Source organism: Rhinolophus hipposideros (genome assembly GCF_964194185.1).
Source record: "Rhinolophus hipposideros genome assembly, chromosome: 7".
Classification (NCBI taxonomy): Eukaryota; Metazoa; Chordata; class Mammalia; order Chiroptera; family Rhinolophidae; genus Rhinolophus; species Rhinolophus hipposideros.
Window position 1 is genome coordinate 56,636,248 of NC_138053.1, and position 144,179 is coordinate 56,780,426.

At 39.4% G+C, this 144,179-nt stretch overlaps 2 protein-coding genes across 4 annotated transcripts; both read right to left on the reverse strand.

Moving 5' to 3' along the window:
• Positions 1-23,761: 23,761 nt before the first annotated feature.
• On the reverse strand, positions 23,762-99,307 carry PIK3R1 (phosphoinositide-3-kinase regulatory subunit 1). 3 transcript variants are annotated; one of them, XM_081053966.1, is made up of 15 exons: positions 98,591-99,307; positions 52,932-53,024; positions 52,459-52,533; positions 46,700-46,831; positions 45,701-45,902; positions 45,442-45,521; positions 33,013-33,115; positions 32,140-32,238; positions 31,857-32,037; positions 31,473-31,598; positions 30,572-30,714; positions 30,187-30,363; positions 30,019-30,087; positions 29,156-29,326; positions 23,762-28,025 (listed from the first exon to the last, which is right to left on the reverse strand). In XM_081053966.1, exons 1-15 carry the CDS (start codon positions 98,922-98,924, stop codon positions 27,836-27,838), a joined length of 2,175 nt encoding a protein of 724 aa, XP_080910092.1. In that variant the 5' UTR covers positions 98,925-99,307; the 3' UTR covers positions 23,762-27,835. The 3 variants fall into 3 exon arrangements, with proteins under 3 accessions (XP_080910092.1, XP_080910094.1, XP_080910093.1); XM_081053968.1 differs by lacking the exons at positions 45,442-45,521; positions 45,701-45,902; positions 46,700-46,831; ... (1 more) ...; positions 52,932-53,024; positions 98,591-99,307 and adding an exon at positions 36,824-37,378; XM_081053967.1 differs by lacking the exons at positions 45,442-45,521; positions 45,701-45,902; positions 46,700-46,831; ... (1 more) ...; positions 52,932-53,024; positions 98,591-99,307 and adding an exon at positions 34,603-34,827.
• Positions 99,169-117,461, reverse strand: LOC308499754 (uncharacterized protein; the record flags this gene model as incomplete). Its single annotated transcript, XM_081053576.1, has 3 exons — positions 99,169-99,307; positions 109,540-110,553; positions 117,410-117,461. 3 exons carry the CDS (start codon positions 117,459-117,461, stop codon positions 99,252-99,254), a joined length of 1,122 nt encoding a protein of 373 aa, XP_080909702.1. The 3' UTR covers positions 99,169-99,251.
• Between the last annotated feature and the right edge of the window lie 26,718 nt (positions 117,462-144,179).

Below are 144,179 nucleotides of genomic sequence, written 5' to 3' on the forward strand. Positions count from 1 at the left end.
GTTGGACAATCCCTGCCATGATGGGAGAATTCAACTGCAGGAAGGAAAATTTTAGCTGAAATGGTTTGCTAATACCTATAACTCAATTAAATTCCTGTTTTATTGTCCAGCATACGGGGATTGATTAAAGCTTTTACGCTCCTCCTTTTTGCTGTGGTCTGTGCTGGGAAAACATGTTCTATATCCAAAGCCTTGAAAGCTGCCCTCTAACCAAGAATTTATAAAATGTGGACCTGATCCAGTGGCTGAATGGTATTTTCTATCTTCTGATACCAAAAATCTTCTGGAAAAACAGGTGGTACTAGAAAGAAGCTATGATGGGAATAATATAGCAAGAGAAGTTATTGATAACATGGGGGTTTCTTCTCTACTCAAAACTTCATTCCAAATAGCTGGGAAGCTCTTGAACCATATGAGAATAACATACCACTAATCTGGGAACTAAGACCAAGCATCTAAAGTCATCATCTTCCCATCATTACTTCAAAACCCTCTTTGGAGGAAAACAAAGATGGCCAGAGGAAGACTGAGGCTTAAAGAGGGAGAAGAAGGAAAAAAAAAAGTGCTTTGGAGAGATCATGTGCATTTTCTCACCGAGCTCAGGCAGTGTGGCTCCTGAGCTCAGGATGTCCACGGCAATAAAGTGATTTAGCTTTGATCCCAGTTAGACACTAGGGATCTAAGTTGGTGTCAACTTGAATACAACTCAGACTAGTAGTTATGCCAGTTATGATTCCTTTCTCTGGGGCAGGGAGTGAAATGGGGACTCTGGTGTCATTTTCCTTAAGCCCCACTGGTATAGCAGAGGTCCGTGGTAGAAAATATCCCAAACTAGAAATCAGATGATCAGGATCCTTGGTCAAGCCCCCGCCTGTATTAGCAATGTGATCTGGGTCACGTTGCCTCATCTCTCAGAGCCTGTACGCTGTCCTCTATGAAGTATCGATTGCTATACCTATTCTTCCTACCTCACACAGGTAGGTAGTTATGAGGAACAACTGAGATAACAAATACTGAAAGGATGAGCATATTAGTGTATTAAATTAGTGGCTTCCAAAAACAATTATTGTCTCATGCTCACGGAGCTGTATTAGATCAAGAATTTGGGGGCAGTTAAGCTGAGTGGCTGTCATGAAATTACTCCCAAGATAGCTGCCAGTACTGCATCATCTGAAGGTTTGACTGGGGCTTGAGGATTTGCTTCTCAGATGATGCACTCACATGGCTGACATTTGATGCTGGCTTTTGGCAGAAGGCCTTAGTTCTTCACCAAGTGGACCTCTTGGGAGGACTGCTCACAGGTTCTCGTGACATGCAATAGCCTTCCCCCAGGGCAGGCCTTCCCTTGGTGACGTAGGTCAGCTCTATTCAAATCAGAAAGGACTACACAGGAACACGAATACCGGGATCAAGAATCACTGGAGCCATCTTAGAGGACATTTTGTAAGTTGGGTACTGCAGATGTCATCAGATTTATTCTCCTATCTGACAATATTGCTATACGTTGGAAATACTTCTAGCTTACGTGATGACTTTGGCTAAAATTCAGTCTTTTAGTCCAGCAGCTCCTTCTATTCTCTGACCTTACGACTCCAGACTGCATTTTTTTTTTCACCAAAGGCCACGTGGGATACCAGAGGTGTGGGAAGGGAGGTAGTGCAGATGACATGAAAAAGAAGGCAAAGAAGTGTCACGGGTACTTAAAAAGAACAATGAGTAAGGATCGGTTAAGAAGCTCAGAAATGCATCAGAAACACTCAGCCAATAGTGTCTTGGTCAGACCTCATTGTGCCAATTACAAGATGGAGGCAGTAACTTTTAAAAGAGTCAACTTTTACTAATTGTTTCAAATTTCCACTCCAGCAGACCCTTGATCGGTCTTGCCAACAATAAGCCAGTGTAAGTTTGAATTCCTGCGCTATTTCCTGCTCAGCCTCTGCAAGCAGGTCAGCCATCATGGAAATGGTCAGAAAATGTGGCCAAAACAGAAAGTGGGGGGTCAGCAACCTCTCTTCTACTCTGAGTATTGCATTCCCCCCCCCATAATAATGAAATATAATCAAATCTTGACAGAATTTCTCAAAGGTTTTCTTTTGATTTTTGTGTGTCAATAGAGATTTTAGGATATAAAATGTCAAAAAAGAATATTTCTTATATTTCTAGGTATTTTATACCTAATACATTTCAATTTTACAGGTATTTATAAGCTACCAAAAATGAGCTCCAGAACTTCGTGAGATAATGTTGAGAGTGGGGAGGAGGCACAGTGAAGAGAGAATTAAAAAGACTCTGTCATCAAGAACTTTATCGTTTATGTGAGGTGACAAAGGATTAAAGAAAAAGACTTTGTGGGGACAGAGCCAGGAGAGCAGTTTCCAGGCTCTTGGCCTCACGTGGAAAGGTGCTGGCTCAGGTAGTAAATGGCCATCAATTGTGATTGGATGGCCATCAGCTGTAACCAGTGAACCACTGGCCACTAATATAACTGCCGTGGCTACGCTAGCAGCAAATGGGGGCTGGCAAGAAGATGGTGGTTGAGCTAGCAAGAGCGGATTGCAGTTAGCAGGGCGGATTGCAGCTAGCAAGTGAGGTGGGTTGGCAGAGAAATGGACAGCAGGTTGCACATTGTGTGGCTCCTGCTTCCTGTGTCTCCAACCCAGCCACCAGCGAGACTATAGTGGTATGACTCCCCTATCTATGGCTCCGTGGGTGTTTCTTTTTGGCCTCACCATATCCTATGTTCTTGTGTGGGGAGCGGGAGCTGAGACCCCGCATGACACCGCAGAAGAGACAACAATGCCACAATGGCAGACATCAGTGAATGGCTGACTCAGCAGCCATTCTAGTATCTTCTCCAAGCCCATCTTCTATAGATGCAGAAGTGAGGTGCTTGCTTTCCTGATGTCCTGGAAGCTAGGAGTGGCCACATAACTCAGTCCTGACCAAGGAGGTAGGTATAAAGTCTGCTGGAGGCACTTGGGAAAGTTTCCCTTTCCTTATAAAAGGAACAGGTGTCAGAAGAGGGCTCATTGGCACTGCCCCTTCCTCTCATTCTTGTCTTGAATGTGAATGTGATGGCTGGAGTGGGGCAGTTATCTTGTGACCATGACGCAAAAAACATGAGGTCAAGAAACCCATATGCAGAGGAAAGCATGACAGGAACCTCGGTCGTGGATGGAGTAGTTGCACTACCAAACCAATTCCAGCAATTGCCTGCCTCCAAACTTCCAGTAATATTCACTATGGTATTTCTAAGGTGGCTTTTCTTTTATTTGCAGATTATTTCTAACTCACATGGAAGATACAATATAAGGCCAAATGAGAGTGTTAGAGAGTAAATAGCCTAAAAATCAATGAGAAGTGAATTCAGTAACGGTGGAGAGTTAAGCGGAAGGCTGGTTAGTGAAGTCAGGCTTGATAGGGAGTGCTTAGCTAGATGGAAAGGCAGCCGATGGGATGAAGAATGACACTCGAGAGTAGATGCAGCAAAAATCTCTATTGTTGTCACCAAATCCGTATCTCTAAAGACAAGGTTGTGGATCCCTGTTCCCTAAGATGTGACTCCTGTGGAATTGGAGGTAGTACAGAGTTATGTGTCTGAACAAGGGCCCTGATATTAGATAAACCGGGGTTTGTATTCCAGCTCCACCACAAACTAGCTGCATACTTCGAGCACTTTGCATAGCCTCATTAAAACCTCAGCTTCCTGGGCTGCCGGATGGCTCCGTTGGTTAGAGTGTGAGCTCTCAACAACAAGGTTGCTGGTTCAATTCCCACATGGGATGGTGGGCTGTGCCCTCTGCAACTAAGATTGGAAACATCAACTAGACTTGGAGCTGAGCTGCGCCCTCCACAACTAGATTGAAGGACAGCGACTTGGAGCTGATGGGCCCTAGAGAAACACACTGTTCCCCAATATTCCTCACTTGAAAAAAAAAAGGATGTGTTTGAAAAAACAAACTTCAACTTCCTCATCTGTAAACTCAGGACAAAGAAAAAAATTAAATAAGATTAATGTGTAGTAAAGCATGCAAACAGTGCTCAGTACAAAGCATTGAATAACATGAGTGGTAGTATTATCATCATTATTGTGATCAGATACTAATTATTTTGTCTGTCTTTGCATGCATGCCACCATAGAGATACTTTCTTAACCCTCTAGAACCTAGTTATTCCATCTATCAAATGAGAATGTTGTCTCTCAGAGATGTATTAAATGTTAATGATGATCCTTGTGAAATTGTTTTGTTTTGAAGCAAATTTGCCTGGAGTGTGTAAATAATATATAATATTTTGTTCTTTTTAAGCCCTTTAAATAGACTTTTGGCTATAAATCACTGTTATTTTTTTTCCCAGCAGAAGATATAAGAATTATGTAAGGCAAGAAGATCAAAACTTTAAACAGTGAACTTTAGACTCAGTGAAGGTTTTAGGGTTGCCACAGTATGGAGTAAGCTGGCTTAGACTTTGACTGTTTCTGAAGAAGTTTGGATCTCAAGGCATCCCCTGGAAAATACAAGGGCATGAAGCTGTCTTTTTTAGTAAAACTTTCTTGTATTGTACACAGTCTTCACTATCAACAAAAGATGGGAGATAGATGGGAAGATTTAGGGTAGGACAAAGATAAAATGTCAAAAAGAAACCTGGAACCTGCCATCTGAATGTGCTTTTGAATTCTTGAAAATTCCCCTATGGTTATCCAGATGGTAGTTGCTCAGGGAAGTGATTGGACCCTCTGAGCGTGCACATGAACAAGAGCGTGTGAACACACGCGTGTGCACACACTCACCTCCACACTCACATCCACCTGGATGCCTTTCAAAACTTTCCCCTCCTTATTCATGGGATCTTTTAAAAGCCCTTCTAACACTCCCAATGAAAATTGACCAATCCTGTGCTCCCTTAGATGTTTGCTTTTAACTTTTCAAAATTTCATAGGTATTCCATGCTCACTGAGGGAAAGAAAATGAGAGCTACAACACCAAAGGCATGATTGATCCATGAAGGAAAGAATTGATAACCTGGACTTCTGCTCTGCAAGAAACACTATCAAGAGAATAAAAAGACAAAGCGCCGACTGGGAGAAAATATTTGCAAAAGACACATCTGATAGATGCCTATTGTCCAAAATATACAAAGAACTCCTGCAGCTCAATAAGAAAAAAAAATCTGATTAAAGTTTACACCAAAACCTTAATAGACATCTCAGCAAGAAGAGACACAGATGGCAAGTAAGCGTATGAAAAGATGTTCCACATCATCTATCTCCAGGGAAATGCAAATTAAAACACAATGCGATACCTCTACACATCTATTATAATGGCCAAAATCCAGAACACTGACAATACCAAATGGCTGGTCAGAGATGTGGAGCAATAGGAGCTTTCATGCAACGCTGGTGGGAATGCAAAATGGTACAGCCACTTTGGAAGACAGTTTGGTGGTTTCTTACAAAATTAAGAATACTCTTATCACACCATCCAGCAATTGCACTTCTTTGTATTTACACAATGTTGTTGAAAAAAAAACAAAAAACCTTCACACAGATGTTTATAGCAGTTTTATTCTTAAGTGCCAAAACTAAAAACAACCAAGACATCCTTCAGTAGGTGAGTGGCTAAACTGTGATACATCCTGACAATGGAATATTATTCCACACTAAAAGGAAATGAGCTCTCATGCCATGAAAAGATATGGAGGAATGCTTAGTGAAAGAAGCCAATCTGAAAAGGCTTTTGCGTACACTATGTTTCCAACTGTATGATATTCTGGAAGAGGCCAAACTGTGGAGACAGTAAAAAGGTTAGTGGTCATCAGGGATTAGCACGAAGGAAGGAATTAATAGATGGAGCATAGAGCAATTATTCTGTAATTTATTCAACAAATTGTTCATTTAGATTAATTTCAATATTTATTATTAAAAGGAATGCATCAATACATATCCTTGCTCATATATATACATATATATACATATATATATAACACATATATATGTATATATATGAGCATACACACACACACACACACACACACACACACGGTCAGACAAGTTCGCGAACTCATCCTAGAAAAAGTGTTACACACCTCTTTGCTGAATATCACTACAGTCACCTTCGAAGTACTTCCGTTGGGAAACTATGCACTGATGCCAGCACCTAGTCCACCCTTCAAAGCAATTCTGGAACTCTTTCTGGAATGGCCGTCAGAGCTGCCATCGTATTACCCTTGATGTCCTGAATGTCATCGCAATATCTTCCTTTCAAATATTTCCTTTATCTTCGGGTAAAGAAAAAAAGTCATTGGGGGCCAGATCAGGTGAGTAGGGAGGGTGTTCCAATGCAGTTATTTGTTTATTAGCTAAAAACTCCCTCACAGACAGTGCCGTGTGAGCTGGTGCATTGTTGTGAAGCAGGAGCCATAAATTGTTGGCGAAAAGTTCAGGTCATCTAACTTTTTCATGCAGCCTTTTCAGCACTTCCAAATAGTAAACTTGGTTACCTGTTTGTCCAGTTGGTACAACTTCATAATGAATAATCCCTCTGATATAAAAAAAGGTTAGCAACATTGTTACAATAAATTGGAGAACTTAATTGTCCAACCTCATGTGCGTGTGTGTGTGCGTGCGTGTGTGTGTGTGTGTGTGTATTTGTCCAATTATCCATTACCTCCCTCCGGTCTCAGGATTATTGGAACAACATCAACTTTTAGATCCATATTGTTCTTTTATGTCTCAATTTATTTTTACAATACATGTATTTTCATTCAATAGTTATTTTGTCATTTTCATTCTTTTTCATATATATGTTAACAGAAACTGTTTGGATATTAACTGTTTTCACTACTGTCACTGTTCTCTACCATTAAAATTTTTTTCTCCTATATTTGTGTTCTTCCTCTTAATTTACTTTTCATTTGGCTAGAGGATTTTTTTTTTTCTTCCAGAACAGGTAAATAGTGGTCTTTCTTAGGCATTGTATGTCTTACATTTCTTTTGTCTTCAAACATGAATGATTATTTGGTGGTCAAATAGCTGTTGTGCCACAATTCTTTTTCCTCAAACACTGTAGATATTCTTCCAGTATCTTTTGTCATTAAGTGCTATAAACGAAAGTCATTGTCGACCTTATTTAATAAATTATTTTATTAATAGTATGTTGTTTTTGTTCAGCTATTTGTAAATTTATCCCCCTGATCTCTAAAAAGAGGTACCAGCAATTTGAGGCTCAATTATTATTTTATGCTACTCAGTAGGTCCTTTCTATATAAGTTCTTTCATTAGTACTTTTCTGCCTGCTCTGCTCTCGTTCTGAAATTCCTAGTATGTGTATAATAGATCTCCTCCATCTACTTGCTAGGTCTTTTCTCTTTTCACTTATGGTCATCTCTTTTCTCTTTCTCTGTATTCTGAGAAGATACCAAAAATTATTACTCTCATTCTCTAGTTTAAGTTTCTGTAGCACCCAATGTATTTTTTACTAACACTACATTTTCCACCTTGCTAGGGTAATAGTTTTTCATCTGATAGTAATTAGACCTGAGCTCAAACTGTTTGCTTTTCATACGATGCAAGGTTCTCTCAAATTTCATTGAGAAAATTGATTTTATTATTCTTCCTGTTTCCTGAGTCAGTTGGTTTGATGTGGAAGACATTTTCTCTAACGTTCCAGAAATGTCCCCTTCAGTTTCATTACTAACACTTTTAACATGCCCAGTGATTGGTTGTGAAACTTTTGCAGCACCAAGACTATGTGGCTTAGTACTGAGAGCACACAGGGATTCTGCCTGAAATTGTCGGAGGGGTGGGGTAGTTAAGTGAACAGTTTACTAATTTAAAGTTTTTAATTAAAAATAAGAATTACATTTTAATATCTAAAAAGTTTCAATTTTCTAGACTAAGGGATCATTGTTCTGTGATGGAATAAGGCAGAACTTTTGAGTAAAAATAATCATTGCTCTAATTTGTTTTCCATGTTATTGTGATAGCCTTAAAGTAGGTAAGAAACAGTCTGCTTTTCCTAACTGATTTTGTTAGGAACCTAGTATGGGGCTACTTCTGCTTTTCTTAGCAACCATCCTTCCAAGCAGAACCTGCAGGTGAGGTCCACAGCCAGTTGGTATATGTCAACCCCCCTGCATCTCCCAAAGTGGCCTTAAATTTAAGATTTAGTCCTTTCTCACTGCCAGTGTTGTGCTGGAGTCAGTTCAAAAATCAGCTTGCTATATTTTTAGGTATTTTGTGAGATGGTTGTAATACATAGCTATTATTAAAAATTAAATGATACAAACTTAAAATCAAATTATAATCACAGATCTCATTTTAAAATTAGGTCATAAATATACTATCAAATAAATTTCAAAACTTATCACTTCCAATATATTATATTATATTATATTATATTATATTATCATATTTATTATATTCATTATGTTTATTACATTATATTATTATATGTGCTCGGAGGGTATTTTTCATCTATTGTACCTGTATGGTGGCAATACGATATATATTAGTGTGCTATTATGCATCTCTTCCCAACTGCACATTCAGTGACATGTGGAAGAGCTAATGAACATTTTCTGGCACACACCTGCTGGCCCACCCTCACCACCATTCTCAGTTTCTCTGAACTGGGAGGGGAGAAGGATATGCTGTGGAGTTCTCCTGAGGATTTTTAGCCACTTCCCAGAGATACCTTCCCTTCTAACGCCTTTAATCCATAGGCTGGTTCCATCCTATCCTATACTCACAAATTTTTGCAGAAATTCCTCTATAGTTCTATGTATTGATGACAAGACTTCTCAAAAAAAAAGGCCAGAAAACTTGTACTTCCAAAGATTCATGGGTGTTATTATATTTAGCTGAAATGTATCTTTGAGAGATGAACTAAAAAATAAAGTAAACAGTAAAAATGAACAAGAACTAGTGTGTCCCTTGGAAGAATGGTGAACAAAATGTAGTATCTTGTGCTATTGGGCTCCAGACCCGTGCAAGCTGATGTCTGGATAAGGACTGCAGTGTCTGCTTCTCCATAGCTTTGAGATTTGGCACTGCCAGAGATGTTACAAGGACTTCTTGAAAAGTTGCATTAACTTGTATTTTGTATTAACTTTTATTATCCATATGCCAAACCTAACATTAAGTGGCAAGAGATTTACCACTGAGCTTCTGGCCTGGAACCATCTAGTATATAAGCTGTGGTCTGCAATTTTCTTTCTGAAGAACTTGCGTATCAGCTTTATCAGGCATGATGAAGTGAGTGTAGCCACAGAGTACTAGGAAATAGACAAGTTGCACCATGAGCAGGGTTTTAGCGCCAAGCCACTGAACCTCCTTTCTAGAACAATTTTCAGCTTCTCACACAGGAAAGCACTATGTGGGGAATGTCTCTGAAACAATTGTTTAAAATCAAGAACATTGTATGAGAGGCACTATCATTTACAAAGACCCTTTTGACAGATTCCAGCACGAGGGCGAAGGAAATGTTTATCTCACAGTGAACTTACAAGTTCCTCCTATTGGAGCATTCGGACTATGAAACCATTGTGTGGTCGTTTTTTTTTTTTTTTTTTTTTTTTTTTTTTTTGCCTGGCTGTTAGGAAGCTCCGTTTTCCTTCAATTATTGGAACTTTCCTTAAAAATGATTTGATTTTATTTTCAATAATTTCTCTCTTTCCCTCCTCCTTCACCATTTGTTTTGTTGGTCTTTTCAAAAATCTTGTCATACTGCATTTAACAAAATGTTATACAAATTCTTTTTCAGAATCATTACATAAATGGAACAGCAAAACATTCAGGAACCAGTGATTTTAGTGTGTTGGATTATAGTTTCTTGAGAAGCTAATCTTAGTGGAAAGCCTTACCAACAACCATAACTATTGGCTTCCATTTATTGCATGCCAGCCATGTTCCAAGCGCATTCCATACACTATCTCATTTAATCCTCACCCCCAAGACTCCAATTCAATAGGTCAGGTTTTCTATTCAGTTGCTACCTAGGTGATTCTAATGTACAGCCAAGGCTGAGAATTTCTAATTCAGAATAAAAAGAAAAGGTGTAACTGCATGCAGTTGACATTTGATGCCAAGTCAGAGCCAAATGAGTCTGTGACATCTGTCCATGCTTTGGGGGGGAGGGCATCTGTCCATTCATACAGAGGACACCAGCCTGCCTGGAGCAGAGGGTATGAGGTCTGTGTCGCGCAGGGCGGCCTGCGGAGTCTCTGCTCCCGCTCCCCACATAAGAACGCAGGACATGGTGAGGCCAAAAAGGAACACCCACGGAGTCATACTACTATATTCTCGTTGGTGGCTGGGCTGGAGACACAGGAAGCAGGAGCCACACTGTTCGCAACCCTCACTGCACCACTTGCAGGCTCAGCCACCATCTTCTTGCTAGTCCCCATTTTTCCTGCTAGCGTAGCCACAGCAGTTATATTAGTGGCCAATGGCTCACTGGTTACAGCCAACGGCCAAATAACCACAGCCAATGGCCATCCAATCACAGTTGATGGCCATTTACTACCTGAGCCAGCACCTTTCCACGTGAGGCCGAGAGCCTGGAAACTGCACTCCTGGCTGCCCACAGTCTGCTATAGGAACTACGTGCGGTATAGGAACCACAGATGGGGACATTCAGTTCTGGAGGAGAACTTGTATTGGACTAATGAATATCACAGTACTTAAAAAAGAAAAACAAGCAGTAAAAACCTTCTTCAGAAAAGTGATTGTATTAAAAAGTTGCAATGCCTCAACACTACTAGCTTTCATGAAGCTTGGGGAGGAGTGTTATGGGCTAAATGTTTGTCCCCTCCACCCCAATTCATAAGCTGAAGCCCTAAACCCCTGTGGGATGGTATTTAGAGAAGAAGCCTTTGGGTGGTGATTAGGGTTAGATGAAGTAACAAGGGTGGGACTTGTGATGGAATTAGTGCCCTTATAAGAAGAGACACCTGAGTGCTGCCCCACTCCACACACACACCGATGAGGGTCCACGATGAGGGTCACATGGCAGAAAGCACAGCCTACAAGCCAAGAGGAGAAGCCTCAGGAAGAAGCCTACCTTGCCAGCACCACCATCTTGGATTTCCAGCCTCAAGAATGGTAAGAAACACATTTCTGTATTTCTGTTGTTTATAAACTACCCAGTCTATGGTATTTTGTGATGGCAGCTCAAGCTGACTAACAAGGAACAACCAGGAGTAGGGCTGGTTTTTCTAAACTAGAGAACATTTTAAGATATCTTGTTTCTGAACCTTTGCTCAACTCCTTCCCTTCTGGTCTCTTGAGCCTTAGTTTAATTCTCTCTACTATATCTCTTAGGATAGATGGCAGTTGTTTAAGACTTTGCCCTCACCAATAGGCTGCGATCTTTATTGTTGGACCATGGGGCACAGGGCCTCTCTTACAATGACAGTAAATAGGAAATCAAGTGACCAGCACATTTTCTCCGTTGTGATGAAGTTATCCATATATCTTGGTTTATGAAGACTTGGACTAGAAATCATTGAGCTCTGAAATGACTGCTCCATAAATAAATCGATTCCAGTAGGTTACTCATAGAATCTATGGTGTATTTTCCAGTCAAAACCATAATTCTAACGAGCAGTCTTGGTGATGAATGGTGTTATCCTGTAACTTGGTTGTTAATGGGATGAGACGTGGTAGTTGAAAGTTGACAGTCCTGTTCTTATAGCATAGGCCAAAACTTTACATGTGTCAAGCAAGGTATAGCTTTAGAATGTTTTATTTAACAACAAGGTAAGCCTGAGGTCATGCTTCAGACAGTTGTGATTGAATGCTACAGAAAGCAAGGAATTTCTGAATTTCCTCCTGGAAAGCAAAAGCAGATAAGCATGTTGGTGGTTACTCATTTATCTTTTTTTTTGTTCCAAAAGCATCTCAGAGTTTACTGTTGAGCTGATTTATGACCTCAGTACCAAGCTGGAGATAACCAAGTGCTATCTTGTGAAAAGATTATCTGAAGTTTAGATGGTGAATCATGAGTAGATCTATTTACACAAGATATCACAAGATTCTTTTATGTTTAAGTTTTATTGAGATATAATTGACATATAGCACTGTATAGGTTTAAGGTGTACCGCATAATGATTTGATTTGTATATATTATGAAACAATTCCCATAGTAAGTTTAGTTACTATTCATCACCTCATATAGATGCGAAAAGAAAAAAATGTTTTTTCCTTGTGATGAGGACTCTTAGGATTTACTCTAACAACTTCTGAGTAGACTATGCAGTGTTAACAGTGATCATTATGTTGTACGTGACATTCCCAATAATTATTCATGTTAATACTGGAAGTTTATACTTTCGACCACCTTTATTCCATCTGCTTCCCCACCTCTGGTAACCACAAATCTAATCTCTTTTTCTATGAGTTTTGTTTTTTAGATTGCACATATGAGATTATATAGGATTTATCTTTCTCTATCTGACTTATTTCACTTAGGATAATGCCCTCAAGTTTCATCCATCTTGTTGCAAGTGCAGGATTTCCTTCTTTTTTATGGCTGAATAGTATTTTGTTGTAGTGTGTGTGTGTGTGTTTGTGTGTGTGTGTGTGTGTGACATTTTCTTTATCCATTCATTCATCAAAGGACTCTTGGGTTGTTTCCATATCTTGGCTATTGCAGATAAGGCTGCTGTGAACATGGGGTTACAGATATTTCTTTGACATAGTGTTTTTGTTTCCTTTGGATATATTCCCAGAAGTGAATTTCCTGGATGGTATGGTAGTTCCATTTTTAATTTTTTGAGGAACTCTCCATACTGTTTTCCATAGTGGTTCTACCAATATACATTCCCACCAACAGTGCACAAGGGTTCTTTTCTCCACATCCTCCCCAGCATTTATCTCTTGGCTTTTTTCTAATTGCCATTCTCCCACACACCCACCCCATGTTTTAATGAGATATAATTGACATACATCACTATATAAGTTTAAGGCATAGATTATAATGGTCTGATTTGCATATATTGTGAAACGATTACCACAATAAGCTTAGTTACCATTTATCATTTAATATAGATACAATGAAAAGAATGCAAAAAACTTGTTTTTCCTTGTGATGCAAACTCTGAGGATTTACTCTATTAACAACTTTCATACATATCATTCAGCAGGGTTAATTCTAGTCATCATGTTCTGCATTACATCCCCAATACTTGTTTATTTTAAAACCGCAAGTTGTCCCTTTTGACCACCTTCTTCTGATTTCCACTCTCCCGACTGTCCACATCTGGTAACCACGAATCTGATCTCTCTTACTATGAGTTTAGTAGGGTTTTTTGTTTATTAGTTTTGTGTTTTTTTTTACATTCCACATATAAGTAAAATCATACAGTATTTGTCTTTCTCTGTCTGACTGATTTCACCTAGCATAATGCTCTCAAGGTCCATCCATAATGTTGCAAATGGCAGGATTTTCTTTTTTAGTGGCTAAGTAATATTCCATTGCATATATGTAGCACTTCTTCTTTATCAATTCATTTGTCAATGGACACTTAGGTTGTTTCCATGTCTTAGCTATTGTAAATAATGTTGCTATGAATATAAAGATGAAGACTATTTTTTGTTACTGTTTTCATTTCCTTTGGATATATTTCCAGAAGTGGAATTGCTAGATCATATGGTAGTTCTATTTTTAATTCGTTGAAGCACCTCCATACTATTTTTCTTAGTGGCAACTAGTTTGCAATCCAACCAACAGTGCACAAGTGCTCACTTTTCTCCACATCCTCACCAGCATTTGTTATCACTAGTATTGCTTTTTGTTTTGATGACCATTCTCACAGATGTGAAAGTGGTATCTCATTGTGGTTTTCATTTGCATTTCCCTAATGACTAGTGATGTTGAGCATCTTTTCATGTACCTGTTGGCCATTCATATACCTTCTTTGGAAAAATACCTATTCAGGTATTTTGCCCATTTTAAAACTGGATTATTTGGGGTTTTTTTGTTGTTTTGTTTTTTGCTATTGAGTTGGATAAATCTTTATATATTTTGGATAGTAACACCTTATCGGTTACATGGTTAGTAATTTTTTTCCCCCATTTTGTTGATTGTATTTTCAGTTTGTTGTTTGTTTCTTTTGCTATGCAGAAGTCTTTTAGCCCCACTTGTTTCTTTTTTATTTTTTTTGTTTGTGCTTTAGGTGTCATATCCAAAAAAATCATTGTGAAGACTCATGTCAAAGAGCTTTTTCTTGTTTTCTTCTACAAGTTTCCGGTCTCACATTTATGTCTTTAATCCATTTTGAGTTAATTTTTGTGAATGGTGTAACATAAAGGTCCAGTTTCATTTTTTTACATGTGAATATCCAGTTTTCCCAGCACCATTTATTGAAAGGACTGTCTTTTCTCCATTGAGTATTTTTGGCTCCCTTGCAAAATATTAGTTGACTGTATATGCTTGGGTTTATTTCTGTGCTCTCAGTTCTCTTTCATTGATCTATTTTTTTTATACCTGTACTGTTTTAATTACTTTAGCTTTGTGGTATAGCTGGAAATCAGAAAGTGTGATGCCTTCTGCTTTGTTATTCTTTCTCAGGATTGCTTTGGCTATTTGGGGTCTTAGTTCCATGTAAAATTAGGATTGTTTCTTCCTCACTCCTATAAAAAATGCCATTGGAATCTTGATAGAGATTGTACTAAATTTATAGATGGCTTTTTGGTAGTATCAGTTCTTCCAATCCATGAACACATGATACCTTTCCATTTATTTGTGTCTTCTTAAATTTCTTTCAACAATGTCTTGTAGTTTCCAAAATAGAGATGATGCTATTGTAAATGGTAGTAAATGGTATGCTATTGTAAATGGTAGCTTTATTCCTTTTTCAAGTAATTTGTTGCTAGTGTATAGAAAAGCTACTGATTTTGTATGTTAATTTTTGCATCCTGAAACTTTACTGAATTAGTTGATTGGATCTAACAGTTTTTTGGTGGAGTCATTAGAATTTTCTATATATAAAGTCATGTTATCTGCCAATAGAGACAATTTTACTTGTTCTTTTCCAACTCTGATGCCTTTTGTTTCTTTTTCTTGCCTGGTTGCTCTGACAAAGACTTCAGTACTATGTTAAATAGGAATAATGAGAGTGGGCATCCTTGTTTTCTTACTGATTTTAGAGGAAAAACTTTTGACTTTTCACCATTGAGTATGATGTCAGTTGTGGGCTTATCATGTATAGCCGTTATTAAGTTGATGGAAAGGCTCAGAAACCAAACAAAGGGTGATGAGAGAAACCAGAGGTTTAGCAATCTCAGAAAGCACCTATTACACCTTGGACTAGAGTAAAAATGGAAGGAGGCAATGTTTCTGGAGCTCAGAAGCCAGAGGCTTTTACTGAGAGAGTATAGTGAGAGAGACAGCATGGGGACAGAGTCCCAGAGAGCAGTTTCCAGGCTTTTGGCCTCATGTGGAAAGGTGTTAGCTCTGCTAACAGATGACCATCAGCTGTAACTAGCTGGCTATCAGCTGTAACCAGTTAGCCATTAGCCATTAATATAACTGCCGTGGCTAAGCTAGCAAGCACAGATTGCAGCTGGCGAGGTTGGTTGGTTGAGAAGCAGACAGCGGATTGTGAATCGTGTGGCTCCTGCTTCCTGTGTGTCCAATCCAGCCACCAACGAGAATATAGTGGTATGACTCCCCTATCTATGGCTCCTTTGGTGTTCCTTTTTGGCCTCACCATGTCCTGCGTTCTTGTGTGGGGAGTGGGATCAGAGACCCCGCATAATGGACTGTCTGTCTAGCAGAAGCTGAAGCCAAGGGGAAGACTCATTACCTAGAAGCAAGAGGGCAAAAGACTCTGAGACTACAGTTCTCTGTGGTACAGAACAGAGCAGAAGAAAAGTAGGAAATGAATCTGAGTTATTTCCATACCCAGAAAATGTTACTCATGTTGTCATGACTGTAATTATTTATGTGTCCCTCTCATCTCCATTACTAGACCACGTCTTCACATCTAGGGCCCTCACTGTGTCTACATGTAAAGCAAGTGCCATATATATGGAGAGTGGCATTCTCATAAAGTTGTTCAGTAATAAAATCAAAATGATTTCAGATTAAGAACAGTTTGTATAAGGAGGAAGTTCCAAGATGGTGGAATAGGTAAACACTACACCGGCTGCCTCCCAGGATCACATAAAATTACAGCTAAGTTATAGAAAAATCAACCTCGAGGATCATCTGAGGACTAGATGACTAGGACCCCTATAACTAAGGATATAAAGAAGAGGCCACATCAAGACTAGTAGTAGGGGTGGAGACTCAAAATGGGCTGGCCCCAAACCCACAGGTAGTGATTGATCACTGTGAGGGACACCTTGGTGGTGGAAGTCCCTCTGGAAGATGGATGGGTCCTGCTCCACACTGGGCTCCCCAGCCCAGGGGTCCTATGCCAGGAAGAAGAGTCCCTACAACATCTGGCAGTGAAATTAAGCAAGGGTTCTGCACATCTATCTCTGTGAGATGGAAGGCAGCTGGAAACCCAGACATCCTCTTAAAGGGCCATTGCATAGACTCACTCACTTGCAGGCACTCACCCTGGGCTCCATCAGAAGGATGGTGACTCAAGAGGTGCCAGAGATATACAGGGAGAGACTGAGTGGTGTGGCTTCAGGGTGATGGCTAGAGGGACAACTGCCATTATCCCTGTGTGGAGCCAACCTCATGTGTAACCTAAAGGAGAGCACCATCTTTCCTGTGCTGATCCCACCCCCACAGGGCTAAATCCAAGATCACATTGGTCTGGTAACATCCACATGTGTGTGCACCGCCTTGGTGACTCCCTTGGGCCCCACCCAAGTAGTGTGGCATTGTCCAGGGCACCCTCAGCGCTTGGGCAGCCAGCCTCACCCTATAAGCTGTGGGAGGCTTGTACAGCAGTAGATGGCCCATGGAGGCCTAGGAAACTTTCAGTGGTGGGTGGTCAGCCCTAGCTTGTGCTACAGCCCTTCTTGGGAAGCTCTCAGGGATCTATAAGCATGAGGCAAGTGAGGCTGGCCACTGCTCTCAGGGTGTTTTTCAGAGTGGCCCCAGGCTTGGTACTAGTGCAGGAGCTGAATCTGTATTAACTTTATAAAAACCACTGGCCACACCCCGTGACTCCCTGGGACCACGTCCCACCCAACTTGGGCAGCATCACCAGGGGCACTGTCAACACTGGGTCAACCAGCCTGGCCTATACACCTAAGGAAGCTCTTTCAGCCACTGAGCCTTAGGGGCTGCAGGCAGGTGGCAACAGGCCTAGGGGGACTCTGGACCTTTTGCTAAGCTGCCCCAGGCCCAGTACTGGTGCCAGCTGACCTCAATTCACAGTGAGGCCACCTCCACATGCCTCCTGGTCCAATATAGGCAGCAACAAATTGCATATAGCTTTGTAGCTCGTACCAGTTTGCCCTGGGCTGCATGAAAGCCCCTCCTAAGAGGCACTAGAAACAACATACCCAGAGGCTGGGCTCAGACCACACCAGAGCACTACCTAATTAGCCCCACAAGTGGCACACCAAAGGGTGGTATTAACAGGCACAAGAGCCCATGTGGGTGAATCTCTCTCTGAGGAGTCAGCCCTCACACAGCATTGTGGGCATAGACAATCCTCACAGCTAGTCAGCCTGAGTCAATCCCACCTACTGATGCACCAAAAACAACTAAAGCTCAACTACAACAGGGGAATACACACAATACACCCAAGGTACACTCCTGAAACACATGTACAGGCAATCAGAGAGGCTGCGCCACTGGACCACACAGGGCACCTACTATATAAGGCCACCCAGCAAAGACTGAGAGACATAGGAGATCTACCTAATACATAGAAGCAAACACAAAGAAGCAGCCAGAATGGAAAAAAAAAAAAAAAAAAAAAAAAGAAACATGTCCCAAATAAAAGAACAAGAGAGAGAGAGAGCTCCAGAAAAAGAACCAAATGAAATGGAGCCAACCAACCTACAGGAGACAGAGTTTAAAACACTGGTTATAAGAATGTTTAAGAAACAGTGAGAACTTCAACAAAGAGATAGTAAGCATAAAGAAGGACGTAGAAACCATAACAAAGAACCAGTGAGAAATAAAGGATACAATAACTAAAATGAAGAATGCACTAGAAGGGAATCATCAGCAGATTAGATGAAGAAGAGGATCAAATCTGTTTTAGAAGACAAAGTAGCAGAAAACACCCTATCAGAATAACAACAACAATAACAAACAAACAAACAAAAAAAGTAAAGATAGTTTAAGGGACCACTGAGACAACATCAAGCATGATAACATTTACATCATAGGAGTACCAGAAGGAGAAGAGAGGGAGCAAGGGATCGAGAACCTATTTGAAGAAATAATGGCTGTATAGTTCCCTAACCTGGCAAAGGAAATAGACACACAAGCCCAGGAAGTGCAGAGAGTCCCAAACAAGTTGTGGAAAGAAGAGGTCCACACCAAAACACACCAAGAATTATAATTAAAATGGCAAAGGTTAAAAACAGAGAATCGTAAAAGCAGCAAGAGAAAGACAACTAGTCACTTACAAGGGAGCTCCCATAAGACTATCAGCTGATTTCTCAACAGAAACTTTGCAGGCCAGAAGGGAGTGGCAGTAAATATTCAAAGTGATGAAAAGCAAGGGCCAACAATCAAGACTGTTCTACCCAGCAAGGCTATCATTTAAAATTGAAGGAGAGATAAAGAGCTCCCCAGAAAAATCTAAAGGAATTTATTACTACTAAGCCAGTATTGCAAGAAATGCTAAAGGGACTACTGAAAGAAGAAGTGGGGAAAACAAACAAAAGATCAATAATATGAATAATAAAATGGCAATAACTATGTACCTATCAATAATCAGTTTAAATGTAAATGGATTCAATGCTCCAATTAAAAGACACAGGGGAGCTGAATGGATAAGAAAACAAGACACATGCATATGCTGTCTACAAGAGACTCACCTCAGAATGAAAGACAAATGTAGGCTGAAAGTAAAGAGATGGAAAAAGATATTTCATGTAAATGGAAACAGACCAAAAAAAATCTGGGATATCAATATATTGGACAAAATAGAATTTGAAATGAAGACTATAATAAGAGACAAAGAAGGATAGTACATAATGATAAAGGGATCAATCCAACAAGAGGACTTAACACTAGTAAACATCTATGTACCCAATCTAGGAGCACCTAAATATGCAAAACAAATATTTACCAATATAAAGGGAAAGACGGATAGTAACACAATCATAATAGGGGACTTTAACACCCATTGACACCAATGGACAGATCTTCCAGACAGAAAATCAACAAGGAAACAGTGGTCTTAAATGACACACTAGACCAGATGGATTTAATTGATATTTTTAGAGCATTTCACGCCAAAGCAGAATATATATTCTTTTAAAGTGCACATGGAACATTTTCCAAGATAGACCACCTGTTAGGCTACAAAACAAGTCTAAGATTGAAATCATATCAAGTGTCTTCTCTGACCACAATTGTATGAAACTAGAAATCACAACAACAACAACAACAACAACAACAACAAAAACCTGAAAAACACATGAACAGTTGGAGGCTAAATAACATGCTAATAAACATTGAATGGGTTAACAATGAGACCAAGGAAGAAATCAAAAGATTCCTTGAGACAAATGAAAATGAAAACACAGTGACCCAAAATCTGTTGGACACAGTGAAAGCAGTCCTAAGAGGGAAATTCATAGCAATGCAGGCCTACCTAAAGAAACAAGAAAAATCTCAAATAAACAATATAACTTTATACTTAAGGGAACTGCAAAAAGAATAGCAAAGAAAGCCCAAAGTGAGTAGGATAAAGGAAATAATAAAGATCAAAGTGGAAATAAATGAAATAGAGGCTAAAAATAACAATACAAAAAATTGATGAAACCAAGAGCTAATTCTTTGGGGGAAACAATTGATAAACAATTAACCAGACTCATCAAGGAAAAGAAAAGAGGACTCAAATAAATAAAATCAGAAATGAAAGAGAAGTGACAATGGACACCACAGGAATACAAAAAAATTTAAGAAAATACTATGAGCAATTATACACCAACAAATTAAAAAATCTGGAAGAAATGGATACATTCTTAGAAGCATACAATCTTCCAAGGCTGAATTAAGAAGAAACAGAAAATCTGAACCAATTGATTACTACTAATGAAATTGAATCAGTAATCAACAAGCTCCCAACAAACAAAAATCCTGAACCAGATGGCTTCATAGGTGAATTCTACCAAACATTCAAAAAAGCATTAATACCTATTCTCAAATTATTCCAAAAAATTCAAGACAAGGAGAGGCTCCCAAGCTCATTCTACGAGGCCACCATTACCCTGATTCTAAAACCACACAAAGACATAAAAAAAAAAAAAAAAAAAAAAAAAATTACAGGACGATACTCCTGATGAACATAGATGCAAAAGTCCTCAACAAGATACTAGCAAACTGAATTCGGTAATACTTTAAAAAGATCATACACCATGATCAAGGGAGATTTATTCCTGGTATACAATGTTGGTTCAATATCCAAAAATCAACATACACCACATAAACAGAATGAAAAATAAAAACTATATGATCATACTCAGTGGGGAAAAGCTTTTCCCCACTGAGTATGATATTAGCTGTGGGTTTGCTATATATGGCCTTTATTATGTTGAGATATGTTCCCTCTGTTCCCACATTGTTGAGAGTTATCATAAGTTGATGCTGAATTTTGTCAAACTCTTCAAGATCAAGTCAAGGGTGTTCACTTTCACCACTTTTATTCAACATAGTACTGGAAGTTCTAGCCACAATGATCAAACAAGAAAAATAAATAAAAGGCATCCAAATTGGAAATGACAAAGTAAAACTGTCATTATTTGCAGACATGATACTACATAGAGAGAACCCCAAAGTTCCACCAAAAATCTATTAGAACTGATAAGTGAATTTAATAAAGCAGCGGGATACAAAATTAATATTCAGAAATCAGTTGCATTTTTATATGCCAATAATGAACTCTCAGAGAAATTAAGAAAACAATCCCATTTACAATTGCATAAAAAAAAAAAAAACAAACAAAAAAGAAACAAACTTAGTAATAAATTTAACCAAGGAGGTAAAATATCTGTACTCATAAAATGGTAAGACATTGAAGAGAGAAAATAAAGGTACAAATAAATGACAGCATATACCATGCTCATGTATAGAGAGAATTAATATAGTTAAAATGTCCATACTACCCAAAGCAATCTATAGATTCAATGCAATCCCTATCAAAATGCCAATGGCATTTTTTCAGAACCAAAACAAATCTAAAATTTATATGGAACCATAAAACACCCCAAATAGCCATAGCAATGTGAGAAAGAACAAAGCTGGAGGTATTATGGTACCTGATATTCAATTATACTACAAGGCCATAGTAATCAAAACATGGTATTGGCATAAATACCAATACCCATAAAGTGACCCATAGATCAATGGAACAGAATAGAGAGCCCAGAAATAAATCCATGCCGTAGGGTCACTTAATCTATGACAAAGGAAGCACTGGAGTAAAGACATTCTATTCAATAAACAGTGCTGGGAAAACTGAATATATGCAAAAAATGAAAGTGGACCATCTTCTTACTCCATATCGAAACCATAAAACTTCTAGAAGAAAATATAGGCAGTAAACTCTGAGATTACCCTTAGTAATATTTTTACTGACATATCTTCTTTGTCAAGGGAAACAAAAGGAAAAATAAACAAATGGAACTACATGAAATTAAAATGTTTTTTGCATAGCAAAGGAAACCATCGACAAAACAAAAAGATATCCTACTGAATGGAAGAAGATATTCACCAATGATACATTTGATATGGGATTAATATCCAAAACTACTTTCAAAAATTTATACAACTTCACACACACACACACACACACACACACACACACACACACACACACAATCCAATTAACAAATGGGTAGAGGAACTGAATAGACATTTCTCCAAAGAGGACATCAGATAGCCAAGACATATGAAAAGATGCTCCAAGTCACTAATCATCAGGGAAACGCATGTAAAAATCACAATGAGATATCACCTCATATCTGTCAGAATGGCTATCACCAATAAATAAACAAAAAAGCATTGCTGAGGATGTGGGAAAAGGGAACTCTTGTGCGCTGTTGGTGGGACTGTAAATTCGTGCAGTCCCTATGGAAAACAGTATGAAGTTTCCTCAAAAAAATTAAAGATAGAACTAACTTATAATTCCACTTCCAGCAATTCCACTTCTGGGTATTTATCTGAAGAAATCCAAAATACTAATTTGAAAAGATATATGCACCCCTATGTTCACTGCAGCGTTATTTATATTAGCCAAAATATGGAAACTGAAATGCCTATCAATAGAGGACTAGATAAAAATGTGATCTATATATACAGTGGAGTATTAGTCTCCTATAAAGAATGAAATCTTACCATTTGCAACATGGATGGACCTAGAGGGTATTATGCTAAGTGAAATAAATCAGACTGAGAAAGACAAATATCACATGACATCACTTACATGTTGAATCTAAATAACAAAATAAACAAGCAAGCAAAATAAACAGACCCATAGATACAGAGAACCAACTGATGGTTATTAGATGGGAGGGGGTTGGGGGGGCTGGGTGAGAAAGGTGAAGGGATTAAGAAATATAAATTGATAGTTACAGGAGAGTCACAGGATGTAAATTACAGTATGGGGAATATAGTCAACAGTATTGTAAAAACTATAGTGCCGGCTGGGTAGACTTACTGGGGGATCACTTCATAAATGAAAATAAATATCTAACCACTACACTGTACACCTGAAACTAATATAAAGTATTAATGAATGTCAACTATAACTTAAAAAAAGTCACAGGGGTGTGTAGTGCGGCATGGGGAATATAGTCCCTAATGTTCTAATAACTGTGTACAGTATTGGGTGGGTAGACTTGTTGGGGTTATCACTTTGTGAGGGGTGTAAATGTCTGATCATTATGCTGTTCTGTATGTCTGAAACTAATAGAAGAAAACATTAGAAACAAACTAAAGTAAGTTTGTATATACATTGACTATATGCTACAATGTGAAACCTGAATCTGGAGTGTGCTTAGTTAGTTCCGTCTATAAAACAGCACCGGACCTGCACTGTGAGTGTTCAAAATATGCAGACAAAATCAATTCCTTCACAAACCATAGTGTGTAGAGAACAATTCTGAAGGTTTGGAGATGGTGGAGGAGAGTGATTGAAGGACAGTGGGCGTTCTTGTTTTCTTGTAGCAAGAACATGCCTTGAAATGATATCACCTAGAGCTATTTCTTTTTTTTTCTTAGCTTTTATTTATTTGTGTTTTTCCAGGACCTATCAGTTCCAAGTCAAGACGTTGTTTCAATCTAGTTGTGGAGGGCGCAGCTCACAGGGGCCCATGTAGGAATTGAACTGGCAACCCTGTTGTTTGGAGCACTGCACTCTAACCAACTGAGCCAACCAGCCACCCTAGAGCTATTTCTTTTCATCATTAAAGATATAGTGTAGTTAGGTAAACAACACTGAGCTATCATTCATGTGACCACTTTTAATGTCCTTCTCACTTTGAAGAATGAGATTAATAGAGTGAAAGGAGGTTGGTGAGAGACTATAGAAACAGCAACTTTTATTAACTAAGAGTAAAAGTGGTTTTAGAAATACTTCTTAGGTGATAACTGAAATTTCAAACCAGTAAGTTTCAAAACAACCTTTATTCTGTTTGAAGACCTAATACAATGCATTAAAGCAACTTAAAACAACAAGACATAGCTCCATTAAATCTATAGCTTCAACCAAATGTCAAGGAGGCACACTCCCCCGCCCCCCAACCCAAGTTGCCTTGTAAAGGCAAAATTACAACTGACCATGACATCCTTCCTCTCGTCAAAAGACCAACTTTATTTTAACAATGTCATATAAACAGATTTGTAAAAACATTGAACAGATCGTAGCTTTAAAAAATACACAGATATAAATGAATATTTTCGTTTTTGTTTTTGTTTTTTAATAGCAGCATCCTGGGCAGCTAATGCTATTTCATGGTGACAAGTTTAATGTTAAGTTGGATAGTGTTTCCAATGAACCCAATTCTGTTCCCCTCTCACTCATAATACTAGTATTTTATATAACTAGATTTTTTAAAAATAAGAATTTAGTATTTTGGAACTTTGTCCCATGTGAGGCATTGTGCTTTAAACTGCCCCTTTCTTAAATGACCCTGAACTCCAATTTCAGGGTCTGCTTTCCAACTGACTTGGATACCATGCATAGCAAAAGCACAGTTGTTAAAAACCAGCAGAATTTTTCTCCCAATAAGGAACATCAGTAGGACTTCCCAAACACATTACTAGTTCATAACCAGCTATATGACAAAGCACTTGGTTCCCTACAGTGACAGCTCACATAAACACATTTTGACTTGACACATTGAAAACGAAGATTTCCAAGTGAAGCGGGTCATCCAGACCAGCTTCCCAAAAGGAGTAACTTTAAAAACAGGAAAAAAGCCAAAGAATTATGAACTTCTCACTTCACTTGCAAACAATTTTCACCTTTATAAGACAAAACAAAGCAACTTCAGAGGAAAAAAACAACCCCTACACACATACAAGAACTGTACTAGACATTTGCTTGTTATGTACTTGAACGCAACGACTGTGGATATCTTTTGGTTGAAAGGTGTACTGGAAACACAATCCATGCACATATACATATATACACGTATCAAGGGCCGAGAAGTTGTCAGATGTTGCACACACTCGCTTTTCGCCTTTTCACATGGTTATAATCTTTCTCTCCTAATATCAGGTCCCAGTGCTTCCACTTCTGCAGCCCTGTCACAGCCGCTGCAGCTTAGCTTCTGGCTTTTATTTTTAGGATGGCAGACTGGGTGGGGAAAATCAATGCCCGGAGAAGAGGATGTGTCACAGTGCCTCTGCTGTATCCAGTCATACCTTTGAGCCACTGAGACAATGTTGTTAGGAGATGAGTGTCTGAATGAACCCATAGAGCCCTGTGGGTCAAACATCTAGAATGACATGTGTGGCGGGCATGCTACACACAAGCAGGCATCTGGCAGAAGTGTAACGTCATAGGTGTGGTGTAACTCACTGTGATATGGAATGCGGCATCCTGCCCTTCCAGATCAAAGGAAACCTATTGTGTATGCTTGTGCGACGCAAAAATAAGGCAGGTGCCTAACACCATGTCATCTTGCGAAGTGTTGAAGCAAAAACACTAACAAAACTGTTAATGAAATGTAGCTGTTCATGAAACATTCCATCTCAGAGCTTATAGGTTAGAAAGTAAATGAAAATTTATACTTAATAGCATACATGGATGCGCTAAACAAAACAAGAAAACAAAACAACAAAAAAACCCTAGTTTAAGAAACGACTGTTAGACTTGTATGGGACAAGGAAGGAGAGATTTAAACCAGATACAGACGCAAACCAGGGAAATCATCAATTGTCCGGAGATGAGAGGGAGATGGTCAGATCAGTGTAGTCAAGTTTAAGGGCTGTCAGTCTGGCTGCAAGACTGACTATTGCTCTTGATATGAATAGCTTCACGTACAGAGGGAAAAAAAATACATTCTACAGTTGATTAACTCAGCTGCTAGAAGGAGTCTTTCAAAAGAATTTCAAAAGGAACAACATTAGCAAAACAAAATCCCCCCACCCAGTATTTGAGGGAAGAGAAATAAAGCTGTGAATGAATCTCATGTTGAGAATGGAAAACTGAAATTGTACGATTTTGTTTTAATCTACCAGCCTACTGACCATGATTATAATCATCCTTTATTCCTCCCAATATATGTACAATTTCCACTGAACACAGGCTTTTGCATCTGTGAATCAGAGGCCCCTCATGCTTGCCTTAAATTAGAAAGATGACTAACAACCCCTTCCTTTTCCCCACAGTGGGAGTATAACACATACAATTATTTGGATGAATGAGAAGGACTGTTATGATTCCTGAAATGGCCATGACTTGAATGAGCCCCGCACAGCCCCAGAGCAGTAAGTTTCACGATCATGCCTATTCGCTTTATGATCTAAAGTGAACGGAAAGCTCAGAAAAAGAACAAATATCCAGATAAAAACATTTTTTCAGATCATGCTTTTTCTAAAATGAATGTTAGTTGGTTGTAATGGTAGTCCAATGTTAAAAAGAGATATCTTTTCTAAATGTAGCGAGTATACCTTGAAATCAGCGTTCCAAACAAAGGTGGACCGCTGTTCCTGGAGTCTTAACTTCCTTCCTAAGAACTGAAATATCTGACCAGCTGCACTGTGTTAGAGTCCTAGTAGGTTTGTAATCGTCACAATTGAGAACTAGCAGATCAAAGTGGGAAAAGACTGAAGTACAAGCAATTTCACTTTGCAGTTAGTTCCTTCTTCTGTCATCATGAGAAAGTGCATGCCACCCCTCCCTGCACCCTACCTGTACACCCCTTTGCTACATCCCCCCTCCCTAGATCCAAGAAGTTCACAATTCTTTATGAAACAAACATTGTCAGGTACCGTATTTTAAGAGTCTTGAAACATTGTTGAACTCAGCGATACTTTGTCATAGTCATATATCTTTCTCTTTTTTTTTTATTGAATAAAGCAGCTTTGAAGCTTATCAGGCACTGCCCAACAAAACATTTAGTCCAAAAAATCTGTTATGAACTTTTTAACCTTGGGCTAACAGCCAAGTACTCTGTACAAGAAAAACTGTAAAATATTTCATAGTTTTAATTCTGAAGCCTTTTTTAAACTGGCATCCTGTACATTTCTTCTTAAAAAAAAAAAGATAAAAGAATAACAAAATGAATATTAACACGAAAATCAGGGACAACAGTATTTTCAAGCAACAAAAACTGGAGCAAGGGAAGCTTATTCTGAAGGTACATTTAAAACTGAGATAACAATGAAAATTAAGAATTGCATAGCACTGTGAAATTAGCCTTCAGCAAAACAAAACAGAAGCTATTTGGTATTGATACAAATCCGTCTTTTTGATAGTTAGTCATCCAATGTTATGTACATATTTTATATACTGAGTTTCACTTTAAGTCCTATTTTCCAAGTTCCATTTTTTTCTGTTGGTAGGTTTTGTTTTGTTTTTGAAAAGTTTAAACAAAACACTTTCTGGCACTTTGCTACAACAGAATTTCCTCTGAACATACGTGAGCTGACGTTCTCCCAAAGTGTCCCTTGTGCGCCGGAAGTGCCTTTCTGCTACATATTGTTCATTTGTTAGAAAATGAAATAATCCACAGTGCGAAGTGTCTGGGTCCACCGTGCACAGCAACACCCAGGCTAAACCAGGCTGGACCAAGCGATCCCAGGCCAGGGCTCTTCAGCCCCATCCATCCTCTGGTCTACAAGGTCCCAACTTTGAGCTGGTAAAGCTTCAGAAAGCGTGAACGAGCACCATGGGTAAAGGCCTCTATGTCCCTGCACGCAGAGATTTTTGCATTTCTTTTTCTCTTTGTGTTGTGTGTTGTGTGGTGGCTTTAAATTAAATCCCCCAAAAAATAAAAAAGGAAAGGAAGGAAGGAAGGATAAGCACTCCAGATTAGGAACGTCTGGTCATCGCACAGCGCGAGGCTGCGTGTCTTCCCGTACTACTTTTTTTGTTGAAAGCGCGAGTCCCATCTGAAGACAGACGGCTTGGTGTCCGCAGCTCAATTCACAGGTCAGGCTGGAGAAGGAGCCCTGTGCTTTCCAGAGGCCTCAGGGTGGCTGGACATCAGGAGGATCGGAGGGTCCGTGCTTCATCGCCGCTGCTGTGCATATACTGGGTAGGCTAGTGTGACGTTGAGGGAGTCATTGTGCTGTACAAGGGAGGTGTGTTGGTAATGTAGCACCAGTTCTTTCAGGGAGCTGTACAAGTTATAGGGCTCGGCAAAGCCGTAGCCGGTGGCTGTTTTGTTTATGACACAATGCTTCACCTCGCCGTCCACCCTAGAGAGAGAGAGAGTACACATGCCTTTTGAGCTTGTCCAGGACAACTCATGACTCCTCAAGGGGTTTTTAACAAAATCATCACCACTGAAAAGCACACTGTATGCCAGCCAGGCTCCAGGGAGGGAAGAGCCACAGCTTAGCTGTAGACTCATGGCTCTGTCACTGGCTGAGTGACTTGCGTCGGTAATCCAGCTTCACTGAGCCACTGTATTTTCATCTTAAAAATGGCTTAAAAGGAAGGTGACAGTAAAATATGTGTAACAGGGTGGCTTTGAGAAATGAGATGATGTACTTAACAGAATGCCCGGAATGCAATAAGCATGTTACGAGGGGTAGCTTCCAACCGTTACCATCGGCGCTGCTTAACGATCAGGGTCATACTATTACCACAGTTATCAATAGGCTTCCTTCTCTCAGGCTAGCCTTAAAATGTCCACACGCCCTTCCATCCAGGCACTGGCTCTCTATTCCCTCGTCCTCAAAGTTCTGCTCACTCCTCCTATGCGATAGGGCTAGGTCTCTGCTTAAACGGAGGTAGCTCACGGAGTATGACGTACGTTCAGAACCTCTCTGCTGGAGGACACTCACTGCTCTGAAATGCTGTGAGCGATCCCAAACTCCCTTTTCATTCAAAGTACGCCCCAGACTACTAAGAAAGAAACAAAATATGCCATATGACAAAAATGTCCTCTCTTGGGAGTAATTATCTCAAGGACAGGGACCAGTCTTTTTTCTTAGTGTTTTGATCTGCTCCCCGATGGATTTTACCTGTGGGTGGTGCTCTCCGTTACCTCTGAGTCTAATTCTATCAGCCTTGGGAGGCAAAAAAAACCAAGCACTGCTATTTCCACTTTAAAGATAAAAAAAGAAAAACACCCCCCAAAAAACAAAGTAGTTGCTGAATTGGGACCCAACCCCCAATCTTCCAGCTAAAAAGCAGGTTTCTTTCTACTCGAGTCTATTAACAGACTTTAAAATCTTCTGCCTGTTTTATTTCCTCTTCTACATTATTATAATCTGTAAGATTCTTCCCGATCAGAACTTTTTCAAAGCGTTGCCCCCTGGCTGGATGAAACACCTTCTCAAAAGATGTTTGACAAGAAAAACAGTTTGCTGGGGATACATACACTACGGAGCAGGCGTAGCAGCCCTGTTTACTGCTTTCCCGGACCAGAAAAGTGCCGTCTCGCTTCCCTCGCAGTAGGTTTTCAGCTTTGTTTCGGTTGCTACTTCCGACATTCCACGTCTTTTCGTCATGGTGGGGCAAATCCTCATCGTCTTCCACCAGTGAATATTGGCTAAAGAGGCAGGAGAGAAGGTTCCTAAAGGGAGTGCACGGGAGCCACGAGTCTGCGCCACCCTCCCTCGGAGGAAGGGCCATTTCTCTCAGCACTTCTGCCTCATTTCCACCCCTCCTACAAGTGACCACTGGTCTGACTCAGCCAGCCTCCTTGGCCTGAGTTGTCCTTTCATCACGTGTAGCCCTCAGTAGACCCTCCCGGGACAGAGAGTTAGCAGCAATCAGGTACAGTCTTCCCGTTTTGAGGTCAGCAACTGTGCTCAGCAGACTCGGCAGAAAGGAAGGTATTAAACAATCCTGTTTGTCCGGTTTAGGTCAGGAAATTGATTGACTAGGAGGATTGCCAGTTTTCAAATAATTCAAACAAAACAGATACTTAGAGCTTCAAAAATATACTAGGCCTAATTGGGTCTTTTAAAAAATCTGATCGTCTTAAACATATGTTGGGATTTTCAGATGTTCAGGGACATCATTATGGACAGTGTCCCTCTACAGCATTATGGGACAAAATAACTCTGTACCTTCCTTTCTAAACTTTCCCTTTAAACAATTCTAGATAATGAGACTGAGTTGCTACACTTTCTCCCACAAGATGTTCCAAACTCAGTAAAAGTCTTCCCTTTTCCTCTAAAGCAAGTCACGAGCTTTCCTAAAATGAAAAAGATCCTGTCATCTGTAGGAATTACTTACTCTTCAGTGTTTTCATTGCCCAACCATTCGTTCAACTTCTTTTGCCGAACTCCTTTCTGAGTCAACCACCTGAAAAAGAGTTTTAAAAAGAAAACGTTATTTACAACTTATCCTTAACTTTAGCCATTACCAGTCATTCACTTACAGGGTTCCGTTTTCAATCCTTACATCAAGTACTGGTCTCTTGTCTTTCTCAGCTGAATGAGGTCTGGTTTAATGCTGTTCATGCGTTTGTCTATCTCCCGATACTCAGCTGCCTGCTTCTTTAAGTCTTCCTCCAGCCTTCTTCTACTGTCAACAATTTCACTGATGCGAGACTTTAACTTTTCATAATTATGCATAATCCTACAGTGAAGAGAAATGCATCTGTCATTACCTGAGTTCATTCGGGAAGGTTTCCCCAAGTTTATGAAAAGATTCACTCTAGATTCCTCAGGTAAACACTGCTGTTGTTTTTTAATCATGCGAGAAAGCAAGATCATCTGTAAGCAGTTCTGGGAGATTCTGACTATCTCTAGCACAAGGACAAAGGAAAGGCTCATGGTTCACCAACCTTTGTATTTCTTTCTCATTGCCTTCACGTTTAAACTTTTCTATGTACTCTTTGCTGTACCGCTCCTGGGTTTGGCACTGTTCTTCAAATATTTTTATGGTTTCATTAAATGCTTCAATAGCTGTTCTTTTCATTTGAATTTCCTGTAACACAATTTTAATAAGACAATGTCACCCCTTTTGTAAAACAGGCCATTTCTTATTGCAAGGCACTACCAGGATATCTGATCTGTGTCACTATCTAGCACCCAAGTACTCTCAGCAAGGTGGGACTCTAATTCATAAAACCCAATAATACTATCACGAAACTACCCATTTCCTTTGGGAATTTTCCCAATCTGTGGAAGACGACTACTTGACAATTTCCTACAGTTTCATCTTTGTTGAAGCCATTCCACTTTATCAGCAGTTAGGACATCCCTTCTCCTCCCTCTGGCGGGGCCCAGATACAAGATGGCCTAGAGAAGATTAAGTCTTCAGGATAACATTACAATAGTGTGGCCTCTGTTTTTCATGGCAGGGGTTAAATAATGGTTAAATCTCCATTTCTAAGATTAGGCAAGTCTGTGGAACTTTCCATTATTACTAGTTTCCAATCTAACAAGAATTCTTCCATCAGGAATGACATCAAATCAACTTAAAACTCACAGCAACCTCTTCATTTATCTTGTGAACTTAATTTATTATTCTGATATTTATAGGCTTCATTCGAAAGGTTTAGAGAGACAACGAATAAATTATTAGAATAATCAACGATTCATAAATGCTCTTTTTCCCCACTTTATTTGCAAAAACTCAACCTTTTTTACTTTCGTTTTTTTTTTTAAGCTGACTTTAATATATGTTAGGTTTTAATAACTAAGACTTCTAAAATTTTAATCGGATTTTCACAGAAAACTCACCTGGGAAGTACGGGTATAATCCTCATATAATCTATCATATTCCCGACTTTTTTCTTGAAACTGAGTGTTATATTCATGTAATTTTTTCCCTACAGCTTCAATATTATCTTCTTTGACAACTTGATCCTAGAAGAATTAGAGACCAGGAGAAAAAGAAAGTCAGTTGATAAGGTATTAAATCAACTAAGGATTGTTTAACAAAATAAGGATTTTTTGCATGTCAGATAAAGTATTTTATTTAGCTTCTCTCTTAAATTGTAATTTTGTAATCACAAGTGCAAAGCTTTTCAAATTTCATTACATGTAATTCATCCGTTTCAAAATGTTTTCTAAGCATAGCAAGTATCTTATTTTAATAATATAATAACATGAGTATTTGATTACCTGTTGGTATTTGGATACTGGATAAAGTAATTTCACATCCAGTTTGGGATTGTATTGAGCTAGAGATTCATTCCGGTAGTGGTTTATTAATTCAACCACAGAGTTGAAGGTTAATGGGTCAGAGAAGCCATATTTCCCATCTCGGTGAAATATTTTGATTAATTTGTTATTTCCTCCTTTCCTGTAAGTACAATATAAATATAATAGCATTACAATTTTCTTTAAGGAAATGTGGTAATGTCAACTTGAACCACCCCAATTTTACCTATATTCTTTGACTTACCTTAGTGTAAGAGTATAATCACCATGCATTTTAGTAGATGCGTCTCGTACCAAAAAGGTTCCATCAGCTGTGTCTCGAAGTTTTTCATTCACTTCTTCCCTGAAGTGAAAAGAACACAAGAGAGAATTCACCTTGAGGACTTAGTGATTCTAGGTGTAGTTCTGTTTCACAGACTTAATTTTTACAGCACTTTTAAGTTCACAGCAGAATTGAGCAGAAAGTACAGAGCTTGTATACAACCTACCCCTATAGATTTATATTTATTAATCACATTTTTAGAGCTTACTAATTTATTTTGTATATAAAAATGTTATAAACTTTCTCATTACAAACAGGTGCATGGGAGTTAAAAAAAAAAAAACAACAACACAAAACACCTACTTTCACTATTGGTATAACTGTGGCACAAAGTTTTACTTTTTAACCAAACACTCTCATCACTCTGACAAATCAGCAAAGCAAGTGATCCCAAGGTTTCCTCCCAACTCCTCACTCCCCTTTAAAAAAGCAAACAATAAAAATGCCATTTTATTTTATGTGGAAGATACTATTAATTCTTAATAGTAAGAGTTTTGTCTACTAGAGAGTGACTTCACAGGCTGCCTTTAGGCAGCGTCACTTCATCCTGGTGCTTCCCAGCCAGCGCTGTCAATGATGAAACTTCTCGGGTATTTCATTTCCTGCAGGATCCAGCACCCCCAGTTCTCCAGCGGCTCAGTGACTTCTCTGGTCGTCTTTGGAAGAGAACCAACTATGCTTCATGTTTATGTTGGATGATATCCTAAAAATGGAACTTAGCAAGCTGGTGCTTTTCTTTCTCTTCATCTACAACTCTCTATCTCTAGTGAAAACTAAGTGTTTCTGCAGCCTTACCTCGAGATATCTCCCCAGTACCATTCGGCATCTTGTAAGGACATATTGTTATTCATACCGTTGTTGGCTACAGTAGTGGGTTTTGGTGGTTTAGGAGGCAGTGCTGGAGATTAAGAAGAAAGAAAAAGTTGTTTGCAACCCCAACTACAATGGAACAGTTTTAATTTAATCTTTAAATAGCATTTCTATGTAGAAAAAAGAATAGCTGTGAAATGTAGCACTAATTCACCGTTCCATGAAACATGGAAGACGGTTTAGAAAGAAAAGAAAAAAAAATCAGAAATCTTTCAGAGTATGGCTCAGAGAAAAGAAACCGAAAAAGAGAACAGCTTAGAGACTAGCAAGTAAATTGGGCTGGCCACTTGAACGAATTTCAGTCACAGCATTTTCTACTTCTAGGTTCTAGTTGTATTCAAGTTTCATGCTTGGTCAAATGCACCTAAAGTAAGAAACTAAGAAACTATGAACATATGAGCAGGAGGGATTACATGGGCTAGCTTTAATTTCATCATCTTATTTAATTATAAGAGACAAATTTGGTTTCTGTTCTCCAGAAATGCTGTTGTGGTAAAAAAAAAAAAAAAAAAAAAAAAAAAAAAAAAAAAAAAAGCTCATCTACAGCAATATGTTTTAAGAGGAGGAATTAGGTTTCTCTAACCTTAGTATTTCAGGCACTGTTCTGCCAATAAGCCACTTTAAGAAACTCATCTGTGACCTAAATCTCTTTAGTGTCCATGTTAATATTCTATTGGATAAATTGTGCTCAATATGCCAAGACCGATTAAAAACCACATTCCTTTTCCTCAATGTCAAATCGGTATTCATATACCAGCTGGTGACAAATGAGAGACTGCAGTGTTTCTGAAATTTCTTAATTGGGAGGGAGGGCTAACGTTAATGAACAAAAATTAATTTAGAAAGCAAAATAAGTCGAGGATTTTCAGCTAAATTCTAAGTCGTAAGTTTTACAGTGCTGTTACTATTTTAATTTATTTAAAAATTATTTCAGGCTTCTATCAGGAATATACAGACTAGGACTACATAAGGGAGAGCCAATTTCTTTTCTCATTATAGTATCTTAATATAAGAGACAGCAGGCAAAGTCTCAACATTTGCTTTACAACAGTTTCAGGTCACCAAGAACTGAGAACGGAGTTGCAATCACTGCTACATTTTGCATGCTTTCTAAAGTACCGAGTGTTATCACTGCAAAGTACCACACTGTTCTCATCCACTGTCAACAGAGAAAGGCAGCACAAAGGAGGCATCATTTTAACTAAAGGAACAATATACAACAATATAACCCCGACGGCAAAAGACCTTGATTAACAAAAGACACCAGTGAAAAACTGGAATTCCATTCATATCCATTCAAGCAATAAGCATTTACCACACACAGCCTGATCTGCTTGCTTTCACAGGCAGTCAATTTGTTTAATTTTCAAGCTACAACCAAACTAATTATTCAATTAGAACAAATTAACAAAAATAGAGACCCGAAGAGGCTCTGTTACAGTAGTTGTCAAAAATAAAAATAAAATAAAGTGCCACAGAATTAACTAGCTTTCTACAAGAATACTGCAGTATTACCTGGTGGATCCATTTCTATATAAAACATCAAGTCTGTGCCACAATTTATATCTGTCTTAGCATATTCTAAATCCAGGTCTTCCATATTCCAAACAGTGTTGTACATTTGTGCGAGAGTTTCCTTGGCTGAGCTCAGTAATAAGAAAAGAGTCCGGCTTTCTTTGTAATGGTGTCTTGGAATTCATTTTAAAACCTATAAGGGGCTGCACTGTAACCTATTACATCACACACCCCAGCCAATCAAGTCAGAAAAATGTCACCAGACCACTCCTGCTTCATCATTTCTCCTCTATACCAGCTTTAGCACAATCCCTTAGCACAATCCCGACCTCACTAAGGACCTACATTTAATAGAACGGCAACATATACTTGCTCATCATTTTAAAAAGGTGTTTAATTTGACTGTTCTCCTCCAGTAGTGAGTTTTCTAATTCCTTTTTTATTACTCCTTGCAGCATGGTACGCTCCACTGTTGGCAGGTTGACAAAAGCTGATATGCTGCAGCACGTAGCTTTTTTTTTTTTCCCTAGTGCATCTGGGTTTTTAGATAGCCCAGTCATTCCTTGCTTTAAAAATCTTATAAATGCATCAAAACGACATATATTTAAAATATATTTTAGAGTCCTTAAATACCTCCCATAAAGACTAAAAGCAAAAAAGGATCAAGAACACTGGATATTTACTTTCAGTCTAACCCAATTCACTGAAAATTCAGAACTTAAACACTGTCACAAATGTACCACATTAGAAAGCACAACTGAAAGAAAATGTAAAGGCTTTAAAATTTCCTCTACCAAATATTGCAAAGTGAAAACTTGACTTTACAGAATAACAATGAAAATTCATTTCTGCTAATGAAGATGTCTATTAGCAGAAATAATCAACATAATTGTCAACATCATTAATGAGAATTTTAATGTTACTGTCTAACAAGAATGGTCAAGGTAAGCTGTGTCTTCCAAAACGAACGAGGCCACCTATGAGAGTCGGGGTACAGTTATCTTGGCAAAGTATTTCTCACTGATGAACCCATCTTCGGATTTGCTGTGCTAATACTGCTTGAGGGATAGACTGATGTAATCACTTTTGGGGGGCTTTTATCCCCTCTATCTCAAATGCCTCACTCTGGGGACAATTATTACTATTCCTTCTTAGTATTTAATGCAAAAAAAATCAATTCCCTTATTACTGTAACTATTAATTTTAGTTCTTTAAAGCCATTCTGCATACAATCCTGCCACTCTTGCTGGAGCTTAATGTACATTCCCCTTGGGAACCAGTCTCTTTACCTTTACTTTTATGATAATATGATGAGAGGGGAGGAAGGGGGGGAAGCTCCCCCCTCCCATGTAAATGTGGCTGATTTAAAAAACTATAGTGGGCTTTGTGATCTACATACATATGTATGTCACATATTTGTGTGTCAATTTAAAGCATATAGAAGCCCTTGAAAAATTATTCTTCGACTTTCTATCAAATTTGTAATCATAAAATATATAAAAGAGCAAAGGCAGGACATTCTCTGCGCACTGCTCACTTGTACCCCTCTGTAGTTTAATTCATTTTCCCATTAACCAGGAAGGCAGGCTCAGCCTCTTCCCTCCCACCCTCCCCCACTCACTTTTATTTGCTTAAGGGTTTAAGTAAACCTAAACTCAAATTCAAATAAAAATGGTAAAAGTGGTGGTGGTGGTGGGAGAGTATGCCCTCAGATATGATTCAGAAAAAAATTGTCTCAGTTTAATAAGAACGGTGATGGTCCCCCAAAAGGAAAGCGTCCTCCCGGCAGCTGCTGCGCCTCTGACAGACAGCGCACTGTGCCACCCCAAGTCTTTGGGAGCACTTGGTGCAAACCATTCCTGCTGCTGAAGCCCATGTGGCAAAGCGATCCACGGAGGAGGGCACGGAGACAGGTGATTTTCCACGTCTCTCCCAGGCCTGGCCAGGCACCAACTTCCAGCCAAGCACTTTATAATCACCTCCTTCCCCGTTTCCAACCTAAACCCCATCTTTCCCTCACACTGTGCCCCTTGAGGAAATGGGGGAGTGTCTCCCCTAATCTCCCATCTGCCCTCCCCAGGGAGTGCTTAATATCTCTGACACACACACACACACACACACACACACACACACACTGAACCTTTCACAGAAGAACAAAAAACAAAACAAAACCGTGCAACAGCGAAGGGGCAGAGAAGTGCACAAATTAAAGGCAACTTACTTTGCAGGTTATGCATTTCAACGGTTTCTCTTTCAATGCCTGTATCCAACAATGAAAAAAAAAATCCAAAACGCTATTCTTCCAGCAACCGGGACGTGCCCCCGCGTGTCCCCCCACCGCTCTGGCGGGCCGCGCGGGCGCTACGAGTGCGCGCAGGGGCGGGGGGCGGCGCAGGACCCCGGGGACCGCCAGGACGCACGCACCGCCCCAGCAGCGCCCTCACCGCTGGCTCCCCACGGAGAAAGCTGCAGGATGTTGGTACAGTACCGGGGAGGGAAAAGGCCCAGGCGCTCGCACGTCTCCCTTAGATAAAGATCGCAGCTTCATGATTAACTTGGGCAGGTTCAAATATTTGCTGAGCTAGGGATTTCGGGGAGGGGAGGAGAGCCGAGCCCAAGTCAAAGTCAAAGTTGTCATCTGCTAACAAGTGGCCAATGCCAGCTCAACTCGCTCATTTTCACTGAGGAAATGAGAAGGCCATTGTACGGGGACCTAAAATAGTCTCTCTAACTGGCTGCGGCGGCGCGCTCGCTGGCTCGCAGGGCTCAAGTGGCCACAGTGAAGCGAGGCACTATGCGCAGCCAAACACAGGAAGTGGCTGAGCTAGTTCAGCAAAAAATAGAATCAAAGCCTTGCTTGTAAAGGCCTGAACCTCTCGGAACGGCCCAGAACATCGTGCCTTTCTCGTGTCCACCTCCTCCCACACACCAGCACAGGCAGCCCGCAGGTGTACCAGGAAAGCCCTAGGCAGCAACTCGGCGGGAACAGGTTTAAAACGTATTTAATGGTCCCAGAGAAGATTATTCGAACTCTGCATGGATTCTGTACTCCAAACACACGTGAAGACTGAGAAAGAAAAAAAATCCACTCTGCAGCTATTCATATAAAAAAGGAAACTGCAACTCACACTTATATGCCCATAGGACTTTGTCATAATTAAAAGGTGTATCTGCATTAGTTTCATGTGACAGCCACCTGGAGCAAAGGATGGGACGGCAAGGAGAATGGAATACGTTTCTAGAGGATTTCTGTCCTCTATTTAAGAAAGGTGCAATGACCCAGACTTAGTTGGCTACTATTTAAAGAATTAAAATTTGACCTAAGAAAATTTCCACTTGCACCAGCAAAGATTCCTTTCCCGTTGTTATCCCAAGAACCATAACACAATGTGAAATCACTAAAGAATCACTACCTCTGAAACTAGAAGGTAATTTAGAGATGACATCAAGCAATTTCCTCATGTTACACACACCATTCTGACCCACAGAGGTGAAGTGGTTTGTACAAGATAATAGTCAGGACCAGGACCCAGCCCTCTGAAGTTTGGTCCTAAACTCCTTTTTCTCTACCCAGTGGCCCTGCTCTTCACTTCCCCGTGCCAGAGAAAGTAAAGTTAACAAGTGAAACTCAAGTTAATTTCTTTTAAGCCACATGCCAAGAATTTCACACCTACAGCAAAACTGACTTTTTCTGCTTTCTATTTTTAGCTTATTCAAACAAAAAAAAGCTACCTCTAATTCTCTTTGAAGAAATATGGGTTCTGTCTAGAATACCTGAGACTCTGTATGGGAAAGTGACCCAATGGTCACATGCAGTGATGAAGGAAGATCGAAGTGCTAATATAAAGTCTACATAGGCAGGAATCAGCTTCAGGATTAGTTGCAGTATCTGAGAAGTGCTGCTGAATGCACAATGAAAGTGAATTTACAAACTTTCCATCGGTGTAGTTGATATAATACAAAAAAATCTACTTTTCCAATGGAAAGAAAACGTCTATAAGTGAATCTTCCTGCTCCTGCCAGCTGATTACAGGGGCATATGGTTAGTTCAGAGAATGTTCTTATATCCTGAGCAGCACAGTCTTGCCTTATTTTTAAAAATAGTCTTTCTAAAGCTAGAAACCTTGGAAACATCAGTCTCTTAAGCATACCTATCTGGATGCACATGATCTTTAATGTCAAAACCTTCTAAGATTAAAATGCTTTCTAGTCCAACAGTATTATTTTCTGTTTCAGAAGAAAAATATCCACTGGAAAGCAGTACATCCTCTACTTAAGAAAGCCTTAAAATAGATTTGAAAACTTTGCTTCAAATTCCTCACAATATGTACAATCATCTACCATAAAGATTCTATTATATTACTGAATGTATGAGCTGACTCTTTTCCCATTCAATTTTAGTCTTTGAAAAGTGATCTGTAAGACACATGCTCTTTATTAGCTTAGAAAGGGAGCCCTCTGCTGGTAGAAGAGGGTCAGTGACTTCTACTTGGGAGAAAACCAACTTTCTGCATGTTTCCATTCATCTCACACTGTTGAAAATTTCACAGAAAATGGACATAATTATCCAACCGTCACTTAATTTATATGATTCACCAACAAATAACTAATAAATCAAATGCCCAGATGTCAAAACAACTTAGGAAATATTTTTCATGTGGCTGCTAAGTTAATTTCAGCATTTATCTGTGACCCCAAGACTCAGCCACACTGGAAAACTTACACACATAATTGAAAACTAACTTTACCCTTCTGCATTCTTCAAAACAATATGTCTTACTACGTTTGATTTCCCCAAAGTTTGGTAAAACTCATTTCAGAGGCAAAAATTGGCCATATTTTGCTTCTCAGCAGGTATGATCTAATCAGAAAAATGTCCCTTCATCATTAAAGTATGTTTGAAAATTACAAACTGCACATTGTATCTCACGTGCAAATCACCATCAAATAGTGAATGTTCCACAACCACCTTTCATCCTGTACAACTTCTCAAACGTTTCTGTGGGCCATAATTTTGAACAAAAGACCACTTTTAACACAGGCAGTGACAAAAAAGTAAACCCAAATTGTCTTTTAAGGGTTAAATGAATTTCTCCCTTCATAATTTCCACTTAAGATGATTTAGGACAGAAGGGCTTTTCAGGATGATACAAATTCCTTACTCCATATACATTGTTCTTCATGGCACAAGAAGGAAAATGTCTATTTGAATTTCAAAATAAACTTAGATTTACGCATGCACGAAACTGACACATTCTACAAAGTATCTGAAGAGAGGTGTCCATTGCTTAGTGGAGAAAAGATCTCCTGCCCTGTCCTTTTCCCTCAAAAGAGAAAGCTACGCCATGAAGACAGAAGAAAAACTGAGCTATCCCCCACCAACATATACACTCTTCAATATGTCTCTTTTCCAAAGCACAAAGAAAACTCCTTATTTTTCGACATAACCTCGTATGGCTTGCCTCTGTTTATTCCTACCCATCTAAATGCATGCATGACTTTTTTTCAAGGTTTCATTTCTCACCTTTGAAATAACCCTCTAATGTCACACCACATTTTAAACTCAATAAAAAATAAATCAGAGAAAAGTAAAACTCTTTGAAAGTCATTTCCCTCTACCTTAGTGCTTGCTTTGGTCTTGGTGGAAAACCAAGCTCAGAGCATTTAAAACAAGATTTATGAATCAGGCTCTTTAGGATGAATGTTTTCTAATGCGCCAGTGGTTAAAAATTAACTCTGACAGGTGTAGAAGGGCAGGGAGGAGAAAGAGTCATTTATTTTCCACTCTGGACTTGAGGGTGCAATATTAGACTTCAATTATGCTACATTAATATTTCTGAATATATCCATGAAATCTGAAATATGTAAATACACTTATAATGGGTTTCATTCAAAGGCACCCATGTTAAATGGTCTTGTTTTTCCCTTAGTTGCTCTATAGAAATCTACGTTAGCTACCTAAGTATTAGTAGGGTAAACATAACACATAATGATTCAAGAAAACCTGCTGTTCAGCTTTAAATACTTTTAAGATTTTTTAGTAACAAAGGGAACAGTGCTTCACCTGTGAAACCTTAGTTTACCTCCACATTGGGAGAAGCCTTGTTTCACACGTTTGCTGGATGCATTAAATGAGTTGTTGCATGAAAGTTCTTTGAAAGTGGGGGCGTTTATCAAAGAATAAAAAACAATTCATTTGGGTGATTATTACACTGTGCCCTGTTCTATGCTAGGAAGAGCTCCAAAGGAGAAGTGACCTTTCCTTGAGCAACGTGGTAGGACAGATGAAACTACTAGGAAGAACTACAGAACAGGTAAGTGTCAGAGGACAAGGGGCTTCAGGGCATAAACATACTGAATGGGTCAACAACCTACACATAAGGGATGGGGGACCTACTTGGGCACAGATGAAGTGAGTGACACTGTTTGGGGCTGCTGTGTACAGTTGTACATTTCGTGCGCTGTGTCAAGTTACCTGGGCAAAGTGGCAGTAGGAGCTGGCATTGGAGGCCTGGGCCCCTCCACTCACCAAGCCACACAGAGAGGAAAAGGTTTCTTCCTCCCTCCAAGGAATGCACCCACAGGGCCACAACTGCCCTGGGAGTGTCTCTTTCATACTTGCATTAAAGCCCCTACAGGCTCCCGGATGCCTGGCTCTGCTGGCTAGGGACCTGGGGTCAGTGGGGTCAGTGGCCTGACAGGATTCAGACAGCACTCACTAGGAAAGGTGGATTGAAGTGACAAAGCTGCAGAAGGAGGCCAGCTCTGCTGGGGCCTTAGAAACTGGAGTTGACGCAACAGGCGGTAGAGACATACATACTACAAGTCGGTGAGCGTCAGTACTTAGCACCTCATTTCATTCTCCCAACAACCCCAGGAGAGAGGCGTTATTCCCATTTCACAGAATGGAGAACAGTTTAGAAATGCTGAGTTACCTGATGATAAACTTGGCAAATAAGTAGCAAGAGCTGTGATTCAAACTCAGATCTATGTGACTCACATTGTTCTTTCCCCTGCACAACCAACGAGGCGAGGGCCTTCGAGCCTTATCCCAAAAGCTATAAAAATTGTATGTGGCTCTTTACTCTATGTGACCCAGAGGTGCAAATTTCACATATTTTTAGTTTATTACTTGCTGGAGACTTCAGAGGACTTTTTAACTGGTCACTAAGAGCAGCACCATTCCTCACTCACCAACCCACGCAGCAGACAGAGCCACAGGCTGCAGTGTGGGGCGGGTCCTCCCGCAGACCCGGTTCTGACACACACAGGGTGGGTGGCACCAGGTGATACTCGCAAGCTCTGTGGGCTTTAGCTTCCTCGTGTGCAAACGAGGAGCTAGACAATGCTTTCAACTCTCAAGTGATGCTTTTTATGATACTGTCACTTAAAATATGTACTGCTCTTTAAGATCTAATAAAACTCTCAAGCCATTATTTTTGTACTTTGCAATTTAACTTGAATAAATCTTTGAAATTCCCTTGAACTGAAACCCTATTTCTCCTTCCCTTATTCAAATTGTATCTATTATTCAAAGCCCATTTCAAGTCTTATTTTTTTCTATGAGCCTTTTCTGCCTATGTAATTGCCCTAAAAAGTCACCAATCACATCCCTAAAATTCTTTTTGTACTTACAGCTCACGCCCTTCCTCCTGATATTTAATTGATACTCTGTGCTCATGGGTCCTGTGTGAACTGACACACGGCCTCAAACATCATCAGTTCTGCCCATTGTTTCAAGTTCTAGCTGCTAAGAACTAGCAAAGAGGTCTGCCTGCCCCATAACAGTCTTGTTCCCCTCGCCCACAAATATCATTCACATATTCATTTCCATTCACAACAATAAAGTCATTGCCAATAAGTGATTTATGACCATGTATAGAGACACACTGGTGGTGTGCTTCCAAAGTCCTCTGGTGCTAGAACATGCTGGGGCAACAATGGAGGATTCTACAAAATTGTCACATTACTACCAGGCCTAAGAAATCATTTCTCTAACCCAGGGTTTCCTGCCAATCATCTGCACTAGAGCCATTCCTGAACATGCACGTGTTCAGAATGAGGCATTTTTCCTGGGCTGGGCAGCCTATTTTTACCAGTGACAGACACTGAAACATCCGTTTAATTCCAAAGGGCCTACCCAATTTCCAGAACAGCGAAGCGGTATCACACAGAGGGGAAAATGGCTCCAACTAGGGTTTAAATTGACATGGACCCAAACGTTTGAGATGCTGCATGAATTCTGGGATGGTCTAGCAAACGTTCAAGGCTTTATCATTCTACAACAGAACTGATGGAACCAATCCGCCTCTGCAATTGGCACACCAGTTTCTTCTAGAAGAATGTAGGTAGGGTCTATGACATACCAAGCAGTTTTAGGTGTGCATTATGAAACTGGTTGCAGATGAATCTTTTCTTTGGCAGAATTAGGCTAAAACTGATAAAGACGTTTAACCAGTTCATACCAGTCAGGCCCGTTAAACTTCACCACTGACCCTACCATACTCCACAGAGCAGAAATTCTCAAAAACTCCCATGTGATCAACTCATTTGTGGGTATCTGGCATCCCTTGTCTGGCATTCAGCTTTCATGCGTCACCTCCCCAGAGGGGCAGCCACTGAGAAGACCGGGAGCACAGCCTGGCCCTGCCCCGCCAGCGGGCCCAGCTCTTGCTAGTCTCTGAGAGACCAGACTGCCATGAGTCGGGAAGAAGTGAAAGATCGCAGCCGGGCCTTTGGCCCAGAGTCCTCCTTTGTTTCTCCTTCCCCACCCATGGGACTCGTCCAGGGATGGTCATCAATGAATGGCTCAAGTACCATGTTCCATACCTGTGGCCACGCAGCAGCTTAACCGTTTGTCTCCTTGTACTTGCCCCCAAAGAAAGGAGAGTCTGTGAGATGGATCCTGTCAGGGACTTTGCTAAAACTTTGTGTTTGCACCTCACGTCTCCCTGTTTGGCCCCAAAAAGATGGCTGGTCAGCCAATGATGAGTAAGATTCCCCACGTAGGGGACAACTCAAGCCAGGCGCAGTCCAGTGGGGACCAACAGGAGACCCCACGGGGTTCACAGAGGTGGGCACAGCCCCCCACTTTCTCCAGGCTAAGAAAAGCCTCAGCCTCTGTGGCTGCATTCCTTCCAGAAACCTGCAAGGGACGCGATTCAATGAGGTGCTCTCCATCCATTCATATGCATATGGATTTTGTCCCATGGGGAAGTTGAGACTTAAGGTGCAGCTGCCTGCAGGCAAGGGTGATTGGCTTGAATCAGTTTTCTATTATAGTGTATGGAATTCACATATCTTGAGATTGACAAGCTTTATCTCCTTTGCTTCCCAACCTAACTAATAAAAAAGCTGATGCTAGGCCTGATTAGGCACCACAGCCCTGACGTTCAGGCTGCTGGTTCCTTGGCCCTGGCACTTAAACTCTATTCAAGGCTACTGTCTTTTCTTAACTCTGCGCTGCACTCCTCTCTCCCTATAGCCCTCGTCGTGCTGGACTCGACAATACCTGCTTTACCCACTGATCAAAGGGTACTTCTAACCCATCACTGTACTCTTTCCTACTGAGCCCAAGGCGGCCTCTGAACACAGACACAGCTCCAACATTCATTAACAAATGACTCCAGCGATCACCGGAGAAATCTTTCGGGTACCCCCTGGACTCAGGTCCCAAGCCATACCCTAGACAGACTTCTCTGATGCAGTTTACCTACAATTCAGAGTCTCCCTGTTGAACATTCTGCTTGTTGTGATTTGGGACATCTGGAACACTCTATTCCTGCCTTAGGTACCACTTCTGCTGCCTCTCTGACCTCTGGATACCATATTGTGAGCCTGTCTACAGAAGCCCTCCCCAACCCCTGCTTCATTTATCCCAATCCTACAGGTGGGTTTTAAGCATAGGCCCTCGCCTCCCTCAGTCTGTCCCATCGAAATGCAAACAACCAAACCTGGCCACGGAACATCTTCAAAAGCACAACTTAAACCACCAGTGCCTGACACTGATACCTAGGTCCTCAGGCCTGCTCATACAGAGATAAATCCAGTAATTTGCATGAGTTACCTATCATAAACAATATACTGATGATGTTTTACTTAACTTCTAGGCATAAATGAAGACCACAGCAACACTGTTTACCAGTCCCGAAATGTCACTTTAGGACCCTAACTCACTATTCTAAATGGCCAGCCTCTATTAGCTTTTAACCAGTAGATATGGCAAAATAAAGCTGTTTAGACTTTCCACAGAAGAAAAATACATCAGTTTAAATTAAATCCACTGCTAACATGGTCTACATTTCAGGCTTTGTTGAATGCCAGCCTGCTTTCAAAGAAGTGTCTGGCTTGCTTTAACTTGCTTCAGTGAACACCCTGGTTTCATGCTGCTTGCATTATTGAAAATGTTTGTTTTGACAGACATTTTTCAGCATACCTGCTTCCAAAAAACACATTCCCAAATACTTCAAATTATATAGTAATTATAAATCCCCTACTTTCTAAATATTAGAAAGAAAAACAAAAATGTCAACAACTGAAATGAACTCCATAATTTATGCAACACCTAGAAGCATAAAAGTTGAGGGGAAGAGAAAACTCTCCTGACAAGCCTCATCTAAAACCAAGATCCCTTGAAATCCACAATGTTAAAATCCAGATAATATTTACCATCTACACTACCACTCAGCTATTTTTTTCTTTAAATCACAAGAGAACATTATACCATGTATCTCAATTCTACAAGAAACTTATGTAATTTCAGAGGAACTCTAAAGCCACCACTTTTCAGGCTCTAAAAACCAGACCGTGCAAGAATTTTAAACGTTCAAAAGGCATTACCTGGTGCGGGCTGTCGTTCGTTCCATTCTGTTGAGATTAAAATTTCTATAATGTGTATGAGGTGTTCAGTATTCTCAGAGCTACAAAAAAGAGAATTCTGTTAGAAACCTCCCCCTACACAAGTGTCATTTTTCATTTATGTACATTCAAGTGTAAATATGCACATGCACCTGTGAACTCATATCTTTAGAATAAATTTAATGACCAATCAACCTAGGACTACTCTAATCACCCCAAAATACATGTTTCTTTCACTTACCTGGCTGCTGGGAATCTGAAAAGCAGAGGGCTGAAAAGTTCCGAGAGTACTCTTGCAGTCAAAAGATTTTTGCTGGAGGTTTGGGAGAGTTTGAAGAAATGTTTTAGCAAATACTGAAGCGTAAGCCAATACTGATGAGGTATGTTAGGTGACCTAATGAGCTTCTTCAACAGCTGGATATATTCTTCGGAGCTTTGTACTTCTGCAAGTTACAACAAAAAAAGAGTAAGAGACTGTTTCTAGGTATCAGTGAATAAACACCTAGAAAATGTCTCTTCTTCTAGCTATAGAAGAAGTCACTTAAAACAAAGTCATCAGAAGCAGCAGACAGTCCAGTTACTCTTCTCGTTAGAAAAGGCATTGTGAGAAAGTCGAAATCTCAAGTCAAATGGAAATGTAAGAAACTCTTGGTGTAAAAAACCACAAAAGGTTCAGGGTGTGCTGGCAGAAATCTGCCTTCTACTGAGCAGCTGCAAGTGTGATTGGCTACATGGAGGAGCATCAGATAAGTATCACAGGTTTTAACTTTGAAGGTTACAACCACAATTTCCTGTCCCCAAAGAACTTGAACTGAGCTTCAGCTCCTAAAACTGAGAATCCTCTTCCCTCAACACTTTTGTAATGGCCACTTGAAAAAGAGGAGAAGAACCACCCCAGTCACCAGGTCTTGTCCCAGTTCCCTGAACCTAGATGGAACATGGGACACTGTGGCCTTCACTGATATAATGAACTTTGTTAATACTGATAAAGGTTAACAATTAGCCATTTCAAAATGTGGGCAGTCTTCCTAAGCCCCTGAGAATCGGGGCCTTCTATTGGCTGTCCTGGTAATGGAGGGAAGTTGTGGGGGAGGGGTGAAGGGGTGGGGAAAGGATGGCAAATTTCTACTAATATTTTCTAAAAATTATCTCTTTATATGCGGCACTTCATAGATTTTAGAAGTACAGACATCTACATCTCAATATAGGTTCAATAAGGTTCTCAGAAGAGGAAACAAACCTTGGGCTAAGGAAATCATTTCATTGTAAACAGCTACTGGAATGACAGGATTTGGTAAGTCCAGGAGATACCGTTTGAAAGCGTCTGCTAAAACTTGAACATCAATTGTTTCCAAGTCCACGGAGGCGGCATCTATGATAGAAATATTTAAAAATATATTTCAGACATTTTGAACATTGGTTAGGCCAATTTTCTGAATGTCTGACTTAAATGTGACACATGAAAGGAAGCAATGAGGGCAAATACGAGATACTTGAGTACGTATTAACAGGATTTTTCACAGGGGTTGCTCCTGGCATTTCAAACAGAACAATTTTTCTTTGTGTAGTTCTGCCTGTCCCCAATGCTGGAAGCATTTAGCATGAAGGCCCCTACCCATGATGCCAAGAGCACATTCCCAGACTTTCAGGCAACAAAAAATAATTGTCCCCCACAATTCCTATGTTGAAGCCCTAACCCCAGTACCTCAGAATGTGACTGTATTTGGAGATAGGGCCTTTAAAAATGTGGTTAATTAAAATAGGCCATTAAGGTGGGCCCTAATCCAATTTGACCTGTATCCTTATAAGAAGAGGAAATTTGGACAAACAAAAAGACACCTGGGGTGCATGCACAGAGGAAATGCCATGTGAGGACACAGAGAGAAGGCAGCCATCTGGAAGCCAAGGAGAGAGGCCTCAGAAAAAAACCAAACCTCCCTTGATCTAGGACTTCTCGCCTCAAGAACAGTAAAAAATAGGTTTCTATTTTTTAAGCCACCCAGTCTGTGGAATTTTGTTATGGCAGCCCTAGAAAACTAATATAGCCCCCTCTCCCCCCCAACATTTCCAAATACCTTCTGGAGGGTGGTTCTGCCCTGATTGAGAATTTTCCTTCCTAGGAAAGGCTAATCATATAGTAAATGCTTCCTAAAACCTCAACAGGAAAACGTGAAATGCAAACCCACAGATTTCCTAAAATCTGAGTTGCTAAATACTGCATCTCAGAATCAATATAACGTTTAATCTAACAGAGTGACTGATTAAGCAATAAGATAAAGAATTGTAGCAGTCCATCTCAAGAATAACCATAAAAGTAATGTGAACACCTTTAGAACGTTTCCCCCAATACTGACAGGGTATTCAGATTAGAGTACTACTGATCTAACCTGTGGGTACTGAACTCACTATCTCAGAAGAATAAGACGCGCATATCTGTCCAGTAAATCCTTCAGCTGGAAGAGAGGTCAGGCAATTCAGTAACGGGTGATACGAATCAAATCAAAGTTACCCTCTGAGAACTTGGGAGAGAAAAAGGCACAGTGCCCGGCAGAAAGAAGGGATACTGGGGGAAAGAATGACTACAGACATCTAGAAACGAAAGACATGTGGCTGCTGCTGAAGAATGCACACGAGTGACATGAAGGTTAACCTGAGGAGAATTAGCGGGAGACTTGGGAACTCAATGGAGAAAAGGTTGAACCAAATGCTACATGATGAACAAAATGCTATATTTTAAGACAGCTTTATTAGTTGTGGTGTTAAAAATAAGTTGGGAAGGAGTGCTGCTGGCAGTCAAGGTAACACCAGGTAATTTGAATTCTAATACAACTAGCAATGTGTGAGACATTATCAAGAAGGGACTGGATGGGGTTGTGACCTAGGAGAGAGCGAGAAAGAACCAAAGTTCACTGCAAGGTGTTTGAGCATGAGTAGGAGATGGTATCTTGGGTCCCGTGAACCAAGAGTGATATTATAAATCACTTCTGCTTGAGCCTGAAGCTACAAAAGCTTCTTGGATACACGCTTATAATCCAAACTTGCCCCACTAACTGGGCATATATTAAGAAAGATAATCACACGATACTGTAAAGCTCAGAAAAGACCATCTCATAACAAAAGTCGATAGGTTAGTTTGAGGAAAAGAATTATTAAACTTAAAAAGGTGGAGAGCAGGCATACAAAGAACTAACCAGAGACATATCACATCTCTAACAAGCATGGGAAAGGTAACATTAGGTCTTTGCATAAAGGATCAACCTCGAAAGTAATGCAACTACTAGTGGACTGTCAAAATTGTGTGTGCATCACGACAGGGACAGTCCATAGCCACTGGCTATTAGGCAAGCTGTTGCCCCCACACACACACACATTTCACCCCCTGTATGCTTCATTTACTATGTCTCTTTGCCAGCAAATTATTATTTCTTAATTTGCTCATCCTATAAAAATGCGATACACCACTGGATGATGTAGTAAGACAATGAGACACTAAACATTCCACATGTCCCTCCCTCAGGCAGGGTTTCTGCTGCCTTCTCTGCAAGAGCAGTGCTGATGAGCCATAGCTCTCGCAGGACACTTCCCAGAGAGTACACTAACGATGTGTCTCCCTCCTAGACTGAGGGCACCTCAAGGGCACGGACTGCGGCTCTGACCTTCTCCTCTGGCTTCCCCCGGGGACCAGCACATACAATGTGCCTGTTAAACATTTGTGGACTGAACTATAAAAAGTCCTTAGAGTAGGGCTTCAGTGAATTAACACGACTCTAACACATGACGTGCATCCCAAAGAGCCTTTACAACCTTTGAATGAAATAACCTTATTTCAAGGCTTCGGGTAAGCCTTTGGCAAGTCTTTGCATAAGCTCACCTTGCATCAAATTCCATTTAGTTTATTTTTATGTAACTTCTAAAGTTTCTTGGAGTTTCTGTCTGGTTTCTGCCCTATGTCTCTCTCTCTCTCTCTTTCTCTGTCTCTCTCTCTTTTGTTTTTATTTTTATTTTTTAGTGTTAAAGCTCTTCCAAGAGCCATACGTGTCTGTCATGATGACTTCTGAAGCTAGCTAGGTGAGAACTATAAAATCTTTAGGTCTAGGTTAGGTGAGTTTATATCCTCTTCCTCCCCACTTCTCACTGAGTCTACGCATGACAGACAACCAGTAAGCTTTCCTCCAACACTTCATCCCTCCTCCAACTGGCATGGTGGCCTCTCCTCAGTTGAGCTCTATGTATGTCAGTAGTTCTCCTTTGGGGTTCTCAATTTTGCTACCTCACCATCACCCCTACCAGATATCTGCCAATGTGTGGAGACATGACTGGGGGACAAGGGCACCTAGTGGGTAGACGTTAGGGATGCAGCTAAGCTGCTACAATGCCCAGGAAGGCCCTCTACGACAAAGAATTATCCATCCTAAAATGTCAATAGTGCTGAGATTGAAAATGCCAATGTTTAAAAATTGAGATAGAACTGACATAACATTACACAGAGTGCCAAAAAAATGTATGTACATTTTAAGAAAGGGAGACTGTATTAAAATTATAATCAATATATACTGATAACAAAAGATGACTACAAGTCACATGTGACTTCTGCAATTACAAGAGGTGCTCAAAGTGGTTACCATCAGCATCCAGACACTTCTGATTACGGTGAACTACTGCTTGGGCAACGTTGACCAAAGTGTCCACTTGTATACATTGTTTTGGCACCCCTGGTATTAGTTTCAGGTGTACAACAAAATGATTCTGTATTTATATATATTGTGAAATGATCACCACAATAAGTCTAGTTAACAAAATTTTTTTTCTTGTGATGAGAACTTTTAAAGAAAAAGCCTGATTTGGGTTAAGGGAAACCAATACAATCAGGAGAAAATTCACACCATTAAAATTCAAATGAGACAAAAAAGAAATAATTAATTTTAGGGCAATATAGCAGGAAAAAAGAAGGACTTCTGGAGTCAGAACAATTTGTGTGCATGTCACACCTCTGCCATCAGTAGTACTAGTATTTACATCACAAGGTTAATGTATGGATGAAATAAAATAACCTAGTAGGTGCTAATAAAAGTGGGCTGCTGTCTTCCACGTCTGTCTTTTTCAGACACTGGTAATTCATAGGGTTTGTTAAAAAGACTTTTGTTTTTTGTTTTTGTTTTTAGTGTAAGTGACTTATCTCTGAGTTTCTCCCAGGATACAGTCTTTTTATGAATTGAGAAATCCTCAAGCTGGAAACAGTCCTAGAGGATCCACTCCTAAATTTAGATAATGTTTACTCTTTTTTTGCTACAAAATTAACTTTTATAGCACAGAATGCAAATGAAACCAGTGTTCTACCAGTGTGTTTTGATCTCAAATGAGGAAGGAAAGTTGTCTGTCAAAATATATGGTTGACATGAATTTTGGTTATTTATTCCATCTCACAGGTGGTGTGAAGATTTTTTTTTAAACCTAAACTGCATCATTGTGTGTTTGGTCACATTTAAAAACTCAACCACTATTTCTCAAGTAACTCCCATTTTATAGGTCTCTGATGTCTAAACATTTCCTGTGACTTTTAACATGTTCAACTTGACCGATTTTCTGACCAAAACATGTATCACTATTTCAATTGGCTAAGGACAAAATTCAGTGTTTCCTTAACACCCTAGTAAAGCTGTTAAAAATAAAGAAAAACAAGTCTTTCACCTTGAGTTTTCTGTCTGTCATCTTCTAATGACCTACTCTGTGGGTAAGACAGGCGACGCAACAGTAAAGAGGATATGCCCTGTATTTACATGTAAGACTGGTTTCCATGTACAAAGGGAAAAAAATGAAAGTTGAAAACTTTTTTTTAAAGCTTCAATGAACATTTGTGCAGTGCATTTCAAGTGAAACTATTTACTGCTAACAATCTAATCTCCTTTTTCCCCAGAAACATCTCTTTTAAAAATTTTCATTAAGATGCCTCATTTTGAAGCTGCCTCACACTTCAAATTTTGGTTTACTAAATATCATGTGGGTCTTCTTTGCATAACTATATATCTGAAAGAGCTTCTTCCAAACCGGGGTTCACTCTTTTTGGTTCAAACATCCAGCAGTTAAAAAATGTGAGGCAGAAAATTATTTTCTAAAACAAAAGTGTTGGAAGGCAATGAAGGACCTGAGAGCTTCTAGAAGTTCTATAAAAAACGACTTGCTAGAATGATTGATGATAAATAAATTTATTCATGTTTGTACAGTTTCATTCTGTATGGCAAAGGAAGGAGGGGACAGATGGTGTGTTGCAGCTGCTTGTACACACTCACAAGGGCCAACTGTGTACAATTCGGCCCAAGTTAGAGTTCAGTGATAGTGTTGGGAGCTTGAAATTGACCATGGTGGGAATATTCACACCACAGAAATGGGCAAATCTGATAAACCAAAGCTTTCACTCTCTCCCCTCAGAGAGTTCGTTTACCATGGAATATAGCACACTGTGGAATATAACAGTATCATGATGTTACTTAATGTAAATATGACATAAAAAAAAGCAAGGAAAGAAGGAAGACAGAAAGAAAGGAAAGAGAAAGGAAAAGGAAAAAGAGAGGGAAAGGGAAAAAGGGAAAAGTTCAGAAGAGACAACTGTTAAATGACATAGCCTTATAAACATTTTTTAAACTGATCCGGATGAATTAGATGTAGCCAACTGCAGGGTCAGAGAAAGATGGAAGACATGGAGAGCCAGAGAAATCCCAAGAGGTTGTTTCTCTTCTCTGTAATTCCACAGGACCCAGAGGCTCCTGGCCGTGATGCCGGCCAACGTGTCTGCAAGCAGGCATGCACACAAACCCCAACTCAGGAGACAAACATCAAAGGTTGGCACTATTACCATAATAGGGCAGAGGGAACTGGGCCCAATTTCTGAGCTCCCTTCAAACTTAGAACATTGCATTGTTAAGTTCAAGTTTTGGGTGCTTTACCTGAAACAGAAAGATAAGACCTCTTTCCCATTTGTATTTCTATCTCCGTGACACTCACCACAATCAAGAAGCTGTCGTAATTCTGCTGGGTTGCTGGAGCTCTGTGTTCTGTATAGAGTTGAACATTCCAGACCTGGGACACAAAACAGACTGAGTATGCAAAACGCAGCTCTCTGGAGAACCTGTGAGCCTGCTGCCAGAAAGGCTTTCCAGTTTCCATCCAGTATCTATTCTAGATGTGGACCAAATATTCTTGGAAGCCCATTCCTCCTATTAATCTTATCTGGCATGTCAATCATTTTGGCAAAATCATCTGGCCACAAAGGAGCAACTTAATTTATTAAATGATGGAGAATTTAATCGTTTCCATACAGTAACTACATGTTAATATGGAGTTAGAAATCAGATACCGGGTATGTCCCCAGTATACAGCAACAAGGACCTTGCATGTCTAGCACATGTAGGAAGAAATGTATGTAATGAATGCCCAAGAAGAGACAATACGTTTTAACACTGCACCCATCAGATTACCTTTTTTTTCAATGGCTTCCACGAGCTTGATAAGAAGAGGTGGAGCAATGTCAGGAGGGGCAAACTGCTCTGCAAGATCCGGAAGGCTCGAAGCTGCAAATAAACAAAACCCTCCAATTATGTTTAATCTGCGGTAACCAAATGCATTAGATCACAATGGAGGAAGTGTAAATACAGAGTACTTTAGTTCTATCTGGCAGTAGCAAACGCAGGCCTGAGTAAGAAAGGTTCTTCTCTGGCCCTCCTCCAGTTGTGCCTCTTCCCACAATGTGATGAGTTTTGGGGGTCAAGAGAACATAGCCTTCTTCTGTCCTAGGGCACACTCAGAATAATTACTCAGAATCCCAAGTCCCTTGCCCCAGCAGTCTCTCAATACCTCTTCCCCTGTCTATCCTCCCCAGGGCAGATCTCCCCATTGGGGTGCCTCTTTTGGTCCAAGGAGTGGGCTGGGGCTCGGTGAAATGGAGTCTGGATGTGCAAGGCCCCTGCAAAGCCACGTTCTGGGGCAGAACTCAGAGACCAAGAAATCTGAATTCAAATCTGGCCTCCTGCTCATTATGAAGAAATAACTGTTCAGGCAGGAGGACAGAACAGATTTTATCCAATCGTTTGTTAACGTGATCTATAACTTTGAAGTACTCAGACACAGAATATGTGGGCCTTCTTTTGTACTCTTGTCCCAAGCCCCAAAAATGTCAGGGGTAGGACCAGTATCAGATCTGGAAGTCAATGCATATGACCACTGGCCACTTGACTCAAGTTAAGTCCCCGTGTACCTGCTCCTGCTGTCAAAGCCTTTATTTGCTTATTTTGCTTAGTTAGTATCTTAAGGAAAGTGATCCTGTCATAAAATGTTTTTCCATGCTCTATCTACATGTTTTATCAACTGTGATGATACAAAAGAAGAAAAATCTAATTGGATGACACTTACAAATAATGTCCTTCAACATTAACTGTATTCAACATAACTGTATTCTCACTCCAAAAGCATGAAACCATTTTAAATAAAAACTTTTCCTCAGAATGTACCAGAAGAGGGAGCTAAATATATTCACCTCAAATTTCTCAAACTGCAAAATAAAGGTAAATTATAGTCCTTTTTGAAAATACTTATGTGTGCAACCTGTTTATTAGCCATCAATTAATAATTTTTTAAACACGGTTCATCATAGTGTAATCCTATCAATGAATGGTTTATATAATCTAAGAAAGATAAATATTTACAATTTTGTTTCAATGAGATTTTAGTGATGTGATTATTATAAGCCATATATCAAATTAAGCAAATTTCTAATAGGCCCGTTTTCCTAATACTAAGAGTCCACATAGAACAACAGATTTACAATACAAAAATAAAATTACATTAAATTTTTACTTCAGAGAATTAATGAACTTGTATCCTTTTACAAACCTTATACGCTGTGGTCCAAGACCCTTTTAGATTGCAATATGCCCTGTGATAGATAGACACATGTGATCTTGCCACCTACTATCTCTGTTAGCCATTGCAGCTACCCAGGATAAATGGCACCGAGCTAAATTATGGAAGAAAATCCTATAGCAACACTGTCAAGCAGAACTTTCTGCGATGATGGAAATGTTCTAATAGCTGTGCTATCCAATAAAGCAGTGACTACCCACATTCGCTTCCGAGTACTTGAAATGTTGCTACTTTGATTGAGCAATAGAACTTTTTAATTTTTATTGATTAAATTGAAATAGCTATAGGTGGCTAGTGACCACAGTATTGGAGAGTATAGTCTTTGTCGACAGCAGATGAAAGTTGACTTTGTGCTACAGAGACCCCACTATAAAGCCATCCCTGAGGACAGGGCATCTGGACATATAGTTAACCGACATCGGAACCCTAGGCAAGCAGTTTATCATTCAGTCTCCTGGGTAACATCCCTGGGATACATACATTTTGAATTTCATACAGGCAGGACAGATGCCGTTTCTAGACAGTCACTATTGCAGAGAGCTGCGTGGGAAGTTTATCTGTCCTGCGTTTCCTTTAGCTGCCTGAACCTATGGATCGATCATCTAGGGGAATTGAATTGCTAGGAAACCAGTCCCAGGCACCACCACAAACCCCTGGAATTGGAAAATCCAGGAACGGAGCTAGTTGTCTGTTTGGGGTTAGTACTCAATCGTAGGACATGCTGTTATGATAAGCAAATTCATGCGGGTAACTCCCTGAAAAAAATCCAACCATGACATGCCCCAAATCTCTAAATGTTAAAATGTGAGTATATCTGAATAACACTTAAGATACAAATGTCTTGGAAGTTTCATATTCTTTTTAATTAAAGGCATTACAAAATAAAAAAAAAAACTGTAAAACGAAAGAGCATACTGTTTCATTTTTTTCTAATCAACTATAAACTACTTCCCTTTGCCTTCCAAGAGTATCAGCTCACAAAAATATCATCCCCCCAAATGCCTCTACACTGAACAAAATGCAGTTACTATCCTATCAGCAGCATATGTAACAAAAGGAAAACATAACTGTAGAGAAATGTTATGAATCAGGCTTCACTGCCATTCTCTTCTTAGCCCTCTTAAACTTACAGGTCTTAGCACATGCCAGGATGAAGAAAGCTGAAGGTTAAATCGTAAATACACGAACCCAAGTATCCATCCAACACTCACTCATCCAATTAACACACCCAGTTCCACTTCCCTTCTCTCATAAATTAAACATTTTGTTTTTAAAATAAGAAAAAAAATCTTTAAAATTGGCAACTGAAAATGGAATTACTTAATAAAGGTTTATCTCCTTCCAGAATCTTATCAAAATAATCATTTCTGCAGGCAAATATGAAAGTTAAATTAAGTGATAATTAAAGATTTCACCTCATTGTGATTGGAATATTCATTCACCCAACAGCTGTTATATTACTGGGCTGGCACACATCATATTTAAAAGGGGTTCCATCTCTCTATTTCTTCACTTCAACTTGAAGAAGGGGAAAAAAAAAAAGGAAATCTTTCCTTAGTCCTTTCAATATTTCTTTAGCAAAAGAATGGTAGTTTACCTTCAGTGTCCTAAGTTACAAAATATCACTGGTTTCACTCATTAAAGTGTTTACGTGAAATTTCTGAAAAGCATTGTGACAGCTATCAGGTTATCTGGAACATTTCTCAAAGTGCACACCAGAATACAGATACTCCTTTTGTCATATACTAAGTGAAATTCCCACTGAATATTTTATTTTGAAAAAAGCTTTATTACCTAAATGTATGAATCACCACAGCTGATCAAAGTTGTGCGATGGGAGTTTTAAAAGGTGAATTTTACAAAGAGAGACGATTTAAAAAAAAAATAACACTGCACAGATTTCCTATTCTCTAGTATAATATCTGTGATTCGATCCATTTCCCCTTTAAAACATTTAAACATAGGAAATGTGGTAGCCCTACCCAAGCAGCCTTTAACGTTCACTTCTACTTCCAGCAACATGATCAATTAATATGAAAAGTCTAAAAAGTATTTCTAAAGCAAAACACTAATTATTTCAACACTCCTAAAATCAACTATTTATTTAATTTTATTAAATGCGCAAGGTCAATATTTACTTTTCCATTAGATCCCATTTTAAGAAATTCCAACAGGAAACGGCAATTGCTAGGAATTACCAAATTTGGCAAGTAGTTTTTTGAAAAGTCATAATAAAGCCCCATATCATACAGTTCAATAAACCAAAACATAATGGAACTAAAACACATATGTACAAAATATATAGATCACATATGGTGACTGTTAAACACAACATAAATTAGCATGATCCTCATAAAGTTTGCATACAAATGCTCATTAGATTTCAGGGTTTTATACCTGAATTTTTATACCAGACAGAGTTTTATACCTGAATGAGGAATGCTTTTTAATTGTGAATCCTGCAGTAGCCGGAGTGTAAGTATGGAGAGCCATGCCCACACTTAAAAATCTGGGTGAATTTGTAGATTCCTCTACTACCATCCAACACTAGTTTTGCACTTAGCTTAATCATTTTCATCAGACGAAACGAGTATTGTGAGAAAGACAAAACAAAACAAAAGAAAAAGAACAGCAGAAGGATCTAAAAGTGGTGAAGCCAAGATATGCATCGTTTCGTAAGAAAAGAGGAATCTGTCCTCAACATCGACAAGAACGCCAATGAACTAGGTGTCCCAGGTTGCAGAAAGAACTGTTGATGACAAATCACATTCTGCATTTTCCACTAGTTCTATTTTTCCCCCCTTTGCCCTGGTGACAACCAATCACATGCAACAGAAGAGAGCTTTCTCTCCAAACTTAGGCCCTTCCCAAACCACTAATATGGACAGGCCTGAACAGTCCTTGGGCACCAGCGGTGTGTGGGAGACAGTGGCATTCCTTGCATTAAATGGTGCCAACACTGCTACAAAGTGCAAGATGAAACCAGCACACAGCTGCACCTTTGGGAGGCGTTCTCCATAAAAAAAGATATTTTAGAGTTAGTGCCTGGCAGGGACGAATGGAAAGTTTAAGCTGAAATTCTGGGACTCCGGAGACTGCCCAAGCCAAGTATTTCATTACTGATGGAAGCAGCTTGGAAGTATATGAAACACTGCCACTTACCTTTTAAAATCTAATACAAATACACAGAAAAGCAAGTGTATATGCAAAGTGTGGGTCAATATTAAATCAAGATGTTTGTCTAATCACTTGCTAAATCAAAACTTTATTTCTGTCTGAAACAATGTCTCATTGTTTCAAATGAAAAAATGTACATGCTAGTGGGCAAGAATCTAACAAATCCTAATACTTTTTTTAAATAAACCCTATAAACATGTTCATACCTTATGCCCATGATGATTAATACCCTGAACGATTAAACTTCTTAAGCTCTACGGGCAAAGCCATAATACTGGCTAAAACACTGAAGCTAAAAAACGAATACAACAAAAAACAGAATTATGGGTTCCTTAATTTTGGAGCACACCTGTTTAGTCAGCAGTAGAGAAATTATTAAAAGCACAGGTTGAAAGCTAAAGAGACTGGGATTTTAATCCTGGTTTTGCCACTTACTAAGTGTAACCTTGGGCATGTTAATTAACTTGAACACCAGTTTCTCTGTCTGTAAAATGGGAATTATTAGTGTAATAAGGATTCAATGACTAATATCAGGTTGGTACAAAAGTAATTGCGTTTTTTGCAATTGTTTTTAACCTTTTAAACTGCAATTACTTTTGCACCAACCTAATACAAATAAACATGGTAGGCAGAGTGCCCCGTATGTAGAAAGCACAAACTAATGGGTAGCTATTATTAATTTACAATTATTCATGTAAACTTTTCCATTATTATCGTTAGTAGATTTTTTAAATACTCAATTGCAACGACAAATTTTAAGACCAGAAATTATTATTATTGAGACGGAAAGAATTCTCAATACTTTTTAAAGATGGCAAACTGGAAGCATATTTGATAGAGAAGATACTTTCATTCTGCCTTTCACTGTACATGTAAACACAATCTTTTCAAAAGTCATATCTAAAATATCACATTTTTAAAAATACATTGCAGTTCTCTCCAAAAGGACTATCATCTAATTTATCTGAGTTATTATACTTCCATTTTCCAAATGTAAAAGAAAAATTAAGTTGGAATGATATTGAACTTGGTGGAAACAAGGAATTTTTTTGTTTTTTGAGGAAGGAGAAAAAGAAATATGGACAACTGAAAATGGGAGTACGAAGAGTAGACGTGAAACTAAATCTTCAGCCATAACTACATTATTTCCAGAGATAACTAGTTAGAGGGAATTGAAAGAGTTGTCAACAGATTTTAAACAAGTCTGCAAATCTTTTCTGATACCCTAAACTAATTAGTCTTTAATACCTTTATCTTCTCCCACTTAACCTCTTCTGCTCTACAGCTTAAAAACAAATGAAGGGGATCTGAGATTCTCTGCCCATTTAGTTTTATTTCTAGACAACAGACTAGTATAGGAAACAAACAGCAGGCTAAGGTCTTAAACATAAGCAGACATTACAGCTTTGCTTCTGATGAATGGCCTCAGCTAAAGCCTTAGAGTTAAGAGATAACTGAAACGCAAGATTACACTTAATCTTTCACAGGCTAACCTAATTAATTGTGATTCTTATCACCTAAATTGGAGTCTGACTTAAAGATTATCATTTACAATACATAGCAAATTAGAACGCTGGGCAGGAGGTAAACGGGGAAGAAAGGGACTCTCCCCTCTCCCCATGAGGAAAATAATTTATACTAGTTGAGTCCGTGGGATTTAGGAAGCTAAAGATTTGTAAGGGAAGTTGGTCTTTTGGTTTGTTGGCTTAGCAAGATTTCATCTGAAATGGGACTGAGAGTCCCCAAAAGGGAAGGCAAGAAGGAAAAAGCATACACACACAATGGATGCTTGGCCATTTGTTGAATGAATAAGTGAGTGAATGACTATTACTGGACATCAATTAGGAGCCACACCCCAACAGTAGTAAGTATTTTACAGACATGCTTTTATTATCCATAGCAGTTCAAAGACGTATAGTCCTTATTATCCCCAATTTAAAGGTGAGGAAACTGAGACTTAGAGAAAGTAAATCATTTGTTCATCACTTGGTGGTATCCCTAAGTTCGGGTTGGATCTCTTTCTCTCCACCAGAGTCTGTGAGTCCCAGTCAAGGAAAGACGCCTGTGATGAGTTTCCAAAAACTTCCTGCCAAGTCTCCCTAATTTAAAGGGTAACTGTGATAAAGGTGTTACGTGACACAGATATTTGCTGCTTGATCCCACGAGTGGCCATAGTACTTTTTGGCGTGTGCAAGTAAAGCTAATCAGCTTTGTTCCCTCCAGGAAGCAAGACAGTATAATTCTCCCTCACTACAAAATATTTTGAAATGCAGATAATTAACATTGCAAAGAGAAAGCGATGAAAGCACTTTTAATAACAAGAGGGAGGTGGGGGCTCCAGGTGAGGCAGCTATCTCCCTCGTGTCTCAGGGTGAACCTGTGGAGGCTCACTCATTTTTCTCTCATTTATATCAAATAACAGACTTCACCGTCATATGTATAAAATGTAATGAAAGAAATGCTTAAAAATAATAAAAGCAGGGTCTTCCAACATAACTTAAGAAGCCCCAATTAAAGGATCCTCCCATCAGGAGAGGGCAGAGGTAAGGGAGATATTGGACAGTAAGATATTACTGGTGAAACTAGAGACCCAAAACAAGTGTGTTGGTCTAGGCTGGAACCTAACTGCGCAGAAGCTAGGTGTCAGCTGACCAAGGAGCGAGTACAGGGAGGAAGGAGCTGCCAAAGAGGCAAATTTGTCCAGCTAGGCAGGACAGGCAGTTTTAAGAAAGCCTAGACGGAAATCAGAGAAAAAAAAGAAACAGATTCCATTCTAATAACTACAGAGAGAGTAGGACTTTTTCTGACATTTTTAAACCTATTACTGAAAAGTTCAAAGAACTGTGCAGTGAACGCCCATAGATCTTCATCCTAGATTCCACAAGTAACATTTGACTCTGCTTTATTACATATTTATCCATCAATCTATCTTATTTCTTTTGGGGATACATTTCAAAGTTGCAGAAATCATTTGCTATGGACTGAATTGTATCCCCTGCCTCCTCAAATCCGCATGCTGAAGTCTCAACTCCCAATGTGATTATTTGGAGAGGGGAACTTTGGGAGGTAATTGAGATGAGGTCATGAGGGTGGGGCCACCATTATGAAATTAGAGTCCTTTTAAGAAAAGACTTCATAGAGCTTACTTTTTCTCTGCTGTGTGAGAACATAGAGAGGCAACTGTCTGCAAGCCAGGAAAGAACCCTCACCAGAAGGCAACCTGCTGGCACCTGGATTTCAGACTTCCAGCCACCTGAACTGTGAGAAACAAATTTCTGTTGTTTAAGCCACCCAGTCTACGGGATTTTTGTCACCGCAGCCTAAGATGCCTAACACATCAATACACTACACTTAAGAAAGGAAGGAAACTTTTAAGTCTAGAAAAAAAATCAATGTCAAATACCAATTCTGTAGGTATTTAGTAAACATCTTCTGTGTGTCAGAATATTCCCAAGGACAGTGCTTCCTGAACTTTAATGTGCATATTAATAACCTGATGCAGCAGATCGGGCTGGGGTTCAGGGTTCTGCATAACCGACATGTTCCCCGGTGCCGCCCATGCTGCCGGTCCTCGGCTCACACTTTGAGCAGTAAGGGTGACCCACCAGTCACAGAGAGAAAATCCAGATCACGGTCGGAGACAGAATCCTAATGATTAACCTTCATACTTGTTGCTTAAATGCCTTGTGCTTCATGGGCTAGTCTTATACCAGATCCCAACAGCCCAACGTCTGAACATGTGTCAGGCAGATGACGCTGACTGATGCGGAGGGTCTAGCTATAAAATCTAATCAGACCTGATTTGATACATAATTAGATACCTAAAGAGAGAGATTAGTGGTAGAGGCTCTGCTGCTCTATGCATGTGCACATTGGTGTGGAAAGGGTGATCACGTGGGTCACCACTTGCCAAGGTCCCACAGTAAGCTCAGGCTCAGTTAGCACCTAGTTCTACTGATGCCCACATCAGAGCTTTTCCCACTTCCAGCCAGATTCAAGAGGACTCAGCTGTTTAAATTTTGGTGGAGTTGGGGGACAGGAGAGGAATAGGAAATATTAGAAAGACTGATCTGACAAATTATTGCTACTACTATTACTATTAGTACTAAAATTAATATAAGACCCGGTATTATGTTATACTATTTTATATTAATTATATTATATTACGTTAATTTTTGCTCCAAAAGATGCATTAGAATTGATTGTCCAGCTACGTCTTATTTTCGGGGAAACGGTAGTACTGGAAACTGTGCTCGGTGCTTTGTGTGCTTTATCTCATTTAATCTGTACAAACTTGTGAATTATTAAAATTGTCCCCATTTTACAGATGAGGAGACTGAAGCTAAGAAAAGTTAAGCAAGTTGCCCAAAGTCATACCAGCAGTAAGTGGTAAAGGTAGGATTTTAAAAAACTGATCAACTTCAAAGCCAGCTGTAACCACTCGAATCTCAGTTGCATGCAGATACACCGCATGACACCATGCTGGTGGTTACAAAGCCATGAGAAGAGGTTGAAAAGTCTTTGCAGGATACAAATGGAAAAGCACTTGGCAACAGGAGACCCACAGTTACAACCCTTAGTGACAGGAGGTGTGTTTGTTCAACTTGAGCTTGGACTGGCGGGCCATTTTCTCGCCATCACCTCTGCTTTATCAGGATTGAACTCTTGCCAGTCTGCTCAGCCAGGCTAAATATTTTCAGGACAGCATTTATTAAATATTTTCTCATAAGGCTAAACTAAGCACATTCTTCCCCAAGGATGTAATGGGTTTTATTCAGCTAAATATAGCTGGTTAACTTATCACTTTCAGCAAGGTATGAATGTACTATTCTGGTTAATCACTGGGTAGAGAAAGGGCCCAGCAAATAATTTACAAATACATATATTTTACAACTTATATTTCAAAGGTTCCAAAATGAAATCCTAATAAGATATGCTTAATGAGTATATGAAAGGAGTTAAAGTGCTCCTGATTAGAGAAAGAGAGAAGAGAAAGATGAACTGTCTGTGGGGTTGGGTTGAAACAGAACATAAAGGCAAAAAAGACGAGGCCAGAAAATAATAAATAGCAAGTTCCTTATCAGTTAATACAGAAAATAAGCCAGTATTTAGTCAGATATTTTTCAATTAAAAAATTTATTTTTAAATCACTGATATAAAACTAAACTATCCATACATAGTAAGGGTACAATTTTGAGATAGTAAATACAACCCTGAACAATTGAGTGAGGTATCAGTTTTTTAAAAAATGAAGCAATATACTTTCACTACCTCAGACAATGTGATTAATTCTGACAGATTAATAAATTCTCATATCTCGTAATATACTCTGTCAGTGAAATGAGCAAGAAACTATTCACTTCTCAGCTAAAGAGATTCATGGACTTATTCTGGTTATGATTTTCTTTTTAAGGATAGCAATTTTTTTAGATGGGTCAATCTGGACAGCAGTTGGATCATATTAAATTCTCAAAAAAAGCGCAGGGTAATAAAGAGCACTATGCTACAGAGACTTCTTTGTGCCAGACCAACCTACACTTAAAAAAACAAACCAAAACTGTAAAATACGAGAGGCCGTACAGATAAACCAGAATCAAAATATAAAATACATATATTTACTACCGAAACAAGACTGCCCGTGTTCACAAAAAGATGCTCAGAAATAAGCTAAAAAATGTAGATCGGTGATATCTGAGAACTGGGTATGTTTTCATAATTGCTTAGAAGTCAGTAGGGAAAAGTTGGCTATGTCAAATAAACTAGAGCTAACTGGTGAAAGAAAAGGAATGAAGTCAAAAATTAAGCTGGACCCAGATATGGAACTACTCAATCAGTAATTTTAATCAACACTTGAGATTCTTGATAGAAAATACATTGGTAACAATTTGCATATAGCACAGGACTAAACCTTCCCAGCAAAAAGTGGGAATGATAAGGAAAATGTTGGTTTCCTGTAATGAAAATAACTGTGACGTTGATGAAGAAGTACCTAGTGACTCAGGCTGGTGGGCAACCCAGAGGTGAAAGCAATCGCTGATCACTGCAGGGTATTTTTATAAAAGGTATTCTTATTCACTACATATTCTTATAAAGGTATGCATTCTCATCCCAAAGTCGCCCCCTTTTTTTCTTTTTAAAAAATTTTTTTATTAGTTTCAGGTGTACAAAGCAACATATTCGTTAGACATTTACACCCCTTACAAAGTAATAACCCCCCTCCCCCAAGTTACTACCCCTCGGACATCACATATAGCTGTTACAATACCATTGACTATATTCCCTATGCTCTGCTCTTTCTTACAGTTGACATATAATATTACTCTACTTCAGCTTCAGTGTACAGCACACTGAAGGTCGCCCCTTTCTGAACAACCGTAACAACCTATGCCCCACTTCTCCGTTGCGCCACTTCTGCCTTCAGTTGAAAGGGAAGTGATAGGGCCTGAACCATGGGAGGGTGTTTTGTACATTGTGTTCTATCAGATTAGGCCTCAGTAACTTTATGAATTATGAGCTGTCAACTTCTTTTTCATCTGCTATAGAATATGCTTCTTAGAAATTGTGGCTATAAATAAAACAACAGATGTTTGCTGGCTTCAATAGAAGCTTGGGTAATTTTTAAAAAGGGGCTAGAAGTTAAGCAAATTAATTCAAAAGGCTGTATCAGGTTTCCCTCTATTGGTCACTTTTTGCATTATTCTTTAGAAGGCACAGATTATTCACTTTTAGTCCATAAAATACTTTTGGGGGCCATTTAATGTAACCTATTGGACAAAGTAGAAGGCGGTTCTACATATTGCATCCTTTCTGTGACTTCTGTTAAAGAAAACAACAAAAAACTCTTTACTTATGCATAATTGTTCCTATACCTTATGAAACACAATTGAAAAGCCACTGTGCAGCAGTAGAAAGAATAAAAAAGACAACGGGTGAGGACACGAGTTCTAGACCTCTCTCTGTCAATAACAGGTTGGGGAAACTTTGGGGAAAACATTTAATATCTCTGGGCCTTCATGTCCATATCAGCGACATGGTAGGGTTGAGCTAACACGTTATACGATAATTTCTAGTCCTTTAATTCTATGACTGGAAAATAAAAGTCAAGGAGATCACATGGCTAATATAAAATTACTGACTTACACTTATCATGAATTACTTTAAAAATAACTCTATTTTCTCTGTTGCCACTATGTGATTGCAAATCTGGCAAAAATCACAAGAAGGCACCTGGGGGATAACTGGAGCTGGTACCAAGCAAAAAATCACTTCAAATATTGGAGGGGGTGGGGATGCGAGGGTTAAGTTCATTACATTAAATAAATGAAAAATGACAAAATTTAATTCTATTTGATTGGGCTGGCTTAACCTATAATTTCTAACAGGAAGGGGAAGCTTTTGTGCAGTAGTGTTTTTGAGTGAGATAAAAATTTTCACTCTGTCAGGAGGAACAAATTCAAAAAAACTACAACACTTCTCCAATTTCTGTATGTAAATCTATTGGAAGACAACTAACTACATATTCTTAAATGTATTTCAAAGTCAAGACTAATACTGATCAGAGACTAGCTTTAACTCAGTTTCTGTGTATCATGATTTGGGAGGGTGGGGGTGTAGAGATCATGAAACTGAGAGCAATATTAAAGTCAGGCCAAAGAGGTGGCGAAGGAGGGAGGGAGGGGAAGGGGGGACAGTCACTGGCCTAGATACTGCTCTAGTCACTTAGGTTATTTCCTTGAGTCATGATAACAGCTTTGTGAAGGACACCAGTCTCATTCTGCATGTGGAAAAGACTGAAAGGTCAGGTGACTACAGCAGGACCACTTGACTGGTGTCTGGCATCAGATACCACAGCCCACGTCTGTCTGAATCTGGGTCCTGCTCTTTCCACTTCATCTTTGATTGCTCCTATGGGTAGTTCTTCCTCCTGTTCTCTCTCTTCTGAGTTTTTTTTTTTTTTTAATTCAGTTGCTTGTAAGTGCAATCTCTTTTAACATTTTGAGATTTCTGACTAACATACACTAGGCTCTAAGAGACAAGAGAATGGGTCGGTGCACAATCTGCTCATGACTGACACAGTGAGTACAGGCATCCATGGTAAGACAGGAAAAGGGCTTTACTGGAAGGCTCTGTTCCCCAAACCCTAGACCATTGTTAGTTTATCCATTCTCCTCAGAGGGAACTTGGCATTCAGTCATTCAGAAAATAATACATTCTCAAAAAATGTGATGGTAGGAAAGAGTCCCAAATCACACAAGATCAGAAATAACATGCTAGACTGCCCTGAATACGTATTTGAGGCTCTCGTTACTAAGATGCTAATCATAATGGCTAACATTTATGATGCACTTAATATATGCCAGGTACTGTGCTAAGTTGCTTTACTGAAATTCTCATTATGAGGCAGGTTCTATCGTCATCCCCATTTTACAGAGCGGAAAACTGAGTCTAAGAGAGGTTAAGTGATTTGTCTAGGCTCACAGAACTGTACCAGTCTGAGCCAGGATCTAAGTGACAGAGGTTATCTGGTTTAGAAGACACAAAGGCATCTCCCTTCCAAGAGATCCTTACCTACTAATTGTCATCTCATTGAGTTCCCTTAGGGCATATGGTTTCCTTAGAGACTGTACCTTTTTTTGGTATAGCCCAGTGCACTACTCTGAAAACTGGCACGGCACTGCCAAGAGCCAGATAACAAAGCTAGAAAGACAAGAGTTGTCTAGTTAAAGAACAGATCTGGAAAGCAGAGAGGTCTAGAAAGCCACTCCCTGATTGGCCCATTTTCCTACATATAGTATTTTTAAAATTGTATATTCTATAGGATGTTGAGCATATCCGATCTCTACCCACTAAATGAAAAACATCCCACTCACGGTGACAACCCTCTGCATCCTTGAAAATCACAATATGAGACCAATTATTTCCATGGTCCTATCTTGCATTTTGATCACGCATTTTGGAAAAAAAGACAGAGAAAAAGATGAAAAGAAATCCCACAGAATATACAAAACAGCACCAAGTAGAATTTATACCAGAAATCCAGAGAACGACTTCTAGTACTCTTTAACAATGAGGTCCAAATATAAGCCGTATACGTAATTTAAAATTGTCTAGCAACCACATTAACAGAAAAAAAAATAAACAGCCGCAAATGAAATCTTTTATACAACTCTATGTACAAAAACTATTATCATTTCAGCATATAACCACTATAAATGTTATGAATGAGATATTTTACATTGTTTGTTCTTCTACACTCATAGCACGTCTAAATTCAGACCGGCCACATTTCAATGACTCGATGTGGCTGCTATCCTGTATTGGGCAGCACAGCTCGAGAAGACAGCCTTTAGTTTTTCTCAGTGTGAATTTGGTTCTCTGGAGAATGTGTTAGCTTTGAAATCAAAACTAAAACGATATACGAAGATCCATATTCCTTATGCCCCAAGAAGGTCAAATAAGAGTTTTGTGTTCTTTACTCTCAGCGTGTAATGAGTAAAAACAGCTTAACACCATTGTAAAGGCATTTAGTCTGGGTGGACTGGGAGCTGGGGCACCTGCAGTGTTTGTTATACACTAAGAATACCAGGAAGCAGGTATCCTGGTGTCTGTCACAACGCCCAGCGTGGGGTGAGGACATTAGGCAGACCTATTAGTTGGTTCTTCAGAAATACAGTGATTGCTGTGTTTCATCTGCTGGCTGTCGGCTACTGGCTACCCTTAAAATGAGTATTAAATGTGTCTGTGTACCTCCTGCTAGAGACAGTCTGCTGACAGAAGGTCCCATATATCAGCTATAGGCCACCGTCCAGCTATTAAGCCAGAAAATCTAAGGTCTGCTTAGGTTCACATCTTGACAGTATGAGCTGCAATAATTTCATTTATAAAATTAGTGATTATTAACATGTCTGATATTGGCTACAAGATGAATGAACAGAGGTTAAAATAAAAGGGGTGGAGGTAGAAATGTGTACCTAGTATTGGACGCAGAGACAGGAGCCTTAGGGAGCTGTGTTTCTTCCTGATAAGATGGTCCAATGGTCTGTATTTTTATAGCCCACCTTCAAATTCAAAGTCTCTAACACATCCCTCTTTCCAAAACAAGCAATTTAATGAATCCATTCTTATAAAAACTTGGAAACTATTTTTCAACTGTGTTGGTAAAAATATTAAATGCATCCTGGGCTAAGAGAAAGGCAGCATGAAATGGGGCTGTGGACGAGGGTGGAACAACTCAAGTGACCCCTTGTGTTGTCCCATGCCATCTCCTTTGCAGCAGGTGCCCATGCTATTTGCTTAGAGTCCTAAAACTTGACTCTTTCCAAGTACATACATGGAACATGAAGCTTAAACCCAGCTCCTAATCGACACTTCTAAGGAAAAAAAAAAGAAAGTTTCACAGCTCCAGTATTTGCTTCCAGTTTGGACCCAGAAGAGAAGCTCTTTCCTTTAAAAAGTCAAGCAGCTATTGTTTTCTCCAAATGTAACAATATGTTTTATTGGCGGAAACTGGAAGTGGCAAGCAATTCCCAAATCAGATTATACGATAACATTATACATTGCTGAAAGGTCCGGAATCAAAAATTATTTTAGGAAAGGCAACAAGAACAGAGATTTGCAGTGAGTGTGCCCCTCAGACCTTTGGGCTCTTTCTGGGGAAAGGCCTCTGAGTCTGAAGGCAGTAAGGGTCCCCGTGCCTGAATTTCTAAGGAGAGGTTTAAAAGAGCCTACCTTCATGAGATAGTTGACATAGAGAGTTTATCAAGTTAACAAGGCTTTCACGGTGTCAATTTTCATGGTTTAAGGGCTTGGCTATGCAGGTCAAACCTTGGTATCACGTGCTACTTTGTGATGCTACCCAGGAAACTGGCTCTCAGGAGGAAGTGTGCGGTCTGTAAAATTGTGTCCACCGCCTGCCTTAGACAGCTAGTAAAGATTAAATTCAGATGTAAACCAACATTTCAAGAAAGGGGCTCAAGATTGCCAAGAGAAGGTTAAGCTCTGAGAGGTTACTCATGGAATCTGTCCCAAACTCATCGCACCAGGACACAGATGATGTGGTCAGTGAGGATCTATTGACAGAATGCATTTCTGACGGGCGCCATTTCTCCCCAAATGTTTAAGAACTCGTGGTCAAAAAAGACATTTTGAAGATGAAACTTACGTCTATGACCCATTTGAGATGCTTAATTAAGAGACTTTAGGTAGTTTACTTAATGTAAATGAAAGAACAAACACTTCAGAATTAGTTTGTTCTGGGTTCAAATAACACCTCTGCTTCTTTCCCACCCGGTGGTAAGTGTCTCCAGAGCAGGGACCTAGAGCAGGGGCGTTAATCACGGCCCCTGTGCTGTGTAGATGCCTGATACAAGGAAGTTTTTAATGAACACTGGTTGGACTCCTTTCAGTTGCATCTTTCTGGACTTCGGTTTTCTTAGACATAGGCTACATGGATCGGGTCATCATTTCTAAGATCCTTTCAAATGCTCTATGACTAATATTATGAATTGAACTTGCTGTTTGAAAATAATTCAACAATTGTTATATATTTCTGCTAATAATACTGAATATAAAGCCTGAAATAATGTATCACCGAGATTTTAACACCCAGAAGTAACAGTCCTTTCCTTCCCCAGTACTTGAAGATGGTGCACGAATAATTCAGAGATCACTGATGAACAGTTAAAAAGATGTTGTGGTGTTAGGGGGAAAAAAACAAACAAAAAACAATCAAACAAATCCACATAGCAAATGCCAGATACAGTGACTGAAAATGTTAATCTGCTCTGCAAAAGCTGTTTGAACAAAGGAAGGAGAACACCATTTTGCAGGACATGAGAAAAAGTATGAGCAGAACAGAATAACTTCACAGTGTAGTACACCCACTTTCCCACCCTAACCGAATGTCATGACTATATTATTCCCTTTTGGGGTCTTTCAACAGACAGTAAGACAAAGGCATAAACGGGCCAACGTTTATTACTAAAGGGCAGCTCTGTGTTAATAGAGGTTACTCCTCCATGGCTCCGTCTGCATTGCAGCGGGCTCTGTGGTAGACAGGACGTGCAACTTGGGGGTAGAGGAAACTTCGTTGCTCCTAATGAAGATGGCTCCTCCATCCAGCTCCATTTCACTGAGTTATGAATCCCTTTACTTGCTCCTCTAATTCAAAATGCTGAAGTGGAAAAATAATAAGGTATGGAAGTGAGCTGAGCCGGGCTGGGCCAAGCAGCTCCCACCTCTTGTGTGGCTCCCACCTCAGACTGTGGACCATGAAGGAGCCTACACCCCTGGTGCTACGCATCACAGTAGTGGCTCAGGAGACCCCACAAAGCATGTCTGCCTTTCTTTGGTGTGGCCATACCCTGAGGATGACACATACTACCACAGGACAAGTGCTAATGCGTCACTGCCCCCCACTTGGCAGGTCACAGAGTTGTAACAGGCTAGGTGAACACCCTGGCCTCTTCAATAGGGAAAGGCCCTGGCAAACTGAAAAACAGGACGCTTGTGCTGAGTATCTCTGTCTTCCTTTCCCAAATCTTTTCCCCAACTTGGCAATATTTTCCTTCCTCCATGATCCCACTCTCTTGCTAACCCTCCTCCCTAATCCATAACATCTCCTGTGGTCACCCCCCACTCAAAAGCCGGTCTCTTTGGGGAGGGGCTGATCAGCAGTCACACTGAAATGGAAATGACCAAGAAAGCTTCATGAGTTATCACATCAGATGGATATGGCTGATTTTAATAGGGTCTCCAGCCAAATTCTCTAACTATAGTATTCCAGGCATATGCTCTTAAAACCCATATGCACATGTATGACTCTTTAGTACTTTGCTATGAATGAATCACTAAAATGGATGTAAATAAGATCAATAAAACACTCTGGTCAATGATGGATTTTGAAAAGTTGAGACCAGATAACCATTTAGGACACCCAATCACACTCTCTGTAAGTGCTTCAACAACAATAACTGCAGACCACAACAGTAAAATTAAGAAGGGTAACAATAACACCTTTCTATAGCACTTACAAGACTATAGAATGCTTTCATACTTTTTTGTTTTTGGATCTTCAGACTGAGAAAGAGGGGGCAGTTAAAAGATAAAAGCACTGGTTTAGTAAATAAGTTAAGGATGTTTTCATCAAAGAACAGTAAAACATCTAGTTGGGGTAATCAAAGTTGCTTTGAACGATATGCTATTTTGAATAGATAGTTGGTTTTAAAGATTTCTGTGAATATGCCCCTATGACTTCAGTGCCCCATACTTGTAAGTGGGTACTTCAGGAAAAATAATAAAACCAAGGCACAAGGCACTCAGTTACCAAGACTGCAAAGCCCATGTCTGTGGTTTTCTTACACCAAGATGTTATCAGCATTTTAACGTGAAATGTCGTGCAGACAAAAGTCCTAAACAATCACTACTCCTTGGGAATTTCACACAGCATCAGTAACGTTCCAAATAACATAAGAACACTCACAAATGTGCTTATTATAATTTCTCCATTACAAAAGTGATTAATGACAAGATACCAGTACTAGAGAGGGAGTAGCTGTTTACTCTGGTAATATGTTTCACTTTTGCCCTCTGATTCCCTCCCAAGTTAAGTTATAAGAAGAGCAGTGGGAACACATCAGGCTGGGATCCTAAAGGAATATACCACCATGAAAGTAGTGAGCTTTAAACAGCTCTGAACATTTTAAACAGCTCATTTTAAACAAGCTGAAGCAGTTTCTCCAACCCCCTTTATCTTTATAAAATCACTAACTCATTTACACCAAGGACTATTTCACAGAGCATGGCTTCAAATTAATACTTGGTCCACAAGGGTCACGAAGAAGTAGCTGACAAGTGGCATTTGTTCAACCCACTGCTGAAGGAGATGATGAATCTGAATCCAAGGCTGACCCAGATAAAGATGCCACCCGCATGCAGCTTGGTCAAGAAGGACTACCTCCAAAACTCAGGACAAGCCCTGAATTCACCATTTGTTCTGTGCAACACTAACTTCCCTTTATCAGAGAGAGTGCATTATTCCTTCCATTATCTGTGGCATGGAAACACATTTATCTGACAAAAATTTCAAGAGGACTAAAAAGTGAGTACTTTGCAAATCAGAGGCTGAAACAAACTCTCCTTTGGTAATTTTTAGAAAACTAGAGGCTGTTAAATTTCATCATCCATTTAGAAATCTCAGAGGTTAAGCTCTAAAAAGCTTGTGGAGCAACCACTGACTAACGTTGCAGGCCATTCCAGATTTATTTCCCTTGAAGGATTTCTCTCCCCAGCAAGTACAGCCTCCCAGCAGCATCGCATCCATTCACAGCACAAACCGAGGCCTGACTCGTGTCAAACGGGGACAAATACAAGAGAAGGATTTGGAGGTTACCCAGTGGAAAATTTAGGAATAAGATTCCAGAACCTCAGGAAACCCTGATTTAATTTAAGATACTGCTTCATTTGCCTCGTTGGGAAAAAAAGAAAGATTGTACTTATGCAATCTACTCCCCTGTATTATATAAAGTTTTAAGACCTAAAAGAAACATGATTATGTGTATGAACCATTGCTAAGCACTTCCAAGGGTGTTACCTTAAATCACATTAAAACTGGAAAAAGTAAGTTACAAACAGCGACCAACACCAACACTTATCAGTCCACTGGGGTCAGCTCCAAGATAAAAATGATTTAAATACTAAACCAATGTTCCAGAAACATAACTCTCTCCTTAGAATACCTGACATAGGTAATTTTTTTTTTTTAATTGAAGACTTCACTTCAAGTTTTTGTAAAAATACCCTTTTGGATCGAGGTCTAAGAGGAAAATGGCTTACGATGACTTCTGCTTTGTAAAGAGATTCCAGTGTCCCAATACTACATCATTTATTCTCTTTGGATTTCTTTTTTTTTTTTTGGCAAGTTGGACTGAATGATTTCTGTGGTCCTTTTCAAATCTAAAATCCTACTTGAAATTCTTTTTGTAAACTTTCAATTTTCCGGCCTAATTGGAGAGAGGATAAGAGAAGGAAAAAATGACGAACTATCTACACCACTTACATGTAGATTTAGGATGCAGAATCATTCTTTTCTCAGAACAACTCTCCCCTCGGCTAGTTTTCTATCTGCTGACAGTGCCAGCAGCATAGGGAGTCCGCAACGCAATCATCCGAAGTTTGCTCAAACACTGGTCAGCTGACTTACGTAACATTCCGGTGTGCAGGCTCCCATTGACTTGCCCCATTGAAGACCAAATGGCAAACATTTAAAAATCACTCAAGATTGCTGGAACGGTTATAAAAATACAAAAACAAAAAATGGGATTCATGGGAAAATAAAAGGAAGACATTTAATAGCTCTTTCTTGGAATTGATATAGATGGGTTTATAGTTCATTGTTTTCAGTCATTCCTCTGACTAAATAAACTTTCCACCTGCTTAAGTCAAGTGCTGAGAGAATATGACCACACCAAAATATGTATGAAGCATGCTTCATTTACCATAAAGAACTCTAATCAGGCAAATGTGTGCAGCTGGAACTAACTTGTACCACATTTTGCCAATCCCCCAGTTCATGGTAGATATTTGCAAACACCTCTATAAGTCCCAGCTGTTTTTAGTTAATAGCTAATGTTGGGAGCATCTTGCCTAACTTACTGGACTATCATTTCTGAACTTTTTGTAAAATAAGGACTAGATCCATTTATTTTCAAGTCAAATAAATGACCCAAAGATAAATTTAAGTTTAGCTCTTTTGAAAACAGTAATATTTCCCATTGAATGTGCTCCTGAGGCCAGAGGAAATGTTCTTTCCTTTCCTAATATTTCTAGCCAAGTTCTAACCCAGTTTCTTCCCAAGAATATTTGTTTTCTATTTCTCCACGTCTAGTTTTAAAAGGCTGGAACCTTTCACAAGACAGAGTAATTCCATTTGCTACTTGGCTCTTTCTCCAAGTCCAGCTAGAATCCTATGGGACACATAAATCCTTGTCTGAAATGTAGGATAAGTGTCATGAAACAGACTGGAAACTGGGAAGCCATAGTTTAATGCATAATCACAAAGCTATAAGTGAAGACCCACTTTAAATTAAAACTACAGCAATCAGAAATGCCACCAAGCATTAGTTCTTCAATGGAAACATGCCAAAGAAACAAAAACATTCAAGAAAAAAAGTATGCATATCATTACTAATTTGGGGAGAAAAAAAAGCAATGTAGCAATACTAATAATTAGTGCTGCTAGGAAAAAGAGACAAGGTAAAAAATAAATTTACACTCATCTGAATTACTTAAGCCAGACATACAGTCAATTTTCCCCATCAAATACTGTGTCAGGTATTACCTGGAAACACAAACAAACCAAACCAAAACAAAAGAATAACCAAACTAGGAACAGCAGAAAGGAGGAAGCTCAGGGAGAGAAGGCAGAACAAGGTTGATTTGACAGCCACCGTGCTGTATAGGCAGCTGCCACTGGATGGCAGTGGGTTGTCACATAGGTAAGTGGCTTAGTGTTAGATGGGTCATTCAACACTCCCTACAAGCTCTGCCCCAATAACTCATGGCTTCAGGAAATAAGTATCTTCACTCTACAAAAAATGTTGGGAACCTCTGGCCTAGGAATTGCAAACCTTTGTTCTAATCATCAGCAAATCCCGTGAAAAATACTACTTTACTATCAGAGTATGGAATTGGGGACTGAACAAATTAAAACTTCTAAATAACTTCTAGGATTCTGAAATTCAGAATACACACACACACACACACACACACACACCCCTACATTTACTATTAAAACATTATCATCCCAAGACCAGTACAACAAATTGAAACCACATTTTATTCTACTTTTTCTTGTTAACTTGATGGCTTCACCACACTTTTAAATGCTACACACACCCCTCCCTCTCCCTTGGCATTTCTTTCTCTCTCTCTCTCTCTTTTTTTTTTTTTTTTTTTTGGTGAAATCAGTAATCTCACCAGCGACAAGCTTTGCTTTCAATAAGTCTCTCTGCCAACTTAACCAGCGTCTCCTCAGGCAGCCAAATAATGAAAGACACATGTAGGTGCTTGCCCATCATCAGGGACAAACTCCTCCAATGGGCCTGAAAGTGGGCCTGTACCTCTGCTGATCCTTGGGGTGGGGACAGTGTGCCAAGAGGGGCCTGGGATGGCCTAGGTCTTTGTCTAAACAGCAGCTGAGAGATGCAAGGGGCCAACCTTTTTTCCTCTGCTGGACTCACTGTGGGACAAGTCATAGCACTTCGGTTCAGTGGGGAGAGCTCTTGAGGGATTGCTCAAACACTTGGCAAACATGAAGGTCTTAAGACACCTAAACGTGAATTCTGCCTTGTTCCTGCTGGTGAACTGGAGACAGTGCTTTCCAGGCCCAAACTCATGATCCAACCAGAGCATCTCCAAGGTCAGTCATTCCTTCTGCATACAGCCAAGGCTCCACCAACCCCCAGCCAGGCGGGGACCCTGCAGAACTCCAATCTGGGTTCCTCCTTGGAAGACACACAGTTTGCTTCTTTCTCCCTCTCTCACAGTGCTGTCAACTGTGTGCTTTCCTCTGGGACACAAAAAGACTGTTTACAATGTGCAAAGTCTGAAAAACGGACTAATGAAAAGTCTGCAAGATTTGCAAGAAAGAATAGGATTTGTAATTCGAGACCATAGGAAAAGCTTCCTACTGTTTGCAGCTGGGTCTCCCATCAGAAATCAGTGGCTGATGGATCTAGGTCTACAGGAACCCCCCTTTTTCCGCACATACCAGTCCCAACCTGCAGACTAACTTAAGTACCATTTTGTGCATTTCCTGTTAGTCAACGGCTCACAAATGTCCAGCCCCCTTAGTTCTGCCAGAGAGGGAAAAGCCTGGAGGACCACTAGGGCTCATACAGACGTACTCATTTTAAAAATTACTTTTTTTTTTCTTTTTAACAGAATACGCTGAAAAACCAACTCAGGAACACTGTTTACACCTTTCATCTTCTGAACCAAGAACGTGAGTGATCTCACACATAGTAAGGCCATCAGAGACGTGCTGCAAAGGTTTTATCACAAGTACATTTCCAGCACACGTTATTAAATCCAGCATTCTAGAATATTTTAAAATCAAATCTAGAATTCAGGAATTTTAACTTCCATGGTGACAAAGGCAATGTTAGCCAACAGAACCACTGTACCACTCACTACCTTAAAGAATCTCCATATCCAAAAAAAAATAAAATAAAAAAACCCTTAGTTAGTTTAAATGGGATCCTTATCTGAAAGCGACAGCAATAACGCACTGTATGCTGACAGGTTCTGAAGCTAATCAACTTTAGTACCTTTAAAGTTGGTTATTGTGTTAGGAAAGTAATTATTTCTCTTACTTCCCTTCTCCCTTGGGGAGTCTCAAGGCAACAAGTTGTTGGAGTGACAATTTTGGAGTCACATATCCACTCTTGACTTAAAAGGACCTTTTAGGATATGAATTAGATTTCCTGTAGTTCAGTGGCACTGGTAAGTAGGTTTTGAATTGCCTAACCAATTTCAAGCACTCCAGGAGAGTCCATTCAAAATCCCCCAGCAGCCCTGCTTTCAGAGATATCAGGCTGGGGACATACAAGGACTAACAACGTTGGGGCCTCCTAGAATGGCTGCATGTCAATACAGGAAGTCTCCAACTTACACATGGATTGTGTTTCCAAAGCTCATCTGTAAACTGGTTGCGCAAAACTAGGAACACATTTCCCCCCGGAAATGTTATAAAAGGTAGTTAGGTCCCCAGGTTAGACCACCAAGATCTATTTCACTGAAGTTATTTTGAATAACTTCGTTGGTAATGGCTATGACTGGGCATGTATGAGTGGCAATATGGATAATAGAAACTTTGGTAAATAAACAAGGAAACCTAATTCCTTTAAGGTTAATTTCTATATCTATGTCAAGACCAGGGGGAATAATCCAATCCTCCCGCTTTGCAAATGTCAGACGCAAGTGTGGTGACAGAGCAGGGAGCATTACGGGGGGGGGGGGGGGGGAAGGGGGGGCGCGGTGCAGGGGACAGAGGTCTGGCAATACCAATACCTGGGGTCCCACTGCCTTGCCCCCCCCCCATTTACCCCCCAGTGCTGGGGCCTGACACTGAGATCCCAGACCCTGTGAGAGGTACCATACCACTCCATCCTCCTGCTCTGGTAATCTGAGGAGGGGGCACTACACCCCAGCAACCTAGACCCTAGAGGGAAGCAAGGGCAGTGAGGCAAGAGAGCAGGTGGTAAGGATGAAGGAAGGTGCCTCCTCCCATGTGTCAGGAACACTGGTCACACAGCTGGGGTGACGCTGCCCACGCTCTCTGCTTCCCTCCACTACTAATGAATAATGCAGTATTCAATATGGTGACCCCAGCACCCAGCCCAGCACATGGCACCAGTAAGCACTAAATACATGACTGTAAACAGGAGTGCCCAGGAAATCACCTCCAGTTCTCTAGGGGAACAACAGAAGGTCGCTGGCATGAGATGGGGATTCATCCATTTATTCGTTTACTCACCACATAGTCTATCAGTTGCCCTCTATGCAGAAAGTTCAAATAGTGGCATGATTGAGAAAGTATGGGTTAACTTTTTTCCCCAGCAGTTTCCATTCAAAGAGTACTTGAAATGCTTGGTAAGCAATGACTATAAACACCTATTAAAATGCAGCTTTATGGGAGGTTAAATCATTATTGTAGCAGCACAGTAACAGGAATTCTTGGGGTAGCAGAATTCTTAGAAGGCCCTGTTGAACTAACCCATTTCACTGGGAGAAAGAAACGGTTACGTTTTAAAGTCCAATGCCCAAACGATGCTCTTTAAAAATGAACTTGAATTTACATGGTTCAGTCATGTGCTTAAGTACTGGAATTTGGGACAGGACTGCTTGGTGCCAGGGTAGGTAATTTGTCTGAGCAGCATGTAAAAAGCCCCCTACATCTGCTTTTATGGAAATACACTACAAAACGATCAAGGAGAGAAAACACCAGACAGACTCGATGGTTCAAAGAGTAGAATTTAAAAAGGGATAAAACTTGGATAGTTGAAAAAAGCAGAAATTTAAGAGGGGTGAAAGTTTCACATGTACCTAATTCTACTCTTCTTTAATGGTAAGAACATAAACAACTGGAACAGGAAAATGACTCCAAGTTTTAAATAATGAGTAAGCATATATTCCTTTTCCTAAAGGAAGGGACAAAAATAGAAGAGAAAGAAGGTATCATTACTGGTAAATGGGCAGGTCTTTACAGAAGGAAATTACACAGACTGATCATAACAATGCATTTCAACTTTCCTACATAAAATGGTCATGTCTTAAATTCCTTGACAATGTTCACAAAGCTAGCTCCTCTCCATCTCAGCCCTTCAAACTATACAGCGAGACAGGGTGTAAGCCTACTGCTGCCATCCATAGAATCTGCTGGAAAATATAAATATGTTTTACCTCCTTCAGAAAACGTTCTTTGATTTATTACGACCTCAACTCCAGCCACTCTTCTGTTTGGTTTTTGCTTTTATTGTGCCTATTCATTTAATTTCACCAATACGTTGCTTTTTGAGTTTATATATTTTCTACGCATATATAGGTGTACTGTGTAAAAATTAAAACAAACAACATGATTCGCCCAATGTCCCTTGTACCACCTCTTTCTTTAGCTGTTAGAGTACTTAGTTCCCAACTGAGGAGGGGGTGGTTAAATAAACTTTGCCAAATTAGCTAACCAAATATGCAATGCCAACAAAGGATATCAACTGATTATTTGGGAAGTATCTAACATTAAAAAGCTTCATATTCTGAACATATGAACAGTGGTGGTTTTATTCCTAAATTTATTAGGGTATATACCAATACATACACATGAAACACTAATGTATGTAAATTTTAATTGTCTCAAGATTTGAAGGGTGTTTAGTTATTGGGGACACAAAGGGGAGGAGGATTTAAGATGATACAGTATTAACAATAAAAAATTGCTACACTGGCGTTTTATATTTAAATACAAATATTTGTAATAATTGAATGTATCCATCCAAGTATTTGGGGAAATAATTATTAAAAAGAATATTTTCCCAGTTGGTAACCACTTGAGACTTTGCAACAAAAAACAATGATTTTTTTTTTATTATTATTAAATGCAACTTAAGGATGTTCAATGACTCTGGGGAGATTCTGTCACTCAGGGCAGTGGTCTCTGTATATTATTGCTCATGATCTGGAAAAAAAAAAGCCCTGGCATCAAGTCACATGAAAAGCCAATGTCACCCAGCCCGTCCTACTTCAGTTGGACAGGAAATTCTGTATTTCAAAGCTTGGACTGAAGAAAAGTCCAAACTAACAACAGAATTGAAAAAGAAGTTTTCAAAATCAAACCTCCAACATTTGTCCAATTAAAAATGCACTTATCCACCTAATACGTATACCATTAAAATGGAATTCTGAGTCTAAAAAATATGCTTTTAAAAAAGGGATCATGAGAGCTGCACACTTCCTCTACCTAAATATCTTCTATGATTTAATGAGATTGGCTATGACAACTCCAAAGCACAGAACAAAGACTCCTCATTAAATCATACATTTTCAAATACCTCAACCAAGAGCACCATCAAATTAATTGTTTTGATCACACCCAATACCTGTCAGATTGGCAACCATTTTTTAGTTTTAGTTCTTTACTTCTACCAGTAGGTGGCAATCTTTATTGCTAAGACTATTAAGGCATAAGATTCAATTTAGAAAGATTGTTTTTCTTCCCTCGTGTCATAAAAGCATAATTTATTCAGTTACTGTAATTTTGGCTTTGTAAGAGAAAAAGAAGACCTAAAAATCTCCTCAAAAATAAGCAAAATGCGCCCCTTTTTTTTGTCTCAACATGGTTTTGAGGTATCATTACCCCCAAATAAGGCATGAGTATGGCCAGTTAAAGACTCTGAAATGGCTCTCACCAAATGGTGCAGGTAATGAAGACACACAGTGTAATATTCTTCCAGGGGACAAGACTTGTAACTGCAAATGAAAACACTGTCTTAAGAAACAAAGCACTATTCCAGTGGGGTTATTTTTGAGGCACAGCTGTTTGACAAATTCACTGCCCCTTTCACTGAAACTGAAGAGAATATTCAAGCATTATGTCTTAGAAAGAAGAGGTCAGTATCACACATTGCTAATTTGTGCAATTCTGCCATAATTTAACCTCATTTCTTCTATGGATAGCCTCAAAGAAGATGAAGAAGAGTTCATTACTACTCTTCATAAAACACTGCTTCAAGTAATTTTCAACTGTTTAACCTGGCCCTACGTCTTTATTTCCTGTGACCAAACAATTTCAATTCCTTGAATTGCCTTCAGGTGTAAACATACCACCTAAGTCTAAGAAACGATTTGTGTGTGTGCGCGCGCACACACGTGTGCAAGCCAAACATGTTTTTACAATTTTTGAATGGTATCACCAAATATTTAGTTTTTGCCAAGTTATCTGGTTTTTAATACTCTAATTAGTGTTTTAGGGGTTTGGTTGTGATCAAGACACCTCACTGAAATCCTTGGATTGGTAGAGTGTCCTTAAGTCTATTTTCCAGACAGGAAAATCAACGTTAAGTATGTTGCCGTCTTTAGGTCTCCCAGCAAAGGAGTCACAGCAATTAGGACTGATGCCTGGCCGAGGGCATTCATTGCTCACAGCTCCGAGATGCCCAACCTGTGCACAAGCGCTCCATGTAAGCAAGAACAATGAAAAAGGATGTTGAACAGAAGTGTAGGGGTTGCTTTGGTGCTCCTATAACATCAGTAGCACACTCATTCTTCTATGTATCTTCCACATGCCCACAAAAACCCAAACCTAGCACAATTCAAAACTCAACTAGCTTAAAATGAAAAGGAAAGATATTTATCAGAATTCCTAAAGTTTCCAAGAAGTTAAATATATTCATTCACAATGCATAATTATGCAATACATAATTATGAAATGTAATAAGGACTTGCTGATCTACTACAATTGTTTGAAATTTTCCTCCAACCAGGAGTTTCTTTTGACTAGAAAACAGGTGACCATTAATAAGACCCATCACATGTTGCATGCCATGTTCTTTTCGGATGCCGAACTGTATTTCTTCCTTTTGAGGACAGCAGCTGAGTCTCTGAGAATCAACCCGAAGCAGAGTGACGAGGATGCCTGATTTAATTCAGCAATTAACTGAGACTCACTTCACCCCTATTTTGTCCTCTCGACAACAAAAATAATTCCTTGTACCATAGGGATGCAAGGAAGTTGACAAAACTGCACACTACACTTTGGGCTTCTTAGAAACTGCAAAACCCATGGGATGTGTTATACCAGAGAATATTACAGAATTTTAGATGATGTTCAGTTAAAGCTTTATTTCTTACCTCTAGTCCCACTGATTGCCACTCTAGATCTGAAAAGTTCAAACAACAGCATTTTGCTAAAATATACACTATCTTAAACTATTATTAGAAAACTCATAATTAATGATGGACCTGATCAACTATTCAGTAAACAGCAACATTAATATATTTAGCATGAGCTACAATTAGTTACAGCAAAAACTCTTCCTTGTACCATAGAAATTTAACTTGCTAGATATAAAACATGCAGTTAGCAGTTTTCACACTGAGCTTAACATTCTAATTAAAAGAAATAAATCCTAGCCTTTAATTATGACCCATTTAGGTAAGAAACTTTCAACACAAGCTTTCTGCTAAGTCTCACTGAATGAAAGAACAGAATTGTCCATCACTTAGTCCTGCACCCATGAAAATACATGCTTCACAACTGTGCTTCATGCTGATTCTACCTCACTAGAAGAAGAAAAAAATGAAGTCGTTTCTATTTTAAAAGGATTTTAGGTATAAATAAAAGATTAACAAGGATCAGTGGTTAACAAAATTTTGGTTTGTCCTGGATAAACCATACTATTGCTTATATGCATCTGTCAAATCCACAGGAATCTTCAATAAAGATGTAATTAATGCAGCCACAGAACACTCCAAATTAATGTTTCAATTTAAACTACAGCTGTTTAATCTTCTCATTGTAACAGACCAGAATACCTAATGCTTGATTTTAGAAGAGCAGGAAGTAAACAAGAGTAAAGAGAGGAAACTGAAGTTACTCAATTGTCCATGAAGCTTAAGGAACCATTTTATGTAGTTTCAATTAAATAAGTGTCTCGCCACTGTGGTCCACGTGATTCTTCAAGGGCAGACTTATTCAGAATCGGGATCCCAATGCTAACTTGCTTTTACCCCAGGCACCTAAGTTAATTGAGCACTTGTTTTATGCTTTAAAGCCCTGGGCTGGGAGCCTGTCTTGATGGGGGTATTTTTTTGGTTAGCAAACTAAACTGTCTCTAAAGCAAAAGAAGAGCTGCAACAATGGGATACGCGTGTTTACCACTGCTGGTTTTACATACACTATATTCTCCCCCGAACATTCTGGGGAAGAAGGAAAGGTACAACTATTACTACGAATTCCTAGAGGGACCCCAGGCTACCTCTGTCCTCCTCCACTAGGAACTGACATCATTACCTTTTCTGCAGACATGTTTGCTACAAATTATGGGACTGCGCAGGCTCCAGAGTGAAATGGTGTATTCAGCTACAGCTATGGTAGAACAGAACTTGCAGCTTCTTATAATTCACTGGAACCTCCCTTCAGAAATGTTCTGGGTTATGACCTCTATGGATGGTTCCTCCCAGAGCTGAATTTTCTCTGAGGAAAATCCTGTCATCTAGTCGGAGTTCACAGGAGAGGACACATTTAAAAAAAAAGGAAACAAAACATCAAAACCTTTCAAAGTTTTATGTGTCTAGTCACAGTAGCGGAACAAATCTTCTTAATCAAAATTATTACTTTAACAGTTAAGAGAGCCTAGTAGGTTTTACATGCCTATCAGAGAGGTTCAAAAATAATTCTTCTGATACCAAGAACAGAAATACAAGCTATGTGTCACATAACACAGAGGCAAAGATCTCAGAATGAGCCTTCCTCTTTCATCGTGGCCTTTTGTAAAAATTGCGACAGTCGACCAGTGGGAATTCTGGCAGGAAAAAAGTCCCATCAGAGACTGGCTTTTTTTTTTTTTTTTTATTTTAAAAAGCCTTGCTTATGCAGAAAATTCTTGATTTTTCCATTATGTGATGTCTGGGGGAGGGTGGGAAGAGGAAGGCTTCTTTCTATATCTGTAGAACACTGTAATTTAAAATGAGTCATGTAAAACATAAATGAAAATGTTAACCTCTGAGACCGGGGGTCAGCAAATTTTATTCCTGCTTAGGTCCAATTTCTCTGGCAAGCTTGACTAAACCCAAACCAGGGGCTTTCCCTACAGATACTCTCCAACTTACCCAGAAACTGAGGGTTAAGTGTGAAAGTAAGCTCAAGAAGGAGGCCTCTGGAACTGAGAAATCTTTGGCTATGGCTCAGCCTTGGGCTATCCTTGGGCTATCCAGTTAATCCTGCATACCCCCCATTTCACAGGAATGATTTTCCCCAATCCCAGCTCCAGAGGACACCCTAACTCCTAAGAGTGATGGAATTATCTGTTTTAGGATTAAGTCATATCGCAGTTGTTATGCGATATGCTCAGATGCTTTACACTTGCAAAGCATCTGAGAGCCTATCTACCAATGCAAGATCTCTCTTTCTGGGCCTCTCTGCCTTGGCTCACTAAAAGTAGTATTTCAAATAAAATCATTAAATCTGTCTTGATGATTTAAGGGAACCACCTAGCACACAGGACTTTTCTTTTGGCTTGATACATCCTGACTATGATATGAACCAAAGTTTGACTTCTATGTTCCTTGAGTGAGACTCAACCTGAGGCCACACGGAAAAGTTCAGACCCCTGATACATGGTCCAGTCTCCACAGCTCTCAGTCAGAGCTGCTCTCTTCTCTAAGTAAAGATTAAACTTTTCTTTAATCAATTAAAACATTCTTCTAAACTGGAATTGCTATAAAGGAATCCAATCTAGGTCCAAGCACTGATAATGTTCTAATAGCACAATACTTTTTACCTGAACGGAATCAAACCCTTGCTTTAACTTAAGATATTTCATATTCTTCCCTCTTCATTGCAAGAAAACTTTTTAAGAAGCTGACGATTTCATACAAATATATATACAAATTATCTCATATAAATCACTGGTTTGCTGTGTGGTTCAAGTACATGATCTTCGACAGAAACAAAATACTGGCCAATCAAGCATTTTTAATATCTGTATCTTTTAAATTAGTTTGAAGGCAACTGGAATATGGGCAAAGGTTATAGAGATGCGAGACTATTTAAAGTCTACAGTTTATAGGCTACTACTTCCTAAAATTTGTTTAATATTTGCTTTCAGAATCTGTGATTGCTTTATTAAGACACGACCTTTGGAGGTTCCTTTCCTTCTGTATTTCACTTTGAGGATGGTACACTGTGATGTTGGAAAGCACACATCTTCAAGTCAGAGACTGTATGCCAAGTCCCAGCTGTCCCCCATCTACTACAGCTTGCCTCTGGGCGAGTTTCTTTTTCTCTCTAAGCCTCAACCTGTAAGTAGGACAAGGTGAGATAATGCAGGTACAGCATACAGCATAGCCTGGCACAAAGCAAATGCTCAATGCATGTCAGAGAACACACTCAAGAGGAATCCTGTGTAATAAATTTCAAACTTTTCATTTCAGACGTAAACCGTTTCATCTTACACGTATTTAAGAAAAGAAAAAGATAGTATCCAGATGCAATGAACTAAAAACAGTAATATAAGAAAACTGCAACTATAACCCAAATCAAAAAATTCATGTAATCATTCAGCTACATACCCATAAATGAAAGGCCCAGAATAAGGTAACAAAATTAATCAGAACTACACAGCTTTTACCTAAAACATTTAGTATCAACTCCGTGAGATGGATTTCTGGGAAAAGGCTAAACCCAATCAGTAATGGTTTCTTCTTCTCAACTTCTATAAACAAAAGACTTTCCCCTTCATTTTAAGAAGCTTTAATGACGATAAATATTAACCCCACCCTCTCCATTTCCTTCTCTTAGGAAACAATATTAATGTGAGACAAGATAATCTGAAGATTACTAACTACGTTTGCTAGGAAATAAAATTTAAAACATTTTAAAATGCGAACTAAACAGAGCATTTGACAGAGGCAAAAGATGGTCCCTTAAGAATCCACTGAATCAAGAATCTTCAGCAAAAGTCTCGGCTGTATTTTAAATGTGTTCTAGAAAAAGGATTGAGTGGGCACTGTCTGAGAGGTGGCAGAAACAGTGGTGGTTCTATATTTTGGAAAAAGGTCATTGTGAAACTGACCTATGCTTCTCTTTAGACTATATAAAAGGTAACCAGTCTCGCAACTAGACTAAAACTAAACCTACACCGGCCAAAAACAAAAACAAACATTTTTACCCTTACAAAAAATTTAATTACTCAAAATATTAAAGAGATGTAACAAATAGGTTGGAATTCACCAAATGCAGTTAAGGAAATAAGAATAGTTAACTGATGACAATTCACTTATTTGAGCACACTGCCATTAGATAGGCAGAAGTCTCAGAGCGTGCTGCATAGACTCCGGAAACTGGTTTAAAAAAAAAAAAACCCAAGAGTAAACATTTTGTGCATCTTGTGTAATTTTTTTCTTTATGTTGGCCAAAGTTAGACGATTCTAGTCACAGAAGAGCTGGATAGATGTGGTCTGACAAGAAACCAGAGTTTCAACCTAAACAACTGTGAATTTTATGCTCCAATATGTTTAAACTTCCTCTAAATGTTAAAGCTGGCCAGGTTTCTCAAGTTTCCCTTAAAGGGAAGATCAGACCACAAATGACAGTTACAATTTCACTGTACATGTAACTACAAACAATGATGGCTAGTAAAGTAGTGAGTTAGAACTAGCGTTCAATCCTTTAAAGCTGATTTTAGTGAAACAGCAAATTTAATTATAAAGGTTCAGTTAGCTAATTGACTCCACAATGACTTTTCTATATTGCCTTATATACTAGACTATCAGATGTTTATATATAACATTATACATAAATGTATTTATATGCTTTTATGTATTTATATGCTTTATATAAATGTTCATGTTATGCCATTACAAATATATTTTGTGTATATATGTGTAACAGATATATATATATATATATATATATATATATATGTATATGTGTGTGTGTGTAAACATTTTGAGAAGCACTAGACAAGTGAGAGCTAGCTTGAAGGTTAATACTTTAACCATTTAAGGTCCATAGGCTCCAACATGTATGATAAGGATCTTTTGCTGGAAAGAAGAGTAAAACAGATTTGCTTCATTCTCTTTAGGTTTTCTTGGGTCTGTTTCCTGAGAGTAGAAAAATCTTGTTGTTTAATTCATTTTCAAATATCAGACTGAATGACAGGTCACTGGCAAGTTAGGGATCGTCAGCCTTTGGCTCAGGGGTGCCCTCCTGGCCAATCAGTTGTGTATATCGTGTTTCCCCAAAAATAAAACCGAGTCATAAATTAAGGTTTGCTCAAAAAGACAGCTTAGGGCTTATGTTCAGGAGACGTCATCCTGAAAAATCATGCTAGGACTTACTTTCCGGTTAGGTCTTATTTTCTGGGAAACATGGTAGGAATAAGGCAGTGTCACACAGCACAGATGTTAGCACCCAAGGGCATGTCAGCAGTGTGGCACAGTTGCGTAAGAACATTGGGTCAACAGTCAGATGGGTAAGCTTGGGTCTTCATTTAATTAAGCTTCCAATTTCTTTATCTTTACAACAGGTGTAATAATGAGGTCAATATCAAAGAACCCTTATGAAAAGTAGTAAGTCAACGTAGTAAAATGCTAGCACAGCACAGCACCTGACCCAGAACTAGTATTTGTTGAACACACAAATATAGGCAGGTATAAATCCAGTTTTATATTTATGTATGTACGCATATATGTATGTCTTTAAAGTTCTCACACATTTTCCCCATGTCAACAATATTTTTTACGCATTCTCTGTTGCCTCTATTTTGGAATATGCATTGTATTTCTAGGCATTTGAAAAATATGTACCTTATAGTTTTATTCTTTCAGTAATTACTCTTTAGTTAAAATAATTTTTAACTTATGCCTTTCTAATTATAAAGTTTAAGAATGAAAATGCAACTTTTAAGTCCTCCCATGTGACAGGAGAAGTTTAATGTATCTTTCTGAGCTCCTGCTTATCAGGGAAAGTCTCCCAATTGCCTTTCCACATGAAACATAAGGAAGTAGCACTTTAAGTTCCCGAGTCACTATCTTTTCTCCTCAAAGCTCTATTGAAAGCAATGCTTTGTATTTACTGCTACAAAGGAGAAGGCAGACTAAATTTTGTTCCTTGGTAGTTAATATTTTGACTATAAGCTTTAACAGCCGTCTTACAATTTTTAAAAAATTGCCAAAACCATATCTAGAGCTGGCCTTTCATTGATTTCATATGAATACAAAGGTCTGATAATTAAGTTCTTGAACTCATTGCAACGATGTTGCTCACCTTTTTTTAATATCAGAGGGATTATTCATTATGAATTTGTACCAACTGGACAAAAAGTTAACCAAGTTGACTATTTGGAAGTGTTGAAAAGGCTGAGGGAAAAAATTAAAATGACCTGAACTTTTCGCCAACAATTCATGGCTCTTGCATCACGACAATGCACCAGCTCACACGGCGCTGTCTGTGAGGGAGGTTTTAGCCAGTAAACAGATAACTGTTTTGGAACACCCTCCCTACTCACCTGATCTGGCCCCCAATGATTTCTTTCTTTACCTGAAAATAAAGGAAATATTGAAAGGAAGACATGTGGTAACATTCAGGACATCAAGGATAATACAGCGACAGCTCTGATGGCCATTCCAGAAAAAGAGTTCCAAAATTGCTTTGAAGGGTGGACTAGGCGCTGGAGACGGTGCATAGCTACCCAATGGGGAGGACTTTGAAGGTGACTGTAGTGACATTCAGCAATGAGGTATGTAGCACTTTTTCTAGGATGAGTTCATGAACTTAACTGTCCAACCTCGTAATGTGGAGAACACTTTCAAATGTGCATGCATGCATGCAAGCTTATTTTTATTATGTTGTTCTTTTCCCTTGACATGATTTCCTATTTATCAACACTTAACAATCCCATGTTGGATCTTCTTTTTATATATCCACCATCTTCTCTCATTTTTCTCTTTTCCTTTGGATTCAGGAAGAGCTTTATCTGTTTCTTCTTTACAAAATTATTTTCAGCTGTGTTAATTCTACTCTTAACTGCCTCTCATATGGATTTTAATGTGCTGTTACATTTTTAATTTCTTTACAATCATTCTTCTTATGGTTTCACTCCCATTTCATCCCATCCTACTGTCTCTTCAGCTCACAATCATCTAACTGCTTTCTGTCCCTCTTTCATTAGGGCCATGTCTTTTTTAGTAGTAAATCATTGTTGGGGATTTGCTCTCCCTTCAGATCTTCAATAGGATCTCCCGTTTTTTTTACAAAGCAACATTTTTCAACAGGCGTGGCTCTATTTTTCCTGTTTATTGATCAGTGAACAAGGAGAGATCTACCCAGACCTGGTATTTGCTCCGAACTACTCTTGATCCACTTGGGTGCTTGCTGATCAGAGTTGGTTGGCAGGTGGAGATGGATAGTTCCCAGGCCAATTCCCACTGTGGTTTTCATTTCAATGTAGTTTTGCTAGGAACGAAAACCTGCCTTCACTGTCTGGCTTTCTGAGGCTCTGAATAATGGAGAAGCCAAACAATACTCAAACCCTCAGTAAACACAAGTCTTTCTAACTCTAGCCCACCTACAACACTTTACTTTTGTAGAGGAAGATTCTAAGGACGTAACAGTAACAGACGGGCCCTATCATCCCTCCTAGCTCTGCCAAGCTATTTTCTGAGTTACAACCTTCTACTAAATAAAAAGGCACTGTTGGAGAAGATGAAAAGAGCAGGGAAGAGTATTCTGGGGTCAGCTGCCTAGGATCTTTCTGAACTACGGGCACAGAGTTGGGGAAGAGATGGGTCTGCCGACCTATTGTTAGGTGGTCATAACTTATTCTGCCTGTTTTTTAAACCCACTTTTGTTGCGTTCATGGTAGACATCTCACTAGCTCTAATGTTTATAACAGTTTCGAACGTAAGTGCTTTTCTCTACCTTCTTAGGGACTCTGGTGAGACGTCTCAAGAGGCTGTGTCAGGACTACCAGGCACAGATCTTGTTAAATCAGGAAATGTTTAAATAAGTTTCTCTTTCAACTAAAAAAAAAAAAACATAAGCAAAAATAAAAGCATCCAAGAAGTTTTACTCTGAGAGACTATCTCTGTGCAATGCTGCATCGTCCTTTTAAACACCTACAAATAAAATTCACCTGTGCCTTTCACTTGTCCTCATCCACACTCCTGTCCTTGGAATTCAGGTAACAGAAACACAATGTTTATGTTATAAACTTGGCAGTGACTGACTTTCCTGAGAAATTAGGTTTGACATTCAAAGGAATTTAGACATTTAGCTAGTCTCTTAAAATGGCGTTTACTGCTAACATTGACGGATCTCAGGTATAAGACTTCACATTGATTTGAGCCAACTTGAGATTCCCTTCACTTACGGATTTCAAGCAGCCGCTATTCTCATGCCAAAACACATAATTCTTATGCTGGATACCCTCAGCTTTTTGGCTTTTAAGCATGTAATAACCAGCCTATGCTCCATTTTAATCAAAATGACATAATTATGAGTCAGAAATAAGAAAATTTGAAACTCTGAAGCAAATATTTCACTTCTTCAAAAATAACAGAAATGGAAGGGAAATAATTTATTAATGGTACTTAACTTTGGAATATCTGATAAAGGTATACCTCTTTCCAAGAAAAGCTGCATGGACATACATATACCCAAAACTCTGTCTTAGTTTCATGGCCTTATCAGTCTCTTTATAACTCAACACTTTAATATATTTAGCAGACATAACAAAATGTTGTAAGTCATGTTACAAAGGCAATGTGTTGTGGGGTTGTATCAATGTAACAGCCAATGAAACTTAACAGATAAAACAGACAGTAAAGACCACCCAAAAAGCAGAAAATATCTGGTTTCTTCAGTTTCTGATAACTGCACAAAGGACTGCTTAACGAGACCCACACGACTGCCTGCTGGAGGGTTCCTGAACCCTGTGAATAAACCCCCTTCTTTTTAAATATTTACATAGTCATTTGAGCTTTCGTTTCTTAATCTGGACAATGGTTATAATAATGCCATCTTTGTAGGGTGGATGTGAGGATCAAATGAAAGCTATCTATAAAATGCCTAGCAGAAGGCTTGGCCATCAGTAAGTACAAATTTTTAAGGTACGTTTTTGTTTTTTTTTTGTTTTTTTTTTTTTCATAAATTTATTTATTTATTAGTTTCAGGTGTACAAAACAAGGTAATACTTAGATGTTCATCATCCATATCCCTCACACTGTGAACCCCCCTGCCCCCATCCACCATCCCTCCGACCCCACACCGAACCATCACATTATATATATAAAATTATAGTTGGCATTCATTAATGTCCAGCCTCTGGTGTCCAATGCCATGATCAGGTATCCACAGCATCCCTGAGGTGGTCTCCCAAACAGGACGCATGCCCATTAAGGTACGTTTTGAAAAAGGCATTTTCACCATTTAAACGGGGGAAGTGTGAGACACTGACTATAATGTATACTTTGATGTGTTCTAACCAAATTCATTAAATCCCAATCCTTGGTACTTAGTAGATATTCAATATTATTTAGCAACAAAGTCATCTTGTCCTACCCTCTTGGAATCTTTCTCCTTTAAAGTGAAAAATTCCCTTTTTGCTACCTGAAGAAAACAACAACATGGTAAGACCTGACTTAGTAATGTGGTGAAATACTTTGAAATTATAAACTAATAATGTCACAAGTATTCAACTATGTATCTATAATTAAGACAGAAAGATGTATTTCAAATGAACTGTTTACGGATAAAGAAGCAACATTCTTCAACATTAAGAATTATTTTTAAAAATAGGATAAAAATAATACCAGCAGTGTTTCATGTGGGTTACTAATAGATTACCTAACCAACAACTTGAACTCTGAAAACTTCATTTCCCAAATTCATTCATTGCCAACTACCTCTTGCGGTGGCGATGGTGCCACGTGCTCAGTGCGAGGGTACTATGGCAGTCAGCCTCCTTGGGGTGACCACCCCACAGAGCTACTGACTGCACAACACAGCCTGCCTAATGCCTCTGCTAATGTGTTACCTTTTGGGTACATACTTTAATACGTCTATCACATAATTTGAAGAGGTGTGAATAAATCAACCTGTAAAACCTGAATGGACAAATATTGTAACTATCACCCTCTACTTTACTTGGGAAATTTAACAAAAAATCCACTAGACAAATCCTTAGGAACTCTGAGCACATATCATGTCAACAGATTTAGCTATATCACACAGGCGCAGCACAAAGACATTCCATGAATATCTTTTAATTCACTCATGGACTGCAACGTATGAAACTGGAAGACCAATTCTGACATCAGCAATTGCTGAGTGCCCACCCACAGAGGTAGAGCACAAATTCTCTCACTGGTGAAATATATCTTAAAATCATACAACATACAGATTTGCAAAAATTGCGCACCAATTTGGCCCTTTCGTTAGCAATAATCCCGTAGACCAATCTCCTCCAATTATATCTTACAATGAGGTCACGTGAGTGTACCTGCCCAACAATCCTATCCTGTTTCTCTCCGTAAGACTCCTTCTGGCTTCTGGGTTACATTCCTGGGGAAACGCTACTAGTGAGACTTAAATTTTTCTGGGTTTCTCTAACAATTCTTATGAGTAGGTATGAAGAAAACATTTTTCCATTTACTGAACACAAGTGTCAGTAAGAGGTTAAAACAAAAATATAGCCAAAACTCAGAAGAGGTAGTATCTACTTCTTTTATAATGAGAGAGCATTAGGATTAGAAGGGTTAAGGAATTTATAGGAAGCAAAGCAGAGGGAAATTTCTGACTTGAACAATATATCACAGAGAGTTATATTTCACTAATACCTACATCTTTATTATCTTGGATATGAGATTTGATCATCAAATTACAAAGAGTCTCCTAAATACAATGTAATAAATTCACAGTGGGAACTTCAATATGCATCAAATTGTGACAGGACAGAATAATCTATAGGCAATGTGTATACATGCTTCTAACTAAGAATCAATAAATAGATGAATACAAACACCTCCAAGCAAGAAACAATCCAGAGAAGGTATTCCTGAAAACAAAAGGCATACTTTAGGTGAATAAAAATACTAGGAGAAAGTTCTGCATGCATAATTAAACAGATCTGCCACATATTTGTTGTTTTTAACTGCAAAGTTATATTTTATCAGAACATTTTTAACAATGTATACTGTATAAAACTATCATAGTAGAAACAAAATATCCTGGTCCTTTATTTACATAAATTAGTAAGTAGGAATAACACATTTGTAAAGTATTCTGACAATATTTTTGTTAAACTTGACATTTTAGGGAAATTGTACCCAAGTAATTCAAATAAAGCCAAATTCTAGTTCTCTTTGACCTCGTCCATTTAGTTTCATTGAAAACCTAAGAACTATTTTGATATTGAATTCTACAAACTCAATCAAGTCCTCAAAACATTAAGATATAATCCATCATGCAATCATGCTTCTCATTTCTAGCTATCACACCAAGTTATTGTATCCTATTTCAGCTTTCAAACCAATTTCACGTCCTTCCTCGTGGAAATTTGTTAGCAACAAAGACACACATATATGCAATAGCCAGCTGTACTGCTCACATGTGTTTTCTTTTACTAAGAAAAACATGGATATGTAAATGGCATCATATACTTGGCATTCTTATTTGCCAGAGGTACAAAATTCTTCCCTTTTTGGATGTTACTTAGCAGATGTGGGGCACCATTTGCTGTTGAATTTCAGAATTTCGAATGTTTATTTTCTTAAACTCAGGCTCACTGGAGAAGTGCTTATTAATTAGAATTTCTCCTGTTTTAGACAAAGATGCATTCACCTAGAAACGACTGACATCAAAGTTATCAAAGACTGTACTGAAACTAAGCTAAAAAGGAAACACTTTTAGCATATAGAATTCTACTTTTATGACAAAGACAATTTTATTAGAGTATCAACATTAGCTTGTTTGCTAATAAACAAAGTAGGTTCCCTCCATCTACACAGCTCCTCTTCAAATTGGCGGTGTGAGGGCTTTATTTAGGTTGTACAGATATGGATACTGGACCCTTTTCCCATTTTGGGAATCTCTAAAGCCAGAAGCCTTAATGAAAGCATCTGAATATATACTTCATTTCAGTAAAACCTAATTTGCGTACCACAAGCCCTGTGATTCTAACCGATACAGGTCATGGCAGAAAGCTTTTCCTCAAATAATGCCGTTATCTGTAACCCTGAAGTTGACTGTCACCACAACTCCAGGAAAGAGAAAATCAAGTCCTTCACTTCAAACAATAGACTAGACGGAGGTCTTCCCATTTTCTCTGGGAGTACCAAGGGGAGCTCCCTACCCATTCTCCCAACCCCTCCCCCTTCGCCCCCCCAGTCTGCCTGTTAATTTCTAACCCAGCTCAGGGCAGAACCTTCCTGCTAAAAAGCAGCCAAGGTGAGAATCCTTTCTCTTCTGGTCAATTTCCTTCTCAAATAACCATGGATATGTAAATTGTTCAGTAGGGCTACTTTCCTGTCTCTTCCATATTTCTGGGGAAACAAAATAATTAAATTTAAAATTGACAGGAAAATGTCTTAAAATCAAGAATTTAGTAAAAAAAACAAAAACAGAAACGCTGGTGTTCATGAGAAAAACTGTGTTATAATATGTAACTTAATACATGAGTAATACATTCTGTGATCATATGAGAAGAAGTTAGGCTCATCTTATTTTATCAAAACTAATAACCACATGTGTTTCCTCCAGACCAACATACTCTTTAATCATTTATATTGACTACATCTTTCAGAAATGCATTTAATTTCATACTTGGACACAAAGTTGGGGGAAAAACACTTTTTTTTCCCCAACTGGGTACAAAAGCTTTAGTGTTCTGATTAATTTTTCTGGTTGGTCAGAAGTTAGAGACAGGGCTCCAAGGCCCTTATCTTCAAATATCCTATAGCAGTCTTGCTTTCTCACAAAAGCAGAGTGGTCAGTGCAGAGTGGGCAGTCAGAGCCAAGGGTCAGCTGTCTTACCCCAACCTTCAGGGGACTTAAACAACATAACCCTCCAACTTTACAGCAGAGTTCCCCTTTCTTTGTAGCAGAAAGGGGGAGGAAAGTCACGACAAGGCATAGTCTGAACCAAAACAGAATTCATAAAGGCAGTAATTGTGAAGCAAATTACTTTCACAGGTACTATTTCTGTGAAGGACAGCAATACGCTATGACCAAGGGGCTCGGCAAAGGCGTGTATTATAATTTGGAATCAGGGCACGACCTTCTGGGACTTCTGCACAGCATCATCAATCTATGTGATTTACTACTAGCTTGCTTTCTAGACGGGAAATGGCAACTGAGAAGGGACACTCAAATGCTGAGTGTGAAAAAAGTAGAAATAACATGGCTGGGGAAACCATGAAAGCAAACACAAATTGCAGGCTTTTTTTACTTTTCTGTTTAGAAAGAATTTTGATCAAAATTCAAAGGAGGCCACACCAAATGCATGTTTTATGTTTCATATGTGAAACCAGCTGGAATCTGGGACCCACTCCGTTAGTCCAAAGTGTAAGCTGGGGAGGGGTGTGTGGATGGGGGATGGAAATGGGTTATGAACTCAGATTCAAAACTGCTCTCTCAAGTTAGTAGATTTCAATGTTCTATACAAACTAACACGTTCACAGAATCTCATTAGTCTAAATATTCTGCATTAACATAACTTTAATTAAAGGATCTCAAAATACTGCCTGGAGAAATAGCCCCACCAGACAGCTTTCTTATGAAAGGAAGAAATACATTTTCATTCCCCCTATCCTTAAATCTCCACCTTCATCATCAACTCATTTCCTTGTGTGCAAAACGAAACATGGAGCCAGGGCTGAACGGGAATGGTATGCCAGTGTCTGAATAGCCTAATGCAGAAAGAGCTGGAGTACTCGTATTGTCTGTCAATAGCATGCCTAGAGGTTCTCTCCAAAGAAGGTAAAATGGAGCCTTACTGGGTTGTGAGAAAATGAAATGTTACCATCATATCAAAATTTCAGCCCTCATGCAAAGGGATGGAGATAAAAGGAGGGGAGAGAGGGCAAAAATATCTGTGCCCGAGGACACTCACTGACCTTGATACATGTTCTACTCACTTTGCTTAAGTTGCTGACAGAACGCAATATCAGCTCGACATGTTTTCCCACCAGCAGAACTACCTATCCTAAGCATGGCGTAGAAAACAACAGTTCTGGAGACATCGCAGGCAATGGTGAAGGCCACAGCTGTAAGATTCCTCAGATGTGAAGGATACGGAAAACAAACTGTGATTTCAAAAACAGGATGGGCTGTTATAGGCTCATGTGCCTGTACATGGCATACGACTCATGTGGCTAATTTCAAGTCACGTGGCACATGAAATAGCTAGATGAGCTGCAATCACAAGCATGTATCCACTTGCAGAGAACCTAGTGCTCTGTTCTAGATACTTGGGATAATGGAGGGACAACTGAGATCCCGACCCTCATGGAGTTTACAATCTACCAGAGGGAACAGACAATACACAATCAACGTGGTTAAGTAAATTCTGTAATAGTTTAGATAATAAATGCTTTGCAAAAGCAGAGGGGCAGGTTGCCACATGAAGTAAGGCAAGCAGAACCAGCCTCCATGAAAAAGAAAGATTTCAGCAAAGAGAGGAGAGTAGGTTGTACAAAGAGATATCTGGGGAAGAGCTGTCCAATTAGAGGGGACAAAGCACAGCGCTGAGGTGGAAGGGCGCAGGAGAGAGCAAGCCGCCTCTCTTGAGTCTTGATTTCGTCTTTCATCCCTGCTTCCTAGCACAAAATAGGGGCATAGTTCATGTTTACTGAATTACTTAAATTCCAATAAATACAAGATTACCCAATACCCAAATTTAATCCAAACTATAGTCTAGGGCTTTGTAAGAAGACTGTACATAAAATGCATTGGTGGAAGGTACATCTTCCTGAGAGGAGCTATCAATCAGATTTTCAAATGAGTTTTTTGGCTCTCTTTTCCCCCAAACGTTAAAGGTCACAGCTTTATTTCCAGGAACATACAAGGAAAGCAGAAAAGTGGGTTCTATTATATAAGGAGGAATGCCTCAAACAGAATCTACTTTTGGCCAGAGTCTAATGACAACTTTGTTTGAAAACAAAACAAAGAGAGAGAAGGTAGCCAGAGCAGGGGATGAGGTGCGCATGATTAGCAGGAAGGCAGGTCCGAGCATTCCATTTTCCCCTGCCCATTATAGGGTTATACCAACTGTCCACAGGGCACTACCTCAACAGGAGACCTTACAGGCCTATAGGCCTTAGACATCAGGGGTAACCTTCTGAATAAAATAAACGCAGTCAAACATGAAAAACAGGAGCCTCCTCTGTTACCATTTTGGTTGACCTCCCTGTTCATAACTACCTTGATGGCTTATTTCAAACCTTTAGACATTCATGGATTTTTTTTTAACCTGAAATGATTAAGGAGAATTAAAGAATTTGGACCCTCTAAAAAGCAAAGAACCAACAAACAAAAAAACAGGGTAAGTCACGTGGGGGGAATAAAAGGGGAAAAAGGGCTAAAGAATTCAATAACAGTAAAAAAAGAACGATCCTTTCTCTCCTTCACACACTTTGCCACTGCAAAAGCTTTTCCAATAAACAGTTAGGCAAAAGAAATCGGAGTCCCATAGGTTCCAGCACATAAATCTGTCCTCACAACTACTTTCCATATCAATTTGACATGTAACTAGAAGGAGCTATTGCATTCTCATTTCATAGGAAAGGTATTTAAATAAGAATACAAGATTAACATGTCTAGAAAATCTAACATTTAGTACTAGGCTCCCCAACACTGCCTTTTCAACCTTTCAATTATTCCTAACTTCTCATTTATATTCACAACCATTCTTCCTAATACTTTAATGCATATTATCACGGGTCTCTTTCTTAAATTCTGCTAAAATTTTTCATTTTACTCTACCTTTCTATGATTAAAAAAATAAAATAGAAAAGCTGTTAAATTGTTACATTACATGAAAGATTATAAAAGAGTTTAGGACCTAAAAAGAGAAAATCATTTTTCTTTTAAGGAAAGACTTGCTTTTTTTGTATGCTATATCCAAATAAAGTTATACCTGTCAGTAGCTATCCAATGCAATTTTGTTTAGAAATTAGTTTTACAAAATCTTTTTGTCACTAATCTTGAGAAGATACCCCTTTCCACCTTTTAAATAATCTTCTCTAATAAAACTCAAACATTTTCATGATTCTGCAATCTTTTGTATTCTGGGATAAATTAAATCATTTTTCCTTTTGAATTAGCCTACTTCTAAGGACATGTTTCTATCCTAAAAGCAAAGAGTCAAATTAAAAATATGTAGTTTCGCAGAAAATTTAAATTATGTATATAACTTCCATCTGCCAAGTGAAACTATGCAAGAAACACAATGGTTAACAAAATAACATATATGTGAGGGTCAAGATTTTGATTCACCTGCCAAAAAAAAATTAAAATTTGCTTTTGAACTGTACAGTAAAACATTATTTGGACATTATTATAAAGTGTATGAAATAAGTATCTCTTTTGAGTCGGGTGAGAAAGGAAAAAGCAGTTCCCTTCAGGCATTCTTAGTAAATTCTTTGACTTTTACAAAATATTCCCAATCTTATTACTACTGTACACGAAAAGACAACTATTTATCCTTACATTCCGCTTCTTTGTTCTCATTACCCTTATTCATTTTTCCTAGAATAAGCCAACATTAAACAAGGCATAATAGTATCAGATTCTCTTCCAAAAATATATTGTAATGCCAGTCAGTTCTCCTCAACACATAACCATTGCCGTTTACTCCACCCATTTTAAATATGTCTTTCCATACCTTTCTCAATCTCTCAGGGGGGAAAATAAAAAAAAAAAGATTACACAAAGGAAAAAAATGCTTGAAATTTACTAGTGAGGAAATGAATTGACAAAGCTGATAACAGCAAAGCTGAGTAAAAGGCTGGCCTCCGTGTGAAACTGAACAGAAAAAAAATACCTTAAATAAACAGCTGTGCACAAAACTCAAGTGTGGACCATCTCCAATAAACAATGAGTGGTTTTTGCATCAAGGTGGTTTCAATTTAAGAAAAGTATTCAGTTGATTTTGTTTTTTCTCATGAAGGCCAAGCACACTATAGGCATAAATACTACAAATGAATTGCCCATGAAGGAAGAGAACTCCCTCTACATCTGTACTAACGAAGGGACTGGGTTTCAGCTGCAGCCACAGTGTTCCTGGAGAGGAAACCAAGAGGCAGACACCGGGTTACACAAACAATGGTTTCTTCTCCACTGAGCTCTGTGGCCATTTTATTACTCTCTACATTTTTCCATACAAACCATATTAGTGTTAAATATACTTATATGAGACTTACCCTCTACTTTCCCAAAATGATTATTTAGATATGTAACACCAATTACAAGAATCAGAATGCAATAAGTATTTAATTCAATGACAACTATAACACTAGTGTTTAAAGACACTAAACAGGTTCTCAGATACCATCTCTCTATTTTATAACAACCTCCACCCACAAACACAAATTTCTAGCTGTGTAATGACCCAGCGTTTATGCACCATATATAAATTCAGGTAAAGTTGCCGAAACAACTTGCCCAGAGTATTTCAGCGTAATCCAAACCTAAAACTTTTCCTTAAAAAAAAAAAAAAAAAAGGCAGGGCGAGGGGAGGGAGTCATGAAGCAATCACTTATCAATACTAACCTTGTTGGTCACTTTCTGCTTCAGTTTTCGAAGAACCTGGTGCAACAGGAAGGGGTCGAGGTGGCCGGGGCTTTGGGGTGGGAGGTGAGATTTTTTTCCTTCCAATATATTCTACGTAAGTTCCTGGAAAGTCCCCTCTCTCCCCTGTGGTTTCATTATAGCCATTTAACCAGCCAATTTCTTCAGGCTTGGCTTCCTGTCCATCACTGAATCCAAGAGCTACTAAGGACCCTTTATTCACAGTCAATATGTCTCCCAAGTGCAAGTCAATATCTTCTTCTCGCTCCTTTTTATAATCATAGAGTGCTCTGTACTGGTACCCCTCGGCGCTCATGTTGGCAAATCTGTGACCATGCAACAGAAGAGTCTGGTAACACACTGCACTCTAATTTTACGTCTCTCTGGAAAGTGAACTCAGAGAGTGTATTAAGATTCCTAATATGTGTCCAGCAAAGGACAAAGAACAACTCTCCAAAGGTTTAAGAGGAGAGGTGATTGGCCATTGGCTGTCCATCTGTCCTCCATCAATGGTGTGACTGAAGAGGGCTCGACTTCCTCTGCAGACCACAGTCTTCCCACTGGCTTCCTTTTCAGCAACTTGTCAACACTCTGACTCCACGCTGACTCTCACAGCGAGGCCCAATCCTTTCGGACACTCTTGTCACACTGTCCATCTGTCATCTGATTTTACTGTTGCACTCCACACACGAGCTTCACCTAGCAAAGGAAAAGCAAGACTTATGAATGATCATCACACTTTGCCATCTGTGTGAACTGAATTTCTACTTTCATTCAATAAGTACTTAATTTGGCAGATGTACACAGGCCAGCGTACTATTGCTGGACATGATATACACAACACAGCTTAGTGAGGCAGTCCCTGGCTTCTAAGAACACTAGGTGGGCATGGGAGGGGTGCTGGCAAGTGGCAATGTCTCAGAGACAAGACTGGTACACAAGGCTGGTACACAGTAACACTAGCAAAGTGCCAGAGGACAGCAGAGACCAAACACAATGAAGTTCAAATGAGGGAGAGACAACATCTGACTGCAGGAATCTGAAAACAGAAAGGAATGTATGGCATGACCTTAGGTACAGATGTGACGAAGCAAGTATATTCCGGGAAGAACAAGCACAGGGAACCCAATGCGTGTGGAACAAAAGAGGGAGCATTGGCTCCAGGTTAGAATGATGGGTAGGGGTTGTATAACATCACGCACGCATGTGTTGAATTTGTGAGTCACGCAGACTACAACGGGGAACAACTGAGAAAGCTTGGAGAAAGGGGAGTGACAGGATCAGAGCTGCACTTGAAGAGTATCAATGTAATCATGGTGCGTAGAAGGACTGGTGTAGGAATAGAAGGGGTGAAGAAAACTGTCAAAGGTGTATTGCAGTGGTCTGTGCAAGCGACCATGAGGGCATAAATCAAGGTGGTAGCAGAAGCTATGGAAAAAGCAGGACTGAAGCAGGCAACACTGCACAGGCAGCATGTGTGGGATGTGGCAATGCTTGAATACGGGTTGAGATAGAGAATGAGGAGAAAAGGGTGCCAGATGCTGTGTTAACAAGAATTTAGCAACCAATAGGAGGCAAAAGGGAAGCCAGGAGGCCTGCTGGACTTGAGGTGAGGCTGGTCATTCAAATGCAAATATGCTGGTGGGTGGTTGAAAACCTGGTCTGTGATTCAGAAGGGGGAACAAACACATTAGAGGTTTGGTCATGAGCTGCAAATAAGGCAAGGTTGAACTCAAGGGAATGGAGGAACTCATAAGGAAAAAGATTACAGTTAAAAAAAAAAAAATGACCCAAGGATCAAACATTGAGGCTCAATGAATGCAACCGAGAACAGGAAAGTCAAGATTTGGAGACAATGCAGTGTCCTGAAAACAAAGGATAAGAGGATTCAGGCAGGAAAAGGTCATTCCGAAAACTAAATCCTGCAGAGGCCTCCAGACGGAAAACTGAAGCAAGCCTACGACATTTGGGGCTTTGTCCATCACAGAATCATTACTGACTTGAGGAAGCAGACTCCGGTCTAGTCATATTGAGGATAGTAACTAGACTTTAAGGAGTTAAGGCGCTGAAGAGGAAGTAGAGACGGTTGCTGTAGATTACTTGATGATGGTAGCTTAGTGGAGGGAGAAATGGGAAATGAAAGTTGTTTTTTTTGATCCTCTAAGTTAGAGAGTCAGTAAGTTAGCACGTAGGCTGATAGAACAGTGTGCACACTTTGCACTCCCTTCCACAACGGTTATCTTTATTATAAAGAGTAAAAGCAGCCTAAAGGTTTCAGTTAAACTGGCTGAACAATAAAGCAATAAAAACAATAGCCACACAATTTCAGTGTACTATATCAAAGAGAGCTTGTAAAAGTTTTACAGCGTGGAACACTTTATAAGTATAATATAGGCACTCTTCAATACAGGCATGTTAAGAAGCAAAATCTAATCACAGATTAATTGTTATGTTGGCATTCAGAAGTGCAAAGTATTCAACTTTACATGGTGAAAGCCTCTTAGCTGTAATACAATAACACTCTTAGGAGAGTTACATATTAAAAGAAGCAAAAACAAACACTGGAAATTTTTGTGTAGCAAGGATATTAGTTTGGGGTAGTATTCTGCTTTGCATTTTCAGTTGTCAGAGAAAAAAATTAAAGTAACCATCGGCGTGTATGAGAAAAATAAACTATATTATGTTTGAAGACAGCCTCGCCTTTTGCTAGATCCAGAATCCAATTAAATACTCACTGCATAAATTCACACAAAAATGTAGAACTGGCAAATCTCATTTTCAGTACTAATGTACTCTGTACAAATGAGACACAGAACTCTAAAGAACATGAAAATTTACATATCCCTAAATGCCTGGAAACCAGGCAATATGCCTAAGAATAATTTAATTCCTCCAAATCTGCCTTGAAATTTTTGTTAGCTTTTCCTGGCAATGTATGTCTTTTCTGGGGAAAAAAAAAATCCTCAACCAGTAAGCTGGTTGGTCTTTCCTTCAGCTGCTGCCTAGAGCTTCCTCTATTTCAGCAACCCAGTAGGCCAGTTTGGTGAGATTCTAAACAGAATGGGGTGTACAATGATCTCTCTCTCTTTCTCTCTCTCCCTCCCCATCTTACAGAACCCTCGGCAACCACCAAGGCCCTGCTCATCGCATACCTATGTAGCTATGTGTGTTCCTCATCAGTGGACATTGTAGTAAGACAAGGCTCCAGGTCTGGGTAAGGTATTACAAACCTGAAAACTGCTGTGTTGGCCTAAGGCTAAATTTGTGCACGGAGAAAAGTAAACCTGAGGAAACTGATGGCTTTCTGAAGGGTAGATTCTAGAGTAGCAATCTCGGCCGTATGTGCCTGTGACCTGTATGTTTCTACAAATTCCCCACTCCTTCACCATTTGTAAGAAGAATCTTACTTTCTGTGTAAGAATCCTGTGCAGAACTCTGGGACCCCATCTGATAAAAAGAACCCCAGATCTTTTATAACTCTAGGATTGGAAGTAGAACACACGATTCCTGTCTTCTGCCACTCCACAATCAAGGCCAGGAAGATCCATCAAAACAATTCAAGGTCGGCCATGCTTCAGTGCCAATTAAGTGGCTGGAGAGTTAAGACAAGAGGGAGAGCTGACTGGTTATTTGGGAGGCAACTGGATCATGTCCTATGGCGAGGCACACAGCGTCCCTGGCGAAGGAGAAGAGGCAGGCACCTCTACCCTACTGCACACTTTCTCCTGGTTGCCAGGCCCATTTTCATGGCTGTCATGGCTGTCATGCCCATCAAAGCATCACCTGAGACTTACTGGAAGCTGCATGTGTACTAACCAATCCTCTGCCTCCTCCTCCTTATCTAATATGGGGAGCTGCGTTCAATCATCACCATCTAACATTCGCTGGGAGCTAAATATATATTAACACATTCAAAACTGAAGACAGTCACGAGGCAGGTATTATCCGTAATTCTCACTTTACATAGGAGGAAACTGAGGCGCAGAGAGGTTAGTATCTTGGCCGTGGTAACACTCAGTAATCCAAAGGTGGAACCAAGATTCAGAACCAGGCAGTCTGATTCCAGAGTCGCCCCTTTTGACACCGCCAGAACCTATGGCCCAAACTCAAATTGCTTCGATGCCCAAGGACAGCCCAGATATGTCCACGGGGGCTGCAGTGCAGAATCCTGGCCCACAGACTCTGACCTCTTAGATTAACCTTGAACGTCTGCTTTTCACTCTCTGCAACAGCAGCCTTACTGATAGTGTCTCTGGCTCTTTCACAAACACACCTACGCAAAAAGAAGCCATTATAACCTGGCAGCAGTTCCATCCCAGTCCAAGACCCAGCATTTTGGACATTTTCTTCCAAAGAGACTTCATTAAAATGCATCCTGGCCAAAGAAGTCCATAAACTCGTGAATAAAAGAATACTGGACACATCACTTCTGGAAGGCCGATGGCTTCTGGAATCCTGCCCATTTCTGCTCTATGAGCGTAAGCTTCTGCCACCTGTATCCCTCTCGGCATCTATGCCCCCTGTGGTTATCCCAGGCTCCTCACTACACAATTTCTAAAAACTCAGCTCCTCCTTAGAGGGATATGTGAAGTATCAATCCACAGTCACATCTAGAGGACGGACAAGTTCTCTTTTCTCTCATCCTCAAATTCTCAGCAGGAATGCAGAAGATTCACCAGCCTGAGGTATTGGCAGTGTCTGTGTAACCCTCCTGAAATCAATGGATCCCAAACTATCCAGATCGCCAGGCTGTAAGTTGCCCAGATTCACAAGGTTTCATCCCCAATCTCTTTGGCTAAATACACCTGTCCATTGAGTTATTTCCACCCAGGGCTAACATAAAATTATTCACAAAGTAACGGTTTTTATATGTGGGTAATATCTGCCACCCGTAATTTAATGGTTTCAAATAACTTCGATGGTTTTATGATACCTAGACTCCAAGCTAGTGTATATATAAAGTTACTGTAACAAAAAGTATAAAGGAATCCTATGAACAAATAACAAATTAACTTACTGTTATACATCATCATAAGCAACAGTTCAAATTTCCTTAAAGGGAATGATTTTGCTCTAGTCTTTCAATCCTTTTAAAGACTGCCTGCAATACCATTAATCAGAAGTGTATTTCCTCTTTCTGCTAAGATACTGTGCAATTCTCATTCTGTTCCTCAAAATAGGTGTTTCTGATGCCTGACAAGAAGCAACCATAACTTCTTAATGTACAACTGCTTGAAAGTAAAATTTCAATTTAACCCTCTAACCTGCAGGCATCTTGGCAAAGAACCAAACAAAATTCTATGAAAAGTCTTCTGACTTTGTTGGCATATTCATTCCCCTTTTACAAAGAAGGATTTAGCAAACTTGGTGGCAAGCAGGAATAAAGGATATTTTTAAATCACTTTAAATAAATCAAGAATATATCCTGATCGTATGATTCTATCCTATGATAAAAATTAGCAGTTTGGCACAGGGTCCCAGCACAAAATGGGTTTTCAATCCAGCTGTGAAGGCTATGGAGGGGTTCCTGGACCCCCAGCCTACATCTCTCTACATTCCATCTCTCTATCCTCAGTGTGCTCGCGCTGAGTCCCCACCTAAATTCAGTCTTTAAAAAACAAAAATCATTATTTAAAAAATCTTTTCACTTTTCAAATACGGTGTCCTGGAAATAATGAAAACCAAATTGAACAAAAGCTAAAATGTCCTAGTAAACAATGAATTTCAACTTAAAACGATGGGCTCAGGATAAATTGTGTGGTACGTGAATTTTATCTCGATTAAAACAAAATAAAAATGATGGGATCAGATTAATCCCGAAGTTAGTCATCAAATATTTCCATTCATTTTCTTTTTTTAACTTTTTTATCCATATATTTTTTCTTTTTCTTTATTAGTTTCAGGTGTACAAAGCAACATCATAGTTAGATATTTACACCCCTTACGAAGTGATAACCCCAACTCCCTCAAGCTACTCCCCTCTGACATGTTATATAACTGTTACAATACCACAGACTCCCTTCCTTATGCTATACTCCACCTTCCGTGACTATATATATATATGTATATATGTATATATATAATTTTCAAACCAACCAGAATGTGCTGCCAGCTGGCTGCCATGCTCGGGGCTGAGTCTGTACTGTGGGGAAGCAGGGTGTCTAGGCCATCACCCCGGCATGGGGGGTGGGGTGGAGGGACAGGATAAGTCCAGGTGAAACAATAAGGAAGCAGTGCTCTCCAAAAAGCGAAGTGATGGGATGGCACCTGAGCACTGCAGGAGGAGCAGAGGAGGGAGAGACCCAGGTCCAGCTGGCAGCAGCTGTTAGGCTCAGAGGTCACCACCGGGAGACAATGAGAAAGGATGGCGGGATACTCTCACTCAGGCTTCCTATTCTATCACCCAGAAAACGCCATTGAGCTGACCATTCTGGGTCTCTGCATCATCACCAAAAGGAGGCCCTGAGGAGGTGGCTCTGGGATGAGAGTACAGAAGTAGATAATCTAAAATCCCTCCCCTTGTTAAAAAAAAAATGCTATTTTGTAAAATGCTTAAGGTTAGTAGAAGCGCTGAGCTTCCGACTCCAGCAGCTCTTCTCATCAATGCCTAGATTTTTAACCTTGGGCAAGTTACTTACACCTCTGTGTGGCACACTTTTAGCATCTTTGAGACAGATACAAAAAGCAAATCTACAGCTCATAAGGTTATTATGAGGATTAAATGAAATTGCATAGATAAAGCACTGAGCTCCATGCTTGATAATTAAAGCTGAATATAATTAACAGCAACTTACTATGGGCCAGGCACTGTTCTCAGAGTTTTACATATATCAACTCATTTAATCCTTACAACCACCCTAGGTATAATTATTATCCCCATTTCACAGATGAGAAAACAAGCAGAGAAGTTAAATAATTTGCCTGAAGTTACATAACTAGTAACTGCAGTATTACTAGTACTATTGTTACTACTACTATTATTAGTATTGAATGCACTTACGATCATTTATACAATTCATATTTAAAATAGGAACATTTTCCAGGAATTTTCTTTTGCATTGCCTCTAAATGTTGCAAACTGTTCTACATGAATCCTGAAACTAGCCAAAATAAAAATCTCTGCTGTCTCCTTAACTCCTTTTCAGAGTAAATGCAGACTTTGACCATCTAGTTCTCACCTACTTGAGGTGGGTAGAGGGTAGCTCTACAGAGGTCAGGACAAAGGAGACCCAGGAGGGGTCAGGGGTATGTGAGAGTGTGATGTCAGGCAGGAGGTGGAATTAGGAGGCAACTCCTGGCCAACAGGGTTTGGTCGCTGCTCCCTAGTTGCCCTCAAAGGGGAAATGCAAGCCTCCTGGGACTGAAGGCAGCTGCATCCTCAAGTTAAACCCCAGGGCTCCTGGGGCTGAGCTCTGAGTCTGCACCACTGGGGGTCCAGTGAGGAAGGCAAGGGGCAAAGGGCATGGCACAAGGGCCCAGGCACCTTGTTTTAGTAACTCACTCTGCCCACTAGTGGAGTCTCTTGACACTCCTATGATTTAAATAATCTTCGGGGTGATCATTTACCTGGAAACTATTTTGACTACAGGTTCCTGTGGGTATTTGATTTACTTTAAGGAAAACAATTCTGGGAGGATAAAAATCTCCAAACATGTTTTTATAGTAGGATTTTTTGTTTAAGTAAAATCTACATACTACACTCATTCCTTCCTTTCCAAAAAAACCCAAAATAACAAAAAGCTAACATAAGCCAAACAGACAAGTTTATGAGTAACTACATAGTCTACTTTTTCAGCTCATTTGGCATAATGGATATTAATTGGCTCTTAATTGCCACTCTTCTAGGTGAGTAAATCCAATATAAGTGTTGGTAAAATCATGGCAAGTAATCTTATTAGGAAATGTAGGGGCAGGAGACAACGAAAAAAGCAATAAATAATACGAATATTTTAAAAATTAATTACAAGTTTTTGGTTAAAAGGCGTTATATAATAAAAGGCGTTATATAAATTATATAATTATATAATTTATATAACGCCTTTTAAGGTAAAAACTAAATTAATAATCACTTCCTTCCATCGATAATAACTTTCCTGCCTTCTGAGGGTTTCACTGAGATGCCCCATTCCCTTGCCTTGACTGGGAAATCCCTGTGCCCTCCAAAAGAGGGAGATCTGTGGGGAGCCTGTCTCATATGTACAATATACTGAAGAAAACACTTCCCATTTTCTTCTGTATTGTGTATGCCACCTCAGCTGTGAGAGCATTAAAAGCAAAATCCCAAATGCAAACATCATCTCAGCTTTCTATATCCTACCTGACCATAAAATGATATTTTTAAATCTGTTCATTTACCATCTCTTTATTCAATAAAACACATTTTGAGAATTACAAAATGCAAACACAATAAAGGTTGAACTAGAATTATTCCTGTTTTAATGAGCATGTGGACAATCTTTCAGAGCAGACACTTTTCAAGAATACTCCCCTAAACTACCTAAGAAAAAAAGAAAATTTCAACTGACATACTAACCTAAAAATTACAAGGCATTCATGGAAAAATTTAATTAAAGGTATGACCAACATTTTTAACAACACCAAATTTGAGTAAGTAAAGTAAATTTACATTCAAGATATAAAACTCTTCTAAAACCAGCCGTTGATATTCCCAGCAAATAGATGGGTACTACCATCACTACTGTCAATAACGAAAATATGTATTACCTGTAACTTACTGTATCACGTTTCCCAAAATTAATCTATGCTGTGGAGATTTCCTGATCTTAATAAATTTAAATTTCAAGAAATAGCTAAAGAAAGATAATATAATTAATCAATGGGAAGTGAAATGCTTTTTCACATTGGCTATCAGCATCACAGACGTGAAAAGACACAGTGATATCCTCATTTTACAAAAGCAGATAAAACAGCAGATAACAGTGAATACATTGCAGAGTTCTGTTATGCAACTGACAAGAACAGGTCTCGAATCAAGATGAAAGTTAAAAAGCAAATACACACGACACTTTGAAAGCCAGTATCAGACACATCAAACATTCTTCCAAACATAAAAATCTATACATTTCTATGGAAAAGGTAGGACTCTCAAACACCTACCTGCCACTGACATTAAAAGCTAGAGGTCAGCAGTGACATAACCCACCCAACACTTCTGCAAAGCAGACAGCCTCTTTTATTGGCCTTTCCAGTTTAAACCTTGATGCTGAACCAAACACACCTGCGCAAAGTTTTGAGGGGAGGCCCCCCCCCCAAAAATCACTCTTAAGAGTATTTTCTTTGTAAAGACCAAAACATTTGCTTTCCAAAGTCGAAGTAACTTTTGTTCCTAAGAAAACTGTGATCTACTGCTTTTAAACTGTTTATGTTTCAAGAACAGTGTCATCTGTCAAAAAATTACAGCTGGGGGATACTTTCTAGTTTCTTTTTCAACAATAAAAGATGCTTGCAGCCTTCTGTTGCAGAAGTCACCAAATTCCCAATAATTTACACCTTGAAAATCCATTACTCTGATAGCCTGCCTCAGAAATGAACCTGTCCACCACTCCAACCTTTTCTAGCGTCTTCAAAGTTGCCATAACGCAACACAAACTAATGAAACATTAAAATACAATTCCACATAAAGCCTGGGTCCCTAAGCGTTGTGAATGTCCCGCCTAACAACTAAAACTTGAGACCTCAACACACTGAAATGACAACCTCATGCTGAATTCAAAACCCGGAACTACTCGCACTGACCGGCAATGAGGAAAAGAACAGTAACACAAAAAAACAAAAAACCTATCGCTTCTAAAGTCATAAAACCCCCAAATAAGAGTAAACTCATACTCCGACACCAAAGGCACTGCAGCTCCACCAGGACTCAACGGTGGAAGTGAGATCTTTCCGATACGAACAGCGCCCAGAGAAGCATAAGAATGACCCTCAATTCAGCTCACACACGTTCTGCATTCAACATGTGAACAGCCATTGCGCTCACAATCCTTACATTTCATGCTCGAATTCTGGTTACCAAAGTACATTTCTGGACTTAAGTGGTTGGCCCGAGCTTTTCTGTTCCTTTTGTCTTGTGATCTTCGGGGCAGTTTCTGCCTTTCGGAAGTGAGTGTTAGACCTATGGTTTCCAGACAATTCCCCCACGATATTTTAGCTCGGGCTTGCACGCTCTCTTCCTCTCCCTAGCCGGCTCCATATTGCTGGGCAAGTGCCTCCAGTGTAGCCTTGCGTTACAAACAGCTGGATTTCCGGGCTGTTCCCAGACCCCATGAAACATGCCTTCAACAACCTGCCCAGGCCTGGCCGGCACTAAACGCAGAGTTACAGCCTCGGCGACCAGCCGCCCCGAGGCGCACTTCCCCCACCCCGGAAGAGGAGGGAGGCAAACTTCGGAGGGCGGGGGTTGGGGGTGAGCTCCGGGGACCACCGCCCGCCCAGGCTCGGGCCGAAGCGGCGACCCTGGTTGCAGCTGGAGGGCGCGGAGGAAAGCATCTTTCCGCTAACGCACAAGCAACGGTCAGTAAGTCCACTCTCCTCTGGTGTAGGGCCCCGGGACACTGCACCAAGGCGACAGTGGGGACCCTCAGAAGTGTGCGGTGACGGCAGGGGTCTGGGGAAGCCCAAGATCGCCTGCAACTCCGGGGACGCAGGCGCCCGGCGGCGTGCAGAACCAGCTCGGAAGAGGACCGGGCAAACGGGAGCCAAGCGGTGGCCGGGAGCCCGCAGGGCGCTAGCCGCGAGCGGGGCCCCGGCTGCCCCGCGGGCGGGAGGTGCTGGCGGCCGGGAGCACCGGCGCCCAGCCGCCTTCCCCGGCCCGGCTCGGCTGTCGGTGACAGGAAGAGAGCGGTGCGAGCCGCACGCGCACGCACTGCCTCCCCCTCCCGAGCTCGCGCACCCGGTCCCGCTGCGCCGCCTACCTCCCCGGTCCGCCGGCTTCCTTCTTCTCCCGGTCCGGACTGCAGCGCCGGCCTCCTGCACGCTCGGCTCCGGCGCACCTCCGACCGTTCCCGACCCCGGCTCGCTGTCTCCACCCCGCTCGCCCGCCAGCCTCTCGCCGCGGCCACCGCTTCCTCCAACTCCGCTCCAGCTGCTCGCGACTCCTCTCCTGGCGCCCGCAGCTCCAGCGCCCGGAGCCGGCCCGGTCTTCGGCTCGGCCCCGCGCGCCCCGCCCCTGAGCTCACGCCAACCAGCGCCCGCGTCTCCGCCCCTCCGCGCTGGCGCCGCGCCCTCCGCCGCTGCCACTCGCACGGCCGGCCTCCCCGCCGGCGGCCAGGGGGGCGGCGCTCCGGCGCTGCAGACCCTTCCTGTCACCCCGCTCGCCTTCCGCTGCCGCCGCGGGGAAGCCCTGGGCGGTCCGGCCGCGCGCCGCCGCCTCCGCTGTGGAGCGCTCTGGCTCCGCGCTCGGCGGGGCGGCCAGACCGCTGCCCGTTCCGCCCGCGGCCGCGCCCGCTGCTGGGCGTCTCCGGGACCGGGGAACGCAGGGCTGGGGGAGGTCGAGGACAAGTTCAGACTCTGAGGCTGCGTCTCTAATCTGAGCCTCTTGAAACCGACCCCAGCCTCTTTCGAGCCCCCCGCGCCCGCGGCAGAGTGACTGGGGCGGGGAGGACTCGGATTCCAGGGCTCGCCAAAGCGGAGAGGCCCTGCAATTCCCGTCCTCGCCAGCACAGCCTCGGGAGTGGGCGGAAAAACCACGCCACCCCGCGTGACGCCTGGGGATGAAGGAGGGGTGACAGGGTGAACCGAGGGACGGGCGCCCGCAGCCTTGCCACGAAATCCAAGAGCTTGGCACCGCCGCCGCCGGGACCCAGGCGGTCCGCGAGGAGGGCGCACGCGGGCTGAGCCCTTCCAATCCGGAGATGACGGAGCCAACGGAGGTCGCGCAGGCAGACCGCGGCCCCTGGGTCGTTCGTTCTCGGGGTCGGTGAAGGAAGCTCACGTGAATTATATTGTCCAAGAAATGTGTTAGTTTTCAAACGCAGATTCTTCAACTAAGAATCATTACTTAAGTTGCCCAAGAAAAACCTGATTTTGGTTCAAACCTTCCACTGATGGGTAAGATGGAATGCCAGTATCTTGCGTTCTGCTCTTTTCCATTAAAATATGTAAGCGTTTGCTTCTTAGAAACCTCTTCCCCAGATTCCTCTTTCGGCAGTTTTGAGATCTGCATAGGGTGCAAGCCTGCTTGCCCTAAAATCCTTCTTACAGCTCTTTCCCAATTTCCTTGCAAGAATATTACTTGTTTAAAAACTAAGCCCTTAGACTTCTGTCAAACTTTTGAATTTGGTGGTTTATTCCAGTGGGCGTTGAAAGTAGAGGAAAGAACATCCTGAAATTTATTGACTGTCCTTCGAAAATATAATCATTTTTAAAGGTGACTCACATTATAACGGAAATGTTCTACTTTACGTTACTCAGGCACTGGCGTTGCTATTATTCCAACCTGTCTCTTGAAGTGGAGCCGCAGAAGCAGATAGCTACCTACCTGTTTAAGAATCCACTCTATCTAAAAGTAAATATGAAGTTTACCAAACATCCTTCTTATATCCTTCCCACCTACTGTGTGAAATGAAGGGCCTCATATATTGTTTGTGTGAGCTTTGTAAGTAACATGAGCTGTCTCACCCTGTGGTAGAATTACTTTGATCTAATCCAATAAGCTGAGATGTAACTGCTGTGATGTTTACAGTATTTCCTTTAGGCTTGGGTCTGAAGAAACCTTACCAGCTGTCTCCTCCTTTTGTACATGATGAGTTCCTGGAAAAGGACTTAGGTACTGCTACAATGGAGTTCTCTTGCCCTCAAACCTAAAAGTAGCACCAAGTCCTTCATGGAGCTTCCTTTTTTAGGTAGAATTCAGTAATTTACTTTCAGTATATGTTATAATTAAAAACTTTTTCCATCATATTGGAACGCATAGCTTAAGTCCAAGGAGTGTGGTATGGAAGGACAACAGGGCTCTTTTCCCATAAGCTGAATAATTTCAGTGTTTGTTTCATCTGTGTGAAATTGGTACCTGCCCCCCGTATCACTATTATTTGCATTTTAATTTTCCATTGATGTCTATGAAATCATAAAACAACAGTATTCAAACTTTAAAAAACACAAAAACAACCTATTTCTTTTAATAAAATCTTCTCTGGATTCCCAAAATGCATAAGAATAGATAAGAAGCCATGTTGTGAGGCCAAGAGAACCACTAGGTCTTTGGATCAGTCACGGTCATTATCTCCTGGGAATTTGTTGGAAATACAAATTCTCTGTTCTTGCTGAATCAGAAATGCTGGGGGTGGAGCCTACCAACCTGTTTAAATAAGCCTTCTCAGTGGTCTGATGTATGCTAAGGTTTGAGAACCATTGCTCTAGGCCTAGGGCATCTGGGAACGCTGACGGAAAGCCACAGTAATAAAATGCTCCAATAAGCACACAGTTCAATTGAACACAGTTCAATCAGTAACAGCCAAACTGTTAGCTGGCAGGTAATGCTACCACCAAGGAGCTCAAAATGTCACAGGATGTACAATGTACCAAAGGGAGATTGTCCTGTACAGTTGGTAACAGTGAAGGTGTTTTAGAAGTCAGACTCAAGGGAGTCAAGGCCTCTGGCACCTTGAAAGGCTTTCAGTAGCCACAGTAAGCTGAGAACTGCCCTCTCCAAAGAGGACCAGTAAGAAAGTCTCATTTGCCACCATCACTCCAGCCACTTCAATAATGTGGTGCTAGAATATGCTTCTATTAGAGTTGAAACCTAAGTATGTAGTTTAAGGTTCAAAAGACAAAATAAATACAAAAGCCTTGGAGCCTTCTCAAAGAGAGGTCCACAGAGCTGCATCATTGGACCATCTAGGAGCTTGCTGGATATGCAAAATCCCAGGCCCCATCTATCCCAGACCTACTAAATCACTATCTTTATTTTAACAAGATCCCCAGGTAATTGATATGCAAGTTAAACTTTGAGATACTCTGTCTTAGACAGGGGTCCTCAATTATGGCTATACATTTGGAAATGCCTTGGGAGCTTATAAAAATCCCACTGCCTGACCTGCACCCCAGATGGATTATATCAAAATCTCTGGGGGTGGAACACAGGCATCAGTAGCTTTCAAGATTCCTCACATGATTCAAATGCAAAGCCAGGTTTAAAACCATTGCCTTGGAGGAACCAGGTAGGAAGGGTGCCATCAGGAAAGTCAGCCAGGGAGAAACTAGAGCCCAAATGGCTGTTCTTACAGGAAGCAGTTGGTACTAGAGTGTAGCTGATTGTTGCCACAGAGATGTGAACCCAGATTTACCAGACCTTTCCATTTTCAAAGAGAAACTGAAAATCCCAATTTTTATGGGCAATTTCCCAATTATTAAATGCTGTCAATTAACTCAGCATTTTTTGAAACCTGGGTTAGGACGCTAAAGTGTGATGACCACCAGTTTATGGTTTTACAATGTTGTACACCATAAAATTAGTGAGCCTCAAAAAAAGTACAGCCGAGAAGAGAACTGACATGTTGGAATGTCAAACTGTTGATCTAAGGACCCATGTATTTTGAATTTTCTGTTCTCTACAGCACCAAACATTGCAGCTATTCAATGACTGAGAGTTGATATTGGGTGAAATACCAGTGCTACTAGCAACCCTGGGGGCAAAACATTACAGAATCTTGCCCAATATTTTTATTTTCCCTCTCTTCCCTGATAGCTAAAATGTTTGGGAGGGGGTAAAAAAAAAAATCAATCTTTGTATTACTTAGCTTAAAATCTTCCACTTTTGTGAGCTAACCAACTTAAACGCATATTAAAAGAAACGTGAAAGGGGTGGCTGGATGGCTCAGTTGGTTAGAGCACGAGCGCTCAACAATAAGGTTGCCGGTTCATTTCCCGCATGGGATGGTGGGCTGCGCCCCCTGCAACTAAGATTGAAAACGACAACTGGACTTGGAGCTGAGCTGCGTCCTCCAATGAAGGACAATGACTTGGAGCTGATGGGCCCTGGAAAAACACACTATTTCCCAATACTCCTCAATAAAAAAAATTTCATAAAAAGTGAAAAAAAATATTGTCTGGAATGCTTCTTAGCAGAGTGAGAATTCAGATGGCCCACATTACTATAATTCTCATTTTGTTGTTTCTGAGCTTATACAAGCTGCTAAACATGTTCAAATATTAGAAGGAGAGGCACCTTCCTGACTGTATCCTGGAACACACGTCTGAGCATAATTACCTACCCTCAAAATTCTCTGATCATAGTCTATGTTCTGGGGATTCTTATCTCCGGTAGCTCTCCAGTCCTCATACTTTGTTTGGGAAGAAGGCTAAATAAATCAACCAGTATGAGATGGAAGTAAATTAGCCACCTTAGTGACAGCTTCAGTTCAATTTTGCTTAGTATCTGCTCTCAAAATCCCCTGCAATAAAGAAGCTGGACTTAAGAAAAGTTATAATGCAGTAATATAATATATTATAATGCAATGATGTGAGTTCATAAAATGTGAAACACAGAAACAAGTATGTGCCTAGTTAGTTTCTTGAATGCAAGGGGCACATTTTATTTTTGAACAATTACAGTGGCGAATAGACTTCCTGGTATGTAGTGGGTGTTCTATAAGGGAGAAAGGTCTGGAGGGTTAAAGGAAACGCAACACACTATTATATATATTTATATGTCTATTAAAGCAATAGAATGCCAAGTGCTGTTCAGATAGAACCTTTGAGGGTCTGAATAAGTTAGAGCCAGATTTGGGGACACAGGAACAGTTTTACCCACACTACCAGGCATGGGGCAATTGGAAAGCCACGTGCAAGGAAAAAAGAACTTGGATGCTCACATCCCACCATTTGAAAAATTGACTGGAAACGGGTCATAGATGTACATTTAAGAGCTGAAACGATAAAATCTTTCAAAGTAAACATAGGTTGGGGAAAGATTTCTGAAATATTAGCACATAAAAAGCATGAACTACAAAAGGAAAAAAATCAGTACATTGGACTTCAACAACATTGAAAAGTTTTGCTCGTCATAAGAACTGTTACGGAAATAAAAAGAAAATATTTGCAAAATATGTATCTAACAAAGGACTTGAATTTAGAATATATACTAGGAATTCTCACAACATAATAATAGAAAAGCAAACAGCACAGTTTTAAAAAATGGACAAAAGATTTGAACACTTTACTAAAGAAGATATATGGATGGCAAATAAACTCATATAGAAAAGCTCAACATCTTTAGTTATTAGGGAGATGCAAATTAAAATCACAGTGAGAAGTAACTTAAATAGATACTTATCTGCCATCATTCATAGCAGTATTACTAACACTAACCAAAAGTGTTCATCAATGGATGAATCAACTATGGTATATACATACGTGGACCAGTATTCGGCCATGAAAATGAATGGAGTTATGAAACATGCTGCAACATGGATGAACCCTGAAAACTTTCAGAGTAAATGGTGGTGGAGAGACTTGAGGGATATTTCATCCTAGTTTTAGAACACCTTTCTAAGTGTCCCAGGCACCCAATGTAGTACATCTCTCTGGTGAGCAGAATGTTTATATCCCACATCTCAGGAACTCTCACTCTGGTACTGTCTGATAAACATGGACTCTTTGACAACTCCTTTTGCCAGCTCCATGAAGCTACCTCATGTTGATTTAAAAGTTTTCACGAAGCTTACAGTGCACTTAGCTTTCAGTGTCCTGAGCTAACATCACATTCCTGTCCTGTTTTAGAGACCAAAACTTAATCACCTTGTTTAGACTTGGGAAATAGAAGAAATGCATCACCATTTACAGATTCTCTCTCTTAGACTGATTCATCATATGTCAATTATTGTATTGATTTCTTTCTCAGAGGGTCACCTTTCCCCAAATTTCTGAAGCCACCTTACTTCAACAAAAGCAACCATAGACCTTAGGTCCATGAGGATGTGTCATTTGAACTAAAGAGGCAATTCTGAAATAGTCTTCCATTTAAAATTTGAAGATGAGCTTGCATTTGAAAAGTGACAAGAACTGTAAATACAATGAAAAGCAAGCTAATAAACTATATTTGTTGGTGATTCAACTAATTGGGAATTTAGACTATAGTTGATTATAATCCTCACCCAAGCTTTGAGCCCTGGCACAAATTGTTAGGGTGCTTTTACTGGTAAAAGGATTTACTGGGTAAAAGGATTTGCTTAAATATGCTCATGTTGGCCCTGCCAGCATAAAAATTAAGGGCAAAGTCACACTGATAGATAATGAGCCCTTTATCAAGAAAACTGTGTTGGACAATCTCACTGCTCAGAAAGAATGTTTCAAAAGAAACCCCAGCCTTTGTTCCTACCACTGGAGGACAGCCAGCACTGTCAGTGCTTCTGACAGAACCTAGCCCTAAGTATTCAGCCAGCCTTGCAGAATAAAGGAAGCACATTACCATCAACCTCCCCAATCTAGCTCTTATCATGCAGCCTTTTCTGGGTCTTGCCAAGTTGTGTGAGCAAAGAAAACACTTTAGGTCAGGTGAGGCTGTATTCTGACAGTACCAATTTTTCTCAAATTAGCTGGAATCTTTTAACACTCAAAATCCTTGTTGGGTGGCTGTGTCACAATGTTAACAAGGATTTCCTTTCTTCAGTTATGAATAAAATGTGTTTTGAAGGAATGACTACTGATAATTCAGGATGTTTGGTAGGTTATTCATTTCTTTAACCACCAATATGTTTGAAAAGCATATCTTATGTTTGCTAAGAAGGGAGCCATGCTTATGATGGCTTTTGCATCTAATTTTAATGTTTAAAGGAAGATTTTAATGCATTGTTTTATTTAATGCACCAGCCCTGGGTTGTAGACAGAAAATGTATCATGATTTCCATTTTACAGATAAAGATACAGATTCGGGAAGGCTATGTGATCTGGCCTAGGTCCCAGAGATGGTAAGCAACAGAACCAAGTCTCTACTCGGGCTTTCTGACCATAGCACATGCTGCAGTCAGAACCATTGCTCAGTGATTCCTGCTTTCAAGTTAATGTGCTCTCCATTTTTCATCTGTGATGTGCCACTTCTGGGCAGCTTTTAGGCTAACCACTATAATTATTAACTGATCTATCATCACCACAAACCGAGGAGAAACTGTGAAAGGGCCCAAAAGGTTGTAGGCTTCTCAACACAGAATTTTAGAACTCTGGGATCACCTCATCTCTCTTCTTGGGTAATCTTGAATTACAGAGTTGGCAAGTGCCTTAGGTATCTGGTTTAACTCTCTAATTTTTCAGATAAGGAAACAGTCCCAAAGAAATTAGAGGATTGTCTCTATGTTACAAAGTTAGTTGATGCTCCATGTCACACAGCTAATTAGTGACAGAATCATGACAAGAAGCTAAGTGTCCTAAACCCAGGCATAGGACTCACTGTACCAACCTGTGGCCTCACTGCTCCAGCCTGTGGCCTCACTGCTCTCATTCTGGTTTAGCTGGTGCCTGGTAAATGCTTGCCTAATATAACAGGCACCGTTGACTTATTGAAGAAAAGATTTATCACTCTTATACATGATTACAGGTCTGTCAACAATACCCTTGTAAAAGATTAATAATCTTGTACATAAGTTAGGCAGTGTGCCACATGAAAAAAGGAGGAACTATGCAGGCTGATGATGCAATCTAAAGCAAAACTTCTTTTAACCTGAAATGCTATAAAATACTCTACCATACAAATCCACAGCAAAGGAGTTGGCAATTACTGCTTTTTTTTTTTGTCACTGAATTTGAAGAGGAAATAAAAATATATATCTGTTCCCAAGCCACTGAACTGACCATGAGTGTTGGCACCTATGTCTACCAACACCACCTCCTTTCCACAGTTCATGTTGGACCCCATTAAAACTGTGCCCCAATATTCCCCTCACTCAGGTAACCTTCCCTCACCAATCTCTGCGTAATACTAAAAACCTAGTATTACTAAATACTGAAATCTTAGTATTCTTCCTAACATGAGGTGGCTTTGCTGAGCTTTTCCTTATTCATTATTTCTTGGAAAGGACTTCAGAAACTTCTTGGCTTACCAAAAGCCTACCTTGCAGAAGGTTCCATGACTAGGTGTCTTTTGAGTCAAATAATGCCGTACAAATGAATGCTAAAGCCATTAGTTTGTGGCAGACCACGTAGATGTGCTTTTGCTCTACTATGAAGTTTTGAATATATCTAAGACTGTTCACAAACCAAACATTCATAAATAGAAGTGCTTCCTTACAGGGGTAGGTGTTTTTTCACCTGGAAGGCTCTTGTCCTAGTATATTTCCCTGCAGGGGAGGTTGTTGGGCCAAGCTCATCAGTAGAAAAACAGTATGCAGAAATACAAAAGGAAGCTGAAAAGAGGAAAAATAATAATAGTAATTAACAGCACTTACTATGAATCAAGCATTGGTCCAAGTGCTTTACACACAGGAATTCATTTAGTCCCCACAGGCACCCTAATAGGTAGGCATAGTACCATTTTTCCATCTTACAGATAAGGAAACTGACACAAAAAGGGTAGGTAGCTGGTAGAGTTGAGCTTTGAACCCAAGAAACTTGGTTCCACACAGCATATTTTAAACCAGGGGTCTGCAAACTATAGCCTGCAGGCCTACTCTGGCCCACCACCTATTTTTGTAAATAAGTCTTGTTGTCTATGGCTATTTTCACGTTACCATGACAGAATTCGTAATTGTGACAGGGACTGTATGACACACAAAGCTTAAATTATTTACTACTTGGCTTCTAAAAAAAAGTTGCTGAGCCTTGCTCAAATTATGCTGTCCCTCCCATACCTTAAAAAAATGCAAACACTGAAGGCTGATGTTATATAAACTAATGATTTAATTTGTGGAAGATAGTTTAACATCTGTCTAATTCCTTCCCAAAAATTTTAAAAATGAGAAAATTGAAGCCTAGGGACATGAAAAATTACCCCTAGATTATACTGAGTAATAACAGCAGAGCTAGTACTAGAATCCAAATCCCCAAACCCATACTTCTGCCATGTTTGAGATAACACCTCAATTTTCAATTAGCACCTTAGCAGGGATTAGTTAAAATGAATTGAGAGTAAGACTGGAACAAATTATAGGTACAATCCAGCCGTTAGAAAAGACAGGTAAAGGTAAGTACAGAGAGGCCACAAGGGAAAAAACACAGTCTGTCCTGACAAAGGGATTCAAAAGCACCCAAGACAAACTACTTCACAGCTTTAAGGGCCAGCCCTACAAGGCCACTCAAGCCTGTTTGGACTTCCAGCTCCTGACTTCTCTTTCAACTAATGTAGATTGTCTCCTGGACACTCAAGAATAGATTATTTTATAAACATTATTAACCATGTACTTGCTTAATCCTAAATGGATTGTAAATTCTTTGAGGGAAATTCCAAAGGTCATGAACACATGAGTTAAAGAGGCTGCAAAAAGGGCCACACCTTGGGAAGTCAGAATGAAAAGATAGGAAAGCTATGTAATTTCACTAACTATTGTCACCCCAATAAATTAAAAAAAAAAAAAAAGAATGGAAAGATTGGGCTGATTATTTCCTAGTATTTTCATAAGAAAGCTCATAAGAGATCTTTATTTATGATCATTTTCATCACCAATAATTTGCAAAGCTTTTCTATCTTAAAAATGATTTTTAATGATTTTTTTTATCATTTTACCTTAAAGCTTCAAAAGAATACACTGTTGAAATCAATTTTTTCAATGACGTGTCATCTAACATATTCTTTATTTCTAAGGGAACAACATACATATTTTCCCAAATGCAATTGAAATCTCAACTCCTGCTACTTGTTTTAGGGCTTTGGAGAGTTTTCGCTAATCAAATACGAATGAGAATCAAAAGAGCTAGAATTTGTTATGTAATTTTCCATCCACACAAATACAAATGATATTTAGAATCAGTATCATTTCAGAACTAGTGCATTGCTTTGTTGAATCAGCTCAAAACTTCATAGCCCAAATAATATACAAATGCAAATCTATCAGTACACATCACTGTCTGACATGAAATTTTAGAAATTTTGGAAACTTCAGATGTCATAATAATACCAGTTCAGAGAAATGAAATATTTTGTAAAATGCTCAACCTTCTTAGAATTGTTTTCAGTAGGATCTTGTGGTTCACTTATGCTAACTCAATTGGGATGTAATGGCAAACTCACACTATTTGCACAGCCCCTACTTTTCCAGGTCTTGAACCACGAGGCCCAGTGCAATCCCCCGGACTATCATGGGAGCATCCATTTTGGCCATAGTTCCATGTGGTATATATGATCATAACCTTTTCCTCAGGTCTTACTTCCTGGCCACCATTGATTGGTCCAGAGGAGGAAACCTGGCCCATATTAGCCAGTGAGTTCCTCAGGATTTGGGATTTTGTATTGAGAGAGCCTCTCTGATGTTTGAGCTCTGACAGTTAAGCCTCAGAAGTTGTCAATTGCCATGTTTTCTTCTACCTTGACAAGAAAATTGATGGAAGCTGGTTTGTGAGGAGAGAGAAAGAAGAATAAAGCAGATGTGCAGAGAGGTAGAAGTGAGGAGAGATACCATGAAGTCACGAGTTTGTGATTTTAGTTTTTCCTGAAACTTAGATGCAGATTTATCTGTGTATTTCATGAAATACCTTTATGTCCTTACAATAAAATGTTCTTTTTGCTTAAGCTTATTGGAGTGAGGTATCTGTCCCTTGACACTAAACATTTTAAGAAATACACAACATAAAACATGTTATGGAGGGGATGAAACAGAAACAATTTTGCTAGGAAAATGTGTATTTACTAGGAAAGTTTATTTACTCATCAGTAAATTTATTCAAATTACAATTGAAGGCAGATTAATCAGTCCAATGTCTTGAACTTAGTAAATGCTCAATAGATTTCTGTGGTTATTGTTGTTGCTGTTTTTGTATGTTTGCTTGTGTGATTTTTTTGTAATGAATAATAGCAAGGAATGGTGACTGCCACATAGATGATCTAGAGAAAAGAGAAGTAAAGCATATGATGAAATGAAAGCATACTTGACATGTCAAACTTAAAGCCTTACTCCCACTCTAACCATGCCTGAGTCTAATCTTTGTCCTGATCTCAACATAGCACAATTACCCAGCCTATTGTGTAGTTAGAACCCTGGTAATCATTCTCTCTTTTCCCCTATACCGAGTCCATCATTTCGTTATTCCACCAGTACCAGTGGTTTAACCAACAAAGTAATCTCTCATACTAACCCTTTTCTTTTTCATCTCAATGGCTGCTACCCCATCTATCCTTGCATCATTTAGTAGCCAATTAATTGGTCTTCTTTCTGAAAACTCTTAACTATACATTCCTAATTCCAAAGGATGTTTTTGAAATGTAAACCTGATGATAACATCCATCTCCCCCTAAACACACACAGTATACATATTCTCTTGTAAACATTCATGGTTTCCATTGCTATAGGGCAATGATTCTCATCTCTGGTTTCACAATAAAATCACCTGAAAACTTAAAAAACAAACAAAAAAACCCTACACCTGGGTCTCATGTCCAGAAATGTGGATTTAATTGTTCTGGAGAGGGACCCGCTCATCCGTATTTTTCAAATGCTCCCCAGAATTGAAAGAATTGCTGTAAGTGTACATAGGCTCAAATCCTTAACATGGGTTATACACAGTCTTTCCCCTGCTTACTTCTTTTCCCTCATCATAGGCCACAACCCCATCCCCTGTTCTACGGCCATGCTGGCCTTCTCTCAGTTCCTCAACATCGCCCCACTCCTTCCTGCCTGGGTATAGGGGCTCTGAGTAGGTTCTTCCTGTAACACACCCTCCTTTGTCTCCAGATCTGCACTTTGCACTGCCTCCTTAAGGAATACTTCCTTGAATTCTCTGAGTAGGTCAAGTGTCCATTTTGGGCTCATCAAGCTCTACACCCTTCCTTTATAGCACTTGTCACAGTATAGCTTTACATTTACCATGTTTCCCCGAAAATAAGACCTAGCCGGACAATCAGCTCTAATGTGTCTTTTGGAGCAAAAATTAATACAAGACCCAGTATTATATTACATTACATTATATTATATAAGACTGGGTCTTATAGTAAAATGAGACCTGGTCTTATATTAATTTTTGCTCCAAAAGACACATTCGAGTTGATTGTCCGGCTAGGTTTTATTTTTGGGGAAACATGGTATGTATAATCCTTTGAATATGTTTGTCTTCCCCACTAGACTACAAACTATATGGGGAGGGACCATGTTAGCTTTGCTCACCAGTGCATCTCCAGTTGTTAGCACAGACAGAAAGACTAGGGCCGCATGGAGAGAGGGGGAGGAAAGGAAGGAGGAGGTGTGGGGAGACAAAGAAGGGAGGAGATGAAGTCATCTTTAAGAAAAGAGCAGCTACCAGACCAGCTATAACTAGATTTTGGTGTCCGAGAACAGACCTAGGACGCCATCTTGTCACTTTAGGTGAACTAACTAATAATGGATTATAATATTATTAGCATGGCAGCCAAGAAAAATCTCCATTCCCTGTGTTGCCGTGACAGTTCTGACAAGAGCCAACTAAGGACAAAAATCCCTCTTCCCAAAGGGAAAGAGTGGTCAGCAAGAGCCTGCCTAGGAATGCATGTGACACCACCCCCAAAACTTGAATATTTTGCACCCTCATTTTAAGAGTAATAAATTCCTAAGCCCCTTTGTTCTTCGGGGCAGCTGCTCTTCTCTGGGCCTGCTCGCTCTCACCTTCTTGAGAGTATACTATCCACCTTTAATAAATTCAAGGCTTGATTGGCTTATTTGGTGCGTCCTTGAATTCTTTCCTGTGTTGATACTAAGAACCCTCTTTTTGGCAACACAGTCTTCAGCTTATGTCTGAAAGAGGAGGCCCTCCTTATATATGATGAGGACAGGGTGAGCAGAAGGGGAATATTTACTGAGGGCAGTACTACTGGCTGCGGAAAGTAAAATTTAGCAAGAAGATTCTTGTTACAAAAGAAATGAACACTTTAAAGGAACCCAAGTCTTGATTGGAACAGACAGTATAAAACTTTAAGGGGCATGTAGTTGACGGTGGGTTGGAGGATGGAGAGAGTCGGGTGTGAAAAAGTTCAGGACAGGCCAAGTGTCTGGAGGAGAGATCTCTGACCCCAAAAGGTCTTGGTCATTCATTTCATTCCCATAGATCTCTACCTGTGGCTTAAGCAGCATGGCCTGAAAGCAGAAAAGGGGAACCTTTACCCAGTAATCCCCATGGGACTTGGCAGTGCAAAGCATCCCTGGGGTTTACTGGGGCAGACTGTGGTTTTGTTTGGGTGTCAGAGAGAGAACTCACCCAACTCAGAGGGATCTAGTGTGGTGGTTAGACTTGGAGTCAGATTCCCTAGTTTCAAATCTCTGTAGGTAGCTCACTACTTGCCTGCTCTGTGACCTTAGGAAAACTTACTTATATTCTCTATGCTTCTGTTTCCTGACTGTAGCATGGGGATGATAACAGTACCTACCTCATAGCAGGTATATAAGACTGTATAGATATAACCTCTTTAGCACGGTCATTACAAATATAATGAATCCTAGCTAACACAAGACTTCTTCAGCCATTGTTTTGATAATTTTATTCCTACTCTAAGAATTCTAAAACGTTCCCCATTTTTGCTTCTGTATTGGTAGATCTGCAGCTGGAGCCCCGGTAGTTGCATGCTCTTACTCACTGCAATGTACGGCCTCCACTGTGCAAGCCAGACTTCTACCATGGAATGAGAACGGGCTACTGCCTTCCGAATAAGACCAAAGTGCAGCACATTTGAGATTTCTGTATTTTGACGAATCATAATTGTGCAGATGATTTGCCTTCTGTGTGCACTAATAAGTCATTACTGTCTGAGAAAGTCTGTGAGGCTGTGCTGTAATCTCCATGCTCTCTTGAATCTCTAAAGGCAAGTCTGTCACATTCTGGAGTGAAGATGGAGAGCTTATATCGGCATCCCTTCATAGGATGGTCACAAAAGTGACCACGCTGCAAAGAACATCCTCTTCCTTCTGGGCCCCCGTTATCACTGTAAATGCATTCTCAGGGATGGAGGTAAGGGGGCATCCTATTTATTCACATACCTTGAAACAAAGTGTTCTGAACACACAGTAGCACCTAAAGGCTCAGAGAATGGGGCATGTGACCCATCCTTGGTAAAACATCCCTTTTAACCAGAAAGTTCTTTCTGTTACAACCATGCAAATTTCATCTGAAATTTCAGTTTGACTAAGGCTCATTGGAAGAAGAGTGTGATAGTTTATTTTATTTGTTAACTGGACTGGGGTGCCCAGACATTTGAGCAAACATTATTCTGGGCGTGTGTGTGAAGGTGTTTCTGGATGAGGTAAACGTTTACATTTGGTAGACTGAATAAAGCAGATTGCCTTTCCCAATGTGGATGGACCCCATCCAAATCAATAGAACGAAACCAAACGAAAGGCTGAATAGAACGAAAAGGCTGCCTCTCCCCCAGTAACGGGGAATTTCCTCCTGCCTGACTGCCTTTAGCTGGGACCTTGGGTTTTTTCCTGCCTTTGGACTCAAACTCAAACAGTGGCTCTTCCTGAATCTCAAGCCTACCAGCCGTCAGACTGAAACTATACCACTGGTTCTCCTGTGTCTCAGGCTTTTGGACTCAGATTTGAACTAAAGCATCATCTCTTCTGAGTCTCCAGTTTGTCAACTGTAGATCTTGGGACTTGTCAGGCTCCATAATCACGTGAGCCAATTCCTTATAATAAATCTCTCTCTCTCTCTCTCTCTCTCTCTATATATATATATATATATACATATATATATATATATATATATATATATATATATATAGCTAAAAATGTATACACATTTTGAGAAAGGAAAAAAACTATATTAAGATTGTAATACTCAATAACCAAGATGAATACCAGTCATGCTTGACTTCTGCAATTACAAGAGGTTCTCAAACTGGTTACCATCAGCATCCAGACACTTCTGATTATGGTGAACTACTGCTTAAGCCATGTTGACCAAAGTGTCCACTTGTATACATTTTTTTGGCACCCCTGATGTGTGTGTGTGTATGTATGCATGTGTGTGTATATATGTATATACAAATATATACATATATATGTGTATGTATGTATATATATATACAGACATGTTCTTATATACATATAAGAATATATATATATATGCATATATATATATATATAAAAATTATTGCTTCTTAGGAGAACCCTGACTAATCCAGTGAGTTTAGGAGATTTATCTGCCTTAGTAAATTCAGGAGGCCAAATGTTATTGACTTTTTCCTTGCTAACAAAGAAACAGAGGATTTTAGAGAAATACTGACCTTGAGTGAACATGAATCACTTACTGTACAGTTCTGTGGGGAATAAAAGGGGAATTAACATGTACTGAGTGCTCACTATATGCCAGTCACTTTCACAAACATCAATTTAATGAGTTAAAGGAATATTTACTGACCTAGGAAATTAGTTCAAAAACAAGTCCCAGACACTAGTTCTCTCATTTGCCTTTCCTGATAAACAGGTAACTTAGTAAATTGAAAAGATCGTGACACAGGCTAAGGCAAGAGCTTCTTCTTGCTAAGAGAAGCTGTAGAAACTTCAGAGGAGACGGTGAGATTTCTTTCCTTGCGTTAATTAGCTGGGCGCTCACTCTAAACATACTATTCTTCTTCCGGACAACACTGCATCATTGTGATGCAACACAGGTGGCTTGACATTCTGTTTTCCTGACCCAAAACAGCCAGGATGATGATGACTCACAGTATCACACTAGGTGTGTAGTGACCACCTGGAAATACGATAGGTCACTGTCACAGGTTTATGCAGACTCAGGGACATCTCCATTTCCTCATAGGCTTTTGGTAAATCACAAGAAGCTTTCCAGACTCAGCACTGCCCAGATGTAGAAACTATAAGGTTTTATGGAAAGCTATGAGGAGAGGGTCAGGGAGTTAGTTTCTCTGACCTGTATCTGAAGCGACCAACTTGGAGTCCTGTGATATCTGGTGATATCTTTCTGGGACTTTTCTTTATCTGACCATGGAATAGATAGGAGGTCCAGGAGGGAAAGAACTCTTGCTGGGATCAACAGTTTGGCAGAAGTCTCACCTCACTTACCCTTCTGTATAAAAAACATCTAAACCTCAGTAACCCTGCAATTTTTGATAAAGAATCCCAAACAGTGACTAACACAACAATGGAAAGGAAAAGAAGCAATGATTAGAATTAATGACAAGAGATTCTACCTCTCTCACTTATTTATGTCACTTAACTTCTCTGGGCCTCAGCTGCAAAACTGGAGTGGGATGAGTAGGGCTGAGAGATAGAAGGAGAAGGAGGGTGGGACCACAGGATTTCTGAGACTCCTTTACCTTTAAAAACCCAAGCTTTTCTGTTATCTCTATACAGAGTGGTTTTATCAGCATGATAAGCCTTTCAACTTATCAAAGGTAAAAATTTGGTAGCTACAAAGTCCTTTCTCCTTCATTTGGGTGGCAGAGTTCTTAGCGTGTCATCCCTCTGTTCAATTTAGTTCAACAAATATTTGGAACATTGCCTATAACACAGAACCTATGCTAAGTTCTCACGTACAAAGTGAACTCACAAATTTGTGGGGTCTTGAGGAGAATCCCAGTCGCTAGTTTAAGACAATACACACTAAGTTGTTCTTTCCAGAGAAAAACACAAAAACACATGTATGGCAGTTTTAAAATGAGTCTTTGACATTCCTTCCCACAAGAGAAGGCCAATCTTAGTGACTCACTTGTAACCAACCGAGTCTTGTGATAGTGATGCTGTGTGAAGTCTGAGGTTAGGTTGGAAAAGGCTTCTGCCTGGTTCTCTTTAGATACTCACTGTGGGGGAAGCCATTCATTCACCACGCAGGAAGTCTGACTGTCCTGAGACCACCACGCTAGCTGGTATAGGTGCTCTGTTAACTGCCCCGCCCCTGCTGAACTCCCAGGGGGTGCTTCAGCTGTAGACCTGTGGGAGAGCACAGTGGAGCCTTTAACCAGGGGAGTCTGAGCCAATCTCTGACTGTAAGGGCATGAAAGATAGCAAGTGAGACCTGCCCATGCGGAACTCTTCCTGAATTCCCAACACACAAAACTGAACAAAATAAAATGATGGTTTTAAGCTACTGGTTTGGGGGTAATTAGTTATGCAGCAATAGTAACCAGAATAATACCTTCACCAAAATGATTCTTAAGATAATCCAGAATCAAAGTTACCATAAAAACATTTATATTACAATAAATTTTTCCAATGGGTATACAGTCCAAGTTCAAGGAGAGAAAGATAACAATGGTATAAGTGACCTTACAGCCTCATAAACAGAATTATGCAATGTTCTCAAATGTCTTTTCTTTCTTTCTTTTTTTTTTTTAAGTATAGCCTTGAAAAGTAGTTTGAGTTTCTCAAACTACAAACGTATCCATGGAACACTATATTCTGAAAAGCAAAAATTCAATTTAAGAAAAATGAAACCAAGACGACCCTTTAAATAACAACTACAATTGTGTTACTTCACATTATCAGTGTTCTTCAGGACAACCGAATTTTTTGTTTTTGTTTGAAAAGAAAAAAAAAAGTCATCCTGAGTCTTTATTTACTCTAACCACAGTGAAACACATTCAGGCCTGGTGATCAGAGGAAAAATACAGGAAGATAAGAATAAACTCCTGCCTCCCACAGCTTCAGCTAGATTGCATGGCACATGACCCTCCCATCATAAATTCATAGATATTTTCAAAACCATCAAGATTCAAGTGCTCTAACTTAATTGCAGAGTGGAGCATGATCCATTTCCGAAGAACGACAGCTTCATGACTCGATGGACCAAGAGTTTGTTTGAGGTTGCAGCCTCCAGTCACTGTAGAAAATGTTTCCATTTTAACAGGTGACAATTTAAAGGCCTATCTGGGAGAGCAGCTAACAGCTAACCTTGTCTCTTCATTTTGGTTTCTCTATTTGCAAAGTTGTAATTATAGTCCTGACCCACCTTAATAGTCAGTGTCAGTTGGGGGACGCTGCAAACCGGTTTAAAAAAAAAAAAGTCTGAGAATTAAAAATACTAAATCAGCTTTCCAAATATGGTAGTTTTCAGAATCAACTAACTTATTTTTTTTAAAGGGATTAATGTTTGAAATTTGCATTCACCCTGGCCACCTCTGCCTATGCTATTGCCTGCCTTTTGTCATCTGAATGTTAATATTCACTATACTAGTAGAGTACAAGAATGTGGGGGGTGGGGGGAGAAGTGTCAACAAATAAACATAAAAGTCACTCAAGGTCCTTTTGGGTTTGGAACTAATGAATGGAACAAGTGGGGAGATATCTATTTTCATGATTGCACTAACTACAGGTGGTTTGTAAGGTCCTATATGAAAAAAAGAAACAGACAACTAAGGGGTTATCTAGATAAACAGATTCACAGCAGGGTTCCTTTAAATGGCATTCCTTTGTGATATGCTTAAAAATATCAAAGTTTATCCTGTGCAAAACTTTTCAGGAATACTTCTACTACAGAAAAAAAGGGCAAGTCTATCAAGTAACATTGGGTTCCAAACCCATGAAAAATGACATTTTAAAATATAGTTGTTTTCTTTGCTAACCCAACTGTGAAAATCCCCCTTACTATTTCTCCTTTTCCCCTATGTTTTTGAGGTCACATTCTTCTAAACTTGGCCCCAAGGTTGCTTCTTTTCTGAGACCTTCTGATTGTCTGTGAATCCTCGTGTCTCTTCTGCTGGGCTCCCACTGCAGTTTCTTCACTTCTCTATACATGCAGTTCCAGTGTGGAGTGAAACGACTTGTTTATATCCTGTTTCTTCTATTAGACTGTGAGCTCCATGGGGCAAGGACTGTGGCTGCATACTCCAGTGTACGGTTCTGTGTGGAGCGCCTATTCTCGTATCTGTCTGCCATTACTTTGCTTCCTCTGCACTTCTAATATGTAATGTGTCTTTTCCCTTTAATCTTTGTCATTTTCACTGGATCCTTTTGAGTTTTGGTTCCAAAGTTCTTACTTAAGAGACAGATCACATCAGCTACTGCAAGGCCTACAGAAGTCAGTGTCTGTGCTAGCTGAGTCATTGTTGCCCATTTCTGGCTTTGCTCCTCACATCCACACCCCACCCTTATGCTCTGTTTTCATTCCTTCCTCTCATTTCCCTTTTGGAGCATGTCTGAAGGTGAGAAAACTTCATCTTACTATTATTTTGTACTTGCCAGGGGCTGTGCTGATTCCAGCTGCATTGTTAAAATATTCTGAAGAAAGTGGTATATATCTAGTGTAAAATAAATTTATTTGTAATCTCGAGCTATAAAAATCTTATTTCATTTTTTTTTAAGTATGGCATAGTGTAAGTGAAACTCTGTTCTGAACCTTTTCTAGCATTGAAAACATAGGGTGAAAATATTCAAAGTCATTACAAGTCATTATTTTAAGAATATCTAATGGCATGGGGAATGGTCATGAGAGTGGAAAACAAAAGGCATGCTATAACGGTAAATAGAATTGGATTCCATATAGATATAGCAAAAATTTCTTTTTTCTTTTTCTCTGTTTATAAAGATTGAAAGAAAATATATAAAAATATTAACAAGTGCTAATTCAAAGACATGGGACTTGTATTTTCCTTATTATATTTTTCTGCATTTCTCAATTTACCATGATGATAATACACTTTTTTTGACTAGAAAAAAACAAAATCCTGACATGTTATTTAAAGGAAAGAAAAAACTGACAAAGCTAAAAGCACAGAACAGATTGGGATAGGTAAAAGAAAAATCTATGTTTTGTATTGTGGCCTGGGAAAAGGGGAGAGCAAAGTGGCATTTTTATGGTAGTATTTCTTTAATGAATAAAAATTTTAAATTCTCAAGAGTAGAAAATAGTGTAAGAAGGTCCCAGGGATCCATCACTTAACTGAAACCATTAACCACACTGCCATCATTCTTTCACCTACTTTCCCGCCTCCACTTCTCCTTCAAAGCCGTTTTATAAAGGATCCCAGTTATCCTTTCATTTGTTTGGATATATTTTATTTTACATAGCTTGGGTTGGCTCTTTGGGGATAGCTTACAAAGTCTCAAAGCTTACAAACACCCACTAATGTGAGGCAGCATCTTGATTCTGCAAGTATATGCCCGTCAACCCCATCTCCATCCGAATCCGACTCAAGTCCCTGAGAGCAAACATCTATCAAAAGCAAAGTGACATGGTATTTACTCAACTTGACTCCTGTCGGGTGGGTCAGAAAACAGACTCCAGTGTCCAGGATAAAATCAGGCCTGGCCGGGCCTTGGCAGCTCAAGCCGCCCTATTGTGATTCAAGATTCAGGGTGTAAATACAGGCAGTGTTTAACCATCACCAGTTTGCTTTGAATGTTTGATAGCCGTGAGTGGGGCTCAGGAAGAACACAGTAGTGACTTCTTCACTGGAACTGAAGTTGAGGCTTTATTTAGTATTTGGGCAAGCGGCACTGGCAGCTGCAAGCCTTCAATGGGCGCTTTCTAGTCCCAGAGTGGGTTGCGCTGCGTTGCTGGGAGCTGAGGGACTGAGCTGCCCAGGAGGTAAGGGGGGGGAGAAGGGTTGGGCTGGGGAGAGGAGGAGGAAGCAGGATTGTCCCAGCCCGGGCCAGGCTCCGTGACAGGTGCTGAGGAACAACGAGGAGCAGCCCCTCCCCACCGGCTCTCTAGCCCTGGCTCAATGTCCGGACACTGAGTACCGTTTTTATTGCGTTTTTGTTTCAGGAATACAGGACTTTGGCAGGCAGAGATATACCCTGTGGCTTGGTCTTTCTCTGCTGGGCCAGTGGTGATGAAAACAATAACAAAGACCCTGACTTTGCTTAATGACCAAGACTCACTTAGATAACAAACCAGCGCAATTGGCAAAGAGCCTTCTAGATGTTTGATGTAGTGTGACCTATTAGAAGGGGAAGGAGGATTGGAAGGAAAGTTATATTTCAGCACAACCAAAGGATATTATCTTTTCTTGATTTGGACTGATGACCATGTCTGTTATTAACTATCATTTACTGGGTACTTTTCTGTGCCAGGTACTGGATTAGGTTCATTTTCTTGCTCACCATGATCCTGAAAGGTTTTGTTGTTGTTTTTCTTTTTTTAACAAAGGAGAAAATTGAGTTTTGTAAAGGTTAAGTAATTTCCTCAATATTTTTACACAGCTTATAAATGGTACGGCCAGAAATCCAATCTTGGTATGACTATAAAATAACTTTAACTCTTTTTTTAGGAAAACACATAGCTTATGCCTTATAAATTTTAAATTCAAGGTGCCAGGTGGCTGTGGCCTAGAACAGGTGAGTTGGCCATCAGAGTACAGAGTAAGTCAATAATTTATATACGGAACAATATCTACATTTTTCGTCACAGAGACTTCCAGGAAAATTCAGATGAGGTAGAATCATTATAAAGAACTGCAGAAGAATTCCTTCTCAGTACTTTAAGAAAACCTGCCAGTCTGGGCTTGGTGAGCTGGTACAAAAATGTTAATGCCATCCATCCATTGTTCTTATTTTAAATAATTGTTCATTAAGTTTTATTTAAAAAGTGGACTTCATTGTTTAGAACAGTTTAAGATTTACAGAAGAAATGGAGAATAGTACAGAGAGCTCCCATATACCCTGCACCCAGTTTCTCCTATAATAATCTCTAATAATGCACATTTGTTATACTTAATGAACTATTATAATAGTGATACATTATTAACTAAAGTCCATAGTTTTTTCAGATTTACTAGGCTTTTTTACCTGATGCCCATTTCCCATTCCAGGACCACATCCAGGATACCCCATTCCATTTTGTTGTCATGTCTCCTTAGGCTGTTTTTGGCTATGAGAGTTTTTCAGACTTTAGTTTTGATGACCTTGACAGTTTCGAGGTGTACTAGTGTTTTTATAAGAGATAAAAGGATGCCCCTCTTTTGGGATTTGTCTGATGTTTTGGTCACGATTTGACTAGTGTAATACATTTTTGAGTAGAGGGTCTCAGATGTAAAGTGCCATTTTCATCACATCATATCAAGGGTATATAATATCAACATGATTTATAACTGTTGATGTTGACCTTGATCACCTGGCTGAGATAGTGTTTATCAGGTTTCTGCACTAGAAAGTTACCCCTCCTCCCAACTTTCCATACTGAGCTCTTTGGATGTCATTATGCACAGTCCACACCTAAGTGGGGTGCTCCTTGACTTTTAAAATAGTCTTATTCATTTCTCCCCATCTCTCAAGGAGATTTTTTTTCTTGTTTAGCCTGATTTGATACCATGTACATTTATTAGTCTCTTCACCTTCACTTGCGCTCTCCAAATTATAACTACCAAATCACAGACTTTCAGAGCTCAGAGGAGAGAGTGTAGAGTGCATCTGACCCTTTTAGGATTATCTGATAGCCAGATGAAGCAGAATTACATGCACGTATTGAAAGAATTTATTATTTCCCTAAAGCAAGAAAGTAGTTATCATAGGATAGTCAGAAATTTGTTGGGTGTCCTGAAATTTATTTTAGGGACTGGTAATGTTTTCATTTTGAATAATATGAAAGGGTAGCATAGTGTTTTCAGTATCAAAATCCTACACACTCCTCATCTTTTCCAGAGGAGTTGGAGAGGTGAAGTGAGTTGTTCCAGTTTATAAATATGGTGTCTGAACTCAAGGAAACAAAGTCTGCTTGCTACGGATAGGAACAGACATCTGCTGTGAACACAGGTTTCCCAACAAAACACAAAGGACAGTTGATTCTCTGAAGGAGGAGGAAGGAAACAAAGATGATGAAGGAGGACAGAAGTTTGAGATGGAGGCAGTACCGTTGCTTCAACGTTATATACACAAGCATTGGTTTGGACGTCTGTACTATTGATAAGAGAAAAGTAAAAACTAATAACCATAAAATAATTTCAGTTGTAAGCACAACTGTTCTCTTTCTAAACATTTCAAATTTTAATGATCTCTGTCTATGGACTAATGAGGGCACATTTTCTTTATACACTTCTATTTTATTTAAATGTTTTACAGTATATTTTTATAAATTTAAAATATTTGAAACAATTAAAATTATGTTAGAAATATAACTAAAAATTGTCTGACAGTCAACTTACTTCAGTTAGCAGTGTGCCTTTGACCTTGACCTGTTATTTGACTAGCACACTTTTTAACATGTTACCAAGGTCCCAGATTACTTGATATATATTGTCTGTAGGTCACATTTGCCTAAATTTTTTTTATGAGTAGGAAGATTCAGAAAACAGACTTCAGTTTTTCCCTAGAAGAATCTTCCCCCAAATCTATGTAAGACGGATTAGGTGAACTCACCCCAGGGAAGAACTCCTCAATGGAAATACACTGAGGGATATTTTAAAGAAAGTTTTTAACAGACATATTTGTTTGATTTATTTTATCCAGTGTTCAGAAGAGGACACCAAATAGATACTCTCTGGTGGTGAAATTGGTAGGCAAGAGGATCATATTCATAAACCCATGATTGAAGCACATGACGTGGTAATAAAAAGGCACTGATGTAGGACAATGTTTGCAACCTTTTCAAGGAGAATATCTTTTGAAAGTCAAAATAATATCACAGTTCCCCATATGAGAGTAGTAGTATTTTACTATCGGTTCATTGACAAAATAAAGAATTACAAATTAGGAATAATATTAATCACATAACCACACTACAGCTTCCATATACATTTGAAAAACCAGTGGCATACATTTGTGAAATCATGTATCTATTAAGTCTGTAGATAGTACTTACTGCATGAAGCCTTGTAATAACCCCTGAGACCCCTAATCAGGAAGGCATGCACTTCTTCTGCTCTCCCTGTCCCACCCCCTTCCCATGCCTTTCTCTAGGCTCCTGATCTTGGTCTTCTTTTCTAGTGGAGAAACTGTTCCATCTGGGCTTCCACACACACATACACAGAGAAATATACAATTGAGTTTTGGTAACTGACTCCTATTAACTTTTCCTATTTTTTCCTCTTTTGCTTATTCTACCATTTTATATAAGGGAGGTTCAGGGACATAGTAATTAAAGAGATTTTAGTTTTAAGCAACTGAATCTGACTCTGTTTAATTGAAGAGAATAAAACCAGAAATTACTAAACGGATCCTGTTTTTCCAGTTGCAGTAGCTAGTTTCCAAAGATGGCCCTCAATAAACAACATCTCCTAGTACTTGTCACCTTATCTAGGCCCATGTTGAATCTGGGCTGGATCTTTCACACTTTTTTTGTTGTTTGTTTTGTTCTCAGTTTTATTGAGATATAGTTGACACATAACATTGTATAAGTTTAAGGTGTACAACATACTGATTTGACATATGTATAATATTGCAAAATCATTATCACAATATGTTTAGTTAACATCAATCACCTCACGTAGTTATGATCCTTTCCTTAGTGATGAGAACGCTCAAGATTTATTCTCCTAAGCAACTTTTAAATATACAATACAGTATTATTAAACATAGTCACCATGCTTTACATTAGACTCCCAGAACTTATGTATCTTATAACTGGAAGTTTCAATGTTTTGACCACTTTTACCTAAGGCTCCCACTCCCCACCCACCTCCCTCTGGTAAACAAAAATCTGTTCTCTTTATGAGTGTAGTTTTTGTTAGAGTTCACATAAAAGAGTGATAATACAGTATTTGTCTTTCTCTGTCTGACTTATTTTACTTATCACAATGCCCTCAAGTTCCATTCATATCAAATGTCAGGATATGCTTCCTTTTTGAGCTAAATAGTATTTCACTGTGTGTGTGTGTGTGTGTGTGTGTGCGCATGTGTGTATCACAATTTCTTTCTTTTTCCTTCTTTTTTAAATTGAGATACCATTCATATATGACATTATATTAGCTTAAAGTGTATAACAAATGATTTGATAGTTGTATAAATTGCAATATGATCACCACAATAATTCAAGTTAACATTCACACTATTTTTATTTTTAAAGACATTGTATCGTTTTATTTATGTGTCTGTATATGTTTGTAAGATACAAAGACTTTAAAAATCCAAAATACCATTATCACACTTAAAAATTAATAAACTCCTTAATATCATTTAGTATCAGATCAATATTCAGATTTCCCCAATTGTCTAATAAATGACTTTAAATTTTATATATTTAAAACCTCTGATAGGTAAGAATAAGGTAGGTGAGGGGTTGAAGATTCTATGATGTTCATAAATTAGTTTGATATTCAATCAAAATATTTCTTGACCAGTACCTATCAGTCAATGATGAAGCTTGGTATGTTGGTGGTTAGCGGAGAGAGTTCCCAGAGGTGCCATGCTTCACGGACTTAAGGAAGATGAAACAGACACTTGGATAAGAGCCTGTCCTTTCTCTATCTGTTGTACTCTCATTCATACTTTCCAATCAACTTACACTTGACCTCTTCTCTTACCCTAACTCTATCCATTTCACTAGGCAAAGTTATTTGTTCTCTTTTCTGGGTTTTCATAACTCTCTGTAGCTATCTTCAATATATCATTTACTCTGGCAGATGTAACTTTTTGTTATGTGCAATAGGCAGAATTCTAAGATGACCTCCAATGATCCCCTTGTATAATTCCCTCTCATTGCATGTGAGTAGGACTTATAAATGTGAGGACATATTACTCCCATGACTGTATAACAAACAGTATACAAGGCAAAAGGGATTTTACAGATGAAATTAAGGTGCCAAATCAGTGGACTTTAAAGTGGTAAGATTACCCTGGGCACTACTGACCAACCTGATCAGGTTACCTTTGAAAAGATATGGGGCTTTTCAAAAGAGATTTGAAGTGTGAGAGGGATTTGATACAAGGGAGATAATCTATTGCTTATTTGAAGATGGAAGGGGACACATGGCAAGGAATGCAGGCAGCCTCTAGGATCTGAGAAAAGCCCCTGGCTGACAGGCAGCAAGGAACTTCATTCCTATAACCTCAAGGAACTGAATTCTGTCACAAGCACATGAGCCTGAAGTAGTATCCAAGCTCCAGATAAGAATGCAGCCAACCTGACACCTTGATTTTAGCCCTGTGAGACCGTCAGCAGAGAGCTCATTTTTGCTGTACCCAGATCTCTCACTTACAGAACTATGAGCTAGTAAATGGGTGTTGTTTTAAGTTGCTAAGCTTATGGTTTGTTGCTCAATGACAGAAACTAATACAGCATACACCTGTCTTCTCTACTAAATTGTGATTTCCTGGAAGACAGGGTTCATGTCTTCATTATCAATATAGGCCCTTGTGTGCAAAGTACCTGACTTTGTGACGTGGTCAATAAGTGTTTGTTGAATAAATTAATACATTAATAGCAAGTGCTACATTTTTCGGTATTATGTAGGCAATTAGAGACAAGGATTCAATGTACTCAATTTATTTCTGTAAGTGTTTTCCAAATGCCCACTAGATGCTCAACACCATGTCAATATCAAGTTCCTCCAACATAACATCTCTGATTCTCTTCGTCTCCCAATGTGCCTTATTATCAAATATTTAGTTTTCAAACACTACTGATGCAGATGTAGTTAATCATGATTATCATTAGAGATCAGAGCAGATGAGGAAATGAAAATAAGAGGTAAGAAAAGTTCCAAAACTTATTTTAAAGTATAGCTTTATTCTGCTGTCCTTATAGAACTTCTGATTAATGCCACTCATGGCTATAACTTTGGGCAATTCATTTAATCTCTCTGAGCATCAGTTTACTCATTAATAAAAAGGTAGAATACATTATCGTAGCCAGAAGATTCTATGTAATCTCTGAGTTCTATGTATTCTTCCCAGCCCTACTCATGATCTATAGAATGAAATGGCCACATTGTGGCTTGCAGACTCATGAAACGAACATGCCAGAACAACCCACACGTGGAACACACTGACTGCATGGTTTTTTTCCTGTAATTCATAGGAGCATCTCAGAATTCTCGAGAAGCAAGAAGAAGACATGTTCACATCTTCAAAATAATCTCCCAATATTTTAGCCTAAGTGTTTAAAAAAAAAGGGTAAACATCTTTTTCACTCTGAAAAAGTTCAGGCATTATAACATAACTGGAAGAATTCCAGCCTAAAAGCCTTGGAATTTGTCTATCTGGGCCGCAATAGAGCATGCACTCAAAATGAAAAGAAAATGACATGATGCTTAAACTATGCTTTAAAGGCCCCCCCAACAACCCCCTCCCCCCACTTTTTTGGAAGGGTGGATAGAAGCTTGGATGATGTAAGAATGAGTTTCTCAAGGGTGGATGAAGACATTAAAAGTGAGCAATATCCAGTGGCTTCCCGTTGGCCGGCTTGTTTTAACCCAGGAAAACAAAAGGCATTGGTAACTAATTTTGGTCCCCTCAACAAACGAAAAAATATTCAGAGGACGAGACTTCTCGTTCATTTAGAAATACTGATTGCGCTTCAACCATATGCTGGGTACTGTTCTAAATGATAAGGATACGGCTATGAACCTGACTGTAAAGCCTATAATTTTAAATATATTAAGTCGGGGTCACTTTGGCCAGGGAATTCAGTTCCGCTTTCAGTGCTGGGTGCCAAGCACTGAGTACAGAGGAAGATTCACAATAAAGCTAATGAACTTTAAGCTCATGGCTGCTTACTTCCACGGGCCCCATCGAAGGTTCTTTGTGTCCTCCTCGGGGATTTGAGGTTCATTTGGAAGCATTTAGCACTGTCCCAGCCAAGGGGTCATCCTCTATATCCTGGATCTGCGGGTGATGTCAGTGGATTGCCAGTACCCCCTCTATTTTTGCTGGCCCCCACTGATAATCTGCACCATGTGGGGGTCTCCCTGAATATCCAGAATATCCAACTTTGGCACCAAGGAGAAGGTTGAATGAGATGCCACTCCACTCTTCACTCAGGCCCTCCAGACTAAGGCTCTACCCCGAACATCTTGTACCCTGATGCCCCCCTCTCCCTGCCCAAGACCACTAATAGGTTGCTGGACCTGGCTGAGCTGGGCCGGCCATTGAAGCAATGGCCAAACAGCCAGCTGGAACTCTTTCCAGTGACATCAAAGGTCTGGAGCCTTCAAGGGCTGTTCCTAGGATAGGAGTCACTTCCAGAACAAGAAATTGTTTCAGCTGTGGCATGACCAACAAGTTCTGAAGCTGAAAGAAACTTTTCTAAACCATAAATAACAAAAAAACATAGTAATATTTCTATCCACTATGCCGGAAGGAAGAAAAAGTTATCTTTCTATTCTCTCTAACAAAATGCTATAAAATGTTTACCATGCAAAGAAGGGTCAAAGAGTACAAATCCAAAAAAAGTAAGGAAAAGATGTATTATAGAGTTGGGTCAAGCAGTTAAGTTGTAATAGTAATAATTGTTAATTAATACTAACGATGATGCTACTTTTCTGGATGCTTTTTAAAATTTGTAATTTGTTGTGGTTTCTTTTTTCATTGGAAACAGATATACACTCTTGAATCTAACTGGACATTTGTTCCTAAAGAAAGCTCCATATTTGATAAGCTTCAGGCCTTGTAAAAATCTGGATCTATCCTAACAGAGCACCTTTTCCTGAAGAATTGGGCACAAGAAAGAACATAGGAAATCACTAAAATCATGAGAAACGAATTGTCACAGTTTTTCTTTACTTCATTAAATCCTCACCCTCTCATATTTGGTCTTGATTCTATTAAAAAAGCTGAGAAGATTCAAATGCCAATAAGGAGTGTTCAAAATACCTAAATACAAAAAGCCTGCCTGACCTGATTGCACTGAAAAAGCAAGAACGCAACTCTGTCTTCCTAATTTGGAAGAAGACAAATTTGCCTGGATTGATTTTTGGAAGGGAATTACTTTGGAATTTGACAGTTCTAGAAATTGAAAAGCATATCATTTTGTTAATACATTTCTTTTAAAATTAGTTATTACTACAGAGGCGGCCACTATCAAATGTCTTCAGCACATCAACTGCTACTTTCTGTCTATTCAAGAGGGAACAGCAAGGCTGATAGCCAAAGAAGGGAAAAGAAAGGACTGCCCATTTTGTTGCAACAAAACCAAAGGACCCTTGATTTATCAGAACATTTGGCACACTTTTTTATGGGGGAGGGGTGATGGAGTGGTAGAAATAAAGGGTTGTAAATTTTATAAACGCAAGCCCTATAAAGCAGGCCAATTGGTCAGCTGCAAACTTGGCAGTGTCATGAAGCACATGTGCTGGGTAGCTTCAGAACATGATGTTCTGGTTCACTCTGAGAGCAAAAGAAAGTGGAAAGGCTCAACCCAGGGCAGAGTGAGCAGCACAGACATGCAAGAGGGCCAGGAGACAAAGGAAACACTAGGAATAAAGGCAACATAGAATTCTGAGAGAGAGAGAGAGAGAGGGAGAACAAAACAAAAAATCATTAAAGCCCCTGAGAGAAGCGCTGTAGTTCTGATGTTTACTTTAACTAAATTCTGGAAAATTCAGAGCACTTGTATGATTGATGATTAATAGTAATAACTGAATGTTTTATGTAAGAGTACTGGTGAAATTTTGCAAAAGTGATTGGAATTATTAGTGAGATTATAAACTGTGAACCATAAAGACATGTGGCATGAAGAGAAAAGGAATATTAAAAAAAAAATCTCATTTGGAACGTAAACTCTTTTAGCTCCAAATTTAATAAGGACCTGCTTGGGCTTTTTTGAATCTAAATTTACATTTCATATTGGTTCAACAATTACTCAGCTGCTAAATGGGTAAAATAATGTATCATACATGAAAATAACTTAAAATATTTGGCATATTTGAGTATCCAGCCTTCTTAGATGTTTTCAAATGGTTTGTAAGAAAGTAAACTGAATATTTAAAGTGCAAAAAATAGGAAATAGTGTTAACAGTTCAAGAAAAACTAGGAGCCAATAGTGAATTATACTTTAATTCATAAAACATTCTGTGGAATGGTATTGACTGCCTATAATGTTGAGATTTTTATTTTTACATAGGTGATTTTGAATTGGGTTATGGTGATACTCCATTACACAGAATCACTTATAATTGATAGTATGCAATGAATAAATTCACATATTTTTCTCCAAATATCAGGTAATGAAATAAGCTTGAAAGGACAGAGATCAAACTAGTGATAATTGCTTAACTCCAAATGTACATTATCATTTAAAAATTAAGTTGAAAATAATTTCTTAAGGAATGTCTCTATATTCGGCTCATTGCATAGTAGAAGTTCAAGTATAAACACAAAAATGCTTATTACTTTATACCATCCCTTCCTCCTCCACATACTATGTTTCCCCCAAAATAAGACTGGGTCTTTGTCATGCAGGGTGTCATGCAGGGTCTCAGCTCCCACTCCTCACATAAGAATGCAGGATATGGTAAGGCCAAAAAGGAACACCCACGGAGCCATAGGTAGGGAAGTCATACTACTATAGTCTCGCTGGCGGCTGAGTTGGAGACACAAGAAGCAGGAGCCACACAATCCGCAACCCTCACTGCTCTGCTTGCAGGCTCAGCCACCATCTTCTTGCTAGCCCCCATTTTTCCTGCTAGCGTAGCCACGGCAGTTATATTAGTGGCCAATGGCTCACTGATTACAGCTGACGGCCAACTAACCACAGCTGATGGCCATCCAATCACAGTTGATGGCCATTTACTTCCTGAGCTAGCACCTTTCTATGTGAGGCCGAGAGCCTGGAAACTGCTTTCTGGGGCTCTGTCCCCACAGTCTTATATTAATTTTTGCTCCAAAAGACACGTTAGGGCATATGTTCAGGGGATATCATCCTGAAAAATCATTCTAGGGATTATTTTCTGGTTAGGTCTTATTTTTGGGGAAACGTGGTAGAGGAAAAAAAAGCCTACTTACCAGTGTAAAAAAAAAAAAATAGTGGTCAAAAGACTCAGCTGGTCTTTGTAAAAGAAGTTTATAGCTTTCAGCTGAAAACTCTAAGTGAGACTTCTCATTCTCAGCTGCTGGCTCCCTGTGAGCTCCCGGTGGCCTCTGACCCCATTTCCATGGAGACAGAGGTGGGAAAGGGTAAAAATAAGTTAAGGGGGAAACATTTTTTAAGGTAGCATTTCCAAATCCCCACTCATCCAATGCTAATGACTGTTCTAGTTAAAACTGGTTGCACATCAGTAACTGAAATTCACTCAGTTCTTTAAGGTTAAATGGCTGAAAATATTTGCATAAATAAAAGACACCTGCCCTGTTTGACACTATTTAACTGAAGTTCAAAATTGAAGCTCAAAATGAACATAAAATAGCTGCTGACATTTAACCATGCAGAGAGAATCCTATCATTTTTCAGGGTTTGGTTTTTGGTTGAGAGCTGTGAATGTTATGTGTCAGAACCTGCAGACATCTATACTGGGGTAAGAGGATTGGTTGATGTTTCCCCAAATATCAGAAAGCTAAGATCTTCATTGAGAGAATGTTAAAAAAAAAAAAAAGAAAAAGAAAAAGAAAGAAAGTGATGGTTTGCCTCACATGTATCAGATAACCCATTCCCTTGCTGTAGGCTTTTGTTCCTGGCCACTTAGTTAATGGAAGTAAATATGGCGCTACAACAACTAATGCTGTAACCACCACGTTTACATCTGGCTACCAGCAACATTTACCGAGGCATTACTGCATAGTTGCTACTGTATTATGTATATTCTCATTTAACGACAGTCTCTTAGAAAAAAAGAAAAACTTTTTATTAGGGAAAAATTTGAACATACACAAGAGAAATAGTCTGATGAACCCCATGTGCCCATCATTCAATTATGACAATCATCAATTCATGCCACCACCCATTGCTCCCTCTGTTATTTTGAAACAAATCTCGGATATTTTTATCGGTGAATATTTTACTATGTATTTATAAACACAATACCATTCTCTCACCTAAAAAATTAATAATTTCCTAATATCAACAAATACCAAGTCAGTTAGACATCTATTTGAGTTATTGTTGCTATTATTATTCTTCACATTTTATTGGAAATGACAGGATCTGAGGGCAAGAGAAGTTTAAAATCTTGCACAATATCTCATAGGAGACAAATAGGAGAACCTACTTCTAGGTTCAGGGAGAGGTAAATACAAAGCCCATGTTTAGTTAGAAAGGTAACTTTCTCAAGGTCACAAGGCTTATTGTAATAAAAATAGTGATAGCTAACATGTTTTGTGTATTTACTATGTGCCAAACTTTGCTCTAACTTGTCTTATCTCATTGAATTCTCATAACAACCCAGTAATGTAGGTGCCGTTACCCTCATTTTACAAATGGGAAGTGAAGTATGCCTTCAGGATGCATTCACTCACGGATTTTTCTTTTTACCTATCTTTACACCTATAAATCTCTTCATCTATATATCCATTTGTTTGAATAGGTAATACTCCATTCTACCTATTCACATAGGAAGCAAACCCAAGTCTGATTTTCTAAGTGCCTAAATTTTAATTTTCATGTAAATGTTTAATGTTGACCTGGAAATTCCTCCAGGTTTTCCTAATTCATATTTTGAGACAGTCTAAGCACTCTTTAAAATCAACTTATGCCTGCTATCATTGCCTTAGGCAATGCCTGGAAACCTACTTTAAGAGCAAAAGACACTGAATTGTGTTGCCTGAGATCCTAGCCATTTTATTTAAAAATAATCCAATGTTATAGTTAACCAGCCTTTAGGTGCTCTTAAATTTATCCCTTTCATTTTGTAGTCATCTTTTTAAAATGTTCTCAAAGAGGATATAAGGTGGTTTGCAGTAAAAGACACTATCAGCTAACATAATGAAATAAAAATAAAAGATATACATGGAAAAATATTTTTAAATGTTTCCTTGCAGAATTTCTAACCACAAGGGTTTGAGGCCAAAATTTTCAATATCTGTATAGTGTTTAAAGATCCAAAATTACTATTGCCCCCAGATGCCTGACAGAAACAAACACAAATACTCTCAATACCCAGGCTTCAAATGAATGCCTGCCTATGTGTCAAGTTCCCAAGGAACATTAGCCATCATCATTTTCTAATCTCCCCCCAACCCCAATAATAGTAACGTGGAGAAACAAGCCACCAGCATAACTACAAATTATAGAAATAGAACCACAAAGATGGGAGATATTGGAATTATCAGATATAAATAAAGTTAAAGAAAAATAGAAGAGTTTGAAAAGGAATAAAAATATAGAAGAGAGATCCAAAGATATTGAGCATGGGGTGAGATGATCCAATGTAATCAGACTTCTAAAAAAGATAATAGGAAAATGTGACAGATTTTAAATTCCATAAAAACTGTAGAATTGTATTGGTGTCTCTGAAAAGACATTCAATTCTTAGATTCAGGCATCTCAACAAATTCCAGGCAAGTTAAATAGAAATCTACATTTAGACACATTGTAGATAAACTGCAGAAGTAAAATAAAAAGAATATCAGTTTGAGAGAAAAACAGGTTTACTACAAAAGAACAATTAGCTGACTTCTCACCAGCAACATGAAATGAGAAGACGTTCAAATGCTATTTTTAACCTGCTGAAGATGAAATAACTGTCATGACAGAATTGTTTACCCAGTAACACTATCATTTAAAAGAAAGGATGAATTGAAGAAGTTTTCATACAAAAACAGAGAATTTGCTACCACCAGGTCCTCACTAAAAAAACTCCTACCTGACAGATTTCAGGAAAAGGATCTCATAAGACTTGAACGGCAAGGAAAAATAATAAGCATTAAAAATAGCAATGTGTTGATATCTAACATGAACAGTGGAATAAAATAATAATGTCTAATTTAGGGAGTTAAGAAATAAATGTAAAAATTAAAATCCTCGATTAAGAAAACGTTTCAGGAGGAGTGCCATTTAACATTAAAACATCATAAACTTCTTATGCTGTTCATGGTAGAAATGCTGATTAAATTTAGACTTCAAAAAATTAAATAAGCATATTAAAATTATTTCTAGGGAAAACACTGCAAGTATAAAATACGTAGAGGAAAAAAATGGAATGAGAAAAAAAGGAAATCTCAAAAAACCCAACAAAGTAAACGATAAAAAGCATACCAAAATAGAAAAATCAGAGCAAATAGAATGTGAAAATAAGATGGTTAGAAATGAATTAACATAGACCAGTAATCAATGTAGGTGGACTAAACTCCTCAATTATAAGACTGTCTATCAGACTGGATTTTTTTAAAGGGTAATATGCTGTTTTATAAGGGTTACATTCAACCAAAATTTAAGTAAGATAAAGATTAAAAGTCAAAGGATGGAAAACTAGACAATAAACAGAGAACAAAAACAACTTAGTAGAACTGTTCTAATATCAGACAAAATGGACTTTAAGGCTAAAAGCATTACCAGAAATGAAGTGAATCACTATATTTTTATAGAAGTTTCAATTCATCAGGGAGATACAGCAACTCTAATCCATCTATTCCAATAATGTAGTTTCAAAATATATAAAGTAGATATGTACAACACTATAAGGAGAAACTGACAAATCCATCATTACACTAGATCTGTTGTTCTTGACCTTGAGGGTGCGTCACAGTCA

Coding starts and splice junctions, on each gene's coding strand:
- PIK3R1 (XM_081053966.1), bottom strand. CDS start 98,924: ATGAGCGCCGAGGGGTACCAGTACAGAGCACTCTATGATTATAAAAAG. Junction 33,116..45,441: donor CGAACGACAGCCCGCACCAG/GTAATGCCTTTT, acceptor CTTAATCTCCAG/CACTGCCTCCTAAACCACCA. Junction 32,239..33,012: donor TACTGGGGAGATATCTCGAG/GTAAGGCTGCAG, acceptor TTTTCACTTCAG/GGAAGAAGTGAATGAAAAAC.